Here is a 138630-nt window from a genome sequence, read left to right as displayed (position 1 = left end):
TGGTTGAGGCCTGAGCTGTTCCCACAGGGACATCTGAGCATGCTCAGGACCTGGCAGCCGGTTCTCCCCAGAGAGTGGTCCAGGAGGGGAAGGCAGAAGCCGCGATGCACTTCATGGTTTAGCCCTTGAAGTCACATGGCACTACCTCTGCTGTCCTTTGTTGTCCCATGGACCAGCCCTGATTTACCTTGAGGGGAGACAATGAGTGGGGTGTGACCACAAAGGATCATGGAACGGCTGAGGACCCTTGGCCACCCACTCGTAAGTCTGCTTTTTAAAAGTTAGCTCTTAAAACAATCAAGGTTGTGTGCCAAGATTTAGCTACTAAGAGAAGATGGCCATTGTATCATTGTTTTGGGAAGAAGAAAAACAGCTGGGCGTGGTGGTGAGCGCCTGCCATCTCAGTGATAGCAACCTTGGTGACCGGTGCCCCTTCAGGGACTGGAAGACCATCCCGAAAGGTAGATACAGCCTCAGCAACTTAGTGAGACCGTGTCTCTAAATAGAAATAATAATAATGAAAAGGGATGGGGATGTGGCTCAGTGGTAAATCACCCCTGGGTTCAAACCCAAGAGGAGGAGGAGGAGGGGGAGAGGAGGAGGAGGGGGAAGGGGGGGAGGAGGGGGAGGAGGAGGAGGAGCTGGGGTGTAGCTCAGTGGTAGGGTGCTTGCCTAGCATGCACGAGGCCCTGGGTTCCATCCCCAGTACCAAAAAGCAAAAATCAAAAGTTCATCACATTAGATAAATGTTGATATGACCATAAAGTAGAAATGCACGCAGTTAACTTGTCATAGGAGCATTTTTATAACATGGAGCGATGTCAGTAAGTGACAATAACATGTGGAACGATTCCGGGCAGTACAGAATGGGTCTGGAACAGAGGGGGAAAAACCTAAATAAACCCTCTAGTTTCATGTGCTTTTAGTGGACTTCAAAAATCCCCCATTTGGGAAGTCACAGAGCTGAGCGAGCCACCGTGAGCCTCCCGATGGCTTGGCTGTAGATAACCCCTCTGACGTGCGGCCATGGAGATAAGGGCTGCCTACGCTGATTTTCAGGATTTAAAGGTCGCTTTTGTCAAAGAAACTGACTCTTGCCTTGGACCTGCAGGTGTCCCATGGGTGACTAACAGATAAGCCTATTGAAGACGGTCACCCATTCAGGCCACTCCGTCCCCTCCCTCCAGCCCTCCGCAGACCTGAGTCCCCTGAGATGGTCTTCGTTGACCACAGCCTCACTTTTCTCTGGTTTGCTGGCTTTCCAAATCACTCTTTCCCCTTGACGTCTCTTCTTCCTTGACAAATCACTGGCCCGGCCCCAGCAACTTGCCCTTGAGCTGATGACCTTCTGGAAGGAGGGTAGTGGACTTGAGTCGGGTAACACGTTTTCCTATGAAAGCCCAGGAGAGGTGCTAGTGGTATCAGGAGGCTAGTGACTGTCCGCTGCCCGCCCCTCCCACTATCAGGGAAGGACATTTCCCCGCGCGCCCATCTTGCTTATCCGTGGAAGGTGGTAACAGTCAGCCCTTGGGTCCAAGATCAGACTCTCAGAACACATGCGTGCTTGCCTTTCTGGGAGCTGGTGCTCCTTTATTCCCTCCTCCTTTCCACTTATTTATCTTGGGGTACCTGGGGTTGAACCCAGGGGGCTCTACCGCTGAGCCACATCCCCCACCGTTTTTATTTTTTTATTTCAAGACAAAAATCTCACTAAGTTGCTGAGGCTGGACTCAAGCTTAGATCCTCTTGCCTCAGCCTCCCCAGTTGCTGGGATTACAGGCGGGTGTCACTGTGCCCAGCACCAGGAGCTTCTGACACTCACGATGGGAGGGACACAGAAGGACAGGGCAGTCCCAAGAGAACAGGAGACACACTTAGAGCAGATGTGAAACTGGGAAGCAGCGTGGGTCCTGGCCCGCCAAGGTCAACCCCATGCCAGCCAAATTGCAGGTGCGTGAGCCAGACATAAACAGTCCCCGTGGGTGCCCCTGAGGGCACCGTGCTGGTTGCCACTGATGATATGATATCCAAAAGGGGACGGTTTTGATTTGGGGGCAAAATAATTTTTTTCTTTCATTTTCTAACCTTCATCTTCTAAATTTTCTACATTGAACATATTTTTACAATAGGAACATTTCATTGAAGCATACATGTATTTAAAACAAGCTTCGAGGGAGTTTAAAAGGAAACCCTGGGCTGCGTCTGTTCGCCAGGCACCCAGACGTGTGGTCGTCTAGGGGTAATCACAGGAGGCCTGTTCGGATGCCCTGTCTTTAGAGTCACGCCGTAAACACTTGCAAGTGGATAGCAACCTTGATGACCGGTGCTTCCAGGGACTAGCAGACCATCCCAACAGGTCAATACCGTACAGTGTGCTTATGTTTTCCCCACGGTTAGAAATTCCGTTATTCATGAATTGTCATCCTCATCGATCACGGGACAAGGGGTATCCTCCTGCGCGTGCCTTCCCCCCCTTCTTTGTTTCCCAAATATAAAGACACAGATGGAACTGGAAGAGAGGAAATGAATATTTGAATCCCGCTTGGAATATATTAGAAGATTTGCCTTCTAGAAGGAACCAGCCACACACCTCTCCAAGCTGTAATTATAAGTGACATTGTAGGGCAGGTAATGCAGGTCTCAGAAAATGAGCCCTGATTTTATTCTGAGGGACAATGCACCCTGCTGAACCTCCGGCAAGGGGTAGCAATGAGAAGTAAGCAGAATTAATTGGGTCATCTGAAAATCTCCTTAACAGGGGACAAACAATTAGAAATGAGCTCCTTTTTATCCTCTATGCTAAGTTCTTGCTGTGATAGTTGGCTTTCCAGCAGCCATTTTGGATTATAAGGTTGTTTTGAAGTAAGGAGCTACAGACTATGCAAAGAAGAGAAGAAAGAGCCCCAATAACATTATGGACTTGGCAAACCAGATTTAGATGACCTATCTCCATCCTTCTTTCATGTTGAGAAAAATAAAGTCTACATTAGCTAAGCCTTTGACTTTTCAGTCTCTGTTACTAACACAACTAAGGCAGTCCTCATCTCCAAAACATCATCAGCGTTGGTTTTAGTGCACTAAACTATAAAAGCTGTGTGTAGGTGTGTGTGGGACGGGATGGTGTGTCCCCAGGGTTTCATGTGTTGAAAGTTAATCCCCCAGGTGGAGCCCGTGACAGAATACTGGTGGCTTCATAAGAAGAGGGAGAGAACGGAAGATGCACACACCCTGTCTCTTGCCACCTGACGCCCTGTGCTGCCTTGGGACTCTGAAGCACGAGGGCCACCACAAGACGCAGGTCTTCCACCTTGGGCCAGAACCGTGAGCTCAAATAAACCTCTCTTCTCCATGACGTACCCCGTGTGGAGTTCTGTCATTGGCAACAGAAAACAGACTGGTACAGGGTACTGCAGGGGACTTGATTCTTTTTTATCTGCCTATTTTGGAGGACATTATTATAAGCAGGAGAAATAACACAAGCCCTTGCAGGCTTGGAGGGGCTGGGATGGTCAGGGACTCCTGGGTCACCCCTGGAGCATGGGGCTGTCTGCTCTCACCTTACTGAGAGAAGGAAGGCGAAGCCATATTTGGAGGCCCTCGGACAGCAGGTGAGACCTCAAGTCATGGCATTCACGTCACCGGAACCTCCAAGGCGCGTGTCCCAGTGGCGACTCACCTGTGTCTAGTTTCTCCCCCTCGTCTGGGCTCTGTCGTTCTGTAGGTAATTTCCTCCATTCCTCCTTCTCTGTCTCTGTGTCTGTCTGTCTGTCTGTCTGTCTCTCTCTCTGTTTCAACTAGCAGAGTCTCAGGGAGTCCCCTGCCCAGGACAGGGTGAGCAGCTTATTGTGAACATGGACAGGTTGCCCAGTTTGGAGACAGAGCTGGAAAACTGACACCCTCCCGAGCAGGCCAGCCCAGCCCTCCTGGCGCTCCGTGAAAGGCTATTTCTGTCCTGCCTGTGTTCCGATGGAGACAGGCCACCGCCATCCCATAAATGCCCCTTTGTGTTGGAAGGGTTCTCATCCACTCGTGAGATACCCTCCGCCCAGCCCAACTGCAGGCTGCCCAGGGCTCTGCCCAGCCGTGGGCCTGCGGGGCTGGGCCGCTGGCCAGCCGAGACGCCATCTGACCTGGGGACAGGAAACGTGGCATTTTGGGGAACTGCCCCAGAGGCTGTGTCCTCTGAGGAGCACAGGCAACGCCCACAGGCTGGTTGGGCAGCTGCCCCAAGAGAAGCCGGCGGGTCCTGCTCAGGGCCTGGTTCTTGGTGGGATCTGCCTGAACAGAGCAGCTCTGGCCCCGTGGAGTCCTCTGGCACCCCCTGAGCAGCAGCCCCGAGGGCACGCCTGGCCCCTACTTGGGAACCCTGTCCTCACAGGCCCAGAGACTCCTAGGCCTCCCATCCACCTCCTTCCAGTGGAATCCATGTCGTTCCTATCAGCCTTGGTGAAAAGAAAAGAAAGGAACAGAATCCCCCGCCGTGGCCAGAGTTGGGGCAAACAGGGAGGAAAGACGTGAAGGGCCCCACGTGTTCAGATGGAGCCATCAGAACAGGTGACAGTGGCCAGAGGGCACAGGGTGAAGGGTGTGGAGAAAGTGGAGCCCCGGCTCCGTCACCGGCTGCTCTGCCCTGATCCTCCTAGCACCTAGCTCGCCCGTGTCACCATTCCCTGACCACGCACACAGCCCACCGGTCACTCGTTCACCCTGCCAGACAACACAACGTGTTAGCCCTCAGATGCTCTGGCCAGCCACAGTGGTCGCCATCAGCCCATTCCAGTACCTCCCAGTGCACAGGGAGCCTGCCCACACAGAGTCCTCCTTTCCTCCTCCTCCTCCCAATTATGCAAATAAGAAAATGAAAAATGGTGCTTTGAGCCATGGCCACCTCTAAGTTGCCACACCCCTGAATCCTGGCTGTCCACAGCAGAGGGCCCCCTGCCTCCTGCTAAGGGACAATGGACAGGGTCTGGGCGAGGCGCTGGGCCCGGCTTGCCCGTGGCGGTGACTCAAGGACAGGGACTTCTCTGCCCAGCTCCCTTGGTCCAATGTGGCCCAATCTTGACCTCAGGGCTGCTGAGGATGGCCTTGCCCAGACTCACAGAGGGGCCTCCAACCTGCCTCTAACCTCAGGAGAGAGGCCAGGCTGGGCCTGCCAACTGCTTCCCTGCCCCGTGGCGGTTCTGATGTGTGGCCACATTTGAGACCTGTAGCAAGGCCCCTCCAAGCAAAGGCTGATGACATTCGGATAGAACTGCGATGAGGGTCAAAGGGCACAGGCTGCGGGCTGTCCAATCCCTGCCTCAGAGGAGCAAAGCCGGCGTCGGCCTGGGATCTGAGATGGGCTGCACTTTCCCGGGGAGACAGGGAAGGGTCTCCAAAGACAAGAGGTGGCTCCTGGCCCCTGTGGAGGACTCGGGTGACGTGGACTCACATCTCATTCTCAGAGCCTCGGTTTCCCCTCCTTGCGAAGACACAACAACCCCATACCGAGAAATTGCACCCCAAGCCATGACCTTGGTGTTGGTTGGCATCAGCAGCTCTTGCTGCACTTGGCCTTTGGGTGGTGACTCTCCATTTTTCCTGTTCTTTAGGAAAGCAGCTGTAACTCACAGCTCTGGGCCTGACGGCCCAAGACTGGTGGGGTGGCCCTCTTTACCTCCTGAACTTCTGCGGGGAAGGGTCTCAGGAGAGAAGGCTGAGGGGGGCCCTCGGACCCTGGTGCACAGGGTGGGAGGGGGACACTAAGGAGGAGATGGCATCTCATCTAGGCCCTGGGTGTCCAGCCTGGCCAGCTCCTCAGACAGCTCCCCAAACGAACCAAGGTCAATAGCTAAGGCCCAGCTTGACCAGAGCTATGGGGGCAGGGGAGGTCCGGGCCAGAGCTGGCTGCCACAGGATGTGTCTCCACCAAACCACAGACCACCTGCCCGCCAGCCGGCCGCCCTCACGCCTACACTCTCTGGCCGAGTGGCTTTGTGGCCCGAGTGAACGGTCACTCTTGGGACCAAGAATAAGGAGCCCAGCAGCCCCTGTCATTAGTGGTTTGCTGAGCATGGGTTGGGCCAAGGGACACCTGGGCACTATGCCTGCAGGCAGAGCCAAGCGGACGTGGCTAAGCTGTGTCCTGGCAGACACCAGAGTGGCCAGAGGGTCAGTGGCACCTGTCTCTGGCTTTCCTCCCTCCCCATGTGGGGGCTGTGATTCTGGCTGGGCCGGGGGAGGCAGCAGGCGACTCACACAAACATACCCACGAGGGCCTGATTCAGGTGCAGGGACAGGTGTCCTGCCGTCAGGTGACAGGAAGGAGCCAGCCACATGGAGGCTGGGGGTGGGAGACTCAGGTGGAGGGAACTGGGAGCACAAGGACCCGGAGGTAGAAAGGACCAGTGGGACAAAGAGAAGGGAGGGAAGGGAGAGGGAAGGACCAGAGGAGGGAGAGGGAGGGACAGGGCCTGAGGTATACAGGCTCCAGAGGGGACCCAGGAGGGTTTTATGCCAGTGGCAGAGTCTATTTTTTCAAACTAATTACGAGTATCAGAAGAAAACAAAATTATAGCAGCCTCAAAATGAGATGGTTTGTGGTGGTGGTGGTTGGGTTCTTTTGCCTTATAGCCGAGGGAGGGCTATGCTCCAAGCACTGGGGATGCAGGCTCTTTCCATCAGTGCTCCATTATGCAAGGCTTCCATACTCTCCTCATGGTCCCCTGTGGCTATTGGAGCTCTAGCTATTTCACCCATGTTCCAGCCAGCAGGAAGGAAGAACTAAGGAATATTCCCTGTTTAAGGCCCCTTCTTTGATGTTGTGGGCATCTCTTTCATTGCCAGATTACAGCTGTAGGACTCGGAGCTGCAGAAAGGTGCAGCTCTGAACAAAAGCTTAAAAACCAGGAGCCTATGGCTGAGGTCTGGGGACAGAGAGCAGAGGTGTCTGCTCCCCCTGCCACTGTGCTCTGGCAGCTGGACAGGGCTTTGCTGGACATAGGTGCAGCGTGGCATCAGTGTCCTCCTGGCCTTGGGGAGCCCTGGGGGAGAGTCCACTGTCCAAGCAGGCAGGGCTAGATCAAAGGACCAGACTCAACAGAGGAGGCTGGGGCTGGCTTCCCGCTTCTCCCCGTCCATTCCATTGCGTGAAGGACCAGCTCGTCCCACCAGGCAGTGGACTGCTCTGTTAGCTCTGTGAATGGCCACACAATGTGCCAGATGGCACACGGCCATGACCAGTCACTCCCACTAGGTTCCTGGTGTCCAGGGGACTTCTGGGGCAGCTATGCCTTGCCCCATGGCCTTGGGCATGTGGCTTCTCCCTGGAGAACAGAGTGACATCATCAGGCACCTGCATATCACCAGCCTGTTATCATCCTTGACCCACCTGTGTCCCCTGCTCCCACAGGACCCCGACTGGTGACCTCGGCAAACCTCTGGGTGCTCTGATCCTCCGCCCTCCTGTCTTCGGCATGCTCAGATGGCACAGCTCCTCGTCACCATTCCAGCCCTCCTTCCTCTGTCCTGGAATGCAGAGCTCATGCCACTGCACGCCGCCTCCCTCTGTGCATGATATTGCAGGAGTTGTGATTCCTGGAAACACCTGCCAGACACGCAGCCCCCACTGGCCATGAGGCCAGGTCACAGGCTCCTACAGTGGGTGGGAAAGGATGGGCATGCCCAGGACTGGCAGCAGGCATGTGCGGGCAGCCTGGGAGGAGGCAGGAGCTGCTGTGCAAGCCACTCTGCCTCTTGCAGCTGTGTAGCCTGGGGCGTATCATGCCGCCTCTCCAACCTGGTTCTCTCCCTGTGGAACAGAGACAGTGTTCTGACTCCAGGCCCTGAGAGGCGCACAGCAGGCACGGACTGCTTCCCAGGCTCCCTGCAGGAACGTGCAGTCGGTGTGAGCTGTCTAACAACTGGAGCTTTCTACCATGTTCTCTGGGAACCCAGCGGCACCTCCATGCTCCCTGTGGTGACAGGGGTGCTCAGCCCTGGCAGTGGGGTGGCATGTAGGGAGAAGGGCCCTGGCTCTGGCTGCCTTCCCTCAGGGCTGACAAAAATGCCCTGTGCCCTGCGAAGACCTCCTCCACCTGACAAGCCGAGGCACGAAGGTCTGTGTGCTCAGAAAGGCTGGAGCCCTCGTGTGAACTGGTCATACACACGCACAGCTCTCTTTGTTAGAGCCAGGGGGCTCAGCCATGGCCCTTGCTGGGTCCCTCCTCCTCTTTGTCCCTCCTGGGGACAATTCCCATGGACCCTGGGATCAGGGCCAGCATCTGGAGCTGAGTATACAGTTCAATGGCTCAGCATCTCCAGGAGACCCTGGAAGCAAGGAGGTGGCTGGGACATACGGGGCACGGTCCCTTTAAGAAGTGTCCTGGGCTGGGTCCAGCAGAGGACAGCCTGGTAAGCAGCTCTAAGCACAGCAGGGAAACCAAGTGGGATGACACAGCAGACACCCGGGAAAACCCTCAGTGCAGACATGCAGGACAGTCCCTAGTGACGCCTTGCTCCGACGGCCTGCGAATGCACCACTCACATGCAGTGACCGCTGGGGACTCTGGGGGCCACCATCACAGAGCAGGTTTACAAACCCAGAGTCTGATTTCTCAATTGCATTCAATACAATCTTCTTGTCTTCTCTTGGAAATCAGGACAAATGGATCTCCCAGGTTGGAGCCACCAAAGAGCCCAAAGCACAGAATAGGCTCTGGTTCAGCCCAATACCTTGGGGGCCTTCCCACCCGCCACCTTTGGCCCACCAGAAACATGTTTTCTCTGTGGTCTTCTCCCTCTCTCCAGGACCCCCTACACACACCCCGTGTTGGCCAGAGCCACCCGCAGGGTGGAGCTTGTCCCATACAGTGGCCACAGGGGGCAGTTTTTGTGTGGACGGAGCCCACATTAGAAGATGTGGATTTCCCCCTACTCGTGCACAGTCAAGTGAGGCGACAGTGACCCGGTCAGGTAAGAACAGTGGTGACCAGGCGGGCTCGAGGCTGGGACACCTTCTCTGAGCCTGTCTCCTCAGCTGTAAAGGAGGCCAAACAGCTCCGGGCTGCTGGACCCCAGCTGTGCTCCGGTGGAGGGGCACTGGCTGTCCCGCCACACCCTTCCCCGCAGCCTCAGTCCAATGGGGGATCCGCAGTCCGCCTGTGGGCCGTGGGTCTCAGGGGCTGCGGTCAGAGTGAGCTGGCCTGACTCTCCCAGGGTGGTCTGAAGTGCCCTTGACCCCCAGAAGCCTCTCGTGGGCTGAAGAACGAACACACTAGGACACGGAGACCAAGCCACCAGCCCCCATCACACAACCAGCGGGGCCCGTTGGAATCTGGCCACTTCGCTGGCCCCCACCTGCCCCTCCTCTCAGCTGACTTGCCGTGGGGCAGGAACAGGGCACGGACCTGGGGTGAGGGGAAAAGTCCCCTTTTCTGGTAAATCTCTCAGGGTGACTTGCATTTTTTGTGCCTTCGGTTTCACTTACAAAACTCGCCCCCTCCCCCGGCAGAGGCAAGGGCGGAACAGGGAAGACAAGCTTGGGGCCACGTGGGTTAGGTAGGAGGTGGGTCCCAGGGCCACCCGAAGGCTGCCTGTTCAGCCTGAGAATGTCCAGTGAGGTGGGGACGGGACAGACAGGCTGCCACACTCCTGGGGGACAGCATGGCTCCTGGGCTGAGCTTCTCCCCAGCCATGCCTGACTTTCTTCCCCTGTCCAGTGAGGGAGGAGAATGGCCTCTCCCCAGGACCCTTAGTAACACAAGTAGTGATGGCACCAGGCCCCACACGGTGCTAACCTCTGTGACTTGCCCACTGTCTGTCTCTCAGCTCCATAGGGTAGGGGCCCACTGCTTTCTTGGGTCCAGCCTCCAGTGTCTCCAACAGGATCCGGCACACGAGTGAGCTTGGATGCCATTGTTGAACCTCTGGCCCCTTCATTTCTTTGGGGGAGAGAGAAAAGAGATCAGGCTCACATGGCCTTGACCAAGCCCTAACCTGAGGCCAAGAGCCAGGGCTGGAGATGGTGATGGCACAGAGATTAGCGACCCACTGGAGACTACAGCGCTGTAAGGTGGCAGCTCTGGGCAGCGCCTGGCCTGGGGGCATGACAGGGTCTGCTCACTACTTCCTAAGGCTTTAGGGGAGGCGTGTGCGAACCCCAAGAGATGCACAGTCTCAGGTGCAACCAGTGAAAGGATGCAAAAAGCAGCTGAGACTGGGAGAGGTCAGGGTCAGGACGGAGGAGACGGGCAGCTGGCCTTCACCCCTGCCCTCCAGGCTCCTGCAGCGCTCGTTGCCCTGGAAGATGACGTCCCCCCTCCCCTCCACCCCACCTGGCTTCCCACGCCCGGAAGAGGTGGTTCCAGGGTGTCTCGGGAAACAAAGCCGACCGAGCCACGGGCAGGGCACAGGGTGCCGCCTCGGGCAGAGCGGCGCGCGCTCCGGGATCCGCACTCTGCCGGGTCCCCGCCATCAGGCAGTGCCGCAGTCCCCCCGGCCCCCAGTTTCCCACGTAGGAAAGCTGATGACCACAAGTAGGAAGCCACGTGCACCCACTTGCCGTGCAGCAGCGGGCGCCGAGCCGGAGCGGCCTGCAGCCTGAGGGCGAGCCCCGCCCGGGAAAGCCTGGCCCGGCCGCGGCGGCCACGCCCGCTCGCCTGGCAGCGGCGCCCTGCAGTTTGCAAAGTGCCCAGGGAACGGCTGGTTTTCTTGACCTCACGTCATAAAGTGGCCATCACCGAGGGCCAGAGGGCTGCTGCGCCCGGGCACTTGGGGGCCCTCCGGTGCCACTTACGGGACCCGGCGCCGCGCTGCCCGGGACCCCGCGTCGCACCAGACGGCGCTGTCCAGGCCCGCTGGCCCTGGGACTCCGGGCCCGGCCCCGCCCCAGCGGAGGCGGAGTCTGGGGGCGGTACCGCGGCGCGGCGGGGCGGGGCGGGCCGGGAGGCGAGGCGGGGCGGGGGCGGGCACACAGGCGCGGACTCGGCGGCCGAGGCGCGGGCGGGCTCAGGCCCGGAGCTAGGCGGCCCGGGCGGTCGCACCATGGATTCGAGCACCGAGGAATACGAGCTCAACGGCGACCTGCGCCCGGGCTCGCCCGGCTCCCCAGATGCCTCGGTAAGACCCCCACCCCCGCTGCTGTGTGACCTTGGCCGGCACCTCCCTCTCTGGGCCCGGCACCCGCGGCTCTGCGGGCACCTGTGTGCGTCTCCTGGTGAGCTCCCCATGCTGTGTGGTGGTGGTGGTGGTGGGGACGATGCGCCAGAGCGACGTCCCGCTCGACCTATCCGGGACCCAAGCAGTGGCCCTGGAGGCTCTGGCCGCCCCTGCAGGGTCACAGGGTCACAGGGGCGCGGGGAGGGCTGGCGTGCTGCCGTCTGCAGCCCCGCGGACCGTACCAACGCTCAGCTGCGCGGCGGAGCTGGGGCGCCGCTCTCGAGCAGGGACGGCCTCCCACAGCGCCCTTCTAACTTCAGCCTCACCGCCCCATCTCCTCCTGCGTGCCCCCGGGGTGGGCGGAGGAGAGTCACGGCATCTGGGCTCCGGGCCAGCAGTAAGCAGACGGCTACGTCACAGGGTGACCACACTGCCCTGATGGGGGAACCCCAGGCTCCACTCACCTGCCCTCAAAAATGAACGTCACCCACTCAAAGCCTTCAGAGTGTCCCCTGGCCGGCCCTAGTGGGGCCTGCCCAGAGCTTGCCCTGCAGGGCCCGGGAAGGCTGCGAGCATGGGGCAGGCCTTAGCAGCGGTCCTGCCCCTGTGTTGGAGGTGCATCCTCTTCCTGAACCTCCTCCCCACCTTCCAGCCCCTTCTGCCAGGGCTGAGCCGGCCAGGGAGCCGTCCTGGCCTGGCCCTCTGGTGACTTGTTGACTTTGGACATCCTTTCATTTTCCCACCCCCCAGGAATGGGGGTGGGGAACTATGGTCTGGTTGGGATTTTCCAGGCTTGCTTTAGGCATGATTGGGGCAGAGTGACCAGTCCCAGGAGTATTCCTTGGGGATAGGCTATGTTTGGGAGAAAGGGCACCAGCAGGAAGTAGGGTCAATCCTGGGGTTACACACATGTTTGTCCCTGGATTAGAGATGAGGAATAGAGGAGTCCTGGGACTCACTAGGTGTGCAGAACTGAGACCTGGCTCTGCCCCAGTGTGTGAGCACTTTGAAGCAGCTGGCAGAGGAGACCCTGGCTGTGTGTCCTTGGGGATGGGGGTGCACTCATCTTTTGGGCCTTCTATACATGGTCTTAAAAAGGGAGAACCCGAGGCACGGTGGCGCCTGCCTGTAATTCCAGCAGCTCCTGAGGATGGCGAGTTCAAAGCCAGCTTCAGCAATGGCGAGGCGCTAAGCAACTCACTGAGACCCTGTCTCTAAATAAAATACAAAATAGGGCTGGGTCTGTGGCTCAGTGGCCCAGTGCTCCTGAGTTCAATCCCTGGTACTCCCCCACCCACCTAATAAAGGGAGTACAAATGATCCCTGGCGGCCTTCGAGGATATAGCTCAAGCAAATAAAGTCAGTAAAGAGGCAGGTGACTTGGAAACTGGTTTAAAGGAAGGGATTCTGCTCGCCCCCCACCCTTGGCCTTGCCTAGACTCTACCCTCTACTCAGTACCATCTCTGCTCAGCTCTGTAGGCATCAGGGTGGGCCCTGCCTCCCAGGGGCTCTGGGTGTATCTTGGGCTCAGGAGAGACCTGGTTGGGTGCTCAGGGGTCATTATTTTGGGTAGGGACCAAAGGGAGAGAGAAGCAACCTCCTACCCCTATCTCAGTCTACCTTCAGAAATCAAAGCAGCCCAGACCAGGGGGAAAAATGAAGGCCAAGGTGTAGGATTCCAGGAGCTAGAGGGCCACCACACTGTGGGGTGGGGGATGTCAGGCCTCCTGTGGAGATGATGATGGATGTCCTCACCAGCCCCAGGGTGAGGAGGAAGGCAGACAGGTCTGACCCTCTACCTATGGAGGGTACCTAGGCACAGGGAACAGTAGGAGCAAAGTCCCAGAGGCCAGACCTCCACACACATGCCTCACACAGGCGGTGGGCTGCGAAGCCTGGCTCTGAAGAAGCTTTGTAGGCCCATCCGAGGTCACAGGAACCTCGGGTCCCCAGCAAGAGGCTTCCATGAGGAGTGGTCAGCCTACAAGTCTTTTCTGCTCACCCTGTGGCTCCATGCCTTGTCCCCCCTACCGCGGGGACCCTGCCGCGCCATTTCTTGGGCCACCATGTTAGCACTCTGCCTCAGTTTCCTATCTGTAGACACCAGTTCTTCCCCCTGAGTGGCATCATGGTGAGTCCTATGTCTTATCTACAGGAAATGCGAGGAGCAGGGCCCAGCACACAGTGGCATTGGCAACTTGTAACTTTCTACCCCAGAGACCCTGTCCTTGTGGTGACACCAGGCAGTGTGGGCCCAAAGAGCAGCACCTTCCCCAGGGTGGGTCCTTCAGGAGGCCCTCCCTCCTCCATAACACTGGGCCCTGCTGCTTGCTTCCTAGATGGCTGACGCTCGCCAGAGTCACAGCTGTACCTCCTCTGCAGGGGTGCCCAGGCGGGCCCTCTCAAGCTCCACCATGCCCCCTCCCACATTCCTGGCCTCCCCAGGGCCCTTCACGTGAGGATCCCTGTCAGTGTCCAGGGACTGAGCCCGCTCCTTCTGGACCTTGACTCACTTTGGGCTGGCAGCACAGGAAGAGGAAACATCAATTTGAATGTGGAAATGACCCACAGTCATGTCATGCCCAGTACTGCATTGCCCACTGCAGGAGGGAGATGGCCAAGAAGTGACTGGAACATGGCTGGGTCACAGCCCTCTGGTGCCAATCCATATTCCTGCCACTCACAGTCCCTAGGGCGAGGTTCCTAATGCCACCTCTCTAGCCTCCAGGCTATGGATTTTTACTCACGATGCACAGCCTCAGCTGCCAGAGGAAGTTCCCTCTTTCTCTCATTTCTGCTTACCTGGCAGGTCCTGAGACTGATAGGATCTTAGCTAAATTCTAAAGGCGACCCTGCTGGGCCTCGAGGTTACTCCTGGTCAGTACTGAGCCTAGGGGAAGTAGTGCTGCCCAGCCCAAGCCATAGCCCAGCTGCTAAGAGGACCCCCGCCTCCTGTGCTTCCTGCTGTCTGGCTAGGGTTTCCTGCCAGGAATGCAGATGTGGAACCCAGAGACCCTCAGGCCCTGCTTCCTGAGCTGGTTAGGCATGAACAGCAGAGGCCAGGCGCAGGCCTCAGAGGGCTGGACCTGGAAGCCAGCCCTGGTGGCTTCATGCCAGTCCTGGTCTCGGGGGATGGACCCAGAAGTCCTACCCCTGCGTGGATGAGAGATGCCCAAAACCCACAGGTTCATGGAGGTCATGGGACCCCAATTCTCAGGTCTCCCCACTAGCTACTGTGCCTAGCTAAGCCCAAGAGGCAGGCCTGGGAGCAGGCCAGGCTGGAGTCAGCCAGGATCTAACTAGACTTGGACATCGGTCACCCAGGGCGGCAACTTGACCTGATGCCCCTCTTGGGTTTGCTCAGCCCAGAGGGACCCATGTCCAACTATCCTTTCTTTTCTTGGTTGCCGTTTTGTATGTGTGCGGTTATTTATGAGCTGGTAGAGCTTTCGGGTAGGAGGCAGAGCCTGTCATGATGGGGACAGCCACATATCGGGTGGAGGAACATCCCAGCCCTGTCACCCACTACAGGGCACTGTAACAGGCCACAAGACTTCTGAGACTGCCGTATACAGTCCTCTCCACATCCCTGTCTGCATGTTTTATTTTCTTTTATTTATTTTTTTTTAAAGAGAGAGAGAGAGAGAGAATTTTAATATTTATTATTTTTTAGTTTTCAGCGGACACAACATCTTTGTTTGTATGTGGTGCTGAGGATCAAACCCGGGCTGCACGCATGCCAGGCGAGTGCGCTACCGCTTGAGCCACATCCCCAGCCCCCTGTCTGCCTGTTTTATAGAGGAGAAAACGGAGGCACTTCTGCTCCCTGGAATGGGGATGACAGAGGAGGTGTGGTGGCAGCCTCAGCCCAGCTCTAGGCAAGGCCTCTGTGGCAGCAGCTGGTACAGTGGGCCCAGCTTGGGCCACAGTCCCCCCAGTCAAGTTCTGGGGGACCCATAGCACCCATTGCACTATGACTAAGCCAGGCTATGGGTGCAGCAGGGCTAATTCAAATGCTCTCTGGACCCGCTTCCCCCGAACCTGAGCTCTGGAAGGCAGGTGGCCCAGGACCGCGTGACCATAGAAGGCAGCCCCCTGCATGGGGCTGACTCTCCCTGGGGTTTTTCCCAGTATTTACAGGAAAACGGGCATCACCCCAGCTCCCAGATCTGCTGAGGTTTCAGGGAACTCCTGTTGGCTCCAGGGACACATTAACCAGGGTGTTTGTTCCCTGAACTGCGCAGGTCACAGGCACAGGCTCCAGCAGGAGTTTTGTGGCATGCTCTTGGCAGTTGGTCAGGCTGTGGGGTTCGCTGACCTGTGGTTGATAGGTCTATCTGCCTGCCCATCTTGAGACCGTTGAGCAGGCCCAAGGCCAGGAAGCCCCGAGAGGCCTGGTGTGCTGTCCCCTTCCCCAACCACATGACGCTCCCGTCAGCCCACACAGCCTGGGTGGTTCCCCTGCCCAGGATGGACACCAGTGTGTGTCCCAAGGCAGCCCTGGGCTTCGGGTCCTCGTATTGGGCCTGGATTCTGACCTCCTTCCTTGAGGTGCCCTGGGCAGGCCCCTTCTGAGCCTCAATCTCCTGGTCATGGAAAGGGAAAGTCCAGGGGGTAGGCAGCTTCCCAGGGTGTGGCCCGGTTGTGCATGTGGGGAGACTGAGGCAGCAGAGGGAGGCTGTGGTTAGGGCCTTAGAGCCAGGCTGGGGGGAATGAGGGCTTGAGCCAGGGCGGAGTCCCCAGCCTTGACCATGGCCCAGCCTGTGCTTCTTGTCATTGCATAGAGTGAACAGGAAGCAGATGGCCGGTGGGCCAGAGTACTCCTCACCAGGAGGGACACTGGGTTGGGGACCCTGCTGGCCCCAGGGCTCTGAGCCATTCGGGGTGCTTGCTTCACAGCCCCATGAGAGACAAGCTCAGAGTGGGACTAACTGTCCTGAGCCTGGGCAGGGAGCCCCCCAGGAGCTCCATGTCCACAGCCCGGATACTCTGGCCCACCTTGACAGGGACGATGGAGATAGTGTTGTCATCCTCTAGGGCTCTGAACCCCAGAGCCTGGGTTCAGATTTCAGCCAGTCCTTTCTTGCTGTGTAGCTTTGAATAAGGAACCTCCTGCCCTGGGCCTCAGTTTACCCCACTCAAGTGGGTATGAGGACAGGATAGCGGGGACACAGACTCCCATGATGGCAGGGGCTGAGGCCAGGGGCCAGGATATGAGACTCTGCTGCTGACAGTGCTCCTTCATGACGAATGTATGTTGTGTGTGTTTTGTTTGTACATGCATGTGTGCACATGTGTGTTGTGTACATATGTATGTGGATATGTTTGGGTGCTCTGTATGTGTTTGTGTGCTTATGTGAGCCTGTTTGTGTATATACTGTGTACATGTGTGGGTGCGTTTATGCATGTGTTGTGTGGCGTATGTGTATGTGCACCTTATGTGGGTGCCTCTAAGTGGTGTATAAGTAATTGCACATTGTGTGTGCCTATGTTTGTCCATGTGTGTATAAGTGTTACGTGCTATATTTTATGAATGGGTATTGTGTACATATGTCTGGAATGATTGTATATTGGGGGTATTTGTGTTTAGGTGTAGGTATTTATGTGTGTGCATTTCATATATGTATGTATGGTTGTGCACATGTAGATTGTATATGTTCACATGTGCATATTGTCTTTGTGTATATGCTTGTGGGGTGTATGTTTGTGTGCATGTGTGTCTCTGTCTATGGAAGGTCCTCACAGGATCTATATATGTCTTTTCTCTTAAGGACAGCTCCTGGGCTGGGACGTGGCTCAGCCCCGGGGCAGCCTGGAGGGAAAGCACCTGGGTACCCTGGGTTTAAGAAATTAGGAGCCCCTGCCTACTGTGAGCCAGCAGCCCCTGGATGCTCTGTACCCAGAAGAGCACATGTGTGGCAGGGTGTGGCCAGCTGGATGGCCTTATGGAAGCAAAGCTGGAGGTGACCTCAGTGCCAGACATGGGCCAATAAACACAGACTGCCCACACCCAGACCCATGTCGTCTGGGAGGGGTCCAAGGGGTGCACCACCCCAGAGGGGCCTCATGGCACACCTGCAGTGATTCCCGAGCAGCACTGGGGCGGGGGCTGGTGCTGGTGGCCAGCCCAGGTGGAGACAGCTGTGCTCTGTGCTCTCCAGTGTAGGACTGACCCGAGTGACTGTACCACACAGCAGCTGATGCCAAAGGCAAGCAGTTGGAATGTTCCGGCCCAGGTGCAGGCGGCAGAGCCCAGCCATATCTCCACGCACCCTGCCTTCCTCTTGGGCACACTTCAGCTTAAAGACACACACCACCAGAACAAAACCCTGGCCATGTGACACCTGTGTCCACCTTCCTCACACCTGCAGCACTGGCCTCTCACCCCTGCATCTTTCATGAGTTTGGAAACAGGATCTCCCTCCCAGAGTAGCCCCAGGAGGCCACCACCAGCATTGGCCCTGGCCACTGCCTCCAATTTGGTGCCCAGTCCCTGGAAGCTACAGAGCAGGGCCAGGCAGCCCTGGACAGAGGACCAGGGCTGAGGGTGGGGGGGATTTTTGTGGTGGCTGAGAAGGGATCTGACCAAGACAGTTTGAGGGGGGCTGCCTGGCTCCATGGAAAGAAGAAGCCAGGTATAAAACAGGCTGGCTCAAGAGGTGACTCCCATGGTAGGAGAGGTCTCTGTCCTACTAGGAGAGGTCACAGGAGGCTCTCTGGAGGCAGGGGCCTCTAGGCAGGACCTCAGAACGTGAGGGTCCATGGTAACAGGAAAGGGTGCTGAACGGGGAGGGCAGTACAGGCCCCCTGTGACTGGCTGGGTTGAAGGGTGGGAGGCAGCAGGAAAATGGCATGGGGCTGAGTCGGGACTGGGACCAGCCCTAAGATAGGAGAGTGACGTCACCAGGAGATACGCACCATAGAGAAGAGATCAGGACGTGTATTCCTGTGTTCTTACTATGAAAGTTGAGACAACGAAGTTCGACTGTATGCAGCATGCCAAGGCATCTATTGAGCTCCTGCTGTGTACTGGCAGACTCTTGGTGCCCCGTGTCTTTGAGCAGCTTGCAGCTAGGCCGGGTGGCCAAGCCATGCTGCAGGGCTGTGTGGAGGGTAGGGGCAGGGGACTGAGGAGCCTGAGGGGAGGTGACCGAGGCAGGACTGGCCTCAGGGCCCAGCCCAGGAAGGACTTGTTTCAGGCCTGGGCAATATTCAGGGACCTGTCCACTCACACACCGTTTCCCTTCCTGGCACCCAACAGGAGCCCAGGCCCTGAGTGGGGAGAGCCCTGGGCACAGGCAGGCAGGGAGGAGCACCCCTGCAGCGGGAGGGTGAGGGCCTGGACCACCAGAGTGCCTGGGCTGAGGTTGCCTTTTTCCCTCTCTCTGGGACTTTATTCCTGGGCTCCCCTTTGCAACGGCTGAATGCATTCAGAGTGACGCACTTACCGCGGCCAGGGCAGCAGAAGCCCACAATTGTGGGGGGACTTGGTCCCGGCCCCTCCCTGCTGACCGTCACCCTCCCCACTGTCCCCTCCTGCTGATCACCCCTTTCCTCCCCTGCTCACTGACGGTCCCCTCCCTACAGCCGCCGCGATGGGGCCGGAGGAACCAGCCCATCAACATGAACCATTACGCCAACAAGAAGAGCGCAGCCGAGAGCATGCTGGACATCGCGCTGCTGATGGCCAACGCGTCCCAGCTGAAGGCCGTGGTGGAGCAGGGCCCCAGCTTTGCCTTCTTCGTGCCCCTGGTGGTCCTCATCTCCATCTCCCTGGCTCTGCAGATCAGCGTGGGCGTGCTGCTCATCTTCCTCGGTAGGAGCCTGGGCGCCTGCCACCCTGCACACCTGGCTCTCGCGGAGCTGCCCCTTCCCCAGCCTTCCTCTGCAGGGCACGCCGTCCAGGATTTGATCCCCCACCCCCAGCCAGACCCTGCACTGTGAAATACGCCAGGGTCGGATCCTCAGGCTGGGGCCTCTGGGAGTTGGAGTGCCTGCCCCCCGCCAGGCCCTTCCAGCTCCCTCCACAGGGTAGCCCCGTGCCAGCCAGCTCTTACAGAGTGGCATGAGCCAGGCCCATCACTGGTGACATGGTCCAGTGAGAAAAGAATTGCCAAGTCACACAGGAAGTGAAAAGGGCCCAGGAGGCAGGGGGGGACCCTGAACTGAGGAAGGACCCTGGCCCTGGAGGTGAGGAGGGAACCTAGGCACAGGAGGTGTAGAGGGAATTCAGACCCAAGGTGATGAGGAAGGGCCTTGGACCAGGAGGTGTGGAAGGACACTGGGCCCACAACGTGAGAAGGAAATCCTGGCCCAGGAGGTAAGGAAGGTTCCTGGGCCCAGTTGTGGAGGGACCCTGGCCCCGGAGGCGAGGGGGAACCCTGGACCCTGACCACTATCTCCATGGCCAGAATGTCCAGCCATCCTGCTGGTTTTGAGCAAAAACCCAGATTGTAGGTTGTAACCTCTGGTGTTCCAGTCTTCCCCAGACTGAGTCACTAAATAACATTCCTTCAAAATCAGACCAGCTTCCTCGGATGGACTGACAGGTGGACCCGAGGCAGGCAGGCAGGAGGGTGGGCTGGGCTCCCTGGGGCTCCGTGGAGTGTTGTCTGTTTGCAGCCAGGGCCCCGGGCATGCTGGATCCGGGTCCAGAGGTGAACTCCTTGTCAAGAGCAGCAAGGGTGACTCTTGCTTTGCTTCCAGGCAAGTGAGGGGCCTCCCGGGGCCTGTTTATCCACCTTTGAAATGGGTGTGATTGAGCCTTGGGCAGGAGAGAGAGTCCATAGGGAAAGGCACAGGAGGGCACCGTACATTTGCCTTAGAAACCAAACCTGGTCTGGCTTGATGACCAGGAGAAGCAAGATCCTGGGTGCTTGGCTGGCCTGGGCTTCAGTTCCTCATGGAGAAAGTGGGGGGCTACAGAAGACAGGATCCCCAAACTCAGGGGATGCACTATCAGGGTTTTAGCAAAACATTACTTTTTCCGGGGACAAAACTTATCCCATGTGTGTTTGAAGACCCTGTGATGTCCACACAGCATGGTCCCCAGGTTGGTTCTCTCTCTGGGCCTCCCTGGACACCATCTGCTCCCTCTTGCCCACAGTCAAGTACGACCTTAACAACCCGGCCAAGCACGCCAAGCTGGACTTCCTCAACAACCTGGCCACGGGCCTGGTGTTCATCATCGTGGTGGTCAACATCTTCATCACAGCCTTTGGGGTCCAGAAACCCGTGATGGACGTGGCACCCCGGCAGTAGGGCAGCCAGGTGAGCCGGGAGGGGAGCAGGGGACCCATAGCTGTCAACTGCCACCAAGTCTCTTAGGGCAGGCGAGCCTCCAGCTGGATTTCCTTAGTCACCCTTTTCTACATGGTCTCCACCTGGTCACCACCTTGATCCAGGCCTGGCCCCCCACACTGTACGACGCTCCCCCTCCCCTGTCCCTGCCCTGGGACACCTAACCAGGGAGCAGGATGAGCAGGGAAGGCCAGGTGACTTGGTCTGAGGCTGGGACCATGCACACCACAGTCTTGTTGCTTTGGTCCGGAACTGTCAACACCACAGTCCTCATGGCTGAGGGCCACAGAGAGCCATATTCCCTGTGGGGGACACACTGGCCCCAGTTCTCTTGGCCATGAGCCTAGGGTTGCTCTTCTGGGCTAGGAACTGGGTAGGGTCTGATTCGCTGCCTGGTGGGTTATACGTTGTCCTTCCACAGAGCCCCTTGTGTGCCATCCTGACCCTTCACACCTGGCATGACCAGGCCCCTTAGTAATCATCTGCTGTGTAGCCTGAACACGATCCTTGACCCTCCTGGAGTACTGGTCATCTGCTGGGTTCTGGGCTTATGGGCACTTCAGGGCCTACTCTTCCTGGTCCCCGCCCTCCATGGGTATCCTTGGGGTATCCTCATGGGCCCAGAGTCCAGGACTGCTGCAGGTACTGGGCCGCAAGTAGCCATAGCAGAGTCTTGGACTTGGTGGGTAGTTGTGGTCACTGCTGCTGGACCTTGGTGGGCCAGGCCTTTACATCCTGACAGGGACCCAGGAACACTGTACTTCAGAGGGAGAACCGAGGGCTCAGAGAGCTGTGCCAACTCAGCCAGGCCAGACGTGACCTTCTCACTCTTGAGTCTGAGTCACCAAGTATGAGGCCCTGAGGTGCCTGTGGGCTGGTGACCAGGATGGGCTTGGAGCCCCCCCCCAACCTGGGACACTGTTGAGTGGCCAGGCAAAACTCACACCTCTTCTCTCTTCTCTCTAGAACCCTGAATGGCAACTGCCCCACAGCCTGGCTGCCCAGAGCCCAGGAGCCACGGTGCCCTGAGGTGTCCACCACTGTGTGGAGCACTCCCCAGACCTGCCAGAGCCCAGGCTGCTCTCGACTGGTCCGTGTCCTGGGACGAGCCTCCGTTCTGACTGTGACTGCCCCATAGAAGGCTACTCTTGTCATGTGGGGCCTGGATGTAAGGCCCAGAAGGTCAGAACTGGACAGTCCCACAGACATGCAGCAGGTCCGTGGATGGGCCGGATGAGGGGCCAGCAGTGGCCTCTAATCTCAGGACATTCGAGAAAGACAAGGCGGTTCCCCTCCCTTTGCTGATGCACCAGCAGACCTAGTTCCCATGGGGCCTTCCCAGGTGGCTCTGGTGACTGCTGCCTCCTCCATTTCCTAACTGGGGACACTGGGTAGCCAGCACCACCTGTTGGCCTCCGTGGTGGCCACTGGCTCTGGCCTCAGGGCCTGGGCTTAGTGGCCATCAAAAGGCAGCTGTGCCCGTGTGGGCCATCACCCTGCCCGTGCCCTCCAACCAGCAGTGGCCCTGCAGAGCCCAGCCCCTCCTCGGGGTCCAAACCCCACTTTTCTAATCAGGAATGATTAATAAAGCTTGTGCTTCCCCCTGCTGGGCTCCGTGCACCATCCTCCCCCTCCTGGGGTGGGACCCTGCCCCTCTCCTTGCAGGGGCCTGGGAGCACCGAGTTTCAGCCAGGGCTGCCTTCCCCAGAACGCTGGGTTTGGGGAGCTCTTTGGCTCCCATCTCGACTCAGGGTGAGATTTAGAGGCAGAGAGGCCGGGGTCTGAAGCTCCAAGGCCTTGCTTGCCTTCATTTCTTTGTGCACAGGCAAAATCACCAGGAAGTTTGCAAGAATCAAGAATCCCCTTACACACTTGGGAACATTTTGCCAAGTGTGTCTGTCCTTAGCTGTCCCAGAACCTGCACCTCCACAGCCTTTGTGACCCACCCACACTGGGTCACCTGCTGTGTGGCAGAGGGTGGGCTGGCCTCCAGGGTGTGGGGCCTGAGTGCCATAGGTCCTGGGGTCCCAGCAGCTTGATGTGCTGGGACTGCCAAGTGCTTCTGTGCAAGGTGGTAGTGATGGGACCTTTGCTGACTTACCAGAGCTGTCCCATCAGCTCTGATGTGTGGGACAAGTGCCCACTACCCTGTCCCCATGCCCAGGGACCCTGCTCTGTCATTTGTAGCAACATAAGATAAAAAACAAACCTTGCCTGGATCCCACATGGCCTGTGCCACCTCATTTGAGCTCGGAGCGGGTGCTTGAACTCTACCAGGCCCTGCGACGGCCCTCAGTCTTGCTTGGGTGAAGCGTTTCTCAGACCACGGGCCCGGGGTCAAGGATTGGAGGGTGGTTTCACCAGGATTGCCCCAGAGTGTTTTTTAACTTGGGGACTCTGGTGCTGGATGACGGCTGTCCTCCCCAGGGAGTGGGGGAGGGGCAGCCTGTGTAATGAGTACGGGGAACTGTCATCGATGGCCTGGGCAGGGGCCCCTCATGGAATTCCAGCACTCTCTCCATTTAATGCATGTCCGTGCTGTGCCAGCCCACTTCCTGCTGTTCCAGGTCTGTTTGTACTTCCCCACAGTGGGGTCCAGCACTGCCCTGGTCGGCAGGGATATCCTCTTGGGAGGAGACAAGCTAGGATCCTGTCCTAGACTGGAGCCTCCTGCCTGGCAGAATCCCTTACCCAGCAGAAACTGGCTCCTAGCCCTTGTTCTCTTTTGCCTGGTCCCCAGCCCTTCACCCACCACCCCCAGCACCCCACTATCTCCCAGCCCCTCTGCCCCCCACCTCCCTCTGGCATGGCCCCTGCACCCTGCTCCGGGATACCCCGTCATGATTCCCTCCAGATGAGACACCTGGGCCTCTCTCACCAGCCTCTGTCCTCTCCTCCAAGCAGCCTCCCCAAGTCACAGGGTGGGGGCAAGAGCCTCTCCCAACGCCCCCACTCCCCATTCTTTCCTTGTCCATCTGCGTGTCTAACCTGGAGTGACTCTAGCACCTGGTGCCTTAACCCCGTCACATGTGCCCCCAGCAGTCTCAGGTGTGATTGACCAGTCGGGTCCCGAAGTGACTGACAAGTGAAAGTGCTTATGGCTAAAATGGTCCGAATCTGGGCTTGGCTTTAACATACTCCCAGGGACCCAAAGCAGGGGAAATGGACGGAACCCGATGGATTTGTGCTGGCGTCTGTCGACCCGGGGGCTCAGACACTGCCCTTTCTGCTTTTGTTAATGTCTGTCCTATAAAGAGAGTTTTTCAAGGTGGTCGTGGCATGGAATTTGTTCCCAGATGGAAAAGCAAGATAGGAAGATGTGCCCTGGGCCTCAAGTGGGCTTCTGTCAGAGACAAGGTGGCACTGTCTGTGGCAAGGGCCCGGCTCAGGTGCTGAGTCTCTGGTGGGGCCCTGGTGTGGGCTGGCAAACAGCCACCCGTGTGCCTGGTCCCAAGTCAGCAGCCGGATGTTGGCCAACACGTCGCATAGTTCCTCCTTTGCCAGGAGAGGAAACTCACCAAGACAGGGCCGCATGGTGTGCGGACATGGCTGCAGTAAGGCTGGACTGTCAACCCTGTCACCCCTCCCTGGTGCAGGGTCCTGGCAGGCAGGGCACAGCTTCCAGGTCTGGAGCCCAGTGGTCCAGGCTGGTCATTAACAAGGCAGCTCAATGCCTGGGAGGAGGTGGGGACATCCACAGCCCCATCCCCTGGTGTGTCCCAACCCCCCATGCCATCCCAGGTGCCAGCTCCTGGTCCCCCCACATCTCTATCCCCAGGTGGCATCCCCTGTGCTCGGTCAGCCATGCCAGCTGTCCCCTCACCCCTGAGCAGTCTGGCCTCACCGCAGTGTGTGTTGGTGCCTTCAGGCCGTCACTGGGCTGGTCAGAGCTCAGCTCCGCTCTTAGGGGCTTCCCTGACCGCTGTCCTAGGCTGCCCTCCCTGTTCACTATCCTGGTCCCCATTTGGGTTTATGCTTTGGATTAGAGTCACCATCCACATCAGCAGAGGTCAGTAAGGTGGTTAGAGAATCCCTTGAGCTGGTGTCTGAGCCTGGCCCAAGCCCAGAGCTGGTACTGGGAGAACAGAGGTCTTGCCCCCTGGGTCTCCTGAGGGTCAAGGGCTCTGCTGGGGCTGGGGGAGGTGGGCACCCTCAATTCATGCCTGTGCCTGTCCTTACAGACCCTTGGTCTGCCTGGTTCTCCCACCACCTGGGCCTCTCCCACCAGCCTCTGTCCTCTCCCCAAGCAGCCTGTGTCCCCGCACTGTCTGGCACACAAGTTGGTGTTCCATAAATGTCTGGGGTAGAACCTATTCACTCCTCCAAGGGTGCCAGACCCTATGTCACAGAGGCAGAGGGCCAGATGAAAAACTGAGGCCCAAGACCGTTAGAGCCAGCTCCCAGGTGCGTGTGAGCACCATTGCTGGTCCCTAATGTGTCCTCAAACTCCCTGTACTCATCTGTGCAGCCAGCCCTGCCCAGGAGCCCAGGGACAGTGCTGTGGTAGGGGTGGGGTGTCAGGAGAGGGAACAGGGTGTGTGAGAAGCAAGGAGAAGGAGCCACTGAGTCAGGGAGACCCCACAGAGGGACATGCACGGAGGTCAGGCTGGATGGGGAAGAAGGTTCTAGGCAGAGGGCCAGCCTGGGAGTGAGCCCTGAGGCCAGCAGGAGCTGCACCTGGCTTGGCAGGAACAGCAAGGTGGGGGCGTGGCAGTGTGAGAGTCACCTGGAACTGGGAATGGCCATGAAGCGTGGAGGGCAGAAGGCTGGTTTCTTTTGTCTTTTTCCTATAATAGATGGAGAGGTTAGATAGCTGGACAGGTGGGCAGGTGGATGGGTGAGTGGGTGGACAATATTATTGTCCACGTTATCTATGGACAATAGATAATATGGTTGATAGTTATGATAGCACCATAATTTGGTTAAGTATCCCCCGAAGGTCATGTATTAAAGGGTTGGTCCCCAAGGTGGCACTATGGGGAGGTGGTGTACCTTTAAAAGGTGGGACCTAGTGGGGGTCTTTTAGGCTATTGGGTTCAGGGCTTTGAAGGGGACTATGGAACCCCAGAACCTTCCTTGTTCTCTTTTTGGCTCCCTGGCTCCTGAAATGAGTCTTTTGTTTGTTTGTTTGTTTGTTTGTTTGATTATTTGTTTAACCCAGGAGTACTTACTAACCACTGAGCCACATCCCCAGCTCAGGGTCTCACTAAGTTGCTTAGGGCCTTGCTAAGTTACTGAGGCTGGTATTTGTGACCCTTGACCTTGCTCCCCGAGTTGCTGGGACCACATCCAGCTTGAGGCGAGTGATTTTGCTCCGCTGCGCATCCCTGCCACGTTTACAGCCTTACCAGAGGCTGAACATGGAGCCAAACCTCCAAAACTGAGACCTGAAGTACACCTTTTCTCTTCATAAGCTAACTGTCTCAGGTATCTCAATATAGTGATGGAAAGCTAACAGATACCTGTGGTGGAAGGATGAATGACAGAATGATAACTGATAGATGGACTGATTGATAGGTAGATGGGTGATAGATGACTGATAGATATAATGATAGATGGATAAACAGATGTCAGGCTCAGTAGGCTATCCCAAGCCCATCCCCAGACAGTGTCCCCAGTGAGGAACTAGCTCTGGGCCAGCCTGAAACCCCAGCTCAGCCCCCGCCTCCCTCCGGAGTGGTGTGCAGTCTCTCTTTGCTCAGTGCCCTGGCTTGCCCTCCTACCTGGCTGTGAACATGGGATGTGTCTTCTGAGCCTTGTTGGATATACATGTTGTCTGTTCCTTGTGGCTCTGCTGTCCCCACTGTTTACCCTTTGAGGACCTGGGCCATTTGACACGGGTAGCAGGGCCAGGACCAGGGAATGGGGTAGGCTAGGAGGAGGGCCTGATCTAGGTGTGAAGGTGGCCCTTTCCTGCTGAACCCAGGGGGGGGGGGTCGTCCTCCTTCCCACACCCACTCTGCCCAGCCTCCCCTCCATTTCCCAGGAGCCTTCTCTCCCCCCTGAGTTTAATGGGGATTTAGTAGGGGCGAGATTCAAAGCAGATTTCAACTGCTTCGCTTTTGAAAACCAGGGAGTCCAAAGCTTTCATGGTGTTCTTTTTTAGCTCTGGAACACACATTTTGGGCCAGGTGCCGTGGTACGTACCTGTAATCCCAGAGGCTTGGGAGGCTCAGGCAGGAGGATCATGAGTTCAAAGCCAGACTTAGCGAGGCCCTAAGCAACTCAGTGAGACCCTGTCTCAAAATATAAAAAAGGGCTAGGGATGTGGCTCAGTGGTTGAGACCCCTGGGTTCAATCCCCGGTGCAAAAAAAAAAAACCCAAAAAACGCTCTCTTTTTGGGGAGATACTAATTCCGGTTGTTGACATGGATGTGGCCTGAGTGGGTGTCCCCAGCCCAGCACCTCTTCCTTCCCCCAGCCTATGGAGGCTGCGAGGCCAGTTTCAGGCCAGGATAGACCCTTCCCCCAATGCTTGGGTCTTCTGGGAAGTGGGGTGTGAGGACCCCCGAGACATGGCCATTCCCCTCAGGCTCCACTATAATATGGGTTATGCTCCAGGGTCAGATTAAAATTTGGGGGTCCCATGGTCACTTGACCGGAGCCTCCCCAATCCAGGCCCCAGCTGTCAGAAAGGGGGACATGTACCAGTCCTCTTGTGCCTTAAAAGAGGTCCTTGTTCTCTGACCCACATTACAGGTGAGGAGGTGGAGCTTCTGATCAGTGATGGGGCCCAGCAGTGAGGTGACCCCAGGGACAGAACAGCATCCCTCCCTCTTTACAACTCCTGAGCACCCCTCAGGTGCTGGAAGCCATGTGGACCACGACAGGCTAACCCCCTCCAAGACCCAAGTGAGCCGTGACCTGTGTCTGGCTGGACCTGGGGCTAGGGGACATTGGCAGGGCTCCTGTGAGCCATCTGCAGTGGGGGAGGAGACCCCACCTAGCAGGTGCCGACCCAGTGGGAATGGAAATGGTGACACTACAGAAAAGCAGTGTCAGTGCACCCCCAAATCCAACCCTGCACCTGCACATGTGTGCAGTCATCAACCTTGTGTTGTGCAAGATGCAGATGCATTTCCTGCCCTGGGCTCGTGTGCCCCGTGTCCTCGCTGGCCGGGCTCAGCCAGCCCAGAGCTCCACAAGCCTCCTGCTCTCCTCTGCAGCTGCACCTCCTCTCCCTTGTGACAAACTTCTGGTAATGGAAGCTCTCCCCGCATCCTGGCTGTCCCTACCAGCCCTGCACAGTTCTGGGAACAGTGTCCCTGGAGCGGCCACTGTTCTTACTTGTGTGTGAAAAGTGTTTCCTGGAGTAGGTGACATTCTATTCAGGACCTGAGGATGAGTCTGTTGGTGGATGGGGAGGAATCCTCAAGCAGGGGGAGTGCCTATGCCTTTTACAAGAACCCTTCCACTGTCCTCTCCTCCGTGGGCTCCAGGCCCGGATGGGAGGCCCGTGGAGGACCAGCCAGGTGGGAGGTGGCAGATGGGAGGTGGGGCTTGCAGTGAGGGTCTTTGAAGGCCTCAGTCACAGGCTCTGAGGCTACCTGGGTCAGGAGTGGGACCCAGGTGACTAGAGGCTGGGAGGGGCAGCCAAGGACCATCTGTGCCCAGGGGCTGGCAGACTGGGCCTCAGGGCAGGGCCTCTGTGGGTCTCCAATGGAAGGAGAAAGTCAGCAATCCTGGGCCAGGTGGACTCAAGTCCAGGGGACAGGCTTGTGCTGTTGGTCCCCTCTTGGGGACCTTCTGGGCCTCGGGAATCATGGCCTTCGGCCTTTTCACAGTCCTGAGGAGGTGTGTTCTCTGTGGTCTCAGGTGGGGCCAGCCCGGGACCTTCCCAGGCCTTTGGCCTGAGGCCTTGCCTATTTCTGGACCTCCAGGGACAAGTCCAGCCTGTGTACATGCTGGACACAAATGTCTGTGCCCTTTACAAGGTATGTGTCACCTTCACCCATGTGTCTCTGTCCCTTCACTAAATGCTTGTTACCTTTACCAAGTGTGAGTGTGGTGGCACCCCCTTCTCCACAGAAAATCTTCACTAAGCTTCTCCAGAAATCTTTACTATGGTGAAGATTTTAGGACTGTCCGCAGAAGAGTGTACAAAAGAGTTCAATGTGGGTAAACTTCCTGTTTTCCTGTTGCTCTATTTTACTTGGCCACTGGCCTGGAAGAAATCAGCACTCCAGGTGCCAAAGGCCTCTTTACTAGTATTTCACAAACATTTACCCAGTAGAGTAGAAGTGTGTTTGCAAATGCAAAGTGAGATAATAAAAAGACAAATCCTTTAACAAAGCCTCTGGCCTTGAGCTGGGAGATGTCTACATTTCTAAGATTAGAGAAGTTACCCACTGGGCTCCATGGTAACAGCTGGCAAGGGAGGAAAGAAAGGGGAGGAGAAGCTCTCCCCTTCTCAGGTGCTGTCCTTGAAGGGTTAACTTGCCCAGAACAGTGAAAGGAAGAGCTGCTTTTGTGTGAACTTCTGCAGACTGTGAGCTTCTGAGCCCCTCCCCTTACATGCTGGGTATAAAGTTCTGAAACTACCTAGACTTGGGGTTCAGGGGATTAATTGATTACAGCGAAAGCTGAACCCTCTGATCCTATCTGCAGCCAAATAAAACTGTTTCCTGCTATCTTCGATCCCCTGCCACATCTGTCCCCTGCAACATGAGGGGTGCTTTCCAGTGGTAAATAGTGGTAAATTCATAAAGCTCTCTCGTGGGAACAGCACTGCAACAGCTTTGCTCTACCAGCTGTGTTCAGCAAGGAGGGTTCAGAGCAAGGTTCCCTTGTGACAGACAGACAAACAGAGGCTCGGAGACTTGGAAATCCACACCTTGGCCCTGCAGTTTGGAGGTAGGGGAGCAAGACGGTAATGGGGGCTGTCCCCAAAACCACTTCATCACTGGCTACATGGTGTCCTGGCAGGTGGGAAGCCCCGCAGGTGTGGCTTTCCTTTACCCGCCCTCAGTTCTCTTGAATGAGCACAGGAGTTGGCAGAGAGGCATCTGGGAGCACCACCCACAAATCGCGTTTGCCACTCTCACGTGCTTCATGATCCTGAGTCGTGAGCACCCCCTCTCCCAAAGGAGCCTGGCCCTGTGCCCATGTGTCCACTTGTGGTGTCATCCCAGAGTTAAGGCCTGCCATGGCCCCTTCCACATGCCTCTGGAAACCCCCTGTGGAAAATGCACACTCACCATGATTCTGTGTGCTGCAAATGTTATTGTTTCTCCAAAAATGGCTGGTGGGGAGGGGCTGGCAGGGAGAGGCAATCAGGTGAAATCATCAGGGGCCCTGGTCAGGCCCCGCAGCCAGGGCCTTGCATGCATCTGTGTTCACATGCACGTGTGTATGTGTGCACGTGCTGTGTAGACATTAAGGAGTGTGTACACTGGTGCAATATGTGAGGACACATGTGTGCATACACATGCATGTCCATAACTACTGTGCACATGTGTGTACTTGTGTGTATGAGTGTGCAGTGGGTGAGAGGCAGTGGTGTGGGCAGAGGGCACAAGGAGTGCCCCTCATGCTGGCCTCTTGGCTGCTGTGTGCCTTGGCTCTGGGCTTCCGTTTTCTCTTCTCACGGTGAGGGCAGCAATGTCCCAACAGAGAGCTTGTGACTGGGTGGAGTTGCAGTTGAGGGTCAGGGGATGTCCACTGGCCTCGGCCTTGGGGAGTCCCTCAGAGGAGATGCCTGTCAACGTGGTTCACACTGCCTAAGGCAAGAGGCCCTGCCGGTCGGGGGTGGGGGGGTGGGGGGGTGGGAGGGGTCTGCTGATGGAAGCAAGGGCAGAGCACCAGGCCCCTGGTTTGTGTTCACCTTCCTGGTGTCCACAAAGATACTTCCAGGATGGGTCCTGAGGCTGAGGCCGGCGGTGGAAACAAGATGGGCAGTCCCATCAGTCGCGGGAGCAGACCCTATTCAGGACACATGAAAGGCTGGCTGTGGCCAAATACCAGGCCCAGGGCAGGGCATGAGGAGCCAGTCCCCAGGACCTCAGACGCATAGTGGCCTTTTTCATTTCTTAAAGATCTCAAAGGTTCTGTGGACTGCTTTGTTCCCAAAGTCTAGCTCTCTTCCCGTGGGCAGGGTGGTTCCCGGCCATAAGAGTGACCACAGATGTATCTGACATGGCTGAAGCCTGGTCCCTGCACCTGCCCAACCAGGCTTGGCAGCACCGACTCCTCATTCACCCTAATGATGGATGGGGTGGGCTTGAGGGTTCTAACTCTGTTGGGACCTCTGTTCCCAGGTGATAGTGGCTGGCCTGGGGTGTGAAGGAGCTAAGGCTCTGGTGGCTAGATAGTGTCCAAGAGGCCAAGGGAGAGGACCTGGCAAGGAGGGTGGATGCAGGGTGTTTCCTTGGACAATCAAAGGAGAGGACAGGGACAAGGTGGACTTGAGCTCAGACCTGGCCTAATATCCTCTTTCCCCCTCTACTACCTGAGTGACACTTTTTCTGGGCCTAGTGTCCTCATTAGGAAAGTGGGGATAATGGCCCCTACCTTCCAGGTTTGTTGGGGGAATCAGACTTAACACATGTGAATGCTCAGAGCAGCTGGTACCCCCACTGCAGGCCTACGGAGCCCACTGCTACCCCCAACCCACGGTGGCCAGGCCTGGGACTCAGCGTCAGCAGCAGAGCTGCCAGGCCAGCGGCCCACGTCCCCCTTCCCCACCTAGGCCCATGGGGCTGGACAGAGACCAGATATGGGGACTACCAAGGGTACTAGGCAGGAAGAGTCAGAAAGGCTCAGAGGTGGAGCAAGAGTGGGACAGTGTGGGGCACAGCATCAGAGGACATGTGACACGCTGAGCCTCGGTGGGGGGCACCTTGCCCTGGGCCTTGGCTGGACTCAGGTACGAGGAGCACCCTCTGACTCAGCCCACTCTGGAGCAGCTACAGTCAGAATCACGGAGGAAATCCTGAGACGACGGAGAGACAGGTTGAGCAGACTGAACGTTTAATATCATTAAGCACCTTATGGGATAAAGGTTCTTCATATAGAAATTATAAATAATGAAAAATAGCATTTAGAAAAAGAAGTGCTGGCCCCGGGGCGGGCAGCCACGGGATTCTTTGGTTGAGCAGAGGGCAAGATCCTCTAGGTCTGGGTCTGTCACAAGGCCCTGAAGTCATCTGCCAGGAAGGCCAGCAGGTAGCGGCTGACATGCCTGTCGATGATGACAGGTGAGAAGCCAAGGATCCGCCGGGCCCCTGGCAGCACTTTGGGGTCTGGAAGACACGGGAAGGAAAAATGTAAGAGCCAGCCGTGAAGGGGACTCTGTTCTGCCTGGCCAGGTCACAGAGAACCGGAGCCACCACCACTCCCTCCCACTCTGTCACTTCCTCTCATTCACAGTCTGGGTGTCTGAGTCCACAGACAAGAATCCAGGCAGCCCCTGGAGCCCAGGGCTCCCTAGGAGGCCCACAGGCCTTCAGTGTGAGGGCTCTGGGGATGTGCACCTGGCCCCACACCCTTCCTGGGGCGACAAATTCAGGCACCACAGAAAAGAGAGGTGGGGCCATCCGCATTGCATGGCAGTTGCCGGCCCTCAGCGGTCTCCTGCCTGCCAGGCCTGTGACACCACGGGCAGAAGGACGGGAGGCTCGGGGAGGTGGCCTGCTCAAGGGCCCCACATGGCTGGAACTCACAGGTGTGGCAGGGCTTTGCAGCTGCCCCTCCTTCCCAGGCTCCTCATTCTCTGATGCTGGGGGGAAGCAGGAGCCACCAAGGGCTGGGGGGGGGGGTGGCTCCACACACCCAATCCCTTATGAGCCCTGCCAGGTGGTCCTGAAACCATGTCACTGCACAGGTGGGGAAACTGAGGCAGGAAGAGGCCAGAGGTTCCTGCCAGACGGGCCTCAGGGCCGGCTCCTGGTCAGGGGCTGAGCACAAGCAGGCCTGGGATGCAGCCCTGCTCTCCTGGGGTCTCTTGAGGGCCTACCTGTACCCACCTGGAGGGCAGCAGTAGAGGAAGAGGGCCAGTCCAGCGGCCAAGCCAAGGCCCGCCAGGAAGCTCATGGGTCCTGGGGAGAAACAAGTGTGAACAGGCCCCTGCCCCGAGCCAGAGCAGCTCAGGGGGCCTGTCTACCGAAAGAAAGCCAGGAATGGAGCCCGACTTGGGATGGAGCAGCCCCTGGGACAGAGCCGGAGCCCTGAGGGTGGGAGGAGAGAGAAAGAAAGAGGGGAGGGAGGTGGTGGGGGGCGTTACCCCTGTCACTCAGCTCATGGCTCTCGCTGCCCCAGTCGAGCTCTGTGCAATCTGAGTTTTCTGGAAACAAAATCACAGAGCAGTTAGTCACGGGCTGAGCCCGAGAGCAAGGTGGTCACCTCATGGGAAATGCAAGGCAATGCCACCTCCTGAGGCCACTAGGCCCTCCCATGGCCACACAGTGCTGTGTGGCTCTGGCCAGGCCAGGACTTGGCAAGTCAGCCCCCTCAGGGAGCCCCGTGGTTTGGGGTCTTCTTTGGTCCAGTTGCTGTGACATCATTGTTGTTGGCCACAAGACACCAAATGCAGCATCCATCGTTCAGCCAGCTACTGGCAGGTGTCTTACTAGGGGCAGCTGGGCTGGGGCTTCTCCCCAGGCCCCTCCTTGGTTCTTTCCAGGAAGCCTGTCTGCTGGGCAGGCCCTGGGGGCTTCTAGGAGCCACAGAGGTGCTTTACTTTCTGCAATGGCGCAGGCCCTGGCTGCATTCTGAGGACCCCAGGAACACGTGTGGCTGGGGTGAGAGGGCCTGCGTACTCTGCCCTCAAGTGTCCATAGCGTGGAACCGTGAGGTCCAGGTAGGCCTCTAGGGGTCAAAGACACAGGCCTGAGCAGCTTGGACTGAGCCACGTCATCACTCTGGTCGGGGGCGGCAGCCCCTCCTCCTCCAGCCCCAAGCACAGTGGCCTCAGAATGGAGCCACCATTCCAGCATTGTTGTACCCTCCCTGGTCCCAGAAGCTCAGAGGACCCCAGACCCTTGGGACTTGCACACCTCCCAGGGCTTGGGGATACACTGTCTTTGAGACAAAACTCTCTAAATCAAAATGCGGGAGCCCTAACTGGCCATCCATGCCTGCGGATGCCCTATAGAAACCCCCGCATGCTCAGGCAAGCTGTGGCAGAAGGTGACAACGTCAGTGTCTGCTATGAAACAGGTCATTCCAAGAAGGGATGACCTGGGAACACCATGCAGCCGTAGGACAAGGCTGCCATCAGTGCGGACAGGAGAGACCCGTGGTGAGTGAAGTTCGGAAAGGAAGGAGGAGCAGATGTAGGGGAGGCTGGCCTCTAAAAACTGAAGGAGGAGAGTGGGGAGAGAAAGAGAGAACCAGAGACCTGGAGATAGGAGGAGAGAGAAGAGATAGAGAAGGAGAAGTGGGGAGACCGAGGGAGAGGGGGGAGCAGGAAGACAGGAACAGACAGGCAGAGAGATCCCTGCTGGGGTGACACTCTTCCAAGGTGGAGGTGCAGGAAGGAGGGATGCCCAGGCCTGGGCCGCCGCAGACTCAGAGGGCCCTGATGCTGTGCACGCCATCAGCAGCCAGCCAGGATGTCCTGCCCGGCCCTTGTGGAGCGTTAGTGGGGGGGACTTACGCAGCACGTGGCGGCTGGGCAGGCAGCTGTGCAGGGACTGGGCGTGGATGTACAGGGCTCGGTAGAACTCCTGGCAGTCCCGCTCCCCGCTCCGCTGCAGATGGCTCAGGAGGTCACAAAGTCGTAGGCGCAGGGACACCTTGGGGTTCCGAAACTGGGAAAGGAAGAAAGAGCAGGCTGGAAGGGGTGAAGGTAGGTCAGGGCAAGGTGCTGGGTTCAGAGCCCCCAGCAGCAGGGTCCACCCACAGATGGCAGTGCCTGCAGTACCCATGGCCTCTTAGCCACATCACGTGGCCCTGACAATGCCACAGCCATGGGCATTGCTGCCTTACTCTTTGGGTGGTGGGGTGGGGGGAAAACATTCTGGGGAAAAAAAACAGGCAAAGGACAGCATCCTGCAGCCACTGATGGGACGTAGTGTGGCTTCCTGTGGGACTACAGCAAGTTTCTTCAACCCTCTCAGTCTTGGTTTCTTTATTTATAAAAAGGGAATAGTAAACCCACATGGAAAGATCATTACAGGGTATCAGTGAAGTCATGGCATAAGTGGCAACTTCTGTGAATTTGCAGTCCCTGAGAACAAGTTTCCAGTATTTAAAAATGAGTTGAGAAATGAATGGGCTCTTGTGACGAGCGTAATGGGTGAACATGTGGTTATAAAGGTCAGTGGACAGAGGGCTTGGACAGGGACCAGGAGGCTGTGGCCTGATGCTTCCCCTTGGTGGTGACGTACATGGCTACAGGGAACCACCACAGCGTGACAAGAGCCAACAGGAGTGTCTGGTGTAGAGTGGTTCCCCTTTCCACTGTAAAAACACCTAAAAGCTTTCAAAATTTTAAAGGTGGGTATGAATTAGACATTCAGTTATGGCCTGAGATGCATTTGAGTTGATCATTTTAAATCCTTCTGTGACTTTTAAAATGGAGCAGCACCTGAGTCTGCAGCAGCCCACTTTGGGTCTAGCTCTGTCCTGACCAAGCCTGCCTGTTCCAGGAGAGCCCACCCCTCAGGGCAGCCTTGTAAGTGGCCCTGTGACTCTCACACCAAGTGAGAACTACAGCTCCAAGTTGAGAAGGGACTCATTCAGGGTCCCCGGTGGTGAGGCCACGGGCAGGACCTGAGCTCCAAAGATCTTGTGGGTCTCTGGCACCAGCTGCCCAGCCCTCCAGTCCTGGTGACTGCTGCCAGGGAACCAGCGTTTAGGGAGGAGCTGGCGCTTGGGTCAGGGCATGCTCAACTCTCTCATCCAGTGTCCCTGAGCCCTGGGGCACCCTTTAGTGTCCCTTGGCCCCATAGGAGTTGGACAGGATTAGACCTCCTGGGACAGAGCTCAGGAACTGCATCTCAAATGTCACATTCAGTGGAGCCAATGTGGCATCTACGGCTCTGAGAAAGCCAGGTGTGACCTCACCTCCTGTGATGGATGACCCAGGGCATGTGACAGCTTCTTGGGCCGCAGCAGCCTTCTCTGTAAAAGGGTGATGATGGTGGCTACTCGCAGGGACCCTTCTGGATGCAGAGCACCCAGGAACTACTTTCCTGACACATATGAGCCAGTCCCCCCACAGCCTGTCAGTACCCAGGGCTTCATGCCCACTTCCCAGATGGGAAGCTGAGGTCCCAGTGGACCAGCCTCCCTCGGCATTGCAGAACAGGGCAGAGTGAGCTTGGCTATGAGGCAGGCCAGCACCTGTGGGCCTGGAGCCTCGCTGCCCACCTCTGAGGGCCCGGGCTTCCAGCCTCACACAGGCAAGGAAGCAAGTCTTCGCCTCCTTTCATCCTTTGGAAATGCAGTGAGGAGCGGCTGTGGGGCTCCAGGGCGACGACGCCAGCGGGAACTTCCCATCCCTCCCTCCTCAGCCCCTCTCTGCTCTCCCTCCCGATCTCCTGCTGTCGGGTGCTATTGTATGTTGTCATGTGTCACCTCCTGTAGCCCCTCCACAACTCTGGAAGGACACAGGAAGAGACAGGCTGATGTTCTGGGTCTGCTGGGGTCACTCCACAGAGTTTCGACTTGGGCAGCTCTAGTGCCTGGGCCCAGGGGTGTCACCGTGAGCTACCCTGAAACATTTGGTGTACCATCCCCTGAGAAGATGACCACAGTGCCTGCTCCCCCCAGTCTGGAAAGGAAGGGGATCAAGAGGCATCTTGAGTACCCCCACCCTCACCTCCTCAGCACCTTTTCGGCCTCCTTGTTGGTGAGGATCTGTGGGTAGTAGCGATTCAGCTGAAGGATAATCCTGTCCACCTGCTGCTCACTCAGGCGCCCTTGGACTGTCAGGAAAGGCGTGTCCTGCACCAGGCGGTCACAGTAGGTCTGATCTGAAACAAATGCAGGTAGCACAGGACATGAGCCAGCGCAGCTCCATGGGGTCCAAAGACAGCGCCCTTAGTTCTGGTCGTAGGATGCCCCACACCCACTGGGAAGCCAACACGCTCTAGGGGACACACCTGCAGGTTCACAGGTCCCCCATGCTGCACAGCAGGCATCAAGTGCAGGAGAGCTGTGCCCTGCCCACCAATATGGCTTGCCAGGGATGGATGGGGGCAAGCACAGCGAGAACCCCGGAGGGGCTGCATTCTCTGCCCTTTTTCTATGCCTAAGGGCTTATCATAGGAAATAAACTCAGAGAAATGAAAAAGCCACTTTCCATGGGTCCAGGGAGGCTGCAGGCAGCTCAGAGAAGGCCCAGGGGCTGTGCAGCTCCCCTGCCACGCAGATGCAGATATGCAGGGCTCAGGGGCCTCTGCTGGCATCACCCTGGCACAGAGCATGTCTAGAAGGCCTTGAGAAGCTTCCGCCAACAACAAGCCCTCCCAGGGAGCTGGGATGCTTTGTCTCTTCTCTTAGAGAATCAATTTAAAATCATCATTGTTCTACCGTCTTCTCCATTAAGAACTTGACCAAACTGTATTATGTTCCATATATGAATACACTACAGTGAATCTCACCTTTATGTATATCCATAAGGCAGTAATTTACAAAAAAACTATAAATAAAAGAAAGATCAGTAGAATAAAGGAAAAGGAACAGGGGAGGGAAGAGAGGAAAGGGGAATGAATTAGAGCAAATTACATCCCAAAATATTATATATAACTGAAATGAACTCATAACAAAAAAGAACGCTTCATAGAAGGACAGGTCTTTAAAGCTGAGGGGTGGTGGAAGGTGGGCAGGCACAGAGAGCACAGGATCCCTGTGGGGACTGTGGCCACTTAACTTGAGGATATTATATGTAATCTTCATGTTTCTGTGTGTATCTGGAATGTACACAAAAGGAAATAAGCGAGGCTGGTGCTGTAGCTCAGGGGCAGAGCACTTGCCTAACATGTGTGAGGCACTGGGTTCAATCCTTAGCACCACATAAAGACAAATAAAATAAAGGCATTCTTCCATCTACTACTACACCAAAAATTAAAATTAAAAAAGTAATAAGGGAATTAAAAATGTGTTACAACAAAAAAAAAATGAACTAAACACAAAAGCAATAATGGAGGAAACAAGGGTCCAAAAAAGTTACAAAACATACAGAAAACAAGGAGCAAAATGGCAGAAATAGGTCGTTCCTTATCAGCAATTACTTTAAATGTAAATGTAAATAGGTTAATCTCTCTAATCAAAAGGCACAGATTAAGCTGGGCCCAGCTGCTCAGGGGGAAGACTGCAAGTTTGAAGCCAGTCTCTGCAACTTAGATCCTGTCTCAAAATAAAAAAGGATTGTGGATGTAGCTCAGTACCCCTGGCTTCAATCCCCAATAACTAACATATGCATGTGTGCACACACACCACACACACACACACACACACACAAAAGAATTGAGCAGACACTGTGAGATGTACAATAAGCAAATAAAAATGCTTAACATTACTAATTGTTAGGAAAATGCAAATCAAAACTATGCTAAAGTAGCACTTCATACATACTCATAGCTAAATATTAAAAGAACTAGTGTTGGGGAAGCTGTGAAGAAGTTCAAGTTCTACTTCACTGCAGGTGAAAATGCAAAATAATGCAGCCACTGTGTAAAACAGCATAACAGTTCAAAACCATAAAGAGAAATTTTAAAGAAAAAATGGGGGTCACAGAAAGCAGATCAACCCCTAATCTAGGAGGAGATTATCTAAGAAGGAGTACAAAAGATCAGAGTGACAAATGAGCTGTCTTGATTCTGTACAGGCTGATAGTTACAGAGCTATGGACATTTGTCAAAACTTATCCAACTACTCACTAAAAACTACTGCATTTACTAATAAGATTATACTTCTGTAAGGTTGACCTTTTATAAAATAAGGTCATCATGTTGGAAAAAGTGGGCCCCTTCTCTAGTTTCAATTCTAGGGAAGGAAGCTGCTCTGGTTCACAGCCATTGCTTCTGCCAGGCCCATGCTTTGGCACATCAGCCTAAGCCATCACCATGGCCACACCGGAGGCGATTGGGGACTAGGAATCCTGGCTGGCCCAACATCCTGTGTGGAAGATGGATCACCAACAGCCCAGCCACAGTGAGGGGTCGCCCTAAGCACGGGGTCACCCAGTGACCTACCAAAGTCACGTGGCCAGGTGTACTGGGTAGTCTGGCCTCCTCTCTCATTGCAGAGCGAAGATGAACTAGTTGCATGGAGCAACCCCCTGCGGGGTAGGCCATACCCTCCATCCTTCCACCAGCTCTACACAACCCTGCTCTTGTTCTCAGAGAAACCGAGGCACAGAAAGCAGATAAGGTATCTGCTCAAGACTCCAGTCAGCTGGGAAGTAACAACTGCAAGGTCAGGACCTGGGTACAGTTGGATTGGGGCCTCCTCTTGGCATCCAGATGTTCTGCCTGTCTCATTAACATACAAATCAATGATGTAACTAGCTATATGGGTCTGCTCCCTGCCAGACAGGAGCAAGCCCCAGGCTGCCTATCCAGTGCTGTCTCCCCAGGGTGCACTATGCCATGTACACAAAGCCAAGCATAGTGTGCGCTCACTAAGGAGTTCTGGAATAAATGGGTACTGGTCCAAGGCCCACGGGTGAGGTCTGTTGGTGACAGTGGCCAGCATCCTCTAGCAGCCTCCTCCCACCCTGTAAGCCGCTACCCTAGCAGGGCTTCTGCGGCCCACAAGCCATGAGTCACAGAAGCCCTGAGTCACCTGGCACGGGCAGCACAGCCCAGGGGCTGGGGCTGGCTGCATGGCTCCAGGCTGGGCTTCCTGTGGTTCTTGTGAGCTCTGCATGCAAACCACACATACACAGCCACTGGGAAGCACCAAAAGACACAAGCAGGGCCCCGCCTCGGAGCCAGGCCCTGGTAAACAAGGCCAAGACTGTTTTCATAGGATAAAGGAAAATGGATTGCCCTGTGAAAAACCCACACATACTTCTGCCAAGACCCACCCATGCCCTTGCCTTCCTGCCCAGCTGATGTCAAGCAAATGGATGCCACTCTTGTCACCCCAGTCTGAATTCTTTCTCCTCAGCCAAGACCAAAGCCCTCAGCCTGGCATCTAGGGCCCTGGGGCAGTTCTCATCAGACCCCAACAGGCCCCAGAGCCCACCTGCTTGGGCCAAGAGCCCACAACCATGCCAGGGTTGAGAACAACTAGTTAACTGGTACCCAGCCTATTGTCCTCCTGAGTTCCTCTAGCCCCACCCTACTCAGGTCCAGACCCTTAGGCATCAACCGTCTTCCCAAATCTCTTCCAGAAGCCCCTCTTGTCCCAGCACCCAGTTTAACTAAGCTAACTCCACGGCACACCACGAGTGGGGGAACTTCAGCTGAACACCTGCCCTGGCAGACACTGTCTTCAGTGTTCTCCAGACACCTGCTCGTGTGTGCTTGCTGGAGTCAAATGTCTAGAGGTCTAGCAAGGAGATGGGAGGAAGAAAGGGTGCACTGTTTCCACAGTCTTGAGGACCCCTGCCTGGCTGTGGCCTCTCAGTTGGAGGGTCCCTTCATCAAGAAGCCTTCTCTGGCCCCCTGTTCCCCTTGGAGTGAGCTACCTCTATATTCAGCGAGCCCAGCCCCTATCATAGCACCTAAAGGCCAACACAGCTGCAAGCTGTGTGTCTCAGGCATCCTGATGAACTTGCTAAAGGAGCTGGACACTGAAGGTGCTGGAGCCAGGGCTCTCACTCTGCTCTGCCACTTTGTTTCCTGGATCATATACAGACATAACATTCCCCAGGAAGTGACCAATGCAGGACCCAGTACATACTAGGTACTCAGAAATGGCAACCTCAAATAAGAAGGGTGTGTGGCAATGACAAAAGGGAGCAGGTGGCAGCTGGGATCTCCTCTGGCCTGGTATCCTGGAAGTTACTAGGTTCCAGCTCATGAGTCCCTATTTTTGTGCAGGACTCAGGCCCAGACTCCAATGAGTGCAGAGGAGGGGAGTGAAGACTTCTGGAGCCACTCTGACCCCCAGGGTCACCTCATGTGGCAGAAAAGTGAGACTCTTAGGAACAAGGTGTAGCATCTGGGGGCTCCCATATTCCCCCAACTGCTCTGCCATGGGGTTCCTCACTGGCCCATCACTCCCGTGAACTTCTTTCACAGGGAAAAGTCCACAGAGCAGGAGATGGGAAAGAAGGTGTGTGGCTCCCCCAACCAGAGAGGCCCTGGGGAATGGGGGAGGCAGGCTGGAGCCACTAAGTCTGGAGCACAAATGTCTTGAGGAGAGTCCAGCTGGTGTCTCCGATTTCCCCAAGCCTGTCTGGGGTAAAGGGGTGCGGCTGGGACCCGAGGGAGCAGGAAGTGCTAGAGTCCGAAGAGTGCCACACAGTGCCCAGGAACGCAACGCCCCGGTGCCCCTTCCTCCAGGTGGCTGGGATGAGTTTGGTTATCTCCCTGCCCAAATCACTGCGGCCCCGCAGTGAGTACCACTTCCTACTTCCAGACCCAATCCCATCCCGGGACGCCTCTCCAACCCACAGATGCAGCGGCAGAGCCCGACCGTGGCACTGCACTGCGCCCGAGCTCACCTGTGATCTCTGCCTCCTCGGTCCGAACCTGGCGCCCCGCCCTCCGTGCCTGAAGACCCCCGGCGCCCACCGCCCCACCGCGCAGAGCCCAGGGAAACCCCGACACGCGCGATGCTGCACCCGAGTGGCCGCCAACAGCTGACGACCAAGGTCACTCGGCTCCTGCCGCTGGCCTGACCCTGCGCCCACCTGTCATGGCGGCCGGCACGGCTGTCCGCCCCTCTGTCCGCCGCCCGGCCCCCTGGCTCCGGTGACCGCCGCCCGCAGGTCGGGCCCTAAGCCCCGCCCCTTCCCGCTAGTCCCCGCCCGAATGCGACGGCGACGTCGCCGCCAGCTCTAAACCCCGCCCTTCAACTTGCCCCGCCTCCTCGCGGGCTGGGCTACGACGCCACGAGGAGCTCCTAGCCCCGCCCCTTCCAGATGGGCCACGCCCAGGAAGCGCCGGCTGCGCACCGCCCGGCTTCTAAGCCACGCCCCTCAAACGAGACCCGCCCTCGCGGTCCTGGGCTTCGGCGCCGCCGGGACCACTGAGCCCCACCCCTCGCCGAAGCCCGCCCCTGAGGGCGCCGCCCGGAGTCCCGCTCCCCTAGCGTCATCTCTGACGCCGCGGGGAGCCCCGAATCTCGGCCCCCGTTGGCCCCGCCCCTCGGCCAAGTCCCGCCCCCAACAAGCCTCTCCCCAAGCCCAAGAGCCCCTCCCAGGCCGCGCGCCTCCGAGTCTTTGGCCACGCCCCGACGGCCCCGCCTGCTTGCGGGGTTGAGATCCTGGAGGCCTGGGTGCTGCCAGTCTCCTGCCTTTCAGCTCCGCCCCTGACTACCGCTCCTACCTTTGACTTGAGGAAGCCGAGACTCAGAGAAGACAAGATTTACCCAAGGTCAAGCAGGAGGTCAGTCCAGGGGCAAAAGTCCAGTGGGCATCCAGTAGCCCCCTGAGGTCAACCAAAGTAAGTAGGGCTTGAACAGGGACGTTCCTCCAGTCCAGGGGAGACTTGGGACTCAACAGTGTGACCTGGGTGTGGTGGTTTCCCATTGGGCACCCATCTTTAAAAGAAAACACTGGCCTGGCATTGTGGCCCTGACTAGGTGTCGCGATGGCAGTATGCAGTCGAGGAGGAGAAATAAAGAATGTCCACGCACTTCTGCCTTTGTCAAGTCACTCAGTACAATTTCACTCTGTAGGTTCTTAAGCAAGAAAATGACAATCCTTAATGCCAGGCACTGCAATAGACATAATCAATCCACAGCAAACAATTGTAGATTAACTCTAAGCACTGCAAACACACCTAATCATGACAGCCCATGACAGACATTCCCTCTGTATGCTAAGTTCAAGTGTCAAATCAAAAATCTCATGCCTTGGGCTTTAAGTCCAGAAGATGCACACTCACTCAGACTGTGGTGATCAGGTCAGGAACCAAGGCAGGCTTCTCCTGGGCTGGTTAAAGAAAGAGTCATCGTAGGGAAAAGTCACCGTTTCCACCAGGGTCAAGATGTGGCTGTAGAGTTGGAGAGCAGTGGATCAGGCAAAGGATGAGAAGAGTTGAGATGTCGGTCCAAGTCCTCATTAGGCTCTCTGGCATCAATGTCAGCTGGCTGAATGTCTGTTCATTTGCTCCTTCATTTATACTAAATTTTGGGACTTTTGACCACCCTTCAATCCCTATCAGCTGCCACCGGATCTCTCAGCAATGTCATTTATCCTGAGGTTAAAGTATCTGATCTGGTGGTCCCCACCCTGATTTTTTTGAGTTTCCCTATTGTGGGGCGAGGACAACATGCCAGAGACTTCACTCTGAGGTTGGGATGAAGTGACTTGTTTGTGCCTGAGGGCCACACTGGACGGCTCCATTAGGGGTGCCTGGTGAGACTGCAGGTTTCAGACTGGGGTTTTGAATTGGAGTTGTCTGCTCAGGCCTAAGGACATCCTTACACTAGGGAAGTCAGTTAACCTGCCTGAGCCTTAATTTCTCCACCTATAAAATGGGTGGCTTTGGACAAATCTCTTACCTTCCTGCCCACTACCCCCTCAGTCATAGTCCTGGCCTTTCCAGTTCTGATGCCCACCACAAGAAGCCCTAACCCCATATGATGCAAATGGGCCCTGTCCCAGCTATGAAATGGAGTCCTGTTATGTAGGGGGGTGGTGACCAGGGCCTTAGAGCCATCGACAATGGACAAGTATTTGGTTTTACGTGTCTTCTCCTCCTGTGCCAGCTGTGCCGAATGAGCACACTAATTTGATGTGTTGGAAGCTGACCAGGAATGGGGGCCCAAGCTCAGAGTTCGCTTCTGGGACAGCACAATGGTCTCTGCGGTCCATGTGACCTGCATCACTGTGCCTCAGTCTCCCCTGTGCTTCAGTCTCTCTTTCTAAAGGGGGCTTATAGGGTAACCCTGAGATTGGGTTGCAGTTATCACCAGGAACCTCAAATTTTGGGGCAGAGTTGTGGTGGTTACTGTACACACTCCTCCCCCCAGACTGGTGAAGAGCCCTGCTCAGCTTCCCCACAAGGCAGAGCAGTCTCAGGGCAGGTAGGAGGCTGTCCTCAGTGCCAGTCTGGGGCAAGCAGAGGAACAGTATGTGCAGACCCTGCCGCAGGGCAGGTGTGTGCCCTGGCCTGTGCCTACTCCTGGGAAAACCTGGGATACCTTCTCCTGCACAGACCCCAGATCCCTGTTGCCACAGTTGAATGCGGCCATATGTATCACACTGTGTTGTGGCACCTAGCACTGACCTTTCTGCATTCATTTTACCCCTGAGAAGTAATGTCAAAGTCATAAGTGCCAGGACTGGGTAGGGACAGTGGGAGCTCAGGTTCTGCCCACTTTCAGGGAATCCTGGCGCCTTCTAGGAAGGCCAACATCCCACCTTCACATGGACGGTGAAACTAAGGCTTAGAGCAGTCCCTTGTCCTAGGTCTAGCAGCAGGAGGGGGTCTCCTAAGTGCAGGCTGCTGCTCTTCAGCAATCCAGACTTTGTATAGGATTTGGCCTAAGGACCTCACCCCAACTCATAGGGACTATACACCTTGTACCACTCGGGATGTGACCTCCAAGCCTGCGGGGACATAAGGCCTCAGCTGGAAGAGGGGAGCTTCAGTCGTGCAAGGGGACTACTAGCCCTGATACCTACCCTATAGGCTGCAAGTGGGTACAGTTGTCCCAAAGTCCAATGGTGGGCCCTGGGTACTCTCCCCAACTCTTCAGGCTGGGGGTGGAAGTGGGAATAATGCTGGCATCCTCCCTTCTGTCTGGCTTCTGCTGGCTGCAGCTAAGCGGACCCCAGTGGAACGTGAGCTCCTGCAGATTGATAGGGTTGGGGTCCTAGACCCTCACCAGCTTCTCAGGCACTATGAGTCTCACAGGGTGGGAGGACCCAGATCACCCTGTGCAGAATTCTGTGCCATTTGATGTTGCCCTTCACCTCCCGGAGAGCAACTGAAAACCCTGTCCTTGGATATTATCAGAAAAATCATTCAGGACTATTGCAATAGGGGAAAAGAGACTTGGTATAGACGAGGCTCAATCTGGTCACCATAGCACAGCCTCCCAGCTACTCAGGAGGCTAAGGCATGAATATTGAAAGTTAGAGGCCACCCTCAGAAACTTAAGGAGACTCTGTTTCAAAATAAAATATATAAAATCAAAAATACCAAGAGCTCAGTGGTAGAGTGCTCCTGGGATCAATCCCCAGTAATGTGTGCACAAGTGCATGTACACACGCATACATGCGTGCACACACACAGTACACAACTGGATTCAACACTGAATATAGCAAGGACAATTGGGGATTTATAATCAAGGGGCAGTGGCAGGGCTGGGGCTGGACAGTGGGTGGAAAATTACTAAAGATACCAAGAGTAGGGGGGCATTCTGGCTAAACCAACTGCATGCCCCCATTAAAACACAAGTTGAAAGTTAATCTTCATTGTGAGATATTTGGAGGTGGGACCAAGTGTGATCAGTAAGATTAGGGCTCTGCCCTCTGAATGGGTGAATCCATCATGGCTCAGTGGAATAATGGATTATTGAGGGAGTGGCTTTGTTATAAAAACAAGCCTGCTCTGTGTGACCATGTGATGCCCTCCACCATGCCATGACCTAGCAAGAGCACCCTCATCAGATGCCAGCACCATGCTCCACAACTAAATATTCTTGGAATACCAGTCTATGGTATTCAGTTAGAGCAACAGAAAATGGGCCAATTGACCTAACAGGATTCTTGCTGAAGGCAGGCCAGGGCAATCAGACATCACCCGGGCATGGCAGTGGGGGATGAGCCCGATCAGTTATCAAGGGGGTTCGGATATGGGGGATGCTGGGCTCTTGCTAAGCTGACTCCACAGCTTTCTTTGCTCAACCTGGATTTAACAAGGAAGTGCACACGAGGTCCTAGGGGAAGGGAAGGAGTCCAACTAAAGTTTGGTCAGGTAAAGAATTGTCAGGGTCACAAATTCCCTGTCCCTAACACCCTGGCCCAGTTTGTCACCTTGACATGTTTTTTATCTGATCAGAAAGTAAACACAGTTTTGAAGTTGCGCAGGGAAACTTGGCCCTCTGCTGGTGCTTTGCGCTGGGCAGGTGGAGCAGTTCCCTGATTTTCACTGGCCAGCCCCCTCCTTACTGCAGGCTCTGCTCACCTGCCCCTTTCAACAGAACACCTCCCTCCCCAGGACATCCCACATCCAGCCCACTCCCACCTCTGTGACCACCACCCCATTTCTTCCCTGGAAGGTGGCAGCCACCTCCCCACTGGTTCCCTGCCTTGTCCTATCCCCATAGCCAGTCTGTACATAGGAGCCACAGGGGCTGTGACCCCCGAGTTGGACCGTGTCCCCTGGGCTCACAGTCTTCCTATTCTTCCAGCAGCCACCTCTGCTATTTACAGACCTTTGCATGTGTTGTGCCCTCCACCAAAACATCCTTCCTATTGCCCCGTCTGAAATCCTCCCTCCCTTGGGCTCTGCTCCAGTGTCGTCTTCTGTGTCCCCAAGTCTCCATTCTTCAGAGTGTTATCACTGCCTGATAAATGGCTTCCCTACTGGCTGTCATGCTACAGAATCCACTCCACATGGCTAGTATGCAGGAGGTGCTTAATGAATGCACATGAATAACATGTTGACAACTCAGGAGGACAGCCAGGTGTGTTGGATCAGGCCTGTAGTTCCAACTACTCAGGAGGGCGAGGACAGACACTTTAAGACAGGGTGATGGGGCCAGAGGGGCCTTCTTGAGAGGCTGAGGCTGAAGACAGGGTGTTCCCAGGCCAGGGCAGGGGTCATGGCCCCCACGGGCTGCTGGAGGCCTGCTTGGCTGGAGCCAACCACAACCATGCACAAAGGCAACGTGCATGGTGAGGAAAAGCAAGAACATGCTCTTCCCATACCACACATCACCAGGGGGCACCATTCATCCATTCATTTATTTATTAAATCATTCAACAAGTGTCTCCTAAACATGTGCCCAACCCAGAGTTAGATCCCAGGGAGGCTGAGGAAGTCCTGCTCCACAGAGCCCCTGTGACCAGAGGACACAAGTAATCATGCTAATAAGTGCTATGAAGGACAGTTAGAGAAGCAAATGGTGGCTGGTGGGGCCACCTGACTCCAAGACAGCCCTAGTGGTGACATCATTGTGTCACCTCCTACAGTGACCCAGGCTGATCTGTGTGACCTGTGAAGGGGGGCAGAGGTCTTGGTGTGTAATTTCTAAGGCTGGGCCTCAGAGGTGTTGAGGCGTCAGCCTTGTGCCTTTGGATAGCTTGTTCTGAGGGAAGCAGCAGCCGAGTTATCAGGATGCTCAGCCAGCCCTGTGGAGGCCCCCCGCCAACTTCCATGAGTGAGTCAATCCCCTTGGAAATGGATCCTCCCTCCCAGTGAAGCCCTCAGATAGGACCATCCCTGCCTGACATCTGCCCATATATCACAAGAGACCCTGAGCCCGAATTTCTGATACACATAATAATATATATTATAATATATAACATGTACTTATAATATATATATTGCAATAACCAAAAGGCGGAAACTGTTCAGATGTCCATCAGTGGATGAATGGATAAATAATATGTGGTCCATTCATACAGCTGGAATGTTATTCAGCCTTAAAAAAGAAGGACAGGGCTAGGGTTGTTGCTCTGTAGTAGAGCCTTGCCTGGCATCTGTGAGGCCCTGGGTTTGATCCCCAGCACCACATATAAACAAACACATTAAAAGTCCATTGACAACTAAAAAAAAAATTATTAAAAAAAAAAGGAAGGACAGCCAGGTGTGTTGGAACAGGCCTGTAGACCCACCTACTCAGGAGGCTGAGGCAGGAGGATCACTTGAGCTCATGAATTCGACTCTGAGAAGATAAAAAGGTCTGCAGATAGATGGGGGTGATGTAACAGTATGTCACTGAACTGTAGGTTTAAAAATGGTTAAAATGGCACATTTTATGTGTATTTTTCTACGATAAAAACAACAATGATAAAACAGAGGTGTGGAAATGAGCCCTGGGGGGCTTGACTGGAGGCAAAGAGACTAGGAGGCCGCTTTAATGGTCCGGGCTTGGGATGGTGGCAAGTGCGGAGTGAGTTGGGGGAATCTTGATAAGCCGGAGGACTTGCTGAAGCATTGACTGTGAGGCCTGAGAGAAAGGGAAGAGCCCTGGGTGCTGGCCTGGAGGAAGGGAGGGAGAAAGACTCCAGGGTCCTCGGCCATGCCAGACCAAGACTAGGGATTGCTCTACCCACAGAGCGCTGTCAGGGACCCCACCTGAAGGAACTGGCACACCCACTTCCCGTCTCATGGGATGCTTCCTCTTGAAACCCAGCTGCCATGCTGCAGGAAAGCTCAGGTCACATGATGTTTCCACCCAGAGCCTCAGTTAAGGTCCCACTAGACATACTAGAAGACACTTCTGGAAGATTCCACCCCCGGCCACTGCCCAAATGCAGTGGCATGTGAGAAACAAGCAGAAGCAAGAACCACCTCACTGAGCCCAGAAAATATGCAGAAAGAACCAGGATGGTGGGGGGGGAGGGGGAGGGGTGGAGACAGCATGGGGGGGCACTGCTGTTGTTTTAAGCCCCCACATTTGAGGATGATTAGTTACATGGCAATAGAAAAAGGAAGCAGACAGGTAACCAACTCCCCCCCCCCACCCAATGTCTTTCTATTGGGGAAATATTCTGCAGAGTAGTGATGTCTCCTTTGTGCCCAGTTCCATTCATGCAGCCACTTGATGATCTGAATGACGTCATTCGGGGGGACTCTTACGTTTCTTTGATAATTCGGCTTTGCATTCTCTGAAGTCATTGTTCTCCCCAACTCTAAATTTAAGACAGCTGAATCAGGCCTCAGCGGACTTGACTCAGCATGATGTTGCCCGTGGCCATCTGGTACCCCTGGAGAGTGACCTCCTGGTACCTTAGTGGCTTGGTGAGGTCAGTCTGGTTGAGGTGACATGAGCAAAACCCATGAATGTGACTTCTTTTCAGGCCAGAGCAGTTTGTGGCTGGTGCAAGCCCCTTCAACACCCCCTCCTCTGTCACAGATCGTGGACACTTGCATTGGAATGGGGCATGCTTCACGAGCCAAGGGCTCTGGTGACACCACTGAGCAGAGTCCCTGCCCATCAGCTGGACATATACTGTGAGCAGGAAATAAACTAAGTGGTTTGAGACCCCAAGATTCGGGAAATTATTTGTTTCAGCCACATAAACCTCCCAGATGTTGACAGATATCATAAAAATCACTGATTTCTTGAACCAAGGTTATGGTTTAGATATGAGGTGTCCCCCCAAAGCTCATGTGTGATAAAATGTGAGAAAGTTTACAGGTGAAATGATCGTTATGAGAGTTTCAACCTAATCAGTACATTAATCCCCAATATTGACCGGGTGGTCACTGTAGGCAGGTAGGGTGTGGCTGGAGGAGGTGGTGTGTTGGGGGTGTGCCTTTGGGGTCTATATTCTGCTCTGGGTGAGCAGAGCTCTCTGCTTTCTTGCGCCTTTCCCCAGCTGCTTTCCTGTCCAACACTCCCACCATGATGTCCTGCTTTACCTCAGGCCCAAAGGAATGGAGCAGGCCCTGTCTGCACCCAGATCGCCGAAACCCCAGACGAGCTTTCCCTCCTTAAAATTGTTCTTGTCAGGTCTTTTGATCACAGCAGCAAAATAGCTGACTAAAACAATAAGTAAGTGGAGAAGAGCGAGGTGGCCTCCAGGCAGAAGTGGTGCTCAGGCCCTGCAGGAAGCAAGATGGGCGGGTCCAGGAAACCACAGGGCAACGTGGTGGCAAGCGGTCCCTCTGGTCCCGGGAATTGGACATCCAGGGGTTTTATTTGGGGGGTGGCATATTCCCAGAGGAGGAGCCCCATAGCTCCAACTACCCTGAGGGAGAACTTGGCTCCTGCTCCAGGCTGAGGTATCCCTGGTCCAGCTGTACCCCCAGGTTGTGCTGCAGGCTTTGGGGGTGGTGGAGGTGCCGTGTGCTGCACTTCCTGCAGCCGCCACAGCTCCCCTGGACAGCAGCTCTGCCCTGCTAGGCCCCTTGTTGCTCCCCACCCCTCTTGCCTTCCACCCTCTGCAGCCGCTCTGGGGCAAGCTGGATACTCATTTGTGACTCTCAGCTACTAAGAGCGGCAGTATCTAGGGTAGGCCACCTGGGCACACCTTCAGGGCAGGCCTCTCACCCCTGACTGCCCACGTGGCCTCTGCCAGCTTGGTTCTCACCTTACCCTGATGGGGTGTGAAGAGGGCTTTGGCATGAGGAGAGCCTGGAGCCTGTTGTCACCCATGCCAAACCGTGGCCAGGGCTCTGAAGACCCAGAAGGAACTTGGTGGTTTCTGACCCCTGCATCCAGATCCACAGCAGCCCGGCCACCTGGGCACTGCCCAAAGTCCTATGCCTGAGTTTTCCCCTTCCGTGTCCTGCTCTATAGCCCAAGCAGGATATGCAAGCTCAATCCCTGGCCGCAGTCCTTTGTTGGAAAGCTATCGGCCGGAAATAGGACATCTAGGTATCTCTCAGCTGGGAACTTATCACATCTAGGGTTGTTCATCAGATGCATCAAGTATTTGGTTATCAGTGACATGAAAACATGCCAAATACTTTGTAGGCAAGGAGCAGCAAGAGTTACAGACCGCTGCTCAGGTTCCTTCCAGACCTCAGGCTCCTCTTCTGGTTCTTCCTCATGACCCCAGTGTGGCTGCTGGGCCTCCAGGTAGGAAGCAGGGGAAAGTCAACTTTTTTTCAATGGCCAGAAACAGGTCACACTCCAAATTGTGGAAGGCTGCATATATTTTTAATTGACCCAAGACAAATATGGGGCTCAGAGGTGAAGAGAGGATGGGACCTAGAGCTATGAGATGATCTCCATCTTTTTTTTTGGATACTGGGGATTGAACCTAGTGGTGCTTAACCACTGAACCGTATCCCCTGTCCTCTCTCTGTAAGTTATTTTGGGTCTCACTAAGTTGCTGAGGCTGGCTTTGAACTTTCGATCCTCCTGCCTCAGCCTCCCAAATCCCTGGGATTACAGGTGTGCACCTTCATGCCCAGCTCCCAAGTTCATCTTAAACTAAAACAAGAGTGCAGCATCTTCTAATGCCAGGAGCGCCCTGGTTGGATGCACGCAAAATACAGCTGGGCTGCCCAAGCTGTTCTGAGACCCAGGCTGGAGGGGTAAGAGCTGGGGCCCTCTTGTATAAAATTGTCTTGGTAAGTAATTGACTTAAAGGTTTGTGACGGCTCTAATTCTTCCCCCCAGTGCTAGGAATCAAACCCAAGGTTTATCAGCTGCCACTACCAGTGTGGCCCCATGCTGAGCTTCTTTTTTGTACAGGTGATTGAACCCAGTGGGGCTATACCACTGAGCTACACTCTCAGCATTTAAATTTTGAGACAGGGTCTTGCTAAGTTGCCCAGGCCAGCCTTGAACTTGTGATCCTCCTGGCTCAGCCTCCCGAGTCATTGGGATTACAGGCATGTGCCACTGTGCAGGGCTCCTTGGTTTTAAAGCACATCCTCATTTCTTCACCACTTCCTAGCTGTGGAGCCTAACCCCCCACCCTGGACCCTGGGGCCACCTTGATGAATAGGACAGAGCAGAAGACTTCCAAGGCTGACAGCGAGACAGCCTCTGTGATGCTCACACTGTCACTGGAAAAGCAGCCACTGTGATGCAAGGGAGCCACAGGGGGTGGCCGGGAGGGTGGACCCGCTGGCCAGTACTCCATGAGGTCTCTGCTGACTGCCAGCAGCAACCCCAGGTCTGCAAGGGACGCCACCACCACAGGAGAGACTGAGACCACCCAGCAGCTCCCTGGCCAGCCCAGAGCACTGCAAGGGAACAAGGATGGCGGTTACAGAGGGATGGACAATGGGGACAGTGGTATGCACCTTCTTTTACTTCTTAGTAATAGAATCATTTCCCTCACTTGCGCTTTACATAGATAATACAGGACCCTCCCTGGGTTCCTGCTTTGAAACAGCACCTCCTGCCCAGGAAGGTGCCAAGGTGGCCATCCCATAGTTGCTGAAAAGTTTATTGCCGTCTTCTTATTCTACTACGCAAAACTAGATTGGTTTAGAATATCTCTGTCTCTCGAAAGGAGCCCTGGTTAGAGGGAGGCGATCTACTACATTAAACGCAGCAGCAGCAGCTGGTTCAAGGGAGCCATTACTATAAAGTCGCCACAGCTGGGCTCCTTTGGGACCGCAGGCTCCTCTCTAGGGCCCCCAGCCTGCTAGTGCCCTCCGCTTCTGGAGTCAGCTCGGCCCCGAGGGGTCCCTGCACCTGGAGGCAGATTCCACTGTAGATCCCCAGCTGGACACGCCGGACACGTGGAGTTGCAGGGGCCTGGATGGTGACGTCACCCTGGGAGGTCCATCGTGGACCGCATGGGCATCCCTGTGGCTGTCCCTGAAGCAGGCAGGCCCTGCCCTGGGTTCACAGTGTGGACGACCACTTGGGTGCTGGACGAGCGGGAGGGGCTGCTGGGCCCCGGAGTCCCCGGAGTCTGGGAATCCTTGTCCACACTGTGGGCCATGCCAGCCAGTTCCCTGATGCCTTCGCTGAGGTCTCTGTGGGGAGAGGAGGCATGAGCTGGAGAGTGGATGGGGTTGAGCTGCACCTGCCCAGGTGTCCCGGCCTGGCCCTGTGATCTGTAGACTGTGGACCTGGGACGGACTACTGTCCCCCAGGGCTGGGGAACACTCTCCTCCACCTGAGCGGCCTGTTCCCTGGAGCACATGGAGGCTGTTCGTCTTCCTTACTGGACCAACTGCACAGGCCTCAGGTCCCTCCCCAGTGTGGCCAGGGTGGGTCCTGGTCATCTTCCTAAGGGGTGAGAAGGTGCTTTCTGGGGCTTATTCCAAGTGCATAAACCACCAGGAGTCTGGCTGCCTGGTCAGGACCTGGGGACAGGGGACCAGGAGCATCCAGGGGAAGACACCTCCCTTCCTTCCAGGCCTGTCCCCTTTAGTGGCCTGGAGCTGGATCACTCACCTTCCACACCCTCAACGCCCTGTAGCTCCCAACCCCAAAACACAAGCTGAGGTATCCTTAGGGTGTCCTGAGCTGGCCCAGCCCCTTCTCCAGACTTGCTCCCTGGAGGCTGGGGGCTGTCCTCGCCCCTTGCCGGTTGCCCTCTCCTGTCCCCAAGGCAGGCTCTCCCATAGGCTGACATGAGGCCTCACCTCCTCCAGGAAGTCTTCTCGGATCCCGTTCCCACCCACACTTCGTGCTTAGAAAAATTCCAGAAAGTGTTCAGAGTTGAGAAATAATGTAGTGGTCAGCGAATATGTAAGTGGATCAATTAGTTAATAAGTAGAGAGGAGACAGCTTCAGGAGTGAGGGTGCAGACTTTGGACGGGCAGCCGGAGGTCCCACAGCTTCCCGTGCACTGGCTGTGAGACTCTGCACAAGCTGCTTAACCTCTCTGGTTCTTCACCCGTAACACACCTAGGTGAGAAGCTGGCATCTGGAAGAGCTAGACTGTGCCAGGCACATTGCTGATGCTGGGCGGTGTTCACGACATAAAGCCAGGTCAAGGGGCAAGCCTGGCCTTGCTGGGACGGTCATGACCACCAGGTGGCCTGCCCGGGCCTCATGGCCTCAGATCCAGAGAACCCTGCCTGGGAACCAGGGACAGGGACGGGGTTTGGGGACTCTGCTTCCATCCTGCTGTCCCTGGGAAGAAGCCGCCTTCTCCGAGTCCCCATCGAGCCTGGCCAAGTGCTCAGGGTGCCATGTGTGGGAGAGCTCGGGGCAGGGTCTCTGCTCTCAGCTTCATTTCCTCCTTCCTGCCTCTCAAGCTACACTGACTGGAGCCAGCTGTCAGAGTGGCCCCCAATCAGGCCCCGTTCGGGGCTCCCCCACTCCTGGGGACGGAACAGAGTTCCCTACACGGCTCTGTGACCATCCTTGGATGAAGGGTACCTGTCTGACCCCAAGGCCTAAAAACTGGTGTCTGTGGGACAGGAACAGGCAGGTATGGCCCCAGCGGCACCCTGCGAGCACCTGGCCTCATGCTTTAGCCAGGGAAGCCAGCGGCCCTCGTCCAGGACACCACGGAGCCCTGAGAGCAGCAGCTCTCCCCCTTTCCTAACCAGGACCCAAGACCATCTGGTCACAGCTCTGAAACGGGGAGCTTTTTTTTGGGGAACCAGCCTTGGACACCTGATAATATAAAAAGAAAACAGAGCCAGGCGCAGTGGCACACACCTGGAATCCCAGAGACTCGGAGGAGGAGGCAGGAGGACCAAGAGGTCAAGGCCAGTCGACCCAATTATGTTACGTGCACGCACAGATATGTCCCAGTGAGTCCCACTGTTACGTATAATGACAGCACACCAATAAAAATTAATTTAAAATTAGAATTAAAGAAATAAAAAGGGGGCTGGGGTTATGGCTCAGCGGTAGCGCACTTGCCTGGCATGCGTGAGGCACTGGATTCAAGTCTCAGCACCACATATAAATAAATAAATAAAGGTCTATCAACAATTAAAATAATACTTAAAAAAAATGGAAGGAAGAAAATTCATGGACAGCCAGGGCAACTGGGCGAGGTTCTGACTCAAAATAAAAAAGAGCTAGGAATGGAGCTCAGTGATGGCGGGCTTGTGCCAGGCCTGGATTCAGTCCACACACACACACTTAGTCAACACAGCCCAACCAAACCAAGAAGGAACAGAGCCTGTAAAATCCCTGTGGCCAGCTGGCAGGTCAAGCTCTGTCCATGACGCAGACCTCCTCCTGCTGGGGAGAGAGCCTGAGCAGGCCACCAGAGGAACCGAGAGGGAGTAACATCAGTAGGGCCCCGGAAGGGGGGTTTGGAGAAAACATTCACCCTCCAGATGAAGCAAAGAAACGCCAATAAAAATGATCTGTAAAATTTATACCAGCTAAGGGGGCAGTAAACAAATCATTAGCTCTCAGTGAGGGTGTGGCTTCTCAGAAAATATGACTGAACTAGCTTCTTCAGAGCGCTCAGAGAAAAATTTGGTGATAAAAATACACAGTCTCTTTGGCCTAAATAATCGACTCCTGGGATCACCCTCAAAGATGTTGTTCAAAAGAGAAACTCTGCCAGGTGTGATGGCACATGCCTACAGTCCCACCTACTTAGGAAGCTGAGGTGGGAGGATCCTTTGAGCTCAGGAGTTTCAGGCCGGCCTGGGCAACATAGAGAGACCCCAGCTCAAAAAACCAAAAACAAACAAACAAACAAAAAAAACAGGCTTGGGGTGGGGGTGCTCAATGATAGAGTGCTCACCTGGCATGCATAAGCCTCTGGGTTTGACCCCCAGCACCATAAAATATATAATTAAAAAAAAAAACTCTAAGCACAAAGACATTTACCCCAATCTGACTATTCAGTAGGGGAGGGACTAACAGATGCTGGCATTTGGCATAATAAGTAGCTATTAAGAGAGAGATATCTAGTCAGGCACAATGGTGCAGGCCTATAGTCTCAGCCACTTGGGAGACTGGAGCAGGAGGTTCGAAAGGTCAAGGACAGCCTCAACAACTTAGTGAGACCTCAAGCAACTTAGCAAACAAGACCCTGTCTCAAAATAACTAAAGGGCCTGGGGATGTGGCTCAGTGATTAAGTGCCCCTGAGTTCCATCCCTGGTACAAAAGGGGGCGAGGGGAAGAAGAAGAATGAGGTTTCTAGCCAGGTGTGGTGGTGCACACCTCTAGTCCTAGCTGCTCAGGAGGCCGAGGCTAGAGAATCACTCGAACCTAAGGAGTTCAAGGTCAGCCTAGGCAATATAGGGAGACCCTGTCTAAAAATACTATTAATAAACACTATTAATAACAATGGGATTCCCAAGGCCTCAGACCACTGGGGTAAAGAGGAATGTGTCTTTAAGTGAAAAAAGTTCACAGGACAGTTTCTGACTCACAGGTGACCCTGAGGCTTCAGGGAAGGACATGGGAAAATGGATCACTTCCCTGCAGGCACTGGCCAGGCTCAGCAATTACATAGCTTGCGGGTCCCCACCCCAGTGCCTTGGTTTCCTCCTCTGCACAAGAAGGGCACAATGACGCGTACTCTCTGAGCTCTCAGCCTGGGTCAAGGAAGGGGCACACCCATGGTCCATGGTCATCTTGACAGCGCCAGGACACGGGCACTACCTGATCCTTGCCAGGCAAGGGAGCTGAGGCATGGAGCGCCCATCACGCGACCTAAGGCCACAGGGCTGGGAGCAAGCACTTTGCTGCCTCAGGAGCCACAGGTGGGACAGAGAGCAGCTCCAAGCCAAGCACAGAAGGCACTAGAGAAGCCAGAACGCCCCGTGCAGGGCAGGAGGTGCTCGAGAACGACGGGACACATCAGAAGAACACGGTGCCGTCCGCACACTCCTCCCAAAGGACCACGGAGCCCACAGGAAGCGTGAGGAAAAGGAGGGACAAATGGCAGCCCCAGAAAGCAGGAGGTGGGACAGGAGATCGGGGACAGCCTTCTCTCTACTTCTGTGTACTTGTGATAGTTTCTCATGATGCACCTTCTGGAACAGAATATCCTATGAGTTCAAAGTGATACTAAAGTAACACAATGAAAAGGAAGGAAGGATACAACACAATTGAGATACAACACAATCACACTCAACAAAGGCGGCCTTCTGCAAGAGCAGAATCCAGCTGTGTCACCCCTGGACGCGGAGCCCACGCGCCTCAGCTCCTACATCATGCCTGGATGATAGAGGGATGTGGGGGACTCGCCTCAGCCAGGAGACCCTAGTCTCGTTCCCCACGAGGGCAGCCTGGCCCTGTCAGCACACGTAGCGTCCAGGCCACAAGTGCAAACCCTGCAGCGGGGTGTGAAACACCAGAGGGATGCAGATGGGTGGTCTCGAGACCTCAGAAGACCACACTACGTGGGAGAAAAAGCCTGCCCCAGTTTAAGGAGCCCAGAGAGCTGGAGGCCAAGTGCTGTATGCGATCCTTGAGCTCAGGACGGTGCCTGGATGCCAACAGCCAGGTGTGGACGCCCTCCACCTACCAGAGGTCAGGGCCAGCGTTCTGGAGCCAGGAAAGGAAATGGACTTGTACTGGTTCAGAGAAAAAAAGAGTGTGATGTGTACTGAGAGAAAGAGAAAGGGAAGGGAAGGGAAGGGAAGGGAGGGGAGGGGAGGGGAGGGGAAGGGAGGGGAGGGGAGGGGAGGGGAGGGAAAGGGAGGTGGAGGGAGGTGGAGACAGGAGCAGCACAGCGCTGAGCCCTACGAGCTTCTGCAATCCTGGAGGTCTGAATTCTCAAGAGACGCAGTGTGTGTGTGTGTGGGGGGGGGGCAGTTATGAGCACTTGCAGGTCCCAGCTGCTAAGAGGACTAGAAGGACCCCCAGCCTCTTGTTTTAGGGTTGGGAGCTGAGGCCCAGGACCTGCACCCCCTACCCGCCCCATGCCACCCACGTGGTGAAGCTGTGGTTGTCGTGCGCCTGGCTGGGATGGCTCCTGGGTTTGTGGCTGCTGCTGTTGTTCTGGTTGTGGACCTTGAGGCCAAGGTACGCAGCCTGCACCGTCTCCAGATCCTCGCCCCTCAGCTGGTGCCAGAGCTGGGCCATCCTAGAGGAGAGAGTTCAGGGTAAAGGACACCGAGCAGCCACTCTTGTCCCCGACAGCAGAACACATGCAGAGGTGCGCTCCACACAAGTCCAGGGTGCACCTCCGTGCAGCTGGACAGAATTCTGGAAGAGCCGGGCAGGGCAGATCTGAGGGGCTGCAGGCCACACAGCTTCTCCTGCAGCTGAACTCACCACGGCCGCTCAGAAGCAACCAGGAGCGGCAGAGGAGGAGAGTGGCCTGGTCCAAAAGCTGGTGGTCGAAAGTTCTAGCACTGGACAGCACCGATGGCTGCAGAACACCATCAGCGTCCTTAATGAGAGCTAAGAGGTGACTTTCGTGTTATGTGTATTTTACCCACAATAAAAAAAATGACAAACAAGAAGAGAATTACTGTGGGGAGAAAGCAGAGAGCCTTGGGAGGGCCACCCTTCCCCTGTGGGCTGTGGCTGAGCGGCAGTCTGTGGGACAGTGAGCCCTGTGGGAGGTCCCCGGGCCACCAGGCTGCCGTACCTGTTGGAGCGCCGCTGCTGCTCACTCTTCTTCACGCACTTGAGGAGGCAGCAGGTGAGGAAGGCCACGGACATGAGCAGGATGATGGCACAGCTCACGATGGAGGCGATGACTGCCACCTTGAAGCCGAAGGCCTCCTGGGGCGGCACAGCTGGAGGGAGACAACCGCCAGCTCCTGGTGCCACTCTCCCAGACACCAGGCCCAGCATGGGTGCCAGAGGTGGACAGAGCCTGGCTGGCCCCCAGGGATCGCCCCTCCCGGGGCAGGCAGGGAAGTACTGACGGCTGAAACAAAGGTCCGTGCAGACTGTATCGGGGCTGGACCACAGAAGACTTCCCCAAGGAGGAGCATTCGGACAGGGTTTTGCAGGACGTGCAGGAGTTTGCAAGATCGCCAATTGGAAAAGCTCTGACAGGGACTAATGACCCCCGGACTCCTACCCTTCTGCAGAGCAGAAGGGTGGTTTGGCACAGAGATGATGGCGGACACAGCCTCGGTGGGGACCTGCCCAGCCCACTGCCTGGGTTTCCACAAAGCTCCAAGCAGGAAAAACTCTTCAGGGCCTTCTCAAGTCACTTTCCAGGAAAGGGCAAAAGCAAGAAAAATGCCCATCGGTGGGTCAAAGGTCGTTCACACACATTAGCCGTGTGACCTCCACTATGCACCAGTTTCATCAGATTCTAAGGGAGGCATGGGGAAAAGAGGTCCCAGGAACCTAATCTGTACCCTCCCCTGACAGCAGACATGGCTTGGCTCCTGGTCCAGTTCCATTTCTCCTACTCTCTAGCTGGACACTGCCCATCCAGAGTGAAGACTCCACCCACAGTGGTGACATGACCATGTGCTGGCCAGTGGGGGACAGAGGCAGCGACCAGGACTACTCCCAAGAATCTTCTCTGAAATACGGGGGGGATGCTTTGCTGCTAGGAACCCCCTCACCCCCAAAATCCTGCCTGAAATAACTGCTGTGACACTAGGTCACAATGCTAGGGCCAAGCCCAACAGAGCCACCAAAGGGCAGGGTCCCCGGTCCCACAGAGGTGGAGCATGCTCCAAGCCTGGCCACCCGTCCCCACGGTGGAAGCACCTCCTTGGTGACAACTGTTATTTTGGGTTTTCTGCCTCTTGGAGTCTAATCCTAAGAGTCTCCCTCCTTCTCAGAGATCCAGTCAGCCCACGGGGGTAAAGGCCCTGATAAGTCCTGCAGAACATCCGCCCAGCTTCCGCCCAGCTCTTCTGCCTCCGAGACTCTGAAGTCATTTTCACATACAAAGCACATTAACAGAACCTTCAGGGCTTCCATTTGGAGAAGCTGTGCAGGGCCAGCAGTGCTGCCTCGTTAACCTTTCAACACCCTGTTCAACAACCATAACCCAAAACTAAACAAACGACCCTTCCCGGGCCTGGGTGCTCTGGGGTCAGGTACTTCCTGTGCTCTGTGTTCTCGGTACCTAGAATTCTTGGCATGTGGCACATCCTCTCGGGGTGTGCCACATGCGTGCAGGCAGGAGGGAACGAACGAACACAGCTTCCTGTCTCACAGACGACAAAGTGCCAGCTCCGACAGCACACGCGGCCCCTTGGTGGCAGGGGCACAGCAGTGGCAGAGCCAGGATCTGAAGCCAGAAGCTAGGACTGGAGTCCACGTGCAGGTGGGGAGCTGTGAGGGGTCTCCAGGCCACTGCCAAGCCACATGCCACGCAGGGAGCAGTTCCCAAGCAGGGACCCAGCCTGGGTCCCTGTGACGGGCTTTAGGCCCCCACTCTGGGCAGCTGCAGGGTTGGGGTGGCTCAGGAGAGAGGAGGGTCTTACACTTGCACACGGGGGTCCGCGAAGACCAGTCGGCGATACTCCCCTTCCAGGCACAGGTGAGGAGGCCGGAGCCCACCATCTGGTGGCCCGAGGGGCAGTGGAAAACGAGCACAGTCCCCACAGAAGCGCCATCGCCACGGAGGACTTGAAAGGTGCCCTTTGGGGGTGGCTGCAGCTGAGCACACGTGCCTAGGGAGAGAGACAGCTGTGAGGAGCAAAGGCAGCACTTGGGGGGGCGGAGTGGGGATGTTGGCAGAACTGGGGTGCTGCAGCCCACTGTGGGGTGGCAGGAGATCCTCCAAGGGTTGCAGGAAGCTGGAGAATCACATGGGGCTCCCAGCTCAGGGACAAAGTAGAAGTGGACCCTGCATTAAAGACAATTCTAAAGAAACAAGCATTAGACAATACAGGCAAATACACAATTATCACCTAAGTATAGTTCAAAGGCAGACAGCAAGGAAAGAGAGGTAGCTGGGCACAGTGGTACACATGTGTCATCACAGCGACTCAGGAGGCTAAGGCAGGAGGATCGCAAGTTTGAGGCCAGCCTCAGCCACATAACAAGACCCTGTCTCAAAGAATTTTAAAAGGGCTGGGAATATAGCTCAGAGGTAAAGCACCCTTGGGTTCAATCCCCAGTACCAAAAAAGAAAGTCAAGAGATCAATAGATTTGACTGCATAAAAAGTAAAAGACGAAGCTGAACTCCCTAATCATTGAAAAAAAAAAACATCAACTCATGAAAAATTAGGAGAAGATATTTGGAAAACAGGACGAAGTTTCAATATCCTTAATTTGTAAGAATCTTACACATCAATAAGAGCCAAACACACACTTTTTTTTTTAATGAACTAATGTGTGAACAGCAATTGACAAGAGAAACAAATGGCCAACAGGCACGAAAACATGCTCACCCACACAGCCTTCGAAGAAATGCTCATCCAAATGAGATCGAATCTTGGCCTTATCAAGCAGCAAAAGTTCAAAGAAACAGGGCTGGAGATGTGGCTCAGTGGCGGAGCATTTGCCTAGCTTATGCCAGGCTCTGGGTCCCATATCCAGATCCGCACAAACAAATATAAAAATAAATAAAGAAAAGCCAATCATGTACATCAGCCAGGGCTGGGAAGGGACTCCTCTTAGATCGGGGTCAGATCCCAACCTGTCTGGACAGAGCTTGGTAAGTGTGTCCTAGGTCTGTGCTGTAGACACACGTGAGAACTTAGCCAAAGGCATGAAGAACTTTCTGCCAAGACTCTGTATCAGGACACTCCCCTCAGAGCTACCAGAAACAGTGAAAAATTAGAAATTATGTCTCTAGCTGTAGTCACCTATTTATGAATCAAGGTACAAACAGGCAATCTACAAATATATAGGCAACAAACTGCTACAAAGTGTTTACAATGATTACATAAGCATACAGGAAGCCTGGCACGCTGTTGAGTGCTCAGTCCTCATTACTTGGGAGGACTGCTTGAACCCAGGAGTTCAAGGCCATCCTGGGAAACACAGCGAGCTCCAAGTCTTTAAAAAAAAAAAAAAAAAAGGACAGAGATGCTCTGGATGCAGCAACCCCCGGATTTTTTATGAAACAGTACCAACAACAAAAGTTGACACTTCCAAGGGACTTCGTGTGCTGCACACTATTGTACACATTTTACATGTACTAACCCAGCCACAGGACGACCATCTTCCCAGGGAGAACCATCCTTATTCCCAGGTGAAAAACAAGCAAAACCATGGGGTATGTGTGTGTGTGGGGGGGGTTGTGTTACTTCCTGAGGTCACACAGCTCACAGTCACAGGGTGGACTCAGAACCACAGAAGGGGGACCCACGTAACTTCTCCGTATGCATGCACACAGCATGTGCCCTGCACAATGCACCCGAGACTTATCACTTCCGCGTGGACCGGCAGCTGGGCCCTCCTACTGAGGCACAGGGCTCTGCTAGTGGGCACAGGTGTCTCCTCTATGCCCGGGAATGCTCAGTGAAACCGCTAAGGATGTCCCAAGCAGTGCCCAAGTGCAAGAGGCTCTTCTTTCTGCTATCTCCTGAGTTTCTGAGCATTGACGGAAGAGGCAGCCTGTGACAAAGGCCACCCGAGCACCTTTGTGCCTGTCTGCCTCCCTTCAAGCAGACAAGGACAGAGACCCAGACATGGGGTGATGGAGATGGAGGCCAGGGCAATGGAGGGTGATGGGGCCCATCTTCCATGCTGACCTGCTGTGACCTTCTCCTATCCTGTGCCTGATGCCCCCAGCTAGGACCATCCCCTGGGGGCCGGGCACACATGTCCCATTGAGCCTTTTGTCTGGGAAGCAGTGGAAGCCTGGTTCAGGATTAGCACAGACACCGCATGCTAATGAATGCTAGTTTGCATGACAGCCCTAGAATTCCTCCTTCTAAGCACAGCAAGGCTGAATGGCATCCCAAGGGCACCGGGTAGGGGGACAGTAGGGGTAGAATTGGTACCTCACATATCCATTGAGTGAGCCCACTCCAGCTTGATCTGGGCACCCTCGACCATTGCTTCCCTCCCTGGCTATGGCTGCCCACCAGTGTCCCTTCTCCTCACCCCACAGTTGCAGCTGGGGACAAGGCTGCCATAGAAAACTACACTTCCCAGCCTGCCCTACAGCTGCAAGGAGCCATGTGACAGTGCCTGGCCAATGGGATGTAAGTATGGGTGTCTATGGCCACTTCCAGGCTGGGAAGCAGAGATGTGTGGAAGGGTTGACCAACCTCCCGGATCCTAATAAGAGACAGAAATAAACTCTGGCTGGAGTTAAGCCACCATCTTTGTGGTAAAACCTGAACAAAGCTTCAGGAAGAGTTTATCCCAGTGCCCTGTTGAGTATCTGGGACTTTGCCTGGCCACCCAGGTCTCTGAGGAGACAGGGATAATAACATCAAAATAACACCCAGATTGTACTCCGACAGGGGCCCGTGCTGAGTGCTTTGGTGGCTGGGGAGACAAGCATGTGAACTCAAGACTGTGGGGCTCTGAGTTCTGCAGGGCCACATAAAGAAGTCCCCTGGGCCTCGTGGGCACAGCTGCTTGCCCACGTCAGGCTGGTAGAAGGAAGGAATGAGGCGAAATGCTGAGGCCTTTTCAAGATCCCCAGAACACCAGGTCAGGAGCCCTGGGGATCTTTGGAAATAAGGTATGCCATCTGATTTTACAGCCCTAGACACCAAGGTTCAATGACACTGAGGCCACATAGTCACTGGTTGAGCAAGGGGTCAACGGCCGTAGTTGAGAGTCAGTCACTGGAAGCCGCCATCTTGTCTGTCCCTTCAGTATCTAGGGAAGGCTGAGCTTCCCGTCTGGCAGGACCAATCTGATGGTTCCTTGCTCGTTATGGGCATTACTATCAACAACACGTCTGCACAGAATTCTGTGTTCAAAAAGCATCCCATGTTCCTTGCCTCAGGCAGCACTCATAACAATCCCAATAGGGAACATTGTAGGATTCAAGGTTGACATAGAAAAATTGGTTGTGTTCCTGTAAAGTAGCAATGAGCAAACTGAAAAGGAAAGAAAACAATTTCATTTTAAAAAAAAAAAAGCAGTAGAAACAATTATGTGGGAGTTAATTTAACAAAAGAAGCACAAGTTAGACTCTGAAAACCACAAGACATTGTTGAAAGACATTCAAGAAAACCTAAATAAATGGAAAAACATCCCACACTCATGGACTGAATATTATTAAGATGGTAATACCCTCAAAACTACAGTTTCAACACAACCCCTGTCCGAATCCAGCTGCCATCTTCATGAAAATTGACAAGCTGGTCTGAATATTCATATGGAAATGTAAAAAAGACCCTAGAATAACCAAAACAACCTTGAAAAGGAACAAAGTCGGAAGACTCACTTCTCAATTTCAAAACTATAAGGACAGACCAATAGAGCAGTTCGGCAGAATTGAAATAAACCCTCACATTTACAGTCAATTTGATTTCGCCAACAGTGCCAAGACAAAAATAAATGGGAAAATAATAGTTTTTCAATAATCAGTGCTTGGCAAACTGGATATTCTCATTCAAATAATGAAGTGGGACCCCTACCTCACACCATATGCTAAAAAATAACTTTAAAATGAATCAAAACCTAAATGCAAGATCTAAAACTACAAAACTCGTAAAGAAAACCTAGGGTACATTTTTTTGTGACTTTAGGCAATGGTTCTTAGATATGACACCAAAAAAAAAAAAAAAAAAACAATGCAAGGAAAAAAAAACTGGACTTCATAAAAATTAAAGACAGTGTTCTGCAAAGAAAACAATGAAGTGAAGAGACAACCCCCTGATTGGGAGGAAATATCTGCAAATCACATATCTGATAAGAGATACATCTCGAGGATAAAAAATTATTACATCTCAATGATAAAATACAAAGTTTTAAAATGAGCAAAGGATCTGAACAGATATTTCCTTAAAGAAGATATACCAAAGCCACCAATAAACACATGAAACAATTCTCAACATTAGCCTTCAGGGAAATGTAAATCAAAACCACAACAGGGTACCACTTCATATCCACCAAGCCAACTACTATATATGGTCTCATGGTTTCTCGATGTTACACACAGGATTACCATATAATCCAGTAATTCTACTCTGAGGTAAACACCCGAGAGAAATGAAGACACATGTCCATGCAAAAACTTGTATGCAAAGGCTCATTTGCATACAGCAGTATGAATATGGCCACAAAGTCGAAATGCCCAAATGTCTGTCACCTAAAAAAATGGATAAACCAAATATAGTCCAGCTATACTAGGGAATATGCCTCAATCAAAAAAAGAAACGAAGCACCAATACATGGTACAACATGGCTGAACACTGAAAGCGTTGCAAGTGAAAGAAGTGTGACACACAAGGCCATATTGCACGATTCCCACTTACATGAAAGGCCCAGAACGAGGGCTTTTTAGAGTGTAGTGAAAATAGTCTAAAATTGACTGAGGTGATGTGTGTACATCTAAAAGGAACTGAGTTGTATGTAAATGGGTGGATGATATGGTATATGAAGAGCTCAATAAAACTATTAAAATACTGAGGAAACCATGCTGATAAAGAGCAAAGGCTGGGAATGTAGCTCAAGGGTAGAGCATTTGCCTAGCTAACATGCCAAGGCCCCAGGTTCCGTCCCCAGTACTGAAAAAAGAAAACATTTATGCACATTCAAGACCTGTTTTTTGCTTTTTATCTTGTTCAGTATTAAAAGTCCACAAGGGGCTGGGGATGTAACTTGGTGGTAGAGAGTCTAGCATGACTGAGGCCCAGGGTTCAATTCCCAGCACCACAAAAAAAAAGCAAGCAAGCAAGAAAGAAAACAAGAAAGCCACAAGGCTGATGAGGTGTCGTTGTTGTTGGGTGTTTTCCGTTTTCGTTTTAGTACTGGGGATTGAATCCAGGGGTGCTCAACCACTGAGCATATCCCTATATTTTTTTTTTTAAGTTTTAGGCAGGGTCTTGCCAAGTTGCTTAGGGCCTTGCTAAGTTGCTGAGGCTGGCTTTCAACTGATGATCCTCCTGCCTCAGCCTCCTGAATTGCTGGGATTACAGGTGTGCACCACACCTGGAGGCTACAGAGGCTTGAAGGGGAGGAGTGCACAAATCCTTGGCAGGTGTGCAGGGCAGGGAAAGCCTGAGGAACTGCTGTGCAGGAGGCGACATCAGAGTGACACTGAGTATCCCTCTGGGCCAGGTTCAGCTCTAAACCCCTGGCCCGGGCTATTTCCTGAAGCCCTGGGCTGACCCTTACAGGCCCTCAGATCCAAACTCTTGACTCCAAGTCTGGGCTCTTCCTGATCTCCCGGCCTGGTGTCATCATCAGTGCAGAAGGAAGGCTGTCCTCACAGACAACAGTGGTGATGGGAGCTCTCCAGGGAGGAGAATCCTGTGATCTAGATGCATCCTATCCTGCCAGCCCAGGGAGGTGGACACAGGACTGTGGAGCCATGGCAGATACAGCCACAGTCATGTGGCTCTTCCCCAGGACTCAACACTTCCCAGTCCTCAATTTAGAGCTGCAACTTCTGCATTCTTCTGTGGCTGGGCCCCAGGGAGAGGAGGCCCAGCCTCCCCAGATGTTTGGGAGTAGGCACAACAAGAGGATCTGAGGGAGGGGAATCCGAGAGGGGGAGAGCGCTCATGGCAGTCTGCCCAATGAATGGGCAGGATGAATGGCTGGATTTGAACTCATCCAGAACTTCACTGAAAAATAACATGTGGTGCACACCTGTCATCCCAGCGGCTCAGGAGGCTGAAGCAGGAGGATCACAACCAGCCTCAGCCACTTAGCGAGGCCCTAAGCAACTCAGTGAGACCCTCTCTCTAAAAATGTACAAAAAAGGTCTGGGGGGTGTAGCCCCGTGGTTTAGTGCCCCTGGGTTTAACTCCTGGTACCAAAAATAAATAAAACAATAAAATCACATGCCTTCGGCTGGGGACAGAGTCCAGGCCCTACAGGAAAAACAATGCTTGGAGTAGAGAACCAGGAAAGGAAGGGATGGAGAGGTCTGGACAGAGGGAGGGGCACAGTGGCGCTTTCTCCTCTGCTGCCAGTTGGAAAGTACTAAAGATGGGGGAGACTGTCAAGCAGCCTGCTCTCACGGAACTCACTCCCGGTAGAGCCCCCCTTGACCACGAGGGCTCTGGTGGGCAGGAGTGGCTGTCCTACTCCACACCCTGGGCCCAGACACACTACCCACTGCCAAAAGTCCAGGAACAGAAATTTCTACCCTACAAGAAGAATGTGGTGTACAGGGCCCCCCGTGCAACCAAGGTAGCCAGGCCCAGCTCTGGAGCAAGAGGACTTGGGTTGACGGTGGGTCAGGCCTTATCAGCTAGGGGACCCTGGTCACTTCCTGCCCTGGGTCTGCGTCTCCACATGAAAATGCCGTACCAGACAAGGTGGGGCAGGGCCTAGACGAGATGGCTGTGGCCCCAGCAAGGAAACCAACAACTTCCCCTAAGTGTCTTAGAAAGAGTGGTGTGGACAGTGCGGTGGGGAGAAGGCGGGGGGCGCGAGATGTCCCAACTGGGTTCGCTTCTTCTGTCAACAGCCACATCCTGTGCTCTGTGCTGGGTTCCGCTGTGGGGAGGTGCTTGTCCTAGGGCACATCTCACAAGGCAAGCCACCCACAACTCGGGGGCCACACATCTCGAAAGACAGAACATCCGCCCGTCACGGAGCCTCACAAACTGGAGGGTTGGAAGGTAAAGTCACCAACCCACAAAAAAGAAAGGGAACCAGCCAGCACTAGCAGACTTGTAAGACCCCTGGATGTATCTCCCAATTCAAGACTTCAATAAAAGCACAGAACAGTTTGGAACCCAAGCCCGAGCTGGACACACTGGCCCGGTGACTGTCTATGCAGGGTGGGCAGAGAGGGCTGGTACCCAGCAGGGGTGACGGAGGCCGTCTCCACGAGACTCAGAAGGGGAAGGGGGCTTTAAATGCAGTCAGGGTCCTGAACATGACATCAGACTCTGTCTTTCTAGCCAGCCAAACTAGGGGGCGGGGGCGGGTCTCACAAGGCAGACCACCCCAGCTCCTCGCCATATTGTTGGAATGGTTCTTCCCTTAAAAATAAAACAGAGACATTTGGGGGAAATTACAGTCAAAGGAAGCAGGATGAGCCTCATTCATGGCCCTGTGTCTCCGGGAGGCTTCTACCTGTGAAGGGAGGCCCAGAGGCCCACTTCCTTGAACCCATCTGCCAAGCCAGGTGCAGGGAGGCAAAGTCACTTGCTGGATGCCAGTGAGAGGTCCCAGTCGGGACTGCCCCTCTGAGCCTCCCACCCTCTCTCCCCACTCGGGCTCCTGGGGTCTGAGGCTGATCTGTCACTTTCCAGCACTAGGATTTGGGCAGGGACTCCTCACCTCCCTCAGGTTTCCCCATCTGCACAATGGGTGATCTGCCTCCAGTGTCACAGGAGGGACCACATTGTGAGAGCCTGAGACAGGGGCTGGCCCACAAGATCATGGCCCAGCGGGGGACTTGAATCACATCCCAAGCACCTCAGCTCATGCTGGGACCCAGGGCACCAAACTCGTGGTACTCGGGGGACATTCACCTCACAGGTCTCCCTCCAAGTGCATGCTACCCTGGGACCTCCACCCCTTAGTCCAGGGTCCCCAGGGATCCCCATGGCTCAGATCCCATCAGGGTCTCCTGTACCCACCCCTAGGCCTGGGAGGGCCACACATCCTTCCTCTGGGCTGAGCGTATTTTCTAGATGAGGATACAGAGGGCCACAGCCCTGTCCAAGACTCCCAGACCAGCACCGGCAGCACTAAGGTGGGGGTCTGGACATTGGGCCCCTTGGGGTGACCCTTTTCTCAGGACATGGGCAAAAAGGCCGGGGTGGGCAGGAAGCACAGTGGTTGATGAAGCTTGTACCCCTCCAAGAGATGTTCTGAGAAGCCACCAAGGCTTCAATCCTCACCCCCAAACAACAGAGACCAGCTCCCAGAGAGATCCCCTGACTCAGCCTGCAGACTCAGGGCCACCCCTGACTTCCACCCCAGCCCAGAGACCTGCAGCCACCCCTCACCGAACCCCACATCCTGCAGACCCAGGGCCGCCCTGCCCTGAGCCCCTGCAGCCCTCTCACTACACTTGGTGCCTCAGGGTCAAATCCTACCTGCTCACAACTTAAAATGCCCAAATGCCAGAACAAGGCCCTTTGCGGGGATGCTCCCTCCCCAGCTGTCCCCGAAGACAACCCATGCCCAAGAGGAAGCACTCACCTACCGGAGGAGCAGAGCCACACGGAGGCAGATATCCTTCTGCTGCACCTACAGCCTTCGGGACACTGTACACTGGGTACCCCCAGTTCTTTGCTGTGTCCATGCCTCTGAGCCCTCACCCTCTGGGTCCTGCTCTAGGACAGTTTCACTCGGGCACTCCTGAGACCCCCCCCCCCTTTTCACTATGTGGAAGTAAATCTTCAAGAAGAAAAAACAACAGAAAAAAATGAAGTGTATGGGTTTAATGCAAACAAAAAGACAAGAACCCACAAGGCCCAGCCTGGCCTTCTCATGTCTCGGAGGATGGAGGTGAAGACGGAAGGACACAGCAGAGCCACCCTCCTGGCCCACAAGGGCCCTCAGCCCCACCTGACACCTCTGCCCAACCCATAGGCTGCAGCTACGGGGCATGTGGCCGGCCATGGGTGGGGCCCGGATCCTCCCAGCCTTCTCCTCCCCCTGCCTCCAGAGACTGGCCTGGTATCTGGGAAAGATCCTTACTTGTTAATTTTTTATCTGGGACCTTGGACCATGGACCAGTTCCTCTGTCCTCCTTTCTAGAGCCCACAGGCCCCCACACCTGACCTTTTTAATAAGTTCCTTTTTTTTTTTTAAGAGAGAGAGAGAGAGAATTTTTTAATATTTATTTTTTTAGATTTCAGCAGACACAACATCTTTGTATGTGGTGCTGAGGATCGAACCCGGGCCGCACTCGTGCCAGGCGAGCGCATTACCGCTTGAGCCACATCCCCAGCCCCTTAATAAGTTCCTTTGATGCTGTCAGAGGCTGTGGGGATATCGGGAGGGGAGAGGTGGGCCACTGGACCTTGCCTCCTTGGGGCTGTGGGACTTGGATCCTCACCTGCCAGTGAGACCTTGTTTGGGATACAGTTTCTTCAAATGCAAAATGGGATTTCTCAGGAGAAATTACTCAGTGGGCTCAGAGGGCAGCTTAGGCACAACTTGGTCTTCCTCTGAGAGCAAGACCTCCAAAATCCAACAGCAGGGACAGCATGTGTCTCCAATACTGAGTGTGGGAGGTCCACAACCCCAGCTGTGTGTCCTTAGGCAAGTCACTTGCCCTCTCTGAGCCCATCTCTCTATAGAGGGTGGACTCTGGCTTCAGAACCCCTGAAGCCTTGGGTCTCCCAGGCTGAGCTTCACACTCCAGAGTGTGCACTCTCTTTCAGAACAAAACTAGGATGAATCCAACTGAGGAAAGGTGTGCCCCCCAAATCCCTGGGGATGGAGGTTGAGGCTCCAGGGAGCTAGGCCGCTTACCCCGCAGCTCTGCCAGCACCCTAGCAGGAGGCCACAGCCAGGTCTCAGGGTTAGGAAAGCCTCACTTTAATTCACACCGGCTCCCACTGGGCCTCTGTTTCTCCTCTGTAAAAATGGGCACAGCCTGGCTCTGTGGTGATACGGGAAAGCCAAGAGGACTATCCGGAGCATACCTTCATCTGTCCATTGGGCCTCCTGCTATCTCTCTTTCCAGAACTTTCACAGTCCCTTCCAGGAGTGCCAGGGGGGTCGTCTTCAGCCACCGGAACTCTGTGTTCCTGGACGACCTCCCAGATCAGGGAGTGCAGGCGTTGCCCGGGAGCAGGGCCAGGTGCTGGCCATTTACACTCATAAACCCTACTCGGAGCCAGCCTCCCCCACCCGTAGGAAGACCACAGACCCTCAGGACGCCAAGCCATCCGGACTACTCTGCTCTTTCCTATCCACTCTGGGAAGCCTATGGTAATGGCCCCATTCTACAGATTGTGGGGGAAAATACACCCCAAATGCCGTTTTAGACAGTGCTAAACTATCTCCACGACACCCCAAACCCCACCCCTTCACTTCTCAGCCCATTTCACAGCACCAGAGGCTGATGGCAGAGAGCCACAGAGTTCAGATCAGGTAAAGCCATCACTTTACCCCCAAGAGGACAAGGAGCTTCAGGCCCCGATTCCACTGCGCCTGTCCACAACCTGGGGACAGGTGTACTGTCTGTACCACTCAGCACGTGGGGAAACTGGAGTGCAGAGAACCAGGTCAGAGAAACCCCAAACTCAGCAAGGGGATTCATGTCCAGGAAGTGCTCACAGAGTCCAGGACCCACAGGCGACTTAGAGGTGACCAAGCTGCAAGGGCAGCTTACTGGGGCCAGGCCAGACAAAGGAGAGGAACTCTGAGACCCCCTTCTGATTTTCTTAGCAAGTAGCCTTTTGTGTGCAAATGTATCAGACCTCCAGCCACTCCCTGCCTTGGGCTGACCTTGGGTAAGTCCCACCACCTCTCCTTGCCCTAGATTCCTACTCCTCCAAGCGGTTAGGGCTCCAAATTAGGGACTGTGGGTATTTGAACCAAACCCAGGAGGCCCAGATGCAAGCCTTCTCTTGAATGCACAGCAGGAACCAGACCCCCACCCCCAACTCCAAACCTCCGCTTAGGAAGCGGCAAAACCCAGCCCCAGCCTGAACTGCCCAAGACCCTCAAGTCCAGCCCTGATGGGTAGTGGCCACTGAAGTGAGGTTTGGGAACATCAGAGATAACAGGGTTCCGGTTTGGTGATACTTCTGAAAGGGGTTAGACTTTAGAAGCATCCCGGGAGCAAAGATCCCATTCGAACCCAGTGCCTTGTGCACGGAAGGTGAAACTCCTTTAGCACATTCTTCAAGAAACACTTTAAAACACTTTGGCTTCCTTCCTTCCAGGGACCTCTGGGTCTCTGAGCCCAGGCCAATCCCTGGCCGCGCTGCTGGATGACCTCGGGTGGCCATTCGCGTCTCAGGCTCGGTTTCCCCACTGGTGAAGAGGAGCGGGAGTGGCCACCCCAGGAACCCCGGAGATAACACCCTCCCGGCGCGGAGACGGCGCCCCGGCTAGTCCTTCCCGCCCCTTGGGCTGCGCGCCCCGTCAGGTGAGGCCAGGTCGAATTTCCGCAGGCGTCTGGGACCACGGAGCGACACCGTAGGGGAACACGTGTGCCGACCCGGGGCAGGTAGCCGACGGTCGCCGCCTGTTTCCAACCACTCGCTGCCAGGCTTTGGACCCGCTGGGGCTCCCGCCGGCCGGTGGGAGAGCGGGAAGGTGCGTCCTCGGAGAGGCCGTCGGCTAAGTGACTCCCGCGCCCCTCCGCCCCAGCCGTGCAGCCCCGCAGCGCTTCCCTCGCCCCTCGGCTTCCCCGTCTGTGAAAAGGGAACAGAGCCCCACCTCGGGACCCTGTGGCCCCCAACCTCACCTGTGCGGTTCCCCGGGGCGGACGTAGCGCTCACGGTCCGCCCCCGGGGCCTCGCCCTGCCGCGGAGGGTCGCGGGCGCCCCGCGCATCCTGCGCGCTCCCCGGCTGCCGGCTGGGCCCGCCGATGTGGGGGGCGGAGACTGAAGAAGGGTGGTGTCTCGAGGGGCGGGGCGACCGCGCGTCCCCGCCCCGGACACGCCCTCCAAGGGCGCGGCGCCTTCCACCAATCAGGCCACACCTATCTTTGAGGTGGGGCCGGGACTGGAACCAGATGTGGAGGCGGGGCTCAGGATTGGGACCACCTGCGGGAACTCTAGCCCCGACCCGCCAAAGCCCGCCGATGGGAAAGGTCGCTCAAGGGCTTCTGCCCCACATAGTCCCCTTCGGACCCTCACCTGGCCCCTCCTGCCTGTTCTTCCCATCTTCTCTCTTAGTATAGTTTTCCATGTTTATTTTTTGGGTAGGGTTTTGCATTCTTAGGGTGCGCGGTTCAGCAGGTACCAAAAGGCAAAAAAAGAGCAAAACCCTGTTTCCCCTGCCCGCTCCGACTCCCTGGGTCTCACCGCGTCTTAGGCGGACCCGACGCCATCCCTTGCTCACTGTGAGCCAGACCCTCCGAGGCTCCTTGAGCAGGTTGCTCTTGTAGTAATCCTCGCTAATGAGAACAGGATTCAACCCCTGCGAGGCTGGCTCGGGCCACACACACACCCCTAGGGACCTGCCCCCTCCTGCCTGTTGCCCTTCAGCCCAGCTCCACCTGCAGCAGCCTCTGAGTGGGCAGGAACATGTAGGGGGTCTCAGGTCCCCAGGAATTGAGACTGCTCATGGAAGACCTGAGCCAGCAGAATTTAAACGGGGACCCACCTCTGTGGAGCTTGGAAATGAAGTGGAAATGTGCTTAATAGCCCCGGGACAGCCAGAATCCCAGCGTGGCCAGCAGAGCCTAGGAAGATGGCCCAGGCTCTCAGGCCTGGCTCCCTAGGGCCAGGCAGGGGTGGATGTTCTGGTGGAAACAGAGCAAAGTCCAGCAAGGCAGTCCTCCCCTCTCTTTTTAAAATTTTTTTTTAAAGAGAGAGGGAGAGAGAATTTTTAATATTTATTTTTTAGTTTTCAGCAGACATAACATCTTTGTTTGTATGTGGTGCTGAGGATCGAACCCGGGCCGCACGCATGCCAGGCAAGCTGGCTACCGCTAGAACCACATCCCCAGCCCCCTCCCCTCTCTTTCTGAGTACACTGAAGGAGATGCTCCCCACCCTGCCCGTCAGGCATGGTGTCATCCCCTAATATCTTGTTTCCACTTGGGCTTGTAGGCCACACATGATGGCTTTCTTCAATTTCCTTCACGCATAATCAAGCATGTGTGTCCTCTTTGCCACCTGGGGAAGGAGAGGAACATCTATAGGGCTGCTGCTCCCCCAGCCCCCACCAGAGCACACTTTAGGTCCCCAGTATTCCCTGACAGTTGGCTCTGAGCCCACCACCTGGTTCTGTGTGGACCCCTCTCTGGGTTCCTTTTCCCTCCCCCATGCACTGCCAGGTGATGGCAGCAGCCTATAGGCACATGGTGGGGCCGGGAGGGGAGGTTGGGGGCAGCCCTTGAATTGAGGATGGAGCTATGTGGGGTGGAAAAATTCTGGTCTGTCTGTGGCTCCTCATACTAGCATGCTGAGGCTCGGGCCTCCAGGAGTCCAAACAATGAACACCTATGCTGTTTGCCAGCACAATCTCGGCAACCACCTGACCATATAGGGAGTGCATATTTCCTAGACCTGCAAAACAAAGGAGCACAGACAGAGTGTCTTTTAACAACAGATATTTATTATTTCACTGAAAGAAGGTCAGAGTCTGAGATCAGGGTATGCACAGGAATGTGTCTCCAAAGCCTCTAGGGGAACGTTCTTCCTTATCCCTTCTGGCTTCTATCAGTCCTTGGGCCTGCTGCACCTCCAATCTTCCTAGAGCTGCGTGTTCTGAACAAGCAGGCCTCTGGTCCTGGGCCTCCATCTGTCCTGTTAGGGGATCAAAGGGTGGCGTGAGGACTTCTTTTAGTTCTACAGGAAACTGTACACCTTGTTGTGCCTCGGCACACCCACTTGCCACCAAAACTACCTTCAGAAGCAGCAGGAAGGAACTGGAAATGGAGCCGGGGCCTATTGAACCACAATCTGTGCCGTCCCATGCATTTCTATACGGCCCCTTGTTGTATAGCATGTTTCTGGAAAGCCCAGCCACACCAGTCACACACAGGGAGGGAAACTGAGGCTCTGAAGAGAAAGGCACCAGTGACAATAGACAATAGACTGCTTGGGCCGTCCTCTGATAGGCCTCGTGGTCCCTTGGGCAGGGTTGGGCACCCTTGTGTTGAGCCTTGAAGTTCTCATCTGAAGGGTGAGATGGCTCTGCATCCCCCCAGGGCTAGCAAGAGACTGTGACACATTTGAAGCCCTGTGTCTCAGTGTTCTGTTTTGTAAAATGGCCACCACATGTGCTGCCAGAAATTCCCAAGGGAAGGTGAGGGTCTGGCATGGGCAGGAGGCTTAGCTCTAAGGCATTGCCTGGCCCACAAAGCTTTCCTCAACCACCCTAATTCACCACTTACACCCACAGGCCCTCTTGGCCTGGGAGGAGGAGACCCAGCCCTAAGCCTGCTAGTGGAGATGGGGTAATTGGCTTGGTGTGATTCTCTTAATTGCACAATAATTGTAGAAATGTAAATTGCTTTTTGTTTTCCTTTATTTTTTAATGTGTGTATGTGTATGTGTGTGTGTGTGTGTGTGTGTGTGTGTTTAAATGCTAGGGATGGAGAGCCCAGGGCCTTGCATATGCCAGGCAAACACTCTACACCTGCCACCCAATTAAATGCTTTTTTTTTCTTCTTCTTGATTTCAGTTTCCACACCATAGAAAAATGAGATTTTTCTTTCTAAAACACCTTTCACAGTGGACCAACTCCAGAATGTTCCATTGCAAAAGGGTAAAGGACGAGGAGGCACAAAGGACTCATCATGGGTTTCCTCTCTTTTTGACATTGTTTACTTTTTTAAAACTAAAAAGAACTTTTTTAAAAAATGAAAAGTGACCTTCACTTGTAGCTCCAGTGAGCTGGATCTTAGGGGGGGAAATATTCCCCAAACCATTTCTGCCAGCCTGTTTGGAGCCCTCGTGGGTGTCCCTAATTCTCCTAGCTGGCCTCATGCAAAGGAGGTGACTGGAGTTCTGTCCCCGTCTGGAGTCACTCCCCTGTCCTGCCAGGCTCTGACCACTGGGACGTCCTACCCGGCAATGGCAGATGAGTGCCCCTGGGAGCCACCAAATTCTGGTTCAGAAATGATGAATGGGAACACACAGCGAGCTACCCTGACAGATTTGCAGAATTGACGGAACACTGCTGAGTGCTGGCTGCATGCCAGGCCACTGGGGACATGCGACTGGGCACAGGAGGGACAAAGTCTGGTCTGGGGCTGTCCCCTGTCTCCTCCTCCTCTCCCAGGACCTTCACATGGCCGCTATTGGGCTGTTAGGTAATGAGTGGTCCTTCTTCCTGCCTTTTGATGTTTTTTTTTTCTGAATTTTCAGAATTTACTACAATGAACACATATCTATTCTCTAATTTCCCTTAATTTGAAAATGTAAATAATCACAATCTCACCCCCAACACACACACACACACACACACACCAAACCCAAGTTCCAATTTGTACTTTTCAGAAAAGGTTCAGCCTGACTTCTCATTTTAGAGATGGGGAAACTGAGGCTTAAAGAAGGGAACTGTCCAGTCCAAGGTCACTGGGCCATTAGGATTACGCCTCATTAACATGCTTTAGGAAGTTCCCTTCTCAGGTTAGAGTTCCAAGTGGGGGGAGGGTCTCTGTTTTCATTGGCCAGGAGCTGCTCCCAGCTAAGCTGAGAGGTAAGAAGGTTCCCAGGGTCAAGGGCAACCTGAGACTTAATGCTCAGAAGCCCATTAATCTTCTTTGATGCCCGGCACCTGCCCAACAAGCAGGGCCAGCCCCTAGTGCCTGGTCACCAGAGAAGCCCGGGAGCCTGGCTCCTTCTTTCCCCAGATTCCCCTCCCCCTCCCTCCCATCCAGTGGCTGCTCAGCCCTGACCAGCTCCGTGCTCCTCTAGTCCTGCCTCTGTCCCAGCCCTGGCCCAGTCCTACCTATCCTCTGGTCAGTCCTGGGTAAGCTCCCACTGCTGTCTGAGCTCCAGTCTCTTTCCCTACCTCCTTGTGAAAAAGGTTGAACAGAAAGGTTCTGCCAACCGGCCTCAGTCACACCTGCTGCCTACAGGAGCAGGCTGGGCCTTGCTGGCCCCCTTGAGAGGTCTTCCTGAAGTTTCCTGGGGGTGGCAAGACCCCACCAAACAGAGCCTCGGGAAGCTGTTTGGTGGTCTCCTGTTTTACAGATGAGGCTTGGGGCGAGGATCTGCCCAGGTAACATAGCTCCTCCTAGAACTAACTCCTCCCTACAGCCTGGGCACTGGGCTCTGTCTGGGCTCAGCATGTGGGACCTGGTGTGTTACCAGGGCTCTTTGTGCCTTAGTCTCCACACCTCCAGTGCCAATAGGCAGGGTCCTCTGCTCCGAGGCTGAGGGAAAGATGAAAGATGACACTTGAGTGCTGGCAGCAGACTGGTTAAGCATCCCTGGCGGAAGATGGAGGTGGGGAGGGTCACCTGCAGGCTCCACATCTGCATGCGCCCTTCACTCTGCCTGCGCCAAGAGCAGGCAGCTGCTGCTAATGGGGGGCTTCTCTGGCCCTATTTTACGGACGGGAAGCAGGCTCAGGTCTGTGAGCCGCACATTGGCTTGGTGACTACCTTCCAGGGACAAAAACCCAACTTCAACCTGCTTTCTGAGAAAGCAGGCAGGACCATCCTGCCTGGCATGTCCTCGGGGATCTGTCCTCACTGCCTCCACTCAGCACGCAAACCTCTGTCTGTTGGCCTCGTTCTTCCCACCATGAAAGGACAGGTGGCTTCCCACTGCCTGACGGTTCTGAGCAAGGCCCTTGTGGATCATAGTCCCAGAGGCAGGATCCTTTCTGGCATCCTACTCCCCCATCCCAAAATGACCCTGGACCAATCACTGTGGTTGGGCAGAGAAGCTTAGATAGGCCAGGGCGCGCATGTATCTCCCTACATAACAGATACTTCTTTGTGTTGCTGTTTTTGTTTTTTGTGGTGCTGGGGATTGAACTCAGGGAGTTGAGCATGCTCTAACCCTAACGACATTCTCAGCCTAGTACTTCCTAGATTAGAAATGGCCCCTCAGTCCTCCGTGAAGCCATCTGACCCTTCTCCTGCAGCCCTATCTGTAGCAGTCCCACAGCCCCCAGTACCCATTGCTGTGTCTACAGTGTCCCAACTGCCCTGACTCCCCTGCCCACCCTGCTGGGCTTAGAAACTTTTCTAGTGCGTCCACATGCATCGGGTGCTGCCAGGAAGGACGCCCGGCTCACCCAGGCTGGGCTACTCCCCAGCAGACAGGTTGTACCTCGGGGACAGGAACCAACTGGGAGTGCCCCATGGGACCAGGTACAGGGCAGACGCTGCTAATGATGTGTAAAATGCATGAATGAGACGCAGGTCCAACTGACAACACCCTGGCAAACTCTTGCTCTTATGTCTCTCTCTCTCCACTCACCAAATCAAGCTGACTCTGAATGTGGAATTTGGCATCAGGTGACCTTGAGCCTAAACCCCGGCCAGCCAGCCATAGCCGATGCTACCTGTTACCCACCATGTCTCCTCAGCCATGCCCACTTGGGGGGCCTCGCAAACCAACTCCCAGCTGCTTGAGACTCCCTTTGGGGTCCTATATCAGTCTTTTCTTTATTCTGACATCTGAGTCTTGCTGACCCTATAGGGACTGACAGTGCCCCCTACTCCTGCCAGGGCTGGCCAATTCCTAGAAATAGTAGAGGAGACCTTGGACGCACTCCTCTCAAGTGCAACACAAGCAACCCTGGTCACACCCACCACCTCCTCTTTGGGACTCTCACACTCTGGGACACTATGCACCTGTGCTCATCACCCCAGGGCCAGACAGCTGGGGATGTAGCTCAATGGTAAGTGCTTGCCTAGCACATGCAAGACCTTGGGTTTGATCCCCAACACAACCACCACAACAAAAGTTTAAAAATCAATAACAAGAACAAGCCCAAAGGCCCTCTGGCCATGCAGGGCAGAGCAGAGAGGCTGGGCAAGTGAATGCTCCCTGGAGCCCTCAATCAGTGACTGTCAGGAGCTGGTGGATAAATGCCCTCACTCCTTCACCCCTCAGGTAGCATGATACTGGCACGATTGTCCTGGGAAGTGAGAAGCCAGAGCTGGTCTGGCGCTCACAGCTCCTGTGGATCATAAACAATCTCACAGATCAGTATCAGATAAAGACACTTCCTAATCTTGACTTGGCACTGAACAAATAAAGCCACTAGGCACACCATGAAAATACCAACGTCCCTCCTGTGTTCAGTGAGATGAGCGGCTGCTACTTTGTTCCACCTGCAGCGCCAGCCTCACTTTATCTCTCCACGTTCTAATAAAACTCATTAAGATACCCAAGCATGGAGTTGCTTCCCCTTCCTAAGAGCATCCAGTCTGGCTCTGCTTCCTTGGACCCCTCTCAAAATCCCCCAACATAAGCCCAGGTCCTAGTGTGAGTCCTTCTTAGTACCATCCTCCTTGGATGCCCTAGGTTTCCCCGTGAAATTTGCTCTCACTCACTGCAGCAAGTCTATAAACCCAACTTTACCAATGTGGTTCTGGGAGTCCTTGGTGGGCTGGAAACAGCTCCTAGAGTCCCCCTGCAGAATAAGTTCCAGTCGCCCCCAGACCTGAGCTGCTTGCTTACAAACCCTGCTTGTTAGCATCTCTTAGCTTTCTGTTACTGTGACAAAATACCTGAGATAATCAATTTATAAGGAGAAAAGCTTTATTGTGGCTTATGGTTTTAGAGGTCTCAGTCCATGGTCGCTTGGCCCTGTGGCCTTTGAGTCTGTCATGAGGCAGACATGGTGGTGGGGAGCACTTGACAGAGAAAACTGTTCACTTCACAGCAGCCAGGAAGCAAAGAAAGAGAAAGAAGAGGGGCCAGGGCTCTGACATCCCCTTCCAGGGTACATCCCAAATGATCTAACTTCCTCCCATTAGGCCCCACCTCCTAAGGCTCCACCTCCTTCCAATAGGACCTCAGCCCAGAGACCAAGTCTTAAATACATGGGCTTTTAAATACATCCAGGCCCTGACAGCTGACCTAAAGTTCCATGAATTGAGACCTTAAAACCTACAAAAAAATCCTTGGCACGACTTGACTTGCAGCTGAGTCACTCTAATCTCTACCTTCACTTTCACATCTCTGTCTCAGTTTCTTATCTGGAAATCGGTTATTGGATTTAGGTTTAGTATTAGTTAAGAAAAAGAGTCGGAAGGACTCTTTTTCTTAACTAATACTATATGCAAAGTCTATAAATCAGATGTTGTGGGTGAGCATGAATTTGGTGACAGGGAGGACACTGTTCAATCCATCGCCATCTGACCCACCAAAAAGTCATTTTGGTCCCACGTCCCAAGACAGATCTACCCATCCCAATGTGCCCCAAAGAGAGAAAATGGAAAGGATGAAGGGGTCTGCTAAGGTTTGGTCCTCCAGGGACCTCTGTGTTCAGGGAGATTCTCCAGTGGCTCTATTGGGAGATGGGAGAACTTTTAGAAGGTGGGGTTAGTAGGAGGTCCTTAGGGGATTGTGACACCCCAGCCCCTTCCTCTTTCCTGCTCATGAGGTGAACAGTTTGCTCCACTACTTGCTCTCCCCACCTGCCACTACCATTTGATACACTCACCAGAACCCAGAGCAATGGATCCACCCTATCGTGGACGGAAACTCTAAACCTGGGAGCCCAAATAATACTTTTTTTTTTCTATGTAAGTTAATTTTCTCAGGTGTTTCATTATGGTGATGGAAAGCTAATGGAACACAGGGTCACTTAGTCCAAAGTAAATGTGAAATCCTCTGAAATCTAGCAGGCAGCCCTATTCGATGCTGTGGCTGAATGCTCGATCTGAACCTGGGGTGGTGACCTGCTTTCTGGGACCTGTCTTCTGTGGCTTGCCTTTGCATCTACGGCTCTCCCTCCAAGTCAGCAGGCCTTCATCCATCTCTGTGCCTGTCAGTCCAGGCTGGCAGTGTTTCCCCCGGTGTGACAGTCCCAGAAAGCCTGTGGGTGCCCTGTGTAAACCACAGAGGTCTATGCCATTGACGAGAAGCTCTGCACAGGTCCTTCCTGGATAATTCCATCTCTGTCCCTGGATTCTGGGACGGTCGGTTGGATGCATGAGTCACATCCCTAATCTCTTCAACAAAAATATTCAATAACGTTTTTGGGGTTGTCTTCGGACCACACCTTCCTGGCCGTGGAGTTCCTAATTTTAGCAATCTGGACATGCTGAGGACCTCTCAAATCACCAAGTGCTGGTTCCTTTTTTACTCAACACTTCCTTCCTCAATTTATGGCTTTGCTCTCAATCTGTACGACAGCTGCAAGAAGAAACCAGACTGTATCTACCATACTCTGCTTGGAAATCTCCTGGGCTAAATATCCAAGTTCATGGCTCACAAGTTCCATTTTCCACCCAACAGCGGAGTTTTGTGCCACTCCATAACAAAGCTCACTTTTCTGCCAGTGCCCCCAAATGTGTTCCTCCCGAGCCCTCAGGAGAAGCACCTGAATGTTCATATTTCCACTAATACTCCGTTAATGATGATTAATTCATTCTCTAAGACAATGAGAGCTCTTCCCATGGTTCTCCTCATTTCTTTCTAAACCCTCACAAGGAGAACCTTAAATAAATGTTCATATTTCCACCAACAATCCCTTGAAGTCAATCCAATTCAGCTACAACAAAATACCACAGATGGGGTGACTCATAAACAATAAAAATCATGGTTCTGGAGGCCAAAAAGTCTACTATCAAGGTGTTGGCGATGACAAAGTCCCTCTTCCCATAATGTAATATGGCAGAGGGCAGAGAGACAGAGAGAGGCTTAAGTCTTCCTTTCATAAGGACCCCACTCCATGAAAACAGCATTAATTTTTTAATGAGGGTAGAACCCTTATGGCCTAATCCCCTCTTAAATTCCCATCTCTTCACACTGTTACAAAGGTGATTGAGTTTCCAATACATGCTTTTGTAGGGACATATTCAAACTATAGTACTGGGTTTTTTTTTTTCTATCATTTTCTACTACTATCACCAAATACTTGAAGCAGGCGAACTTGGTGAAGAAAAGAGGTCTATTTAGCTCACTGCTCTGGAGGTTCAAGGGCATGACCTTGGCATCAGCTCAGCTGTGGGTATGCCCCCAATCACCTAGAACTTCCCACTAGGCTTTACCTCTTAAACTTCCCGCCTCCTACCACCACATTGAGAGTCAAATGTCTAACATATGAACCTTTTAGGGAGATAAATAACATCCAAAATGGAACTGGAGATTATCACGCTGAGTGAAATAAGCCAATCCCCCAAAACCAAAGGCCGATGAATGTTCTCTCTGATGTGCGGATGCTAATTCACAATAGGTTGGGGGTAAGGACAGAAGTACTTTGGATTAGACAAAGGGGAATGAAGGGAAGGGAGAGGGGATGGGAATCCCAAGACAGTAGAATGAATCAGACATCTTCCGATGTTCCTATGCTCATATGTGAATACATGACCAGTGAAACTCCACATCACGCACAGCCACAAGAATGGGAAGTTATGCTCCATGTATACGCAATGTGTCCAAATACAGTCTGCTGTCACATATAACTAAAAAGAACAAATTAAGGGCTGCGTCGTGGCTCAGTGGTAGAGCGCTTGCCTAGAACGTGTGAGGCACTGGGTTCGATCCTCAGCACATAAAAATGGATAAATAAAATAAAGGTATATAAAAAAGTCGTATCTGTTCGGAAAAAAATTAATTAAAAAAAAAATAACATTCAAACCACGGCACCCCTTGAACGAACCTCTCCAGCCTGTGTTACCCAAGACCAAAGCCATTTCCACATTTTCAAGGATTGCTGTAAAAATTACCACCGACTCGATGGCTTAACATTATAGAAATCCACTCTGGGGCTGGGATTGTGGCTCAGCGGTAGAGCGCTCGCCTAGCACGGGCGGGACCCGGGTTCGATCCTCAGCACCACATAAAAATAAAGGCATTGTGTTGTGTCCGTCTACACCTAAAAAAATAAATATTAAAAAAAAAAAGAAAAGAAATCCACTCTGTTTAGGAGGCTACAAATCAGCAAGGGAGGCACCTTCAAGGTGGCGCTTCCTCTCAGAGCCTCAGGGGAGGGTCCTTCCTTGCCTCTTCCCAGTTTCTGGCTGCTTCCAGACGTCCCTGGTATTCCTTGGCTCCTCTCCTCCCTGTGTGTGCCTCTGCGTGTCCTGCCCTCTTCTGACCAGCACACCCCACCAATGGATTCAGGCTCTTCCTGATCCCCCGTGGCTGTTGTGACTCTCGTTCACATGAATTCTGCCTTAGCATCCTTCTTCTTCACGGTCCCCTCCTCGTCACACATGACCTGCATATTTTGAGATGGTCTCCACCCAATTCCTCTTTTAGATAGATAAGGCCCCATATCCTGAACCGCTGGACCACGTCGGCTTTAACTCTGCTGAACTTGACAGTGTAACCCAGCACTTGAAGGGTAGTGAAGCCCCTACCCTTCCAATGGACTCCTCCAGCCCTGTCTCAGGAAACCCACCTCCCTAACCGGCCAGGCCCCAGCAGAGGCTTAGGTCCACAGGCCCTGTTCTCCTGCTCCTTGGCCCTGGTTGGGCATGCATGTCCCAAATGCACCCTTTTTTCCCAAGTGGCCTTGTAAGACATGCTGCCCTCTGCTCTCTGGGCTCTGTGAGTACTGGTCAATTTGCCTTTCTCGTCTGTGTTTCCCTGACTATGCTATACTTTTTGTGGTAGTGGTTACTACTGGGGATTGAACTCAGGGGCACTTGACCACTGAACCAATCCTCAGCCCTATTTTGTATTTAGAGACAGGGTCTGGCTGAGTTGCTTAGCACCTCACTGTTGCTGAGGCTGGTTTTGAACTTGCCATCCTCCTGCCTCAGCCTCCTGAGCCACTGGGATTACAGGCATGCTCTACCATGCCTGGCTATGCTACACTTAATCACACCAAACCCAACTGAAATACCTCATTCCACAAACCCCAACCGAGACTTCATCTTGATTAAACTGATTACATCTGCAAAGACCTTATTTTCAAATAAAGTCACATAATGAGGTTCCAGGAAGGTATGGAATTGAGGGACACCAGTCAATTTATTCTACCTTGTATCAGCTTCCATCCCTTCTCTGCCTTGCTCTCCACTCCCATATTGGATCAGTTCCCAATTAAATTCCTTGCATTCTAATGCAGGGAGCTGAGTTTGCTACTAGCAGAGTCCACCTAAGACCCGGCCTCCCTGTGCTGAGCAGTGGGGTCCTCCTCTTGAGGCAGGGTGAGAACCCTAGCCCCTTCCTCTGAGGTGCTACAAGAGAAGACAGCTAAATCCTACAGAGACCAAGGTTTAGGGCCTCATGCAGCCCAGTGACCACTTCCTGACTCTTGGAAATGGAGTGCTTTGAATGAGCCCCCAAATTATCTTTCTTAGAAATGGATGGGCTATTGGAGCATCAACATGCCCTTTGGGGACAGGAATTATTTGGGGGGTAGATGATTTATTTCTTTTGAGTTTGGATACAGAAATGGAAAGCCATGCCCACTTTCTGGGATGCATGTAGCATTTATAGTGGGCAGAGCTTGAGGTTTTGGGGGATGGGGTGTAAAAGACTTGAGCTTCCTGGAGGGCAGGCCTGTCCCTGGCAGGAAGGAGGAAGGATTTTGCCCCTCTCCGAGATGCTGTGAGCCTGGATTATGGGTGGGAGAAACATGGCCAAGGCAGAACCTTCTGGAGGGAACAGGCTGGTCTGTAGTGGCTGCTAGACGGGGGAGGGCAGCGGTTAGTGGGAGATCAGTCGTTATGTGAAATGTACCTGTCCGCGTCACTGCTTCAGAGGAAATCTCTGCCTCTGTTTGGGCCTCACTGGGAGACACTTCCTTCTGGATCCAAGATTTCCTGAGCTCAGGAATAGCCCACTCCTTCCATGAGGCCATGTGACCTTCTGCTATGGTCTGTATCTGGAATGTCCCCTGTCCTGAGGCTGGGTCCCCAGAGCAGCAGTGTTCAGCGGTGGAGCTTTGGGGCGGTGGTTGGATCATGAGGCTCTGACCTCAGCAGTGGACTCGCAGTTGGGGTGGACTAATGGGAGGCGGCGGAAACTGAAAGGGATGGGACCGAGTTGAAGGAGTAGGTCCTGGGGGTGTGCTCTGTGGAAACTATAACCTTGTTCCTGCCCCTTGCTCCCTTCCCTCCTCTCTACTCCTCCTTCTCCCCCTCCCCCTCCCCTTTTCTCCTCCCCCTCCCCCCCCATCTCTCACTGGCTGCCTGGAGGTGACAGCTCTGCTCCACCACACCCTTCCTATCTTGACGCTCTTCCTCACCTCAAACCCAGAGCCCTGGAGCTTGCCGACCTTGGACTGGAACCTCTGAAACCATGGGCCCAAATAAATCTTTCCTCCTTTACATCGTTTTTCTCAGTTACTTTATCACAGTGACCAAAAAAAAACGGACTCACCTACCTCCACCTTGGTTCACACGACCGTCCTGACCCAACCCCGGTGGCTGACGGAACTGGGGTGCTCATTGGCCTGCCCATGTCACAGGCTATAAAAGGTGGAGTCCACTTCCTGGTATCTCCTTGACTTTCCAGAAATTCAGAGCTCCAACAGCCCATTCCCAGGTTCCAGCTCTCCTCTGAGCTGAGTGTCACTGCTGTCCCTGACCCCAGGCGCAGCAGCCTCGTATGGTTCTGGTTGGTCAGAGAGGTCCGAGTCCATCCTGGGGCCGGCATAGGGCTTCCATTGGTGAAGAGGAGATAAGGCCCAAGGAGCAAGGACAGCAGAGAGGGGGGTGCCTTGGAGACCCTGGGGCAGCATGGGGTGTGGGCTCCCCGGCCGGCAGGGAGGGGCCTGTGAGCCCTCAGGGTTCAAGGGAAACCTACCTGACAGGCTTGAGGCCACTGAGGCTCCCGTGGAACCCCGGCTCTCTCTGCTGTGGCTACGATGCAGCCTTCCTGAGGACTGTGGAGCCTCGGCCGCAGGCACAGAGCCCAGAAACTCCAGGGGCAGCGGGCAGGGTGGGGCAGGCCCTGGGGCCAGCGAGGCTGGAGGCCTGGGATGGAATGCTCAGAATGTAGGTGGGGGCCAGCTGCCTCCCCAGGCCTGACCTGACCCAGCGGCCTCCCTCCTGGGCCCCCCAGACTCCAAGCCCAGCCTCATCCAGCATCCCTGGAGTCGGGGAGGATCCTGGTCTCCGAGGAGGAGGCTGTGGCCTCTGCTGGGTGGCATCTCCTCTTAGCTCTCTCCCTCGTGAATGGATGTAGGATCGGTGACCATGTGAGAGGTGAGGTGGGCAGGGGCAACCGGCGGCTGCAGGGGCCACCTGGCACCCTTAGGGACCATGGCTGCCTCATCCCAGGGAGAGGGGGAGATGCCAAGAAGGGTGGATGGGCCTGGACCCCACCACCCTGTGCCAGGTTCTGCCTGCACAGACCGCTTGCCCTGCCCACTGGGGGCAGGTATCAGAAAGGATCAGGCCGCGGGGTCATGATGCAGCCACCATAGTTGTCAGCTGGGCTCATGGCTCTCCCCGTTGTCCTCCTGTAGGACCTAGAGGGGACTCATCTGCAGAGACAGAGGTGAGCCCATCCTCCTCCCCAGATGCCCAGAGCCAGGCCAGGCTGCTCAGAGGGGCTTGGGTTCCAGGAGGCAGGAGAGGCCCCTGCTTAAGGCAGAGGCCCTGAGGACTCCACAGGTGGCTGGTGGGGGGCGGGTTGTATGAAGATCCGGGGCTTCAAAATGACCTGCTGCCTCCATGGGAGGGTGGGAGACGAGCACAGGTGGTGTCTAATCCACCTGGGTCCAAGTCCCCCTCTGCCTTGTCCTGGGAGAGTGGTGGCCTGCCTGGGTCTCAGTGTGCCTGTCTCTAGGGTGGAATCAGGCATCTGAGAGGGAGGTGTCTCTGGTGTCGACGGGACCCAGAAGTGAAGCAGGAGAGTGCTGGACCTCATGCACCCTCCATTGCCCCATCAGTAGATGAGGATTCCAGACCCAAAGGGTCCAGAGGCCATGCGACACAGTGGGGGGACCACGGGCCTTCCCAAGGCTGTCTGCTCCTACTCTGTGCCAGGCTCTGCTGGAGGGGCTGCATCCAGGAGAAGCAGGCTAAACAAGAGAGTAAGGAGCCAAACAAAAAGTGGAGCCAGGCACAGTGGCCCAGGTCTGTAACCTCAGCTACTCGGGAGGCTGAGGCAGGAAGATCACCTCTGGGGAGGCCCTCCAGGAAGGAGGACCTGCAGGCAGAGCCCCAGGCACAGAGCAGAGCAGGTGCAAGGTGGAAGGAAGCTGTGGGCTCTGAAGGTGGGGCAGCTGGAGGAAACAAGGCTACAAGTGTGGCAAGGCCAGGGGTACAGGTGGCATTCAATTCCCCTTGTTCCAAGAACCCAAGTGACATCCAAAGCACACTTGCTTCTCTCATGGGGCTGGCACTCAGAAGGTGTGGCAGCAGTGCCTGGCACATAAGCAACATGACATAACAGTGAGTGAGTGAGTGAATCCTGGCCAGCCCTTAACTCACTGTGTGACCCCAGGTGAGTGTACTCCCCTCCCTGGTCCTGTTTCACTACTGCCAAGACACCCTCTGAATCATGATTCTCTTCTCAGGCAGTATGTAGGGGGGACCTAGCTGCAGCAGGCCTTACTGTGGGCTGCTTTTTCTTCCCCAGGACGCTGCAGATGCAGCCAGCACCTGACTTGGCTTGGTGTGCCAGATGAGGCCTTCAGCCGCCTCTGCTACCTACAGCAGAAGCTGAGCTCCAACATCTCTGCTGTGGGCCTGTCCACTCCTTGGTTCTGTTTTTCTCTTTTTTTCTCCTGTGTTTGGACCTGGGGAAAACCTTTCTGCTCAAGAGTCCTGTCCTCTAAGCTCTGTCCCTGGACTGGCACCAGGAGCTGCCAACCTGAAGGCCGGGCAGGCAGCGGGCTGGGATGGGCACAGGGCACCATGGACCCTGTCCTGTTTCTGAGACCCCAGAAGCCACCTCTCCTAGCTCAACCTGGGGCCCTTCTTCCCAGGCCAGGGGTGGCCTCTTGTGCCTGTGAGGGAGGGGTTGGCCTTGGGGAGGAGGAAGGACAGGGAAGACACAGGGAGCCACCACCTGCCCATGGTGTGGCAGTTGTCACTGCTCCACAGGTGAGCAGTGGCGTGTGCCTGGGCCGGGCTATGGGGGCAGAGCAGGTGACTGAGACCCAGGTCGCCCAGACATGTGGGTGCGGAGGCCTGAGGCAGATGACCCTAGTAGCCCTCTTGCCGGGGTGTCCAGCTGAGGGGACTCTGGGGACAGACCCACAGTGCAGTGGCTCGTGGCTCTGCAGGCAGAGGCCCCTCACTGCCCCTGTTGGAGCCTTGGTCTCCTAATCTGGCAAAAATGGGAAGAGCAGCCTGCGGCCTCCAGACCCGCCCCCAGTGGCACCTGGCAGGTCTGTGCGGTGGGTGACAGAGCCTGGAGCCGGCCCTGCCTCAGGCCCACGGTGACATGGAGCTGAGTACCCTTCGGCACCTTGCCCCTGATTCCTGGCAGTTTTACCTGCTGTGGACTGAGCTGTACCCTCTGCCACCCAGGGGTGGCTGGGAACGTGGTGACTTCAGACTGCAGCGACGGCTAACATTTATTGGGATATTTCACAAGGAAGAACACCCGGGTTTCCTTTTATTGTTTGTTTGTTTCTCTTTTCTTTTTTTCCCCCGGATTTCTCTCACCTCTAGAAAACACTGGAAGCTCCCTCTGCCTCTCAGGCCCACACTGGGGGAGGCTCCCCACATTGTCCAGCACTGGCCTCGGTTCACCCGCAAGTCACTGTGAGGTCCTGGAGCCCTGTCTCCCTTCCCATCCCCACTGGGCTGCTGCAGCTGGAGACAGAAGTTGGGGTTACGGGCCCCACCCTGGGAGCCCCACAGCAGTCTCTGGACCCCCACAGACGGCAGTCCCTACGGGAGTCACTGTGCCCAGGGGGCCAGTTCCAGCTGATGGCTCCGTGGGTCTCACAGGCTTCATCTGTCTGTGACTGTTTCCCCCCCTCAGATGGGAACATCCTGGGGTGGTGATGAGATGGCAGGAATGAACGCAGCTATGGGAGCAGGTGGAGCCGTGTTAGGGCCCAAGCGAGGGTGTGAGCCTCGAAGAGGCTGAGGGTAGAAAGTGACATCAGGGCTGCTCCAGCCACCCCGTGGGGCCCTCATGCCTCTGCACCTGAAGCCCTGCCCAGGCCCAAGCTGGGTGGGGCACTTGATGCATTTGCTTGCGGGACAGTCAGAAGGACCAGGCCCCAGCTCCTAGGTGGGCGCATGGAGCTGCTTTGCTTCCTGAGCCAGGCACACGGCCAGGTGTAGCAGGGACTCCACGCACAGTGTCCTGGGGCCGCCCCACACAGCCCACGAGTCTCCTGCAGGAGTCGGTTGCCCCCACCTTGCCTCTTCCCCACCCCAGCTCACTATGCCCCGGCCCCACCTTACCTGTGTCCCCATCTACCTGTGACAATCACCCATTTCTGCTCACACCCACCCTCTCAGCCTCCCAGGTGGGCACCCCACATAGTGCTGTCATCAGTCTCTAACTCCCCCCCCTCCTGCTGGCCCAGGGCTCTGTTGCATGGTACCCCCACCCTCATGACCTTTGCCATGTCCCCCACATCTTGTACGCAAGACCCCAACACCCTTGGTTGGACCAGAGATGTGGAACTGCTGGGCCAGGGAGTAGCCCAGGCGATTCTGTCACCCTTGCGTCATCACCTTCCTTGGTGGGCCCTGAGGCTGAGCCCACGTGCTGAGAGCCAGTGTTTATTTACACAGGCAGGCGTGGCTTCCACCCCCGACGGGGACAGCCACAGTCTCCACGCCCACCCCACAGGGCCAGGGCCAGGCTCCAGCAGTGTTTCTGACTGTGACTGTTCAGGAACTGAGAGTCCTGCTGTGGGACAGGACAGGTCCACCTTGGTCCCTCCGTGGGTAGCTGAGGCAGAGCCTCGGAGAGGGCCGAGAAGGAAGGTAGAGCCCTAAGAAGCAAGTCCCAGTCCAGTTCCACAGGGGCCAGGGCAGACCCCAGGCAGCACTGCCCACTCCAGGAGCAACAGCGGACCCGGTGGGAAGCGGTCATCGCCGGGCAGCACCCACACAGCCTCCTCTGTCTCACGAGCCAAAGCGACCCCAGGACCGACTCAGAGGACGCGGCCTTTGGCAGTAGCCCAGGTTCCCTGCTCCCGCCACACTGCTGGGCTAGAGCCAGGCTTGGGCTCTTTCCTGAGACGTGCTGGGTGACTCTGGGCAAGCGGTGGTCTTCTCCGGGCCTCAGTTTCTCCTCATCAAAGCAGAGAGACCCTCCAGGGTCTGAGCCGTGGGACTTCCCACCGCCCCACCCCCGCAGCGCTTCACTTCTTCATGTGGTCAGACGTTGCCTCCCAGGAGAGCAGAGGCTCCACGTGTCATTGTCACAGAGAGCAAAGCTTTGCTCAGGAAGAAGCTGTGCCGGTCGGGGCCTGGGGCTGCGGGGCACCAGGGCTCTCCTGGGTGGTGTCCCCGAGGGCGGCAGCACGCAGTGCTCCCAGCCAGCTCTGCCGCAGCTCCCTGGAGGGGGCCCTGAAGTACCAGCGCTGCTGACCCTTCTGCAGCTTCCACAGGTGTCCCGCTGTCAGCCCCTCCTCAGGGTCTGGAGTGCCCACCCTGCAGCCAGACAGAGGGACGGTGTGCGGCAGCCGGCCATCCTGCAGCAAGAGAGGGTCACCACCTGAGCAGGCCGCTGGACTGCCATGCCCAGTGCCAGGCCAACTCTGAGCAGGATGGGCCTGTGGACATGCAGGACAGGCGGCCCCTGGGAGGATGCTGGCAGGGGGCCTTGCCCACCTCACCAGAACCCCAGGCCCCGTGGCTTCCCTCTGATTCTCAAGTCCCAGGGAGCCAAGTCAGGACAGCCCCTGTGACACGGGCAGTCAGCAACTGGGACTGAGAGGGACAGGGCAAGAGTTCCTGATGAAGGAGGGGCCATGTGGGCTTTGGAGCTGCACCTGCCACGTTCTGTACTCCCAGCTGCGTCCAGCCAGGGCGAATGAACAGGTGAACAACAAACAAGTGTGTGTGGGAGGGAGGGGCCAGCCCTCTGTGCCCCCTGCCTGCCCCTCATCCCCTGGTTGGCTCTGGGGTCCTGGCATCACCCTGTCTCCTCAGGGTGGGGAGGAGGGTTATTCTGGGCAGCTGGGAAAACTGAGGCCTAAGACCACAGAATAGCTCAGCCCCAGGAGGGTGACCCAGACTTGCCGTGATTGCTACAGGCCTGAGACTCTGGGCTGTGAGGACAGGCACATGGCCTGGGGCAGGGAACACATACCTCGCTGCTGCCACGCAGGTCCAGCACCCGGGGGTCCGATGCGGGGATGGTGGCCCATACCTCAATCCAGGATGTGCCATTGTCTGACAGCCACAGGGGCCCGCTGATGAGGCTGGGTTGGGGACCCACCGCGGGTGGTTTCTAGGAACACAGAGACAGGTGAGGTCACTGAACTTGCCCCTCATCCCCTGGTTGAGGGGCCAGAGATGCTCAGAAGGAGCTGGCCACAGAGATGTGGCTGACACCTGGAGGGAGGCTGGGCCCGGCCTCACTTGGTTCCAGGGGTCACTCCAGGCATTCTGAGGGGCTCAGGTGCCATAGAGTCACGAGGAGTTTGTAGAACATAGGAGTGAGACCACGGGGTCGAAACCTCAGGAGAAAAGCCTAACAGTAAGTACCACGTGTGGGTCACCATGCAAAGGACCCGCCGTTTCAGTTCTTCACACACCACATGCCACATAGAAGCACACCCACCACACAAGCGTACACACAATTCCCATGCCACACACACACACAACTCCCTCACCTGCCTCACTCACAGGTCCTGTGATGTGCTCTAGAGCTGCTCTGGAGAGGAGTCCCTGAGACAGCTACACGTGGTTCCAACACCATTTGCTAGATCTGGTCTCCTAAGACCTGGTGGCCCTTTGAGGCCTGAGCCCACCCTCCACAGGTCTCTGAGAATACGTGTCAGTACTGACAATGCAGAACCAGGTGGGCCCAGGTGGGCAGGGCACGGAGCATCCTACTGGACCTCCATTCTGCCCTGGTCCTCATATCCTTACATCATCTGTGACCTCTTAGAGCAAAAACCCAGAGAAGGGACCCCTGACAGCTATGAGCCAGGATGGTCAGGAGCTTCGAACACACATGGACCCCGGCCTATCGGGCCACCCAACTGAAGCCTTAGGAGGAAAACCAATGTTATAAACAGGTCCCAGGAGGCCCAACTTCTTGAAGCTGGTGCGGAGAACATCCTGGTGTGTCAAGTGGAGAGAAAGGGCAGTACATTTTTCTGGAAAAGCATGTTTTCCCTTTCTCAGATTTCCTAGGACTTCAGAAAGTAGGGACTGTGTTAGAAAAGTGGCCATATTCAGGGGAAGTAGGGAACCTCCCACGTACCTCCAGGACCTGCCTGTCCTAAGGACTAGCAGGGAGGCAGGCCATCGGGTAGACCTCAGTGCTGGACTTGGGGGCAGCTCCATACTAATCAGGGCCACAGGGAGTGGAGCTGACACGGGTTCCCATCTAACCCCTGGATAAGAATCATCCCCAAGCCTCCGCCCTGAGCCGTCCTGAGAAGCCCAATGTGCACTTACTTTGTATGATATTCTGCTTTCAATTGGCAATCACTCCAACTAGCTCTCCCCGGTTCCAGGACCTGTGAAGTCCACTGAGACCCCCTTCCCCATCATTTCCAATCTGAGGAACCAGGGCCACCCACCTCTGTGCTCTGCTTGGAATCAGAGGGAGCCTCAGCACTGGGACTTGCAGGGGCCACCCGCTCTGCCAGGAAACACCCTCTGCAGACCCGGCTCTGTCTGCTGTTCTCAGCCTTGAATTCAGAGCACTTCCCACAGATGACCTGCAAGACAGAGAGCACCTGTGACCCCGAAACCCAGGCAGAGGAGAAGGAGAGACTCAACAACGTGGGAGGAGTAACGGCTTGGCCTAGAATGAGGTGGGGGCCAGAGCAACCCTGGGTGCTCTAAGGGCAGAGCAAGACTGGTGCCCCCATGTCCTGTCCTCCTTACCTGGATGACCCAGAGTTCAAGGACCTATATGCAAAAAGAATGGGCTGAGCCACCAAGCACATGAGAAGACCCCAAATCACTGGTCATGAGGAAAATACAAATCAAAACATAAGGAGAAACCACCTCACACCCTTCAGGATGGCTATTATTTAAAAAAAAAAAAATAGCCAGGCATTGTGATGAACACCTGTTATTCCAGCGACTCGAGAGGCCGAGGCAGAAGGATTCAAAGTTTGAGGCCAGCCTTGGCAAGACTATGTCTCAAAATAAAAAGGTCAGGGGATGTAACAGTGACAGAGCACCCCTGGGTTCAATTCCCGATGCCACACACACACACACACACACAAGTGTCGGTGAGATGGAGAAATTGGAAACTTTTTACTATCAGGGGGATGTAGAATGGGACAGCTGCTATGGTACAGTGTGGTTCCTGCTCAAAAAATTAAACATAGAATTACCATAGGAACCAGCAAAACCCCTCTGGACATACACCCAAAGAACCAAAGACAGGAACTGGAAGAAACATGTGCATAGCTCCTAGCAGCACTACCCATCATCCCTCAAAGATGAAGGTGACCCAAGTGGCCATGATGCATGTACAAGGAAATCCATGCATAAAATGGAATACGGAAGAACAGGGAAACAAGCCAATGGGTGCCCCTTTTGGACTCTTCTCTGGGCCTTGTCCCATTGTCTCTCGCGCCTCAGTCTTCCTCCCTGCACTGGGTCATCTCCCCAGAACACGAGCCTCTCCTCCTGACCCAGTTCTCTGCACTCCCCCACTTCAGCACCCCCTTCTCTTTTCAACCCTGGGCATTTTCGTGCCCTGACCTGACATTGCCTGGGTCACACCAAACTTGGCCTCCCTGTGGGCAAGGATGATGCTGGACTCAGCACCTGTGAGCCCTTGCAGCGTGGAACCACCCCTCCCGAGATGCTCACCCCTCTCTGGGCCATCTCCCCTGCTTTCCTGACCCCCCTCGAGACTGGGGCTCCTAACGGCTCCCTCCCTGGGCACAGCCAGCTGAGCCCTCCCACCCTGTCCTGCGCCCTGTCAGATGCCAGGCCCCTCCCCACTCCACATCAGTCAGCTGACCTGGGCTCCTCCCTCCCTTCCACGGCTGCCCAGGCTCTGGATAAGCGCCTCTCACATCCTCTTCCATTCCTTCCTCACGAGAGACTCCAGCTGTCTCCCATCTGCTTTCCACCAAGACGCCAGCACAGGAGCCCACAGAAGCTCCATCTTCCACCTGACCTTGCTGGCTTCCCTGACCCAGGCACAGCTTGGGCCTGAGCCACAGCCTGTGGGCCATCCTGTACTCCCCACACCCTTCTCCCCAACTACTCAGTCATTCACCTTTCCATCCATCCCACCACCCATCTATCCATCATCCATCCATCCATGTAGCCACCCACCCACCCAGCCACCCATCCAAGGACTCATCCACTTATTCCTTCCTCCTCTAGACCCTGGCCAGCATGGCAAGGTTTTCCATAAAGACGTGACAAGGAACACCTGCAAGGAACAGACTGTTGACACCCTTTGAAAAAACATCTCCAAGTCATCTGTGGTGAGATCCACTTGCTAACAGATGTAATTTCAATACCTTAACCTAAAAATACTTGAATCATTGGTTTCTTCCTCCCTCCCCTACCTCTGGTACTGAGGATGGAACCCAGGGGCACTCTATCATTGAGCTACAACCTCAGCCCCTGTTATTTTTTTACTTTGAGACAGGGTCTCAATAAGTTACCCAGGCTGGCCTTGAACTGGTAAACCTCCTGCCTCAGCCTCCGGAGTCACTGGGATTACAGGTGCGCTCCACGGCCCCTGCTCCTCAGGGACACTTACATGCTTTGATAGTCCACTCTCAGGAGCAAGGGATCTGGAGGTGAGTGAAGAGGGATGGAGATGGGGTGGGTGTTTGTGGGGGACTGTCAGAGATGTCCCTCTTCACAGGGGCCCTGGGCACTGGGGCGGAGGTCAGCGGGAGAGGCTCCACCTTGGCCGCACTCCTCCCCTCCAGTCCCTCCTCTGCTCCTCGTGCCAGGACACTACCATCCCTTTGTGCTCAAGGTCGCCCAGCTAGGGGCGCTGTGGTTCCAACTCCAAAGTCTTTTTAGTTGCAAAGAATGTTTGTCAGACACTGGAGCTGACAGGAGAAATGTGATTAAGCTTCTACTGCAGAGGGACAATCTCATGCTCAAGGACATCTGCGTCCAACAGGCGGGATCTGGAGGTGTCCTTACGGGGCGGCCACGTGGTTCTGAGAACGCACCAGCTGCACGCATGCGCAGCATCTGCCGCTGGCTGGCAGGGCTCAGCTCCTGCCCTTGAGGACTTGTGAGCGCCTGGCAAGGGACCCCTGCTCCGTGTCGGAGCCCCTCCCTCCCTCTCGCCCGCACTCACTGCCCCGCACAGCTTGCAGTGATGCCTCCTCTTGGTGATGGAGTTGAAGGTCTCACCGCAGCTCTTACAGCTCTGCTTCTCCTTGTCACGCTTGGCCTTGGAGGAGAGTTTTCTGGACTCGAGCTACAAAGACGCACACGGTGCCATCAGCTTCGATGCATGTATTGCAGCACGCTGCCCCATTGAGGAGTGGAATGAGCTAAAGAGTCAAGGAGGCCAGATCCCCCTTCCTGCGCTGACCCCCAGGGTCCACCCCAGTGCATCCCATCCCATCAAGCAATATTCCAAATGGATCAAGAACTTTATGTTTGGGACAACTCGGCCAGTGACTATCTGGTGTGTCTGAGAAAAATATCAACGGAGCCAAGGCTGGAGGGAAATGGTGCATAGTAGATGGCAGTCTGCACAGATGGCATGTGGCACTAGGGCTCGGGGTGTCCCCACCTCCAACCCTGCAGCTATTGGAGATTCTGAGTCCATCTTTCATCCAGCTCTGAATTGGGCAGGTCCTCCCTCGGCCATGTGCCTAAAACATCCATATGTGCTTGTGTATCAGTGGGGGAGAGTGTGGGAGCACACAAGAGGAAACCGGGCGAGCCCAGGCCCTGCTCAAGGGCTCGATTCCCCATTCTGTCTCCTGCAATGCTACCTGAGCTTCCCAGAGAGGTTGGTGGCATGGAGGACAGGAGCAGCCTAACCGAGGCTGCAGCTGAGCCTCAGTCTCCCTGTCTGACTATGACCAGTGACAGTCCCCAGGCTCCTGCCCTGGCCCTCATCAGCCAAGAGGCCCTGGATGAGTCACTTCTCTTCTGAGCTTCAGTTTCCTCATTTGTAAGGTGGAGTGAGTAACTGAGGCCCAGGGCAAGGAACGGACAGTGAGAAGGAAAAGGACAGCATGGAGGAAGGGAGCCATCCCCGGGGTCTGCCATGGCTCTGCAGCCTCTGTCCCCTGCCCACCTTCAGGGTGCCCGCATTCCTCTTTCTCAGGTGAGAAATCAAAGGCCCAGGTGGAAGGAGTGGTTGGCAGTCAGGTGGCCAGACAGCTCGGACCTGTGACTCTCAGGGACCTAGGGTAGAGGACCCTTCCATGGCACCCAGGAGGCAGCTGAGAACCCAGGAAGCTGTGGGGCCATCAGGGAATCGGGGGATAGAGGGAAGGCTGTGACATGCTGGGGCGTGTGGCCAACAGCTCAGCCCCCCGGATCAGTGGAGGCCCAGCCCCAGCCAAAGTTCAGAAGAAAATTCCTAGGGCAAGGAGGCCTACTCAGGGCTGGGGACATCATCAGGCAAGTCTGCCATGGTCAGCCCATAGAGCTAAGCCAAGCCCTAGGACAGGGGCCCCAGCACTTCCTGGCTCCTACATACTGAGGCCCATAGCCCTTCCCTGATGAGGCTCTGCCTCTGACCACACTAGTTCCCCGACACAGAGATCTGGTTTGATTTGTAGATTGCAGTGACCAGGTGGCCAGAGGGGGAGGAAGCCACCCGTGAGGCCAGGGATGGGTCTACTGGCCAGCCACACTCCCCTCTTGGATGAGGTTACCAGGCAGTTTGACGCAAGGAAAAGGCTCAGATTCTCTGCACAGGTGTCAGGATGTCTGAAGGCTGGACCCAAGTCTTTCCAGGACATTGGAAAGTAACTGGTCAAGTAATTCCGCCCAAACCACCCAAAATGTGCCAACATCGACCCAGAAGTTGGAATCCACCAAGGGCCAACAGGGCTGTTCCCTAAGCAGTTCTTCTTCATTGGAGTTAGCTGCACATCAGGGAACTGGGGGAGAACTCCATAAGACAGACTCAGACCCCAATCAGTGGCCCTCATGGAGTCACATCAGTTACATCGGACAGCAGAATGACACAGCATGGGAAATCCAGGTGGACACAAGCCAAGGGCACAGCACAGGGTCTTTCCTACAGGAGGCGGCCAGCAGAAGCCAGGCCGGGCCCCTCTACTCCTCTTGGGATGGCTCTTTCCTGCAGCACAGGGTGGGCCTCCTGCAGGAAAGGCAAGTCCTGCACTGTGAGGGAGTCCTTGGCACAAGGGTGACCAGGGTGGGGTCCTTGCTGGTGCCTTGGGTCTTTGTGTTACCACCCACAGTAGGTCTGGCACCCTGGGACCTTTTGCACTCTGACTTTTAGAGCTTCTGTGGACACAAGGGGACTTTTGCAGAATGAGGAAGGCTTTGAGTTCTGCGGGGCCCCTTACAAAACTTCCTGGTTGGGGTTTGGCTTCTCGTTGGAAAGAGGGTCTTAGAGGGACAGTACCTCTGAAGACATCTCGGCCCAGGAAATGAAACCACTGTACCATGGGTAGATTCATTTTCCTTTCTACATATGCTAAGAAAAAGCTTAAGTTTGGAATTCTGGAGCAAAGATCACTCTTGGGTGTCAGAATTAAATTTTTCTTTTGAGAACCTTGTACATTGCCCACTGTGCGTATATATGTCCCACCCTGTTTGCTCAGTGCAGGTCGACAGATGCACCCTGAGCCACCCCGGGTCTCACCCAAAGCTCAGCTCAGCTCAGCTCTGCTGGGGGTGCGGTGGGGGTGGAGACACCCATGGGAAACACACAGTGATACCTACTGGGGGCAGGGATGCCTCAGCTGTAGGCCTATTGTTGGAGGTGGGGCAGGCCCCAGGTTGGTGCAGGTGAAGGGACAAAGATGAGGAGAACAGAACTGCAGTTGTGACCCTCAAGAACCTGGCTGTCATGGGGTGAATGCTATAGAACCTGCAGAAGGCTGAGCCTGGGCAGGAGAAGGCAAGTGGAGTAGACCAAGCAGTCATTTGGCCACGAGTACCATAGTGACCACAGTCTTACCCAGGGAGATGCCAGACATGGATTGAGGTAAGGAGGTGGGCAGGCATTGAAGCGCTTATTATATTAGGCACCCAACAGCTTCCCTGATCTCTCCTGCCAGGGGAAACCGAGGCTGGAGAAGGTTAACACTTGCCTGAGGCCTCAATCCTTGGCCAATTCTGAGTCTGTGTCTTTCTGCAGGGTAAACCATTTTAAAACATGACCTTTCTGGTTCCTTCCAGCTAGAACACTTCTGATCTGGGCATTGACCCCCAGTTAGCCCTTGCCATGGACTATTCCACCTGCCCCATGCCAATGCCCCTTGGGCCAGCCCTAAGCATGGTTATTCCTACAAACAACCCAGTCCTCCTCACCCAGGGCTTCCTTGACCACAACCCCACCCACTTCTGCTTTTTCTCCATCTCGAGGGCATTGGGGGTCCCATCTCCATGACATAGGGGCTCAGCCCCAGGGAAAGCAGCACAAATAAGAAACTGGTGGCTTCCCAGGGTGCCCGCAATCCTAGCTACTCCAGAGGCCAAGGCAGGAAGATGGCAGGTTCAAGACTAGCCTTGGCAGCTCAGCAAGAACCTATCTGAAAAAAAAAGTGGGGGGCTGTGGATGTTGTTCGGTTGTAAAGAGTCCCTGGATTCAACCCCTAGCACTAAACAAGTGGCTTTCATATGCCTCAGTGACCAGTGATGCCTTCCGAGGCCCATCCCAGGCTGAAGACTGGATCCAGTCCAGGGTACCTCATGAAGCAGTGGGCTGCCTGGGAGTGTTCGCACACAGTTGTGTGAGCTGTGGAGTCGCCTGCTGACTGTGAGCATGCACCCTTCTGGCAGGACAGTCTGTGGGTGCAGCCACACACCCACAAGTACCCACTGCTTCCCATACATCCCTATAAATCCTCCAGGAAAGGGACCAGGAACCACATGGGTCTGGGTACCACCAGCCTCACTCACACCGTTGAGCAATATGAAAAGTTGCCCATGGGCTGATTCACACAATAAGTGTGGGCTGAGCAGACAAAGGGGCAAAGGCTTGGGGCCTGGCAGAGCAAGGGACTCCAGGGCATCTCAGGGAGCAGGGCAGGAAGCAGGTACAACCAGACAAGAGCTGAGCCAGGTAGCCAGCTGGGAGCTTAGACATTTGTTTCCCTGCTGGTTTCCTGTACCACCCTCTGACTTTCTGACTTTCAGTTTCAACAGAATTGACCCCCAGGATGCCTGCTGTGTGGGCAGGCAGCAGTGCCACTGAGGAAGGGGTCTCTCCTCTTGCCTGCTTATCTTGAGCTTCCCCCTTCGCCTCCTCGTCCCACCCCTGAAAGGCCCCAGCCTTCCCTGAAGCCTCAGGAATTTCCATAGGGTTGTCTGACGCCCATCCAGACACCCCATGAGACCTGGTAAAGCTCAGGTCCCAGGGAAGGGGATGACACCAGCCAGGCCACCCAGGCAGGCCTACCTGGCCAGGGCTTCTCACTGCTCCGTGAAGTAGGAAGTGATGTCACCCTACCAAAGAGGTGTGTGCCTCTCCTCCCAGCCTTTCCCTGCTCTTCACCACCAGGTGGCCCTGTCCCCACGGGGATTCCTTGACATCTGCTTCAGGGCCAACACATGTCACTGCCCTGAACCTGCTTTCTCCCCCACAGTGGGACTGGCTGTGACATAACTCCAGAGTAGCAGCAGGACTGGGATACCAGAGACCTCAAGGGCTGGCCACGAATGGGCAGGCTGAGTCCTCAGCTGGCCTAGGCCTCCTCCAGGTAGGCCCACACCTGTCCCTGAGCAATGAGCCGTCTGGGGTGTGTGAAAGAGAGACAGAGACAGACATGAGAGACAGGAGGATAGACAGGGAGACGGAGAGGAAGTACGGGGAGTGAGGCAGGTGTGCAGAGCATGCAGGGCTGTACTCTGTGGTGGTGTCTCGAAGACCCCCAGGGAGGGGAGGAGGAGCCCATGTCCAGGCTGGGGCTGGGGACAGCCAACCTGAGCCTGGAGAACAGCAGGACCCAGCAAGGTGCCTAGGAAGGGCCTTACCAGCACTCTGGTCGCAGCAGCCACCCAGGGTGCTCCTGGGCCACCTGTGGCATCAGTGTTAGTGAGTGTCGGGCCCCAGTTAATGACATGGCTCCAGGTGCTGGTGCTCACTGGAGCAGGAAGTCACTGGGGGACTTCACTGCGCTTCTTTAATCTCCCACATTAAATGGAGGGAGAGGGGCCTCTCCAAGGTCTCCGGGGAGTCCCTGGCTGGCAGGCATGGGGCCTGGCCCTGAGTGTCACCCTTGGGGGCTGCTCTGACTTCAGGGAGACGAGAACACAGGAGGCAAGAGGTGAGAGCACCAGCTTAGGGTGAGGGTCTGAGGCCGGGATGCTTTCCTGGGGTCCTCCTAAGGACCTGGCACCTTGCTGCCACATGACTGGGGGAAACCTAAAGAAACCTGCTAGCCTTGCTCGCTCTTAGTTGACTTAAAATCACTGATTCTGGAGGTCACACAGGTGGGCGATCGTTATTAGTCTCCCAGTAGGGTTTTGGTAGGTAACAGCTCTGACATGTGGACTATTGTGATTATGGCCGCCCAGGTTATTTTCCAGGGACCATAAAGCAGCCTACACTGAAAACTCTGACTCCTCACCCAGGCCTGGCACGCGTTCTGTGGGAGACTGGACAAGATGAGAACCCTTGGCATCCGCCTTCATGTTATGCCTCTCCCCTTTGTTCCATTTTAACCTTTGGGTCAGATTTTTATACTCAGCTCTTGATGTGGACATGCTGGTCATTTGAAAAGTGTTTTGTCCAAAACTACAATGTAGGGTAGACTTGCCTGGTGCCTCTCTCTCTCTCTCTCTCTCTCTCTCTCTCTCTCTCTCTCTCTCTCTCTCTCTCTCTTCCCCCCCCCTCCCTCCTTCAAGGCTAACGGCACCTGCCAGCCACCATGACTGGAAACACCAAACCATGAAAGGTGTAAAAAGAGGTGGCACCAGAGTTCCTCCAGGATATTCAGACGAGAACAGTCCTTCTCTTAAAAGCCTAGCCCTCTGCCCTGTTACTCCTCCTAGTCTGTATCTCTAACTCCTCAAGTTCCTGGAATGGAAAAGCTCTTTTGTGAGCGAAGTTCCCACTTCTCCATTCTCTGGCGGCTGAATAAAGCCTTTCTTTCTCCCCAACACTCGTCTCTCTGACATTGGTTTTTCCGTGGCTGATCTTCTGGACCTGGGTTCGGTATGATTACATGTTTTGTTAAGGCCTAAATTTACACGGAACAAGCACAAATGTTCGTGTCGAGCTCAGAGAATTCCTGCACAGGCACACAGCCATGTGACAACCACCAACAGACTCCCTCGCGGCCTCTACCAAGAGCCCCAGCAGTGACCACCTCCAGGATCCAAGTCACCAGAGCCTGGTCTCAGACACAGCTTCACAATTGCACACCCTGGCCCTGAACACACTGTGGGGGAGGGGCAGGCTGACCTCTGAGCTTTGCTTGACCCCTGACACCTCCTGCCCCTGTTGACTGCTGGGTGTGGGTCACTTACCCCTATGGCACCCCCACTGCCATCGGTCACCAATGCAGGCTCCGTGGAGCTTGTGCTCACCATCTAGAAAGGAATTCAGAGGCTGAATGTAAGGTGACTCCAAGGCCACAGGGCTGCATGTTCTGTGCAGCAGGGGGTCACTTCCTCAAACTCAGCACCTCTGTGCATGGCGGTAGGAGGTGCAAGAGAAAGAATCAGCAAAGTCTAATAAAGTCTGTGATCTGAGTTCGGGGTGGAGCTCTTCCCACAGATGGGGCTGCTAAGCAAGGCTTGGCAAGCTGGTCCTGGATGCACCTCTACAGAGTCTGAAGGGAAGCCTGGACCCAGGGCATCACGTTTCCTCTTCCCAGGGGTCCTTGCTATGCCCCTAGCCCCCACCCAGCACACGACCCAGGAACAGACACTTCCAGGCCTTCCTCGCAGCAGGCTGAGATCAACCTCCTGGTTCAACTTTCTCTCCCAGATAGGAGGGATGGCCAGGCTCTGCCTTGGCCTCAGCCCCGTCTTTTCCTCCTGGCTACTCAGTGGAGACCCTGCAGCAGGCCTCCTGCAGTGACCCAAATCCACATGGAGTCTACCCCCTGTCCCCCAGGGCATCTCCCCAGGGAATCAGAAGAGCTGCCCTCAATACTCTCTCCACAGGGCTCTGAGCTGACCTTTCCCGGAGCAGGAGGGCATCCGGGGAGAATTTACACCTGCAAAAAGATGTCTGCAGCCATTGGACATCCTGGGTTGGTCACAGTGGCATAGAGGAAGGGCACGGGGGCTCAGTGATGATGGCGATGACAGTGACCCACGCACAGGGCTGGCATGCAGATGGCAAAACACAATAAGGTACTTCTTCCACACAAGCACGGACCCCCAGACTGTGGGGCCCAGCAGACTGCAGGGGGCACTCCGTCAAGGGCAGGCAGGTGAACACACGTCTGAGCTCCCTTCCTGGACGTCTGCCCCTCTCTCCTTGGCAGCCAGCCATCCCCACCCTCCTGGCACAGGCTGCTGACTCACCGGGGAATCTGGGCAGAGGCCCGAGTCCTCGTCCAGGCTGCAGGCACTGCTGAACGCCCTGAAGGTCTCGCTCTTCTGCTTGTGCTTCTCAATGGTGGCCTGAATGACCTGGACCCAGGGCAGAGCCATAGGGCTGTCAGCGTTTGAGGAGGACTTGGACACTGTGGGGGGCATCTGCCTGCCTCTGTCCTCCAGGACGGGGTCTGGGTGTTCTGGAACACTGTCCACACCTGTGACCATTTTATTTCCCCTCAATGAATGTGAGTTGGGGGTGCAGCTATTCCCACAGATGGGGCTGCTAAGCAAGGCTTGGCAAGCTGGTCCCTCCTGGATGCACCTCCACAGAGTCTGAAGGGCAGCCTGGACCATGGGCTCTCCCTTGGAGCCACTGGGACCACGGAGACCCCCTCTGAAGGAGGACACTTACCTGCAGCCCCTCTGGGCCCATTTATGGCTACTTATTTATGGGGGAGGAGTTCAAAGTGGCAAGTGGACTGAAAGTCTTGAGGCATCTGAAGGTGCTTATGAAGACACGCCAGTCACTACCTGACTTCAAGGGGCGGAACACTGGGAGAAGCAATGGGCGGTGTGGGACATGGTCACAGAGCCACCTTCTCTGTTCCAACAGGAAATGGTCACACTGCTCAATAACTTGGGGATCTGGTTATTTCAAAAATTTAGAAGCTTTACCTGAATCCATTCTTTCTTCTCTTCTTCTGTCCTATAAGAACAAGAATAGTATTTTACTAACCTGGTCTTGGAGACTGACTGTAGACCGCCAGTCTCTCTCCGCCCTGTGCACGCACCAGCCACTCATTCTCCTAACTGAGGCTTGAGGCGTGGAAGGTTGGCCCTCAGGGCCTGAAGCAATCGTGGCCAGGTAGGACCAGGCTTGCCATTCAGGGCAGCTGCAGCAAGGCCAGTCAACCCCTCCCTGGGCCTTAGCAGATGGTTACAGACTCTCAAGTCAGGGGTGAGGTGTGGGAGGCTGGATCTGCCACACACTCACAACACAAGCCTGGCAATGGGACCACAGCCTCGGAAATTCAGAACAGACACACTGCACTTTAACCAGCAAAGTTGTCAGAAATGTATCAGATGGATACAATGACACATACACACAAAAACCTAAGCATGAGAACACTGTCACCAATTGCCAGGGTGAGATCCAGGGAGGTCCAGGGACCTATCCATGGGAACCTGTTAATGATGATGAGGGAGAATTATGTTGCTTTAGAAAATGGTATGAGGATAGGGGACGATGCCTGAAAAATTTAGTGAAAAATGGAAGATGCGGTCCAGGCTATCCGGGAATAGCATCTGTGGTTATCCCATCTGGAGAGGTGATTTTGAAAGAGTACATGGGCTATGTGACGGAGCACTCGCCTAGCATGTGCAAGGCCCTGGGTTCAATTCCCAGTACTGAAAAAAATAATCCTGATATAAAATTCTTTTTTGGGGGGTAAGTATTTATTTTTTTAGATGTAGATGGACACAACACAATGCCTTTATTTTTATGTGGTGCTGAGGATCGAACCCGGGCCCCACCCATGCTAGGGGAGCGTTCTACCACTGAGCCACAATCCCAGCCCCTAAAATTCTTGAAAAGCATGTGAGTGCAGAAACTTCCAGAAGGATCCTTAAGCAAGGGTTAAGAATGTCTGCCGGGCCTGGGGAACAGGAACTGGGCAAAGGCTTATTTTTTATTGACCTCCCCTTGGTGTAGTAAAATGTTGAATTGTGGATAAAAGAAAAAAGTAAAAACATATTGAAAGGTTATTGCATTTAGGAAAATGCTCCATTTGCGACAATGAGGTCAAAGAAGTTCACAGCGCAGCAGACACTAGGGAGGCCAGAGCCATACCGGGCCTGAAGCTCCAGGGACCTTTTCTTTCCTGTGATGATGAATGTATGTGCTGCGTTTGGCTTGACGATATCCTGCACCTGCAGGAACAGGAGAAAAGAACAAAGAACAAAACACAAACAAACTCAAGCCGTCATTCCAGCTCCTCCTCAGCACCAGCCACATGCAAATTTTTTTTTTTCACATGGAAAATCATCTTTGAAATTTTTCCCTAGGGAGATGTCATGGTGGCTGCTGACAGCTGCTGCAGGAGGGGACCCATGGGGGATACTGGATTGCCTGCCCTGCCCAAAGAGGGCTGAGACCCTGTGCTTGGAACATGGCTGATCACATGCCTGACCAAACCTATCTGCCCATCAGCCTCCTCTAGAGGTGGCCCCCAGCCATCCCAGCCCAGCCTTTCCCACAGACCCCACCTCCCTGCAGCAGGTACACTCCTTAGGAGGGTTGAGGATCTTATGAGAAGAGCTAGGCAGGCCTGAGCCCCCTTACAGATATCTGAGTCCACGTGGGCAGGTGCATCCTCAGTGTAAAGACGGAAGAGCATGAGCCCAGACAGAGCGGATGAAATAGTGTTGTTTCCTTCTAGAGTCTCAGAATCCGTGCTCAGCACCAGACCACAGAGCACAGTGGCAGAACAGAACTGGTGGTCCCCCCTGTGGTCCTCAGTCCCCTCAGAACCCACCTCCTCCCTGCACCTGCCAGCTGGTGGCTTTAAGGAATACAGACTCTGGACCCTGCTCAGAACCTCTGGACTCTCCCAGCCACAGGCTGAGAACTGCATGAACACATCAGATTCATTATCAGGACTGATTTCTTATAGAGAAACACTGGGAAAATGGTTGCTTCTAACTAGGGAAAAAGGTATTTTCCCCCTCTCTGGTTAGCCACTTGTAATAGTTGGGTTTCTTAACCTAGATTCAGAGAATTTCAAGGAAAGAAGGGGTTTTATTTTTTGGTGTCATTTAAGAAAAACTTTACTTTTCTTCCTTCCCTCACCCAGGAACTTTACTTTGGAAATGATTAAACACTTTCATGTAGCCAATATTTTTGGAGCTCTGGCTAATTCAAAGCCTTCCCCACAGGGGACAGCATCCGTTCCACCTGCCACCGTGAGACGTGGAACAGGCTCACAGAGCCAGGGTATAGCAAGCACACACAGGCACCTGTGAGCCCTCTGCTGGCTCCAAGAGGGTGAGGAAAGGAGAGAGCTCAGGGCCAGGGTCCAGGCCAGGGAAGCAGACCCACGATCCACCTCAGATTTGTTCCTATGACCTCAGCATCACCTTGGGGCATGAGGCCCTGAGGTCTGGCCTTAGGTGACAACCCCTGCAGCTAGTGAGTCTGTGCACTTGAGATTCCATCATTCAACATGGGGCCAGCAGGGACCAGGCAGATGGGCCAAACCAGAGAGGGAGGAACCCTGCCCACCCAGCCCAAGATGCCAGGGCCAAGATGATGTCCCAGCCATCCCTTGGTTACATATAGACTTGGTAGCCAGAGCCTGCGTCCCCACCCCTATTTGTGCCCCACCCCCAGTGGGGGAGCAGGCTTGGGAGAGAGGGGCTCACCCACCTGGAGACCAGAGATGTCCATTTTCTCCCTGACACTGAACTTCTGGCCCATGAGTCGCAGTTTGGGCACACAGTAGAGGACCATGCTGTTGAACTGAAAGAGGGACAACATGGTGAGTGACCACAGGACACTTGCTCCTTCAAAGTTTTTCTTTTTCTTTCTTTTTTTTTTTAAATATTTAATTTTTAGTTGTAGTTGGAAACAATACCTTTATTTTGTTTTATTTGTTTTTATGTGGTGCTGAGGATCGAACCCAGGGCCTCTCACATGCTAGGCGAGCACTCTACCGCTGAGCCACAACTCCAGCCCTTTTCTTTAAGGTCAAAAAGTAAAGAATATTTTTTAAGAGATGCAGAGGTGGGCTGGGGTGTAGCTCAGTGGCAGAGGACTTGCCTAAAGTGTAAAGCCCTGGGTTTGATTCTCAGTACCTCAAAGGAGATTAAATTAACAAAAAGTTAATAAATTGAGACAGGCAAGGTGGTAATCCCAGTTATTCAAGAGGCTGAGGTGAGAGGAGTGTGATTTTGAGGCCAGCCTGGGCAACTTAATAAATCCCTATTTGAAAAAAAAAAAAAAAAGATGTGTGCAATCATTTTAGCCATGGTTACATCTATCTTTGAGATGATTGCGGACAATAGCTTTATTTTTGTGCCATTCCTACTTTTTCATTTGTCCACCAGGCACATGAGCTAATTGTGTAATAAGAAAGCAAAACTTTTGAATAAGCCACTGACACACAAACATGAACGAAACCCAGCGATGCACTTGTTGAATGAACCAGCTTTGTCTCAGAGCATTTATGTGCTGTTCCGGAAAAATGAAGCTATAGAAACTGAGAACAGGTTGACGGCATCCAGAGGCTGCAGGAATACTTAACTCCACAGGGGCAGGACAAGGGAATTGGGGGACAGTGCTCATATTCTTCAGTAACTTGATTATGGTAACATCAACTGAATTTGTGCAAAGTCAGAACTGCACAGCAAAGGTGAGTTTTGCTGAATGTGAATTTCTAGAGAAAAGAACTTGCAAAGATCTAATTGCTTATTCAAGAAGAATAGAAGCGAGAGGAAATGATCAGGGGCCTGGAATGGATCTCTCGCTGTAATTCCTTCCTGTCTTTCCCCTTTGCTCTAAATCAGAGTTTGGTTCTGGGATAGTTGGAATCACAACGTGAGGCTCCAGTTTGCGTTCTCCTGGTTGCTGGAGACGGCCCAATCCCCACAGAGGACAGGGATGGATGCAAGAGATAAAAATAGGAGATCTTTGCAGCAAACAGGGTTGAGCCGCTGGCAAAAGATGATGTCTTCAGTCCTGACAGGAGAGGACACAGGAGAGCCATGTCCTTGAGCCCTGTCAGTTCTTTTCAGGACTTGAAGGGGCAGGTGAGGGGCTCTATGGCTGGGGTGGCAGCTGGACTCACCAAGAAGAGGTGGCGGTCCTGGGCCGTGCCATTCTTGGCCGACAGCTTCTGAATGTGGCCCTCCTTGATCAGCTCATTGGCCGGGTTGACAATGTCTTCCTCTCCACCTAGTTGCTCGTACACCTCCAGGAGTTTGTGCATTTTCTCCTGCAAGAGACACAGAATTCAGGCAGGAGTAAGCCTACAGGGGCTGCTGGGGACCCAGGAGAACAGAATCTTTACTGCAACTTCAACCCAGATCCCAATAGGGTAATGGGCCTGCTGACATGGCATGGGAGGGAGACATGGGGACATTTGAGTTGGGTATTAAAGGACGAATAGATGTTCATCACGCAAACAATAATAATAATAATAATAATAAATAACAGCTACCTCCTTTGCTATGTGTTTTGCTCATTTAATTCTGACATTAACTGTGTAAAGTGGGCACCATGATTATCTTCAGTTTACAGACAATTACATGAAGAGGTCAGTTTAGTGGCCTCAATCCACATGTCACCTTTCCTAAGCACTGGTTGGGTGGTACATGGCCAGGCAGAACCCTGAGGTGTGATGGGACAGGGTCAGTAGCTCATGGTCTCAGCTCTGAGGCGGAGGTCAGTGCAGCAGAAGGTAGGGCTGAGCCTGACGGCACTTGACAGTAGCAACACGGTCTGGGGCTGCCATGCCTCAGCCGCTCCTGTGGTTGGACTTGAATGATCTTGGCCTGCACACCTAGGCTCAGGTGGGTTTGGCTCGCCCTTCTGTCTCTGGCATGGATGCAGGTAAATGCAAGTGGACCAAACAACACAGCAAGGATGTGGGGGATTCTCAAGGAACAGCAGGGCAGGGCTGAGGACCTTGCAGGAAATAGGGATGCGCAGGTCCCTGGTATATATACAGAGAAGTTGGGTGTGTGCCCTTAGTTTTTTAGAGGGCAGGGCTTATACCTGGCATGTACCAGGAGGGATGAGCTTACACCTGGCATGTACTGGAGGCAGGTCTTATACATGGCAAATTCAAGGGAAGTTGGGCATGGCATGCCTGGGGCCTGCACTAGAGCTGGCTGGGCATACCTATCTGGCTTGTTCTAAGGGGGGCTAAGCATCTACCTGGTATGCACCACAGAGGCAAGGCATACACCTGGCATGTATTTTGGGAACTGGGTATGCACCTGATGTGTATTAGGGAGGCTGGGGTATACAGTTGGCATGTAATAGAGTGGGTTGGATGTGTACATAGTGTGTACTAGGGAAACTAGGTGTGCACTTGGTGTGTCTTAGGGAAGCTTTGTAGGTACCTGGTAGGTGCTGGGGGTTGGGCACACACTTGGTGCATATTTGGGGGGCTGGGTATATACCTGGAACCACTGGAGAGCTGGGCATGTATAGATACAGCCAGGGAAAGAGACTGAAATACACCATCAGGAAATGAATGAGTGATTTAATGATGACAGTGATGACAGCTGACTCTTATCTGGCCAGGTCGTGTTTTAAACACAGAATGAACAGTGACTCTCCCAATCCTCGTGTGGCCAGTGAGAAAAGTTCTGTCGGTGCCCCCATTTCAAAGATGGGGAAGGTAAGGGGCAAGCACTAAATAACTGACTGAAGAGCACAGATCTAGTGAGGAACAGGCCTGTCCGGCACGAGACAGGGCCCCTGACCACCTAGGGGCAAAGGTGCTCCCTGAGGAGGCCCACCTGGAGCAGGGATGAGGTGCCCTGTGGGGGACCACCTGGGGACAGGGTAGATGTGCTCTCTAAAACAGCTCCCGGCCCTGGCTCCTGCACTGCTCTGCCATTTACCGCCCCCCGCAGGCCCTCACTCACCATCTTCCGGATGGCAGCATTGGAGTGGTTGGCGGCTGTGGAGATGAGCTCCAGGGACCCTGCAGGAGGAGGAACCAGGTCACCCTGGGCACAGAGCGGCTCTGCACACTTACAGGACAGGCTGCCTCCGGGGCCGTGGGCGGCTGCTCCGTGGGGAGGTTCCCACGCTCAGCCCTTCTGAGGGCGCCCAGGCTGCCCCAGACCCCCGGCCCAGGCACAGGGTGGGGCCACGGCCCTGCAGATACACCTCCTCTGCTGGCAGCCTGCTGGGGCCACATCACGTGGGACCCCACTCTCCTGCCTGGACTCCTGTCCTGTCTGCCACCAGCCACAACGGTCAGTGCTAGGGGACCAGGAGCGGCCCTCACCAGGCCCACCAGGTCCTGTGGGGCCTGCACTCTGGATGGCTCCAGCGTTTGGCAGCACATAAGAAATAAGTCCCCCTCCTAAGTCTGGTGGAGGAGATTCACTAAGTCACTTCCTCAAGGGGTTCTCTCTCTGTCTCTCTGATTCTGTCTCTCTCCCCTATCTCCCCTTCTCTGTGTGTCTCTCTCCCCATCCTGTTTCTATCTCTGTCTCTCCCTCCCTCCCCCTCTGTCTCTCTATGTCTCTGCCTCTCTCTCCTCTGTCTCTCTGTGTCTCTGCCTCTCTCCCCCTCCCCCACCCCAGGGCTTTCAGCAGCTGTCCCTGTCCCATCCCAGGCCCCCTCACTTCCCGGCTGCCCGCACTCACTCTCTGCGTCCTTCCAGTCCGGGGCCCCCCTGGGGAGCCTCTTCAGGTAGTCCTTCAGCAGCAGCTCGTAGCGGGGCACCCTCTGCACGGGCTCCAGCATGTGGTGCTGCAGCGTCAGGTTCCCACACACATCCTGCTTCTGCGGGGACACAGGCCAGTGCGGGGCACCCTGAGGACAGGCACGTCCACACTGGCCCTGCTCCTGCTGCTGGCCACCACAGACCCAGGAGGCTGCCTGGAGCGGTCTGCCCTTGAAGACACGACTGGCACAGGCCACGGTTTTGTTTTTTTTTTTTAATTGTAGATGGACACAATATCTTTATTTTTTAATTTATTTTTTAATGTAGTGCTAAGGATCGAACCCAGTGCCTCACACATGCTCAACCTCTGAGCTACAACCCCAGCCCCACCAACCACGCTTTATAACGGGAAGCTAAGGCTCAGAGAGGACCAGAACCCTGACTGGGGTGGCTGCAGGCCCAGAGCTCACACCCTTAATGGAAAAATGGACACCAGGACAAGACTGCCCCCTGCTGGCTAGAGTGATTTTTCCACACCATGCTCATGCATGGGTCTGAGCTGACCTCCTCTCCCCTTTGCTGGAAGATGGAGAAAGCTGTTCCTTACTCTCCCTACAGGGAATCAGGCGAGCATCTCTCCTCACACCTAGAGCTGCTCAGAGTGCTACAGACTTTTTCATTACAAACACAAGAGTGGCCAGGCACAGTGGTGCACACCTGTCATCCCAGCGACTCGGGAGGCTGAGACAGGAGGATTGCAGCCTCAGCAACTTAGTAAGGCTGTAAGCAAGTTAGTGAGACCTCGTCTCAGAAAATAAAAGTAGTGGGGATGTGGCTCAGTGGTGACGCAGGAGAACATTCTCATTCACATTTAAGGGGAAAGGCTGACAGTGTCTATAACTCTGTCTTCAAAGACTCAAAAAAAGAGAGGATGATGGACAGGACAAAATGCTACCAATTTGTAACAGCTTGTCATTTTTGCAACTTTTTTGTAAATGTTTAAAATTATTTAAAAACAAACGTTTTATTTTAAATATGCCTTGGATTGCACAGAGGGAAATCTCCAGAGGCCACAGGAAACTTGACTGTGATGCTGTCCTGTTTTGTCCACTCCAGGGCTTCTCAGCCTTGGCCTCTGGGCATTTGGGTGGGAGACTTTGTGGGCTGTCCTGTGCATGGCAGAGCATCCCCGGCTTCCACGCACCAGATGCCAGGAACAACATCAATGTCTACAGACATGGTGTAGGTCCCTGGAGGGGGGGCAATGTCATCTGCAGAGAATGCTGGACCCTGCTGATTCCAAGGGGTGGAGCCTTCCCACAGCCTGCCTGGTTCAGCACCAGAGATCTGCCCAGGGTGTGGGAACAGGTGACTGTGGGCCATGACGGCCAGCAAGTGTCCCCAGGCAGATGTTGCTTGGGACCATATCTGCCTAATGTGTATGGGGGACAGCAGCCTGTGCCAGGCTGAGTGTCTGTCTTCATCTCAGGAAGGAGCTGCTAATTGAGCTCCGTGGCGCACACATGTCATGATGCGTGGCTGCATGAGTAGTGTCACATCTCCCAGGAAGAAAGCACACGCTCCCAGAGTATCCCTCCCCTCCTCCTGCATTCTGAGACCCAGAGGGGAGACACGGCTGACGGCAACCTGGGGAACAAACCAAATGAACCCCGATTTTTTTTTCTGTTCTTTCTCCAAAGAACAAAGTCAGATATCGATGGGCCAATGCAAATTTAGACGGAGGTCAGCTTCCTCAATTATGGTGTTAAGATGATGACGACAACGATGATGACAATGTAGGAAGAAGAGAAGGAGGCAGAGGAGGGGAAAGAGAAGAAAAGAAAACGGCAAACTTAAGCAGGAGGACAAGGAAGGACACGCAGGCCATGTGCAGGTTGGACCAGGGAGGAGCGGAGGGGACCCCAGCCAGGGTCCCTCTGAATAACTGATGGTACCTTGACTTTAAGGGGAACATGCTTCCTGGGAACGAAAGCATGTTGCAACCGGTGTCCTGGAAAGTGGACTTTTGTCCTGGTCTCCTCTGAGGACATAAAAACCACGGCACCTCCACCAGCTGAATGCTCCACCCTCTGAGAAACCCCGCTCAGGATGGGCCCTGTCTGCCCTGGAGGCCTGGCTGTCGCTGTTTCTGTGGACAATGTGAGCTGGGCAGTGGTGACAGTGTCCCGGGGGAGAAGCTGGGTCAGCAAATGCAGCTGGTTGAGGCTGTTCTGTGGGGACAGCCAGGGAAGAGCCAGCTAAGAAGTACAAGGAGAGAGGTCAAAGGGGGAAAGGAGGGGCTCAGGGAGAGGACACGGTGGTCTTTTCTGGGGCCTGACTCTGCTACTGAGTCAGGGGCACTAGGAGACCATGGTGACCTCATGACAGATGGCCTAGGGCAAAGGTATTAGGGGCCACTCCAAATACCCAGTGGTGAGCATTCAGGGCCCAGGAACCCTCCAAGCTACAGTGAGGCGTGTGGTGTGCGTGTATGTGTGTGTGCATGCACACTCAGGGTCACTACTGGTGTTGAGACGAGCATTCATTCAAAAAATGAACCTGGGTTCTTCCCACACACCACAGTCCATCTGGACACTACATTGGTCTATCTTTTTAAAAAGCTACCTTTTGTACCTGTGGTGAATGTAGGTACTTAAAAACCAAAAATTCTATACGGCCATCCTCACTGTAAAGCTAATAAATCAAAGATTCATGGGCAAAAATAAGTCATGTCAAGGTGACAGATAAAAGTTGATGTTCTTAACATAAAAAACCTTGTGAATCAGTAGGAAAAAGACCAACACTGCAGGAGACAAGGGTGGTTATAAACAGGCTGTTGCTGACAAAGAAAAAGATAATAGGGCACCTGCTAAACGCCTGCCCTACACCTCGAGGGACACTTGGAGTCAGAGACAGATCTCTGAATCCAGGTTCTATCAAATAATCATCTGTGCTGCTAAGCCACGATTTATCCATCTGTGAAATGGAATGACGATTTGTCCCTGGGAGTCAGAGCGAAGCGTCTGTAGAGCATCAGGACCCATCCCATAATTTTACTGATTTTCTCTCTGCTCCCAATGCACCCAGAAGCACGAGCCTGGAGGATGTCTGTGCCCACACCCTGCGGCCACCTACCTGGATGCTGTGGATAACGTCCTTAAATGGCAGCGAGCGCTGGGTCCACGTGCTCACCAGCCCCACCGCCCGGTCAAAGTTCTTGACATACTCGCCATACATCTTCAGGAACGGGGCTAGCTTCTGCAGGATGTCCCCAAGCCGGGGGTTTGTGTCCCTTGGTAGAGGAGGAGGGTCATCAGAGAAGCAGCCTGGGTGGGAGGGGCCTCCCGAGGTTAAAGGACACGAACTTCACCCATGAACTGCACAGGGGGATGCGGGGCAGGCAAGGGCAACAAGCTGAGTCCCTGTGTTGTGTGACGGTGGGCACACTGGTCACCTGTTCTGAGCCTGCTTCCTCCCCTCCACTATTTGGAGGGTAGAATATAACATAGAAGATGTCTATGAAGCACCTCAACAGCTCAGGCTGAGAATCAGAGCCAACACTCAGGAGCACCCTTGGGTGACAGGTCACAGTTTATAAGAGGATCAACTTTACACCTTTTAAGTGAGCAAAGGTTAGAAACGATGGTTCTGTTCAATGCCGACAGTCACCAGGGAGCAGCTCTTCATGCTGCACGATCATACCAACTTCCTTCTCCTTTGGATGGGGCTTTGCGAATAAGTCACGAGAAGTAAAAAAGTACATTAATAGTCTTTGATTTTGGAGCTCTCTGTTGGGGATTTATTCTAAGTAAATACTTGCAAAGAAAGAAAGAAGCCTTAGGCACAAAGGCCTAGCTGTGGTGCTCCTTTGAAAGGATACATGTGGGTTTGATCGAAAGGCCCCGCAACTCGGGGACGGGAGGGTGGGGAAGTGGTGGGTCCCTTGCACCAGAAAGGGAGCGGAGGAGGTTCCTATTAGGCCCTTACGGTTGAATCTCTGTGGCATGAAAGGAGAATCTGTCTCTCACACGCAGGGACTTTGTCATCAAGCCCCACCCAATCCTGACCACCTTGGGGACACAGTGTATCCTGCTCTGCAGCCGGACTCTGTCCTGAATATTCACAAAGTGACTCAGCGCCCCCCTGGGCTACAGGTGAAAGAATCCCCAGCCAAGTCCCCTGGTCCTGGGCTCTGGGGACACCAAGAGGAAGCCAGGCTTGTGAAGGAGGTGGACAGCAGGGGCCCTAAGCCAAGCTTTAGGTTTCCCCGAATTTGGGGTGGGGGTGCACATAACAAGGAGAAATGATGGGTTGAGGGGCCTCGTCTGTGATGTGTCACTAATCGTGTCTTGTAACCAAGCCTTTGCTAAGAATGGGCAGAAGCAACAGAGGGGCAGGATCAACAGAGGAGGAAGATCGATAATCTACTGTTGATGGGGAGGAAATCTCCTTCCTTTTAAAAGCCAAAGTGCAGCGCATGCTAGAAAGGAAAATAAAACCAACTAGCACTATTTGTTCACCATCTTGTGTTTCTGGATATCAAGTCTCATTTCAATTCCATGGATCCCTGTGACTATTAAAACCCCCCTCATTTTTGTATCATCAGTTTCCTCAAAATTTAAGGCTTGGAGACCTTATGTGGCCCATCAAGGTCACCAGCAAGGAAGAGTGGGGCTGGGATTGGGACCTAGGACCAGGCCAAGAAGGGAGGCACCCAGGCCACCGCGAGACAGGCCCCCCCCAGGTGCTGCCTGGTTCTTGCACAAGGAGCCAGGGGGCCGTGGCTGGTACTCACCACTCCTCCGTGATCCGCCGCTGCAGCTCGGGCAGCAGGAACTGACCGTGGAAGCGGTAGATGGAAGAGATGTTAGAGAAGATGCCAGTAGTGACTTCCGAAGGGATTCCTGCTTTCGTCAGTGCGGTGCAGAAAACCTGGGCATGAAGAAGCCCATGTCCACCAGGGAGCATGGACCATGGTGGGCAGTTACCGCGAGACGCATCTGTCACAGCGGGGGGCCCTGGGCAGTGTCCCCACCCTGCTTTTCTTAATGAATGCCAGAGTTGTTGTCTTCTTTTGTCATTAAAGCTTATTTAGAGCTGAGAATTGTGAGCGAGGCAGGGACAGTCCCTGGGGAAGGAGCAAGACATCTTCCTGTTCCCCTTCTCACAAGAAATGAAAAGTCAAGATTTCCTTCTCTGGCTTCTGAGATTCAAGCAGAAGCAACGCATCCTGTCAAGTCTTGGTTTCCACGGGCACTTTATTTCCTGTGCTCAGGGGCCCCGTGTCACCTCGTGAACTCCCACCCCGACTTATTTACACAGAAAAATGCCCAGCAGCCATTTACATACTCAGATCATGCAACCACCAAGAAGAGTCCCAAAGGTGCTTGGGCAGAATCTTTACCCCCCAGCCACAGGCATGGAAAGAAAAATGTAGGTTTCTAGACCAGACTTAAATTTTTCAAAGTTTTAGCATTTTTTTACTCCAAATGCAATGTTCAATCAATGTAAGGATGAAGAGTTTGTCTCTGAAAGTGCCCATAGGAATTCTGCAAGTGGACAAAGCCGGGCCCCTCAGCGGTGGGCTACCTGGTCCAGCAGGTGCAGCCGCCTCACGTAGGTCTCTTCAGTGTGCAGGAGCTCCTGGGCGATGTTGAACAGCTTCTGCGGGTCAGAACACTGCAAGGGGAAGGAGACCAGCTGGGTTACCTGCAGTGTGCCAGGATGACCAGGGGACAAGAGGACCAAAGAAGGCCACTAAGACTGGGATGCGGCGTCAGTTCTCACGGATGCTATTTCCACGGAGGGCTTCAGGAAAATCACAATCCTCCCCAAACCAGTCCCCTCCAAACAACTGTACTCCAGAGACGACTCTCCATTCCTGGAGCTTTGACTACAAAAAAGCTGTAGTGACCACAGAAAAATCTATATTGCCGCGTTGGGGATGTAGCTCCATGGTAGAGTGTCTACCCAGCATGTGTGAGGCCCTAGGTTCAATCCCCAGCACTGTAAAGTTAAAAAAAAAAATTAAAAAGTAATTGCAGAGCAATATCAGATGGCAGTCTGAGAAGTTACGGACCCTCCTTCCTCCACAGAAACACAGACTTGACAATAATATAAAAGACTACCAAACCTCTAGGACAAATACAAAGGCCAGTTGAAAAGCCACAGCACTCACAATTGTAAAATCAAGAAGGGATTCCAGGGGAAAGTGTAGGAAAATTGGTGGCATTTGGCATGCCTGTCTTCATATTTGTACTGCAATAGCAAAATATCTGAGAATGGGAACTTATAAAAAACAGAAATCTATTTCTCACAGTTACGCAGGCTAGAAGTCCAAGATCAAGATCAATAATGAGGTTTGGTGTCAGATGAGGTCACGGTCTCTGTTTCCAAAATGATGACTATGAAGGCTTGCCCCCACGTGACAGAGGGATGAAAGGTCAAAAGGGGGGTGAATGCTGTGTCCTCCAATATCAGAAGAGCAGAAGAGAATGGACCCACAAACTTCCTTTTATTTTATTACTTCTTAATTTTTACAGTGCTGAAAACTGAACCCAGGGCCTCAGGTGTGCTCGGCAAGTGCTCTGCACTGAGCTACAGCCCCTGCCTTCCTCCCTCCCTTTTGTAAGAGCCTTGATTCTATCCACAAAAGCTCTGTCCTCGTGATTTATTCACTTCCCGAAGGCCCCACTTCTTGGTTCTATCACTGTAGTGATTAAGTTTTAACATGTAGATTTGGGGGGCACATTCAGTCCACAGCAGTGCTCCTCTCCCTATGTGACACAGGAGGGAACAACTGGGAGGCAACCTACCATACCAGAGGGCCTCCTGCAGGACAAGAATCAAAGAAATTAAACACGTGCCCATGGTTCTGATGTGACTGACGGCTGCCCCAGGGACTGGACTCTATCTGACTTATCTGAGTGCAGAACTAATGAGATCAGCGCAAGACTTTGGAAGTCACTGAAAACTAAGCCTAACAGTTTGTGAGAGCCTCAGTTCCGCAGGCAGATGCCAAGGCAACAAGAGATTGGAGAAGGTTTGAGAGGTTGTAGGACCTCTAACTGGACTGATTAGTGAAGGACTTCCCCTTCATAAAGATTGGGAGAGGTAATTGTTTTTTTAAATGTTTTTTTCAGCACACACACACACACACACCCCTCCAAATTACAAGCATACAAAGAAACAGGGAAATATGGCCTAATCAGAGGAATAAAATAAAAGCCTCACACCAACCCTTAAAAACCACAAATTTATGAGCTTCTTGAGAAAAACAAATCAATATATATTTTTATAAAAGTTCTTAATGAACTAAAAGGACACAGAAGTAACTAAATAAAACCAGGAAGTGATGCATGAGCAAAATGAAAATATAACAAAGGGATTAAAAACGGTAGAAGAAAAAAGAAAGGACTTAATGTCCATCAGATGGACCAACATATCCATGTGGGAACTACAAAGGACAAGAAAGAGAAAAGAGCAGAGAATATTTTGAAAAAATAATGGCTGAAAGTCCCCAAATTTGGAAAAAAAAAAATTCAAGAAGCTCAAAGAACTTCAACTAAAATAAATCAAGAGAGAACCTCATGGAACCTGTTTTAAAGGGCTGGGGTTGTGGCTCAGTGGTAGAGCACTTGCCTCGCACGTGTGAGGCACTGGGTTCAATCCTCAGCACCCATAAAAATAAATAAATAAAATGAAGGTATTGTGTCCATCTACAACAGCCCCCCCCCAAAAAAGATTAAAAAGAAACATGTTATAATCAAAACATTCAAAATCAAAGACAACAAGGAAAAAAGCAATTATTTAATATATAGGGGCTTTCATGAGACTATCAGAGGATTCCCCAGGAAAATTCGCAGGCCAGAAGGGAGTGGGATGATAAATTCAAAACATTGACAGAGGGCTGGGGCTGTAGCTCAGTAGTAAAGTGCTTGCCTCAAATGTGTGAGGCACTGGGTTTGATCCTCAGCACCACATAAAAATAAATAAAGATATTCTATGTTCATCTACAACTAAATAAATATTTAAAAAAAAAAAACATTGAAAGAGCCAAACATGTTGGTGCACACCTGCAATCCCAGCAACTTGGGAGGTGGAGGCAGAAGAATCAAAAGTCCAAAGCCAGCCTCAGCAACTTAGCAAGGCCTAAGCAACTTAGTGAGATCCTGTCTCAAAAAAAAAAAAAAAAAAAAAAGTGCTGAAAGTGTAAAAACCTGCCAATTAAGAATATAGCATCAGGGTCTCTGCAGCAGCAGCGCAAGAAAGTTTCTTCCACTTTTTGACAGAGTATTGGTTGAAAGGGGTGCAGCCGAAACTGTAACCAGAGGAGGCATTAGGCTTCCAGAAAAATCCCAAGGAAAAATATTGCAAGCAACAGTATTAGCTGTGAGATCAGGCTCCAAAGGAAAGGGTAGAGAGATTCAGCCAGTTAGAGTGAAAGTTGGAGATAAAGTTCTTCTCCCAGAGTACAGAGGCACCATAGCAGTTCTAGATGACAAGGATTACTTCTTATTTAGAGATGGTGACATTCTTGGAAAGTATGTAGACTGAAACAAATCACTGGTGAAATGGCATCCTATGAAGCTGCCCAGTCCACTGAAGTTCTGAAATCTTTCATCATGTAAATAATTTCTGTGTCTCTTTTATAATAAACTGATGATAATCTAATAATAATTTAAAAATAATAATAATATAGCATCAGAGCAGGGCATGGTGGCGCACGCCTGTGACCCAGTGGCTTTAGAGGCTGAAGCAGGAGGATTGCGAGATCAAACCAGCCTCAGCCACTTATTGAGGCACTAAGCAACTGAGTGAGACCTTGCCTCTTAAAAAAAAAAATAATAATAATACAAAAAAGGGCTAGGGATGTGGCTCAGTGGTTAAGTGCTCCTGGGTTCAATCCCCAGTAGCAGAAAAAAGAAAAGAATATAGCATCAGGCAAAACTGCCTTTAAAAAATAGAAAAGAAATGAAGACTTTCCCAGGTAAAGAAAAACAAAAGCTAAGGGAGTTCTTTAGCACTCGACCTGCTCTACAAAAAGAGATGAAAGAATTCCTTCAAGTCGAAATGAAAGGATGATAAACAGCAAGGTTCTCTAATACAGGCAAATACATGGATGAATATAATAATGTAGAACTAGAAAACAATAGCATAGTGAAAATCCACAGATATATACAAATTAACTAACACTTGTGGTAGGGAACTCATCTAGCACATATGAGGCCCTGGGTTCGATCCTCAGCACCACATAAAATTAAATAAATAAAATAAAGGCATTGTGTCCAACGACATCTAAAAATATAAATATTCAAAAAAAAAAAAAAAAAGATCCTGAAGCAGCCACCTAACTTTACGCTTCAAGAAACTAGAAAAAGAATAGCAAGCTAAACTCAAAGCTAGCTAAAGGAAGGAAATAGTATAGATCAGAACAGTGATAAATGAAACAGAATGGAAAAACAATAGAAAAAAAATAGACAAAACCAAGTTGTTTTTTTTTAAAGGTTAGCAAAATTAAGAAAACTTGAACTAGATTAACTTTATATAGAGAGATAACTAAAATCAGAAGTGAAAGAGGGAACCCTATAATTGATACCATGGTAGTAAAAAGATCCTGAGAATACCATAATAATCATACACTCCCAAATTGCACCTTCTAGAAGAAATAAATGTTTAGAAACACATAACCTACAAAGACTGAATCATGAAGAAATAGAAAATCTGAGATCAATAATGAGTAAGGACATTAAATCAAAAATTTCCCCAAAAAGTAAAGTCCAAGGCCAGGTAGCGTTACTGGTGAATTCTACAAAATGTTTAAAAAATTATCATTCTCAACGCCTCACCCTGCACTTAGGGAGCACCGAAACTCAAAGTGTTAATTGAGCCTCAAGTATTTTGCTAACCCTAAAAGAACATCCCCTTTTAGTAAATGGGTGGAGATTCTGCCCCAGAGAAATTCCTGTCTGGGAATTGGCTCAACCTCCATGAATCCAGGAGTGCCAGCCCAGCCATCCTGATCCCCTAGTGGTCCCCAGCCCTCCTCCAGTCCCTGTGGGAATGGCAGCTTCACACCTGACCAGGCGACCTCACATGTCCACTGGGATCAGAGCAACCTCGGGGCCAAGAAGAGCGCTGCTGCGTGTGTCCCTAAACTTTTCCTAATGCCTTTCCCTTATGACTCTCAGGTTCCAGCTAACTCCTCATAGTGCAGAGCCTGGTGCAGTAGCTTGATGTGTCACCCCCTGTCCCACTCCAGGTCTCCTAACTGAGTGGGGCAGTGCTGCGGTTGGGAGCTGGAATGTCCCTCAAGGGCTGGTGTGTTAAAGATTTGGTCCCTGGCCTGGTGCTACTGGGAGGAGGTAGAAACTTTGGGGAACGGGAAGCCTTTAGCTCAGTGGAGAAATGGCCTGCAAGGGGATTAGGGGACCCCAGTCCCGTCCTCTTGGTCTCTCTCACTCTCCGGCCATGAGTTGCATGGCTTTGCTTCACGCTGTGATCTTGCCAAGATGGGCCACCAAAAGGACAACCAATCATGGACTGAAGCCTCTAAAATTGTGAGCAGCCAAAATAAAGCTTTTCTCTTTGTAAGTTGATTTTCTCAGCTATTTGTAGTGATGAAGGTTGACTAAAACAAGGCACAAGGCCCAGGGTCCTGGGCTCCTGGACCAATACTAGCCCCAAGGACCTGGTGCATGGTGAATGCTTATTCTTTTTTTTTTTTTTTTTAGTACTGGGGATTGAACTCAGGGGCACTCAACCACTGAGCCACACCCCCAGTCCTATATTATATTTTATTTAGAGACAGGGTCTCACTGAGCTGCTTAGCGCCTCGCTGTTGCTGAGGCTGGCTTTGAACTCCTGATCCTCTTGCCTCGGCCTCCTAAGCCACTGGAAGTACAGGTATGTGCCACCATGCCCAGCGAACAGCTATTCTTACGGGTAATGGAAGCACTGGAGACTTTCCTTTTTTTTCTGGTACTGGGGATTGAAACCAGGGATGAATAACCACTGAGCCACACCCCTAGTCCTTTTTATTATTTATTCTTATGTTGAGACAGATTCTCACTAAGTTACTTAGGGCCTCACTAAGTGGCTGAGGCTAGCCTCCAACTTGTGATCCTCCTGAGCCACCTTCTACCACACCTCACAAATGCAAACCAACCAACTCCAGTCCACACCATCACCTCCTTTGGGAGGATCTCACTCTGGGCTACTACCCACCAGCGCTCATCACCCCAGGGCCAGGTACCAGAGAACCAGAGAGAGCCTTCTGCCCCAAAGCCTGCTGAAGTTCTCCAAGCTGGGAATGCTGCACCTGCTCACCACGGCAAGGCTACTGCCCACAGCTCTTCCTCGCGCTCTGTCTCTAACTGGCCCTCGTGGCATGCTGTGCCCCTTTCTGCTGGGAACTATGGTCACCAAACTATGTTTTCACTGGCAGCTGTCTCCTGGTCTGGGGATTGAACTCAGGGGCACTCAGCCACTGAGCCACATCCCCACCTGAATAGTAACACCCATTTGAACACAGGGCCCGGCCTTCCCTCTGCAGAGCTGGCTCACAGTGGCACAGCTAGCTGCCTTTCACCTGCCAAGCCCACACAGTTAGCAGCAACACTGCTACCAGAGCAGCAGGCCCCACCCGGCCAAATGCCTCCTGGACCTGGTCATTTGGCAGCTTGCCCTCATCTCTAGGAGCACAGGGCGCTCAGCCTCAGCCATGCCCTGTGGGTGACCCTGGGGAAACACTATGCTCCCCATGCCTCAGTTTCCCCCTTTAGAAAATGGGTGGCGCTCCTGCTGCCTTCCTTGAGGCTCGCATCTGTGGGTGGCACCCCCAGTAAGATTGACCGTCACCCCTTCCCAGGGTGGGGGATGCCCCACCATGCAGCGTGGCAGTTGAGGCTCAAGGTTAAGGTCGCTGCCCAAGGTTTCAGGTGGGGCTGGCCTGGCTTTTCCCAGCTGACCCCACCCCAGGACCCTCCCCTTGCATGTGTGCTTCTTATTGGAAAACAAGGCGCCGATGTCATCGACCACAGATCTCAAACCGTCCCCAAGGAGGGCCCCCACAGACCGTACCTGAGATGGAGGAAGAGAGGCCTACCTGGGCCAGGCCGGTGTCCTCCGCGGCTCTCGCAGGGCTCTTCCCAGGGTCGGGCTCCTCACCCACGTCACTGTCAGCCTCCTCCTGGGGGCTGTCCTGCAACGCCTGGCTGTCCACACCAGTCTCAGGGTGCAGCCCCAGCACCGTGGGACCCGGGGGGACCTCGGGGCCCTCCTCACAGGGGAAGCTCTCACAGGTTATACTGGAGGACGGGCTGTCAATCCCGCTGTCCCGGTTGGGGATCTTCATGATGCTTCTGGGCTCCCCCAAGGGGCAGGTGTCTGGAGCCGGACTGTCAGGATCCCCTGGGTGGGTGCCGGTTCCAATAGGAAGCTCTCGAAGCTTCCCCAAGGAGGAGCTGCCAGGCCCGGCATTGGTGACGGCTTCTGGGGACACTGAGGATCCCTCACCTGATTCCATCCTTGAAGCAGAACGCAGTGGGCTCTGTGGGAAGCTGCCAGGGAGAAATGAACCCAGCTCAGGGGAGCCCCTGAAAGCAGCCCCAAGACAAAGTCAGGCAGGGCTGCATCCGCACCCGGGGGACTTCCGCGGGGTCCTGTCTGGATAGGCTGTCTGACAACGGCACACGGAAAACGTGTTATTTTAAAATCATGTTCTTCTACATGAAGAAAACAAAGTCGTTCTCCAGTGTAGCTGTGGAGTTCCTGTGGGATGAGGCCATCCAATGCTCAGTAAGTTCAAAACAACCGCGGCCAGAGCACAAGCACAGCAGCTTCCATTCATAACGCACTTTTGTGTCCATAGTATTTTGGGAACTGATGATACTCCCAGAAGATGGGGCTGGGGTCCCCAGCGCCTTCACCTCCTCCCCCTGGCCATTACCATCACCTGCTGCGCAGTGAGGAGCAACCTGCCCAGCCCTGACCTCCCACTGCCTCCCAGCGGGAGGGCCAGGTGAGAGGTGGGAAGGTGGGTCTTGCCCCAGGATATGGGCTCAGGCCTTTGCCTCGGGTGATGGTCACTTACCTCTTAGCTAATGCCACTGAGGTTTGACAGGTGAGTGTCTGCTTCCTGCTGGTTGTGGGGCTGGCCTTCAGAGGCTGGACGATTTGATGGAAATCTCCTGCCTAGCAGGTTTGAACCGGAGCCATTTGGGACCTACTGGAAAAGCAGCAGAGGAGGATGGAAACCGTCTCCTCCAGCTGGCACGTGGAGCAGCCCGAAGACCCAGTTCTACAAGCAGGGGGTGGAGAAGGGCAGCTCAGGCCCCTCCCAGAGCAGCAGAGCCCCAGGCAGGGCACAAGGGTCTTCGGGATGGACGCAGGACATGGCAAAGCCCATCCTTGACCTCTAGGGCCACACGCATTGCAGAGAAGGGCAGGGTGGCACAGCGGCCACACCCCATGCGTGGGCAGTGCCCTGCAACCAGGAAGGACAGATCACCTGAAATATGCAGGAAGTGCCCAGAATGAGGAGAGCCAAGGGCACCACCTGGCCTCTCCCCAGCCCACACCCCTACCTCACCTGGACACCCTCCGGGACACAGGTATATAGCCATTCCCCTGTACACTCACACACACACACACACACACACTCTCTCACACTCACAAAGTAGCTCCTATACTCCCACTGACACGCACACAGTAGCTACCTTGATCACAAACACATTCACACAGTAACGCGCACACACACGTTACCTCTCTCACATGCCCACATTGACACACAGACTCACATACACTCACACTCAGATAGTCTTCTTCCAGAAGCTTCTTTATGTGCTTCCTCCCTCACTGCTAAGCACAACAAATGGTGACCAGTGCAGAAACTGGCTCCTCCGGGTACCGGCTGTCTTCCCTGAGCTGGCACCTGGTGGCCTCACCTCCCAGAGAGCACAGCACACAGCCCACTGCGGGACCAGCTCCTGCGGGCGTCCCCTGTGACTTTAGGAGCCAATGGGTGCCTGCAAAGCTCCTCCCCACCCACACAAGCTCCTGTGGGTAAGGCTACCTCTGAGTGGACCTTTCTTCAAGCGACTTCAGGTGGACATTTGTCATTGGCTACTGCCACATTCTGAGCTAGCTCAATGGACAGAAATATTAAGATTTCCCAACAGAAAATACGTGTTTTGCTGCATTCTTCTCATAGCATGGGAGATAAACTCAAGTTTCCAGAAGTCAGACATGACACTGAGATAAAAGTACACGGATGGAATGTGGGCTGTGCTCAGCCCGCGTGTCCAAGAGGCAGCTGTCTGGCAGGGCAGAGTCTGGTTCAACCCCAACTCCGAGGAGTTTTGCTTCTGATCAAGGTGGAACCACAGAAACCAGATTTATTCTCACCTGAAACAGCAGGCCATGAACAAGACTCTGTAAGCCAGTCAGCAAAGCCCCGTGACCCCCGAGAGGAGGGATCAAATGGGACAAGCCTCCCTGTTGCTCCCACTCACTGGGCCCAGGAGTGGGGACGGGAATTCTCCAAGTTGAGAAGACAGAGCTGGGAGTCTGGGAGACCAAGGTGACTGGGGCTTACAGAACAGAGCCCTGGAGAGGAGAGAGCCACACAGAGAAAGAACCTGGAGATGTGAAGGGGGTCCCTCAAGGACTGTTCAGCATGTCGATGTGAGGAAACAAGAGAGGCTAGAGAAAGAATGGCCTGAATAGATCAGAGGGAACATTCCCCGGAGCTCACACAGGGCAAAGCAATCCCTCTTCCTACCAGCCAGTCCTGAAAGTCCAAGGTTGACGCACAGACTCACATACCCTCACACTCAGATATTCTTCTTCCAGGGCATCAGGGCCAGAACTCAGGAGGGACATGCCCTAAGAGTGGGGGTTAACCCTACAGTACCCATTGTTCTGATCTCACCTACAAATCTTAACAGGAAGGCCAAGCTGTTCACAACTTAGCTGCAGCCCTGAAGAGAGCTCAAAAATACTCAAATAATTTAAAAACAAAACCCAGCTCCCAGCAAAAGAAGTCACAATGTCTAGAATCCAATCAATAATCACTAGACACACAAAGAGACTATACAACCCCTAATAAGGGGAAAAAAAAAACTCCATCCATCGAAACTGACCATAACAGACACAGATGTTGGAGATAGCAGACAGGAACATAAAGACATGGATTCTGTCTGTATTTGAATGATGGTGACAGAGTGGTCACTGCAAGTCCCTGTGATCCTGCTCAGCTTTTCCTGACTTGGTTTGGTGGCTTTACATTTAAACCCCAGCAAGACCATGTCAGCAGTGAGCAAGGCACAGGGTGCCCTGACCACACAGGTAAGATGATTGGGGGCCAGCCAAATCAACACCGCCCCCTGGCCTGGAGGTGCCCAGAAGCACTGAATACTCACCTCGGGGTCTCGGCCTGGGAAGTGCTTGAGTCGTCACTGATGAAACTAAGGTTCTCTGTCCTCACTGCTGAGAACACAGCGGAGTGCCTCATGCCTTGGAATTGGGGTGAGGGTCAGAACAGGAAAGAGGTACCGGGGCAAGCTGGGTGGAGAGAAAAGGAGACAAAGGTGTATCTGCCTCTGTTCAGATGCCTCGGTCAGATACTCGCAAATCCAGGTCACACTACCACCTCTAAAAGTGACTTGTACTGTTTAAAACTGGGTGAGTCTGCTCTAGTTTGGATTTTAAATCTCTCTGAAGTGTCCGTGGGCTAAAGGCTTGGTCACCAGCCTGTGGTGCTACTGGGAGGTGGTAGAAGCTTCTGGAGGCAGGGTAGGAGTTAGCTCACTGGGAGTCTGTCCTGGAAGGGGATATTGGGATCCCAGCCTTTTCTAGTCTCTCTTTTTAATTTCTGGCTGCCTTGAAATGAATAGGCCTCCTCCACTAATGTACTGTGCCACCATTGACCCAAAGCAAGAAGGCCAAGTGACCATGGACTGAAACCTTGGAAACCATGAGCCCAGAAAAACCTTTCCCCCTTATAAGTTGATTTATCTCAGGAATTTGTTACAGCAATGAAAAGCTGACTAACACAAATGGATAAGCAAAATGCAGACTATCCATACAATGGTATGGTATTCAGACTTAAGGAAGAAGGCTGGACATATGCGACAACACGGATGAGTCTTGAGGTCATTATTCTGACTGAAATAAGCCAGACACACAAGGACAAATTATTATTATTAGTAGTAGTAGTATAATTATTAGTAGTATTATTCTACTAATCTGAGCTTATGTGGGAAGGGAGGAGCTCTGCAGGTACCCATTGGCTCCTATAGCCATAGGGGACACCGCTGGAGCTGGCCCCACACTGGGCTGTGTGCTGTGCTCTCTGATTTTTTGGGGAGTTCACTTTCCTGGGACCAAGGACACCTCATTGGGTGACAAATCCAGAGGGAGAAGGAAGGGGAGGAATAGAGAGCCCTGCCCATTCAGGAGGGTCAGTCAAGCTCACCAGAGGCTCCAGGCAACCCCAGCCTCATAGATGGTCCTGCCTGGACTTTCCCCTGCTCTGACCCCAGGCCCATCTTCTGGGCTCTCCCTGGGGACATGACAGCCCCTCATCCCCCCCCCCCATGCTGAATGTGGCATGGCCAACCTCAATACATTGTTTCATCTTGAAGGCAACATAAAGATTATTGGCCCCAGGACTTTGCATCTAGCATAACCCTGTTTCTACCCTTTACTGTCCAGACAACCAGGTTCAAACTCAGTGTCTCCCAGCTTTAGTCTCCTAAAGCATCTCCAGGCCTCTGTCATAAGCAGAGGCTGAAAGTTCTAGTCAACTGCAGCAGAACTTGGTAAAATCATGCAGCTGGTCCAGAAATAATGATTTTTGTCTGAGCTTGGAAGAGCAGAAACTCAGAGATAGTAAGCCCAGGAATGCATGGGGGTCAACACACGGAAATGTAGCAAAAAGTTCTAGCATACCACTGTCAGGGCCCCCTGTCACACAGGGTTGCTGTGTCCAGGAAACCAAAAGCAGTACCATTTTTACTTATATGTTTACTCAGTACTTTTTGTTTGGTTTCTATTTTTATTTTCTCTTTAAATTTTCTACTTTATTTACACTTTATATTTATTTCCTATATTTAGTCTCTATTTTGATTTCTTTCATTGAGAAGGAACATAAATACCAACATTACAACCATGAATGAAATATTACTGTTCATTATCATACATTAAAAAAAATGAGAAAAATGAAGATTCAGCCTTTAAAATAGAATAAGATTCCTTCCCTGTATGAGTAGCTAGATGTATGATAAAGAAAGTAGAATCTCAGGATGGGCACACAGCTATTCCCTACAAAATTATTTGAGGGAATGTATTTGGCTATATATTTGAAATTTTTCATAGTAAATATTGGAGCAAACAATTTACCCTGAAGCCCCCAAGATCCTTGATCCCCCTCATGAGGGAGGAGAGATTCTGAATTTCATTTTTTCCATACATTCAGGCAGCTTCTCCCAATGAACACTCTGGGCTCCGGACATCATTCTACTTGTGATAATGCTTGATATTTCCCATTTTAAAAAAGTAAATGAATAATCCCAGCAACTCAGGAGGCTGAGGCATGAGGATCTTAAGTTCAAAACCAGCCTCAGCAACTTAGAGAGGCCTTAAGCAACTTATGAGACCCTGTCTCAAAATAAAAAAAATAAAAAGGGCTGGGGATGTTGCTCAGTGGTAAAGCATCCCTGGGTTTAATCCTTGTTATCAAAAAAAAAAAAAAGTAAATGAAACAAGACAAAAAAACAAGAACTTCTTTGGCAGCCTCCAAGCTAAACCAAAATTCTCAACATATGTGTCCCCTTTGACCTCTCCTTCCACCCCCATCCCATGCATCGTACCACTTCAAGGACTAGCACCCCTCACTCCCTGTTTTATTCAGCTCTCTGCTCCCAACAGGCCCTCCCTAGAGAAGACACCCTCCACCCTCACCTGTCCTGCTCTCCCGCAGAGCATCTCTTTCCCCCACTCTTGCCCCTCGTCATCCTCCTCCCTCTCGGGACGTAAGTGACGTAGGAAGAGCCTTATCTCCTTCGTGCAGCCCTAGGCCTGGTACGCAGGACTCCATATTTTGGGGGGAATAAATAAATGCATTAATTTGAACTGGCAGAGCAAGCAGTTTTTATATCCCTTCTAAAATATTCTTTCCCTTAAACAAAAATAGTGTTTTGACTGAGTCCACATCTTAAAATAACAAAATCCAAGTTGAGATCCCGAAAGGCCTCATTCCACCTCAGAGCAGTCCTGGCTAGGTCAGGCCATCACATCATCTGATCTAAACACACAGTGACCCGTCAGGCCACGGAGAGGGAGTCCAGATGGCCAATTCCCCCTCCCAGTCCCAGGTATGACTTGTAAGAACTAAATGTGGAAAACCCCCCTCCACAACAGAACCTGCATAGATTTAAAAGGTCCATCATCAGACAAAATATGGGGTCTAATTGACTAGACCCCCCAACTTCACAGGACGTAAGTGATCGGGTCACCCCACTTCACAGATTCCAGAGTCCAGTGGTCCCTCACTGGACAGGCAGGGGGAGAGCATTGCAGACAGCAGGGAAGGCAGGAAGACTGAGCAAGCCAGGGGATGTGGGGCTGCAGTTGCGGTGTTGGAGTGGGGCAAAGAGGAAGGGGAAGGGGCAGAGACGGGTGGGGCCAGGACGGCTCTTGACAGCCAGCCACCACGAGGCAACCCAGTTGGTAAGATGAGTTCCATTCTGATTTTTTTTAAAGATTGTAGGATGCAAGGAGGATCCATTTGTGGGGGCCTGGAAGCCACACCGACAGTCGGTTGATGGTTATGGAGGATACTGTCCTAGCACCTGAGTCAGGGAACCCAAGGAAGAGCAGGGCATAGTTAGGCCAAGTATCCCCCTCTGCAGAGCAGGAGGTGCCGTGTGCACAGGGTCATGTCACCAGACTGCAGTAGGCTTGTCCCCAGACTGTCATGTGGCTGTCCCCATTTCACACAGGGTCTTTCCCCACCCTCTTCTTCGCTACCAGCAAAGACACATCCATGGTTGGCAGTGGCCCATTTCCCCCACTGGACACTGACTCCCTCGTCACCTACCAGGACCCAGAAATATCTGCAGAACGGAGGATCCAGTGACCCGAGGAAGATGATGGCAGTGAATGAAGGGCCCCTCATCTCTTGTCTCCTTCCTGGGCTGGCGTGGCCCCTGCTCACTGCCAGTCACCCTGTGCAGGGACAGGCAGGGACAGGCTGTCTCTGCAGTGGCCGGCTCTGGGCTTTCTTTTGTCCTTGTTTATTGTTTGTGACACACGCTCATATCCCTGAGCCTCCTTGTAGCTGCAGAACACTCCACAAACCCTGTCTCCTCTGGGTTTCACATCTGCCCAGTGCTGTCCTGGACTCCTTCGGCCGCTCCTTTTACTATGGAGCCTCAGTTTCCCCTTCTGTAAATGGGGATCGTGATAGGCCCACCTGGGGCAGGTAGGGAGAGGTGCTGTGGGAGCTCCAAGCACAGGTTCAGAGATTCCTGAGGTTATCATTCTAGCCCATGAGCCACTCTTTAGAGCACGGGGCAGAAAAAGCCAGACACAACCTTACGCCCTCCCACTGCGAGGAGGCCTCTCAGAACAAGGCTACTTCGGCTCTAACCTCAAAGAACAACATGCTCCAGGCCTCTGTGTGCAAAGGTCACAGTCCAGTGTGGTTCTGAGAGGCCTTTCACCTTGAGAGGTGCTGGTCTCTGTGCAGAGGCGCCAGTCCCCTTGAAGAGCGGAACCTGGGCCTCAGCCCTGGTAACAGCCCATCTGGGACAAACCACTTCCTCCCCTCCACACTGCGGCCAGCCCCACCCAGCCCCCAGGCTGCTGAATGTGTTGTCCTCTCTGAAAATTTGTGTGGGGACCCAGACAGTCAACTCAGAGACTGGGGGGCCTGGGGACAAGCTGTCAGAGTGCTCTGTCTCCATTTCCTCTTTTGTTAAAAAGGCTTCCCACAGACCCTCTGGGTGCTGGGAAGGGCCACTCTGAATAGCCTCAGAGCTGCTCCCATCTTGAACCTCAATGAACCAGTGGAATTCAGATTCCACTTAAGGGACAAGCAGAGTGGGATGTGCCCCAAGTCACAGTGCGAGAGAGAAGGCTCTGGTGGAGTTTCTTATCCTTGCCGTTGCCCTGGGCCTGGCTCCCAGACGCTCATTCCCCCACAGCACTTACCAACCTCAAGAAAAATGGAAATGATATGGACGTCTCCAATAATAAGGACCCCGCTCTGCAAGCTCCATAGATCCCAGAGGCCAGTGATCCCCATCCCGGAAGTTGCCCGGGACCCTTCCTTAGGCATTGTTGTCCTCTCTGCACCATGTGAACAAGTACTGTGCCACCAAGTTGGGCTGCTGCTGCTGCTGCTATGGCTCTACCCTTGAGCTGCCTGCCTCTAAGGTGGCATCCCCAATGCCCCAGGCTGCCCAGGGGTCCCCAGGAGGCCTTGGTGGACTCAGTCCTCCTTCCTGGTAGAGCCTCCTAGAAGAGCCATGTCTGTTAATGTCTAAACTATGAACTTCAGAGGAAGCTTCTGGAGCCACATTAAATAGGAAGGCCTGCATCTGGGACTGCCTTCCCAGGCTTTGCCCCCAGGCCTGGGTGACACAAGAGGCACCTAGGCTGTGGTCCCACTGCCTGAGGCACCACTCAGCACCACGGAGTAGCTTCCTGCCTTGAAAACATCCGCCTCCCTCGAATGGTTCTTACTTTGCTCCAAATGCCTCCACCACCCCAAAGTCTCCCTCACAAAACCAGACAGTCTTAGGGCTCAGCGAAGATCCCCGGAGCCAGTGCCCACTCACCACTCGCTATTCTCCCAGGCAAGCGTCTCTTCCTCTCGGGCTGAACTTCACGTAGTAGCAAAGCACGACTTCCTCTTTCTAATTTTCACAACACAGGGTCACAAAATGATGGCGTATTTGCATTTCCGTATCATTACGCAGCAGGAGAAGAGCTGGGCTTGGTGGTTCTGGAGAGCCCTCTTTGCTGGGTGGTGGGGGCGCCATCCTCAGCCACAGCTGCACCCACCCACTGGTTAAAATGTAACAGGCTGCTGTGAGGGGCCCTAAGTGTTCTGGGCAAGGACCACCACCACTCTCCTGCCTCTGCCTTTGCAGCCACAGATGTCTCTGGGGAGGAGGAGCCCAGCAGGGTTGGCCCAGAAGCCCTGGCAGAGCCTTCCTAGAGCTTTATGGGTGGAAAAAATGAAATGGCCACAGAAGATTGGAAAATAGGGAAGCCCCGCTTCAGACAGCTTATTTTAAGGAGCTATCAGGGGACCTAGACAGAGCCCCTCACTAGACCCCAAGAGGCTCCCTTGTTGTCTTAGGGAGAAAGTCAATGGAAAATAAAACAGGGGTGCTGAAAGACTTAGACTGCAAAGTCTGACCCGGTTGTACTCATGCCCTGTTCATGCAGCTCTAAATTCTTTTTTTTTTTTTTTTAAAGCAATTTCCCTGGGTCTTAAGTCTCCTTATTGTCAGATGGGGGTGATCACATAGGCCCTTTCAGGGGTATTGGGAAGGGCGTCACCATGAGCTACCAACCTCAGTGCACCTGTGGCAGCGCCTTGTACCAGGGAAATGTCATGTGGGTGTGTGACAAATAAAACCAAGCTACAACCACAGAAGGCATAAAGGGACCTGTGAAAGGGGTGATGTCTGCAATCCATAGTGACTTCCTGGAACATTTCAACAGAGTGTGAAATAGAGGGGTGCTTCGTGAGTTCCCCAAAGATGTCCACTGTGGCTGGAAAGGGGGTCTCATACCCACAACTCCACTCCTCCAAATGTTCGCCGGTGTTTTTGTTGGGATGAGGATGCTGGGAGATGCCACCCATTTCACTCTCTCAGGCCATCTTCCTCTTAACCCCAGAGAATTGGAAGAATGCTCTAGAGATGCACGATGGAGCATGCATTCATTCCCCTCAACAAGTCCCCAGGTTCTGTCTGACTCTGCTGGGCCCCCATCTGAGGATACAGAGCTGCGGTGACCAGCAGCAATAGGCCCAGGTGGCCGGAGAATCTCAAAGGCTCAAGCCCTGGCTCACAGGTGGCATGGCCTTTTGTACCTCCGAGCCTCACTTCTTCCTTTATAATATGGGCCAAACACAAGACATCTGTGTTGGAACTGTAGTGAGGAATGACAACCGGGCCCATGGCATTCTTTGACAGGTGCTCAAGGAATCTCAGCAGTTGTCATTTGAGTCACTATTGCTGAAATTCCCAGTGTCCAGGCCCTGAAGCCTTAGCTTCCATGCCCCAAGGGGACAACCCCCACACCAGGATGCAGCCCTGGACCATCCAGACACTTCCAACCAAGCCAGGAAGGATAGCGTCTGCCACCACTGCTCAGTACAGCTGCCCTCTGCTGAGATATCCCAAGCCAGGAGGCTGGTGGTGGGATCTTATCAGGACCAGACACCAAGGTCAGGGCTCACCGAGAGTACAGAAGTGACTTAAGGAAGTAAGGATGAACACTGCAACAGAGTGGCAGGCCATGTGTGAAAACCCACCAGGTGAAGTACAAAAAAGGGAATATGGGTGTTGGGGAATCCATCGCTTAAAAGCAGAACAGAGGCTGTGTCCTCTTGTTCCTAAATAGGGGTAAGGGGAGGAAATAGAGCCTCTATCTGGGGGTGGCACCATCTTAAAAAAATCATTGTGGGTGGACCAGCAGTTGCCACATCCTGATAGCTACACCCTGTGTAGCCCTTTCCACTGTGAACAGGACTGACTCATGGACACTAGTGTCCAATGGGACCTGCAGAAGTAACAAAGGTGACTTCCAAGACCAGGTAATACATAACACTGCCGCTTCTGCGGGGGTGGGGATGGGGTGGAGGCCAGCTACCATGCCAGGAGGATGCCCAAGCAGCCCTGAGGAGAGGCTCACATGGGAAGAGCTGAGGCCCCAGCCAAGAGCCAGCACCAACTTGCCATGAATGAGTGAATCACTTTGGACATGGACCTTCAACCCCAGTCAGGCCTTCAGATGAGACCACAGCCCCAGCTACCACTGGACGGTAGCCTCATGAGACCCAGAGCCAGAACCAAGCTGCACTCAAATTTCTGGCCCACCAAACTAAAGAGAGTTAATAATCAATTACTACTGTTTTAAACCAATATAAATTGAGTAACTTGTAAGACAGCAATAGTTAAGCCACACAATATTTTCATCAGGAAGAGCAAAGGGTGGGTGACCTGGGGTTGGAAGAGGGAAGATTCGGCTCATAGAAGAGAAGCACCCACCAGGAAGAACAGCACACCTTCTGATTTCTCTCATTATTTCATTCATGTCCCAATGGTTCAACTGAGTCCTTAACCCTGAATGGATCCTAGTGACCATGGAAGACTCCCGTGGGCCACAGTGAAGATCTGTTTATGCCGTGCAGTTTCCAGGACCCTGAATAACTCTTGTGGAGGTAGAGACTCTTCAGAGCACGGTCGTGTGCTCCCTCAGCCTAGAGACGCACTCATCCTCCCCCAAACAGTTCACTGCATGGGGGAGACAGCTCCAGTGAGGAGGGGGGCTCTCCGAGGCCCCTGTTCTTTCCAAGGACCCCCTAAACCCTCCCTACCAGGAAAGCCAGCAATGACTTGGGGACAGACGGGGTCCTGGCCAACACCCATCTGTGAAGGTCAAGCAGCTGTAAAGGTGGGGACCCTGAGGGACCTGGACGGAACTACAGGTCAGGTTAGGGAGAGCAGGAGGGCAGAGACTGCGAGGAGGAGGAGCAGGATCCTCTCTCCTAGGGAGTGTTCCCTGGGAGTGTCCGCTCATCAGGAGGCAGTCTGCAGCTGCTGTGAAGGCAAGTCAGATGCCTTCACTCAGTCAGTCAACAACCCTCTGGGAGCATCTACTAGATACAGAAGAACAGACTGCAGGCTCCCAAGACAGTTCCATAGAAGGAGGCTTTTAGAGGCCCTTGAGTCTGCCACTCCTCCTGAGCAGGGTCCTTTTTCTTATTTGTTAGGGTCACGGTCACTCCAGCAACAGGGCCGTGGTGCTCGGGGTCTGACTGCTTTTCCAATCACCCTCCTATTTTGGGGAACTGAGAACCACAGATCCCACATCCTTCCTGGAAACCCTCAGACTCCAAGAGTTGCACAAAGTGTCCAAGTTATTCTCACTTTTTCAAAAAGACAAGAGAAATATCAGATTAGCAGGGCGGGAGTAGAGTGAGAACCACCGCGGTTACTTCCAACCCATCTGGATAGGGAGACGCCTTGGTCGGCACCCCAAGACAAACCCTACTGCACACTGGACTTACAGACTAGACCAAGGGAAGCAGAAGCTCCCAGGGACAGTGTGGACCGCGTAGGTGGCTGTCTTTGGGTGGGGAGGCTCTGGGGAGGTTATATTTTCACATAACACATAAATTTCAACAAAGAGCATTTATGATATTTGTCATCAAGAGAAATGCCAATCTGTTGAAAAATAAGAGAATGAAAACTCTCATGGCTCATCCAAGACTCCCGGCCCAGAGCGCTTCACACAATGAAAGCCAGCTGTCTCCGTGTCTGTTTATGTACGGAAATTTTAATTTCTACTTAGCTGTCCTAAATCTCTCTAAGGAAAAATGCGGTCAAGAAACCAAAAAAGAAAGGATGCTGAGTGTAATTTTGCTTTCCAAAAAAGAGATTTTTTTGCAAAACGTTTTCGGGATTGCATTAAACTGAAATTTCATTTGACTCAAAGAGAGACAATATTTCCTGAAACTTTACATCACCTTTACCTTCATGGGCCTTCCCTGATCAGGCAGTTGAGGGGAGGACACGCCCAGATCTTGGACCCCTGAGACCTGTGTGCTGTCAAGCTCAGTGGCGTTGGATGGATCCTTTTGCCCCAACACAGAGCGAGTATCTTGCAACACCAGGACACTAAGGGGCTGTCTGGAGAAATGCCTGTAAAAGGCAGAGAGAAAGGAGTAACTCATTTCTCCTCTTTATCTAAAAAAAGAAGAAGGAGGAAAAGAAGAAGGAGAAAGAGAGGAAGAGGAGGAGTGGGAGAGGGAAGAGCATTAAAAAATATTTGACAGTTTAATCCTCTTAGCCAAAGGATCCTTTAGCATGGAACCCAAGAGGTAATCCATCTTCAACACTGAGACAAAGTGACATTTTGAGAACTCCCCAGACAGGGGGCGTAATTACAGGGCGGCTCTGGCAGTCAGCTGTAATATTTGAGCTTGAAGTGGAAGCAATTTTTTTCTTATCTTTAACAAAAAGCTCTGATGTGTCTACCCTTTTGCAAAAGCTGTGCCTGGTACTTTTTTTTTTTTTTTTAACGCCGTATGAAAAAAAAAATGATCCATGCGTAAATAGAGAGTGATACATAAAAACTAAGGCATCAAAGGGGTGGCCACACCCCCTCTCAATCAGGCCCTGAATAGAGGATAATTCCAGCATTGTTATGGGACAGCTGCATGGCGTCAACCAGGAATGTTCCAGAGCCCAGAGAGATGCAGGGGCCTTTCCTAAGCTCTCGATGTCCAATCGAGGCATCAAATTCTGCCAAGTGGTATTTTCACTATCACTTGGATCCTCCCTCCACTATTCAGTCCTCAGTCTCGGCTCCTGACTAACCAAAGCCTATTCAGAATTCAACAGCACGTGTGTGTTTAGAGGGTTTTCTTTTGACCCAGGAGGTTTGGTTTGAGGGGAGACGATAACTAAAAAGGACAGAACGAGGGACACCTCAGGATTCCTATAGCAGCACTGTCTTGAGGGAGGGAGGGAGGGAAGGAGTTGGTTTGTTAGTTGGTTCACTGACCAGCAGTTGGCTAGTTGGTTGGCTGAGACCCTGCAGAAGGCACGGGATTCTTCCAGCACAGGGAACTACACAACTACTCAAAAGGCCACGATAGGACGAGTGACTACATTCTTCTCGGCACACACAGGGTAGTAACAGGTACCCCAGGGATGGGAGCTGGTAAGGCTCGGGTAGTGTTAGCCCTTTTGATCTTCCTAGGCATATCTCTGCACATAAGTACCTTCTCTCTCATGGGACCATGGGCCATGCAGCCATATGTTGGGCCTCAGACGCACCCCTTGAGGCCTAGGTAAACGGGAACACTGAGCCAAGCCCCCACTCAAACCCATCCCATCCCCAAGCATCCCCAAACACCTCCCTTGGTGCCCGCCTCTCTCCAGAATGTCCTGGAGAACCATGAATACCAGCGCTGACCGGAAGCTGCAGGACTGAGATGGCCCTGTGCTCACAAACTTGAGAAAGGAACAGACGTGCATGGTCTCCCTCCAGTGCGGGGGGAACGCTTGTCAGACACAGCTGCCGATGACAGGCTTCTGCTGCAGGCCACACCTGGCACAAATACGCTCTTGGTTCCTCTACCCCATGGAAAGATGCCAGCGGGTAACACATGACCCCATCCACAGCTGGAAAAACCGGAAGCACTTGTCTATGGTTGTACAGCAGGATGGGACAGATTTCCACCCTCTTTCCAGGCACCGGCCCCCAGGGGCATGTGCCCCACAGTGTCCGGTGGACACGTTCTACTCTGGCCCCCTAGACCATGCGAGATCCAGTTTCCTGAGCAGCACCTAGACAGATCCAGGCTCTCAACAGCCTCAAAGGAGCCTACGGTCATCCACAAGCCTCATGAAGGTCTCCGAAGGAGGAGCCCTTATTTTTGTACACCAGGAAACAGGCCTTTGATCCCAGCTCAGACCTTACCTATGGACCAGTGTCTCTGTGAGTCATGAGGCCTGAGGATGAGGAGGTGCCCTTGGGACACAGCACGATCCCAGAGCAGCTGGAGTGGGAGCAAGCTTCCAGCCCTGGGTGAGCAAGGTGGGAATCCTGTCCCTCAGGCCCCAAAGCCAGCTGGCTTTCAGAGGATGCCCTTTGCCCCAGCACAGGGGCCAGAGAAGGAAAAGCCACAGGCTAGGGAGCATTCAGGATTCACTGCTGTTGAGAAACACCTAACTTTTCCGCACAAGGTAAAGTCTGTGACAACCACACCGGGCTGGGGTTCGCTGTCATCTTCACACTTCACAAAATTCAGTCCTATCCATTCATATACACTGGGACACAGAGGAGCACACACATCATTCCTTTTGCTTTGAACTGATTTTAGGTGACGATGCCTCTATGCCCAATCATTCTGGGAAATGACATAGAAAACTACAGCAAAAGAGCCCAGAAATTGAGGCACAAAACTATAAACAGGCCACTGCCACACAGCCTTTCTATAAAGTGCTCAACCCGATCTTCCCAAGAGCCAGTTTCCTTAATGAACCTTGAACTTTCACACAGCAATGTAAAAGAGCCCTTTTCACCCTGGTTTATTTTCTCCCTTATAAGAAGTGACACTTGGGGAGATGTCAATGGTTGTATGGTTGTACAGCAGGATGGGACAGATTTCCACCCTGTTTCCAGGCACCGGCCCCCAGCGGCATGTGCCCCACAGTGTCAGGTGGACACGTTCTACTCTGGCCCCCTAGACCATGCGAGATCCAGTTTCCTGAGCAGCACCTAGACATACTAACAAAAAGAAAAGATAAGCCTGGTATCTGACCTGGGGTACGGTTGCCATGGGAACCTCACAGACAATGGTATATTTTTTTAAGCACACTAATTTTCCTTCCCATTCATTTGGGGGAAAAAAAATTAGGAAGAGTGGCGCGAGGGTGGGGAAATCCAGAAATAAATCAAATCTCATCGCAGCAGCCCACCTAGGACATATCATTCAATAAATGCACAGATAATTTTGTCCCGGAGCCAGGGACCCCAGACCACAGCAAGGACAGTCATGGTGGTCTCCTAACAGCCCAGCCTCACTCAAGCGTGCTCAGAAGGCAACAGGCTGCTTAAAACCCCCCCTCCAAATCACACACCAAGCAGCCGTCCCTGTCCTGAGGACGGGTCCCACCAGTTCCACCCACTGGAAAATCAGCAGCAGAGAAAATGACCCCCACCGTCTCCCAAAGCCACCCGAAATCTAACAGACTCACCACTTTCCCTTGGGGATGAAAATCTTTTTTAAAAACCAAGCAGAGCGGGTGGCGCCCCATGGGCCTGAGCAGGGGAAACTTGGAGGCTGGCCAGAGCTCCTGCCCAGGGGCAGCTTCCGGAGGAGTCCTGAGTGGGTAGGATGCAGGGGGGTAGGATGCAGGGGGGGTCTTTCGGGGACGCCAAGGGTTGAAGGGGGCTTCCAGGTGCTGATCAGCCCAGAACTGAAGCCGGCTGGAGGCTGGCGGGGTGGTCCTGCCTCCCTGGCAGCCCCCTTGTCTTCTGCTGGCCACAGCTGCAGGCACACACTGCGCCCTGACAAAGCCTGCACGTGGAGAGTTAGTGAGAAGGGGCGGGCACTCAGCCTGGGATGCCACAGACTGGTCCCCATGGTAACCAGCAGGCAGGCGCTGGCCTGGCGGTGAGCAGGCGCCAGGGGTCTGGAGGAGCAGGGGGGGTCCTCGTGGTTTTGGGGCTCAGGGAGGATCCTGGAGGGAGGGCTACTTATTTATCTTGACACCACCGCCCCACCACTACCTCCACCTCTGGCAGACTCTTCAGAGGGTCCCGGGGCTGCAGGTATCTGTAAATACTCCTGCTTTGCAGGGAAGCCCTTTCCTAGAGTGTGGACACTTTACCCCGGGCCAGGGTGGCTGTCGTGGGAATTGCGCTTCTGTTTAGGAGATTTTTGTATGGAAGCTGTATACGAGTGCGTATGTGTGTGTGATGCGCGTGGAGAGTGTGGAGTGGGTGTGAGGAGTCCTGATGGTCCCCGCCATGGCGTGCACTTGTTTTAAGTGGGGAAGGCAAGTTGTCCCTGTAGGAAGCCACCCCCACAGTGCTTGCCAGCTGATCGAAAGAGGTCATAAAGTGGCAGCTCTAGGTGACCAGAGCAGTCTGGCTGTCTGTCTCCAATCCCAGAACTTCCCAGGGGTGGTCCCTTCATCGGCGCACCACCACCTCACTGAACATTCAGAAGTCATCAGAGAAATGTCCAAAGATCTACTGTGGTACCCTCCACAGGATTGCTGATGGGGCATGGAGGACATCCGCAATTCAGAAGTCTTTACTTCTACAATGTGTGTGTGTGTGTGTGTGTGTGTGTGTGTGTGTGTGTGTGTGTGTGTGTGAGAGAGAGAGAGAGAGAGAGAGAGAGAGAGAGAGAGAGAGAGAGAGAGACCTTGCAAAAGTACTTATGCAATTAAAAATAAATCCAATGAAAAGAAAACATTTTAAAGGAAAAGGGTGTCCCTAAAAGCAGGAGAAACCAGGTCCAAACCTCAGAGCCCAGCCTGAGCTTATCCTCCACTGTGGAGTGGAGGTCTTCTGGTGGGGCCTCCTACCACTACTGGAGGATTCCACGGGATGCTAATGCCCATGGTTCTGAGGCAGAGCCCAGCTTACGACCATCATTCACATGTGCTTTTTGTTTTTTAACTAGAATCTAACCTGCATGTTGTTTTACGTATTTTTTTTTTCACCCTGCAGCCTATTACAAACTTTCCCTATTAATAACTACTCCTATGGCCAGGAAGACTTCCCACCCAGTCCTCTTAGGCTCCTGATTGGTTATCTTGTGGGGTTTCCCCACCCTCCACCCCTTCAGCCCCTAAAGGGAGCGAGGAGGGTGAAAACTAGTGATTAAATGCTTTCTCCCTTCTCCAATGGGTACTTCTCCAATGGGTACAGCCCTAGCTGCTCTTCTGGATAATGACTGTGAAAAATGACTCACTTTTACACACACACACACACAGCTATTTT

The 138630-nt window shown here is 53.8% G+C and overlaps 4 protein-coding genes, 2 long non-coding RNA genes and 1 pseudogene across 19 annotated transcripts in view; 2 read left to right on the top strand and 5 right to left on the bottom strand.

Moving 5' to 3' along the window:
• The window catches only part of LOC120886486 (uncharacterized), a 16328-nt gene extending 5431 nt beyond the window's left edge, over positions 1 to 10897 (bottom strand). The window contains exons 1-3 of one of the 3 annotated variants that reach the window (XR_013429929.1): positions 10778 to 10895; positions 9780 to 9923; positions 2135 to 7307 (exon numbers count right to left, since the gene is read on the bottom strand). This is a non-coding gene — a long non-coding RNA (uncharacterized LOC120886486). Of the gene's footprint in view, positions 1 to 2134; positions 7308 to 9779; positions 9924 to 10777 lie in introns of those variants that run through there. The other 2 variants (XR_013429930.1, XR_013429931.1) reach the window with 2 other exon arrangements.
• A 36-nt stretch (positions 10898 to 10933) lies between these two features.
• On the top strand, positions 10934 to 22659 carry Ninj1 (ninjurin 1). 2 transcript variants are annotated; one of them, XM_078030606.1, is made up of 4 exons: positions 10940 to 11100; positions 18728 to 18956; positions 20247 to 20410; positions 21407 to 22659. In XM_078030606.1, exons 1-3 carry the CDS (start codon positions 11026 to 11028, stop codon positions 20399 to 20401), a joined length of 459 nt encoding a protein of 152 aa, XP_077886732.1. In that variant the 5' UTR covers positions 10940 to 11025; the 3' UTR covers positions 20402 to 20410; positions 21407 to 22659. The 2 variants fall into 2 exon arrangements, with proteins under 2 accessions (XP_077886733.1, XP_077886732.1); XM_078030607.1 differs by lacking the exon at positions 21407 to 22659 and having other exon boundaries at positions 10934 to 11197; positions 20247 to 20371.
• Positions 22660 to 31391: 8732 nt separating this feature from the next.
• Card19 (caspase recruitment domain family member 19) lies at positions 31392 to 41346 on the bottom strand. 4 transcript variants are annotated; one of them, XM_040271274.2, is made up of 7 exons: positions 41193 to 41346; positions 36215 to 36357; positions 35447 to 35503; positions 34035 to 34188; positions 32661 to 32720; positions 32404 to 32475; positions 31392 to 31680 (listed from the first exon to the last, which is right to left on the bottom strand). In XM_040271274.2, the coding sequence occupies exons 1-7, from the start codon at positions 41197 to 41199 to the stop codon at positions 31565 to 31567; spliced, it is 609 nt and encodes a 202-aa protein (XP_040127208.1). In that variant the 5' UTR covers positions 41200 to 41346; the 3' UTR covers positions 31392 to 31564. The 4 variants fall into 4 exon arrangements, with proteins under 4 accessions (XP_040127208.1, XP_040127215.1, XP_013212103.1 ...); XM_040271281.2 differs by lacking the exon at positions 32661 to 32720; XM_013356649.4 differs by lacking the exon at positions 35447 to 35503.
• A 10029-nt stretch (positions 41347 to 51375) lies between these two features.
• Positions 51376 to 71541, bottom strand: Susd3 (sushi domain containing 3). Of its 2 annotated transcripts, none has more exons than XM_013356657.4 (5): positions 71384 to 71541; positions 59387 to 59575; positions 57574 to 57724; positions 56911 to 57063; positions 51376 to 52074 (listed from the first exon to the last, which is right to left on the bottom strand). In XM_013356657.4, exons 1-5 carry the CDS (start codon positions 71469 to 71471, stop codon positions 51864 to 51866), a joined length of 792 nt encoding a protein of 263 aa, XP_013212111.1. In that variant the 5' UTR covers positions 71472 to 71541; the 3' UTR covers positions 51376 to 51863. The 2 variants fall into 2 exon arrangements, with proteins under 2 accessions (XP_013212111.1, XP_077886731.1); XM_078030605.1 differs by lacking the exon at positions 71384 to 71541 and adding an exon at positions 68155 to 68620.
• Positions 71542 to 73181: 1640 nt separating this feature from the next.
• Positions 73182 to 84769, bottom strand: LOC144370016 (uncharacterized). Of its 2 annotated transcripts, none has more exons than XR_013429928.1 (2): positions 84070 to 84769; positions 73182 to 73394 (listed from the first exon to the last, which is right to left on the bottom strand). It is a non-coding gene; the product is annotated as an uncharacterized LOC144370016 (long non-coding RNA). The 2 variants fall into 2 exon arrangements; XR_013429927.1 differs by having other exon boundaries at positions 84492 to 84769.
• A 2429-nt stretch (positions 84770 to 87198) lies between these two features.
• On the bottom strand, positions 87199 to 137182 carry Fgd3 (FYVE, RhoGEF and PH domain containing 3). Of its 6 annotated transcripts, XR_013429926.1 has the most exons (20): positions 129702 to 130009; positions 124278 to 124419; positions 121949 to 122083; positions 120962 to 121415; positions 114445 to 114534; positions 113651 to 113787; positions 111991 to 112147; positions 108836 to 108974; positions 108104 to 108162; positions 106294 to 106440; positions 104874 to 104966; positions 103299 to 103378; positions 102125 to 102155; positions 101435 to 101542; positions 100427 to 100489; positions 94089 to 94211; positions 91369 to 91509; positions 89925 to 90065; positions 87445 to 89304; positions 87199 to 87414 (listed from the first exon to the last, which is right to left on the bottom strand). XR_013429926.1 is itself a non-coding variant. In XM_078030601.1 (19 exons), the coding sequence occupies exons 4-19, from the start codon at positions 121379 to 121381 to the stop codon at positions 89053 to 89055; spliced, it is 2181 nt and encodes a 726-aa protein (XP_077886727.1). In that variant the 5' UTR covers positions 121382 to 121415; positions 121949 to 122083; positions 124278 to 124419; positions 136872 to 137182; the 3' UTR covers positions 87199 to 89052. The 6 variants fall into 6 exon arrangements, 5 of the variants coding, with proteins under 5 accessions (XP_077886727.1, XP_077886726.1, XP_077886728.1 ...); XM_078030601.1 differs by lacking the exon at positions 129702 to 130009 and adding an exon at positions 136872 to 137182 and having other exon boundaries at positions 87199 to 89304; XM_078030600.1 differs by having other exon boundaries at positions 87199 to 89304.
• On the top strand, positions 115210 to 117525 carry LOC144370090 (10 kDa heat shock protein, mitochondrial pseudogene; annotated as a pseudogene).
• Positions 137183 to 138630: the final 1448 nt, after the last annotated feature.

Source organism: Ictidomys tridecemlineatus, chromosome 13 (genome assembly GCF_052094955.1).
Source record: "Ictidomys tridecemlineatus isolate mIctTri1 chromosome 13, mIctTri1.hap1, whole genome shotgun sequence".
Lineage (NCBI taxonomy): Eukaryota > Metazoa > Chordata > Mammalia > Rodentia > Sciuridae > Ictidomys > Ictidomys tridecemlineatus.
This window is presented reverse-complemented; position numbering and strand designations above follow the sequence as displayed.

Excerpts from the sequence above, each read along its gene's own strand:
- Card19 (XM_040271274.2), bottom strand. Across the intron at positions 34,189-35,446 it reads TGGGTCATCCATCACAGGAG|TTTCGGAACCCCAAGGTGTC; the intron begins GTGAGGTCACAC and ends TTCCTTTCCCAG. Across the intron at positions 31,681-32,403 it reads CCTCTACTGCTGCCCTCCAG|ACCCCAAAGTGCTGCCAGGG; the intron begins GTGGGTACAGGT and ends CGTGTCTTCCAG.
- Fgd3 (XM_078030601.1), bottom strand. The coding sequence starts at position 121,381 with ATGGAATCAGGTGAGGGATCCTCAGTGTCCCCAGAAGCCGTCACCAAT. Across the intron at positions 104,967-106,293 it reads AGGACCGCCACCTCTTCTTG|TTCAACAGCATGGTCCTCTA; the intron begins GTGAGTCCAGCT and ends TCCCTCTTTCAG. Across the intron at positions 100,490-101,434 it reads GCCTCTGCCCAGATTCCCCG|ATGGTGAGCACAAGCTCCAC; the intron begins GTGAGTCAGCAG and ends ATTCCTTTCTAG.
- Ninj1 (XM_078030606.1), top strand. The coding sequence starts at position 11,026 with ATGGATTCGAGCACCGAGGAATACGAGCTCAACGGCGACCTGCGCCCG. Across the intron at positions 11,101-18,727 it reads CCGGCTCCCCAGATGCCTCG|CCGCCGCGATGGGGCCGGAG; the intron begins GTAAGACCCCCA and ends CCCTCCCTACAG. Across the intron at positions 18,957-20,246 it reads CGTGCTGCTCATCTTCCTCG|TCAAGTACGACCTTAACAAC; the intron begins GTAGGAGCCTGG and ends TCTTGCCCACAG.
- Susd3 (XM_078030605.1), bottom strand. The coding sequence starts at position 68,257 with ATGGACACAGCAAAGAACTGGGGGTACCCAGTGTACAGTGTCCCGAAG. Across the intron at positions 57,064-57,573 it reads CAGCAGCGGCGCTCCAACAG|GATGGCCCAGCTCTGGCACC; the intron begins GTACGGCAGCCT and ends TCTCTCCTCTAG. Across the intron at positions 52,075-56,910 it reads GACAACCACAGCTTCACCAC|AGACCTCAGCGAAGGCATCA; the intron begins GTGGGTGGCATG and ends CTCTCCCCACAG.